Raw genomic sequence first — 144179 nt, 5'->3', positions numbered from 1 at the left:
TCTGTCATGCACAGATTTTGCAGGAAGGAATTACTATTGAAGTGGAAAAACTTGTACTCTTGCCAGTCTTCATTTTGATGAATAAGAATATAAATTTGATGAGCCTCAGTTGTTTTTCCTTGAATATATAAGTTTAATTAAAACATAAATCTGATATCAGAGAGGGATTTGACACTGCCAATGTGCCTGGGCAGAAACATGACAAAAACATGAAAAACAATTATTTCAGCTTTAGGACAGTGTCTGTCCCGCATCATTCAGATCCTTGAATCATCACGTCACCAGACAAGGGTGAGAGAAAGTGTGTGTGTGACTCATGAGCATCATCAAGGTCGACCTCATATCGTCCAGACAGGCGGGAGCCTCTCAACATAAAACATGCTTAGTGTGAAGGGCACTGATGCTTCTCAGATCACCTACATATCAATGCACAAATCAATCATTCTTATGAGACACAGAATTAAACAGTCCTGTCCCTATGATCCAGAAATTCCCACATTATTATATAATATTGCCATTAAAAGTAGTCCAAGGTTCAGCTAAAATCCCTTTGAGGAATAAAGTGAGAAGTGGGTCTTTATTCAGTAATTGTTTTGTCATTCCCTGCCGTGGAAAAACTAGTTATAGGCAGTCCAGGATGGGAAGAGGCATTGGTACTAATAGCAGAGCATTGATTTTTGACTTGCCATGCCACACATCATTCAGGTGGGACGTTCAGAAAAATAGCTGCACTCACAGGCTGACACACACACTCACGGCAGGAAAAACAAACTACTGCTCCACCTATATCCAATCCCCTCCTGTAGGCCCACAGAGCAGAGGAGTGATGGAGGGCTGGCTGTAAAAGACTTCACACCATTAGCTTCATTGATACCTGCCAAAGGCGTAGGAAGGAAGGTGGGAGTTAGAGGAGTGGGGGGTGGGGTGCTGACAGTACATGCTGAGTGTCACAACAACATTATAAAGATGTTGTTGCCAGGAAGCATGAGGCGCTGTGAGCTGACAGGCTGGCATCATTCACCCCCCCCCACCCCCACCCCCCACCCACCCTGCAAGGGAATGTCACAGCCAATAACCCCAGCTGCTCTGTCACTGCTACAGCAACACAGTGGCAGCTGAAACAACCTAAAACCACAGGTGGAAGTAATAAATTAAACTCTTGCTACTTTTGTTTGTCCTGTTTTTACTTGTGTTTGTACATTCTAGAAATTGCAAATTTTGCTTACACTTAAGTTTGTTTTTTTTCTTTGCAAAAACCATATATTACTCCAGCTGACACTCTGTAACACACATGTTCGAAATCAGTGGTTCCCAACTGGTCCAGCCGCGGGGTCCAGATTTCTCCTAAGTCATTAGTTCAAGGTACACAAGGTTTAACATACTCAGCATCATACTTGGGTTTTACCATGTCATTGAGCTAGTTTGCTGTCTCTGTTTAGTAGCTTTCGGTTATTTATTCACTCTACAGCAGGAAACTTCAAAATAAAATTGTGTGCTGGAAATTCACTATTCTTCAAAAATAAAGTGTGTCTTTTACAAACTGGACACATTCATGAGTCACTTGCGGTCCATTCAGAATGGATACAACCAATTTTGGACCGCAACCCACCAGTTGGTAACCACTGATCTATATGTTTCCATACACTGGAGTGTCAGAGGGTGCAAGGGGTGCATTCAAAATAGGCTCAGTCTAGCAGTTTGTGAAACTGAACAACAATGCGATAAAATTGAGAGTAACATCATTATGGGTTATGGTTAAGATAAGCATTACTGTACCTTGGCATTGGTTTAAAAAATTGATTGCATCTACCTTAGTCAATCACTGATTTTATGCACCAATTAGTGAGCACGCTATGTGACCCAAATCAAACCCACCTATGGTGCTCGCTGACCAACAGGTGCAGTCTGGGTTTGGCTAAAATGTTCACAATGGATCCTCCAGCAGTAACTTCTACAATTACTTATGCATGTTTTATACTTACTGTAGTGTCTCCTGCTATAAAATGACATAATCACTGCTTTTGTATCAAGCGTCCAGGCTCTGAAGTTCGTGCATCTCTGATTTTTTGTTACTAAGCGTCCACTGCACACAACTGGCCAAGAAGTTCCACCTGTACAGACATCTCTACGATGAGAGACCACAGGGACAATCAAATTGTCTGAAATTCTTGGCTCTAGTCACTAATAACTTTACAGGTTCTGATTATTAATTGTACTAATAAGTTATGGTGCATTAATATAGATTTAAAGAGGCAACAGATAGGATTCGGTGGTGTTGCGTCGCACTGTCGCAACGACCAAATTGATCATGGGGATCAGAGATAATCAATAAAATGTAGGCTGTAAAGCCATCAGTATACCTCTATGTATATGTAGAATGAAAAGGTGTGTGGACACTCTACTAAATAAATGGGTAAAGAGACAAGCAACAATTACCAGATTTATCTGAAGAAAAAATAAATAGTAATGCAAATAATTATACCAGAATGCACAGTATCAGTACATCAACTCACAGTAAATTATACCAATATGTACAGTATCAGTACAAACAACAGTAGACACAGTGGAATTATACCAATATGCACATGTAAACTGTCCCGATTCTAGAATAAATGGTACAGTATGGAAACAATGCGGCCGGTCGGAGCTCAAATTGAATGGGAAACAGAGTTCAGTGTTCACTTAGCTGGGCGTAACTTAGCTGGGCGATGTCTGTCAATAGCTGCCTCCGTGAGAAAAGAACAGAAGGAAGGGAGGGGGGTATCACTGTCCGAGGGCTGGCGTAGAATGGCAACGAGGACATCAGCCGACCAACACTCGCTACCCGGTCCCTGGTTGCAATGCTGGCCAGCTAGGAGTTAACTAGCAGCCAGTACAGTACAGTCCTCTCTCGTCTAGCTAACATTTAGCCGTGTTACTTACTGATCCATTAGAAAGAAAGCTAGCTGGACATCGGTGTTGAAGCCTCTTTGGTCACGGAGCTCCCTCCATCTCTTGAACGCCTGACTGAGGTTTACTCTTGTTTTTCCTCTTCTTTTATCACTCTCCTTTTTGCTCTTCTTTGCCTCCTCAGACAGAGGAGCTCGTTTTCTTTTGCTATGCCGTTTTTCACTTGTCTCCAAACTTTGTCCATCTGTCATTGTGCTCTTGACTCAACTATCTCATGCCCAACTCCTCATATGGACTCGCTCCAGTCCCTGTTTGGCTGACCGACCAATTTCACAATACATGACGCCTTTCCTGCCGTAAAGCAGATTTTTTCCGCAAAATTTCGGCACTGGTGGCAGAAGCTTATTGCACAGCCACTAAGTAAACGCTGATAGTCTGATTTTACTGTGGCCACTTCCCTGTGTAACCCACATTATTTTCATAATGATATATTTAGGAAAATATGCTTTCTGTTACCTCTTTAACTACCCAGCAATGTATAAACTAATGAAACTGAACTCAACTTTTACCAGCTGCAACACTTGGGCTGTCAATCAGTTGAAATAATCAATCATGATTAATCACATGATTGTTCATAGTTAACTCATCATTAATTGCACTTTTCTTATCTGTTCTAAATGTACCTTAAATTGATGTTTTTCAATACTTTAATACTCTTAGCAACATGGGAAATTGCAAATGTATGTTTATTATTATTGCAACAATGCAGAACAATGACAAATATTGTCTAGAATATTCTCAAGAATAACCTCAAAGGTACTGCATGGCAAACTCAAGCCCAACAGGCAACAACAGATGGACATATTGACGTGAATGTAACATTACTAAGTGATACTAACACAATGTAGGGTCCAACTTTACACTTAACTAAACATCCACTGTTTTTTTTAAGCACGTACTCCGGTGGTAACTCAATTCAAATCAACAGGAAATGAAAATAATTTTTGCCTTGTGGAGAGAACCATCTTGCAGGGCCTTGATGTTGAACTGGCCATTCAAAAGACCCCTTTCTGTATCCATTTCTGCTCACAGAGGTTTGTCTCTGCTTGTGTTACTGCTACTTCCCAATTTCCCAAACTACAGGATGGGCCAACAGTCATAATTACAGAAAGTACATGTGTTAACTGTGCATCAAAAAAAAATTGTGGCATTAAAAGGAATTTGTGTTAAATTATTTTTGACGCGTTAACTGTGAAAGCCCTAAAAATATCGAAAAAAGTATTATTCTGAAATGGGCCATTCTGCATAATGAGTCATTTTACTTTTGGTATAAATTTGGTATATATTTTGATGCTAGTACTTTTTGTGCTTTTACTTACAGTCAGGTCCATAATTATTTGGACAATGATACAGTTGTCATCATTTTGGCTCTGTACACCACCACAATGGGTTTTAAATGAAACAATGAATACCTGCTTAAAGTGCAGACTCTCAGCTTTCATTTAAGGCTTTTTTCAAAAATGTAGTATGAACCGTGTAGGAATTACAACCATTTCTTCACACAGTCCCCCGACTTTAAGGGCTCATAAGTATTTGGACAAACTAACATAATCATCAATTAAACAGTCAGTTTTAATACTTGGTTGCAAATCCTTTACAGTCAATGACTGCCTGAAGTGTTGGACACATAGGCATCATCAGATGCTGGGTTTCTTCCCTGGTGATGCTCTGCCAGCCCTTTACTGTAGCCATCTGCACTTCCTGCTTGTGTTTTGGGTGTTTTGCCCTCAGTTTTGGCTTCAGCAAGAGAAACGCATGCTCAATTGGATTCAGGTCAGATGATATGACTTGGCCATTGCAGAACATTCCACTTCTTTGCCTTAAAAATGTCTTTGGTTGCTTTTGCAATATGCTTCAGGTCAATGTCCATCTGCACTGTGAAGCATCGTCCAATGAGTTTTGAAGCATTTGGTTGAATCTGAGCAGATAATGGTGCCCCAAACACTTCAGCTTTCATCCTGCTGCTCTTGTCAGCAAGACAAGACTTCACTAGAATAAATACAGAGGGTTTATCACAAGATGCAAACCATTGGTTAGCCTTAAAAATGGAAGGCCAGATTAGAGTTTGTCAAAAACCATCTAAAAAGCCTGTACAGTTGTGGAACAGCATACTATGGACAGATAAAACAAAGATCAACTACCAGAATGATGGGAAGACAAGAGAAGGAAGAAGGGAAGGAACTGCTCATGATCCAAAGCACACCACCTCATCAGTGAAGCATGGTGGAGGTACTGTTATGTCATGGCCATGTATGGCTGCCAGTGGAACTGGTTCTCTTGTATTTATTCTAGTGAAGTCTTGTCTTGCTTACAAGAGCAGCAGGATGAAAGCTGAAGTGTTTGGGGCACCATTATCTGCTCAGATTCAACCAAATGCTTCAAAACTCATTGGACGATGCTTCACAGTGCAGTTGGACAATGACCTGAAGCATACTGCAAAAGCAACCCAAGACATTTTTAAGGCAAAGAAGTGGAATGTTCTGCAATGGCCAAGTCATATCATCTGACCTGAATCCAATTGAGCATGCGTTTCTCTTGCTGAAGCCAAAACTGAGGGCAAAACACCCAAAACACAAGCAGGAAGTGCAGACAGCTACAGTAAAGGGCTGGCAGAGCATCACCAGGGAAGAAACCCAGCATCTGATGATGCCTATGTGTCCAACACTTCAGGCAGTCATTGACTGTAAAGGATTTGCAACCAAGTATTAAAACTGACTGTTTAATTGATGATTATGTTAGTTTGTCCAAATACTTATGAGCCCTTAAATTCGGGGGACTGTGTGAAGAAATGGTTGTAATTCCTACACGGTTCATACTACATTTTTGAAAAAAGCCTTAAATGAAAGCTGAGAGTCTGCACTTTAAGCAGGTATTCATTGTTTCATTTAAAACCCATTGTGGTGGTGTACAGAGCCAAAATGACGACAACTGTATCATTGTCCAAATAATTATGGACCTGACTGTAAGTAAAGATGTGAATGTGGGACTTTTACTTGTAACAGAGTATTTCTGCACTGTAGTAATACTACTTTTACTTAAGTCAAAGATCACAGTACATGTTTCACCACTGTGCAGTACACCAGTGCAATGTTTGCCGTTCCGTTTGGTGTTTACTATGATTGTCAGGTAGCCCACTTTTCCAATCATATTCTTCCACTAACTTCTTCTACATCTACGGAATATTTAAATTTGTACACTCCCAGTGTTCAAAGCAGGGGTGTAGCACCAAATTCTGGTCCTTAAGCATAAGCAGTCTCTGTGCCACCCCCTCTTTTCTTTTTGGTATGCCAATTTCCCTTTCTCTGGCAAAGACATGGCGTGTGACAGCAGTCACTTACTCGGCTCTCGCTGCTATTAGAAACAAATCTCAGTGGAGGGGCGGACAAAATCTTTAAGGGATGAGAGGGGCCAAAGAGAGCTTCCATTATGTTTTTAAATAAAAATGTCAGTCTTCCATGCCACTAATTGCTCAGAAATGTGTATGTAATCAGTCCCTCTTTTCCCCCTCACTACAACGCCCCTGTTTCAGAGCATATTGCAATGAACAATGCATTGAGCACAAACACTTCTGTCCGTGCTCATTGCTCATGCCCTATCTTCGGAGGTGTCTCATATGAGCATAAACAAAGCTTTAGAAAGTTCTGCCTTCAGTAAGGAGTACATGTCCCCACACTCCATCCCACCCCCACCCCTCTTTTTAAAAGTAGAACTTTTATTCTGACAACATTTTAACTGACCTACTTCTCACTTTTATCTGAGTACACTTTTAGATTTTCATACAAAAGGGGCCCCCGGGTACTGACATGTAAACTCCCCATCTCTCTTACATAGGAGTAAAACAACCTGACTGGCAGACACACAAAATTACTCCAAACCAAGCTGCTGCATCTTATGCATCTCTGTGTGCTCATTTTGTATTTGTCTGTGGCTGTTTTGTGTCTCTTTGTGGCAGTTTTGTGTCTCCTTGTGGTCGTTTTGCTCCTCTTTGTAGTCACTTTGCATCTTTTTGTGTAGGCCCATTCAGTAGTCATTCTGTGACTAAAACACACACACACACACACACACACACACACACACATTGTTTACAGCCTTCACCTGAGGAGAATGGTGGAGCCGAGGGCACAATTGCAGTGATAAATACGCCTGTGATGCTGTGGCGATGAGGCCGAGCTCGCACTGTCTGCCTATTGCACTTAATCCTATCAGAGCGAAGTGTACCTGTCACCCTCTTCTCCTGCCTTTAACATGGCTGTGTTTGGTACATCATTGGAAATTATTCACTGTGAGTATCATGTGAGTGGGAGGATGGGAAAAAAGGGCATTTTATATCATGCAAACGGGAGTTGTTGCCAGAAATCCACCTGCAACAGCACATCAGAGGCAGGGAGAGGGGAGCTATCATCCTGGCCTCACGAGGCTCGAGCTGCAGCCTCTGTGGATATGGATTCACTTTCAAAGGAAGTGTGACAAAAATTCATTTCAGGGTGGATCTGTCACTGTAACAATTCGTTAGCAGAACACAAGACAGTGAATGTGCTGGAAGCTCCTCATTGCTCATGCTTTTCTCTCTGACAGGAAAGGAGGGAGGCTGGCTCAGGAGTCTGCTGGCGTGCTGCCAGACTGCCCTCTTGTGGTGGAAGACTGATACTATAATGTTGGGATTACTTCATGTTGCCTTTCCTCACCATCTGCTTGGTGTTGACTGTGGTAGGGTGTGGCAGTAGCTTCATATTATTCTAAGCATAAAATAGAGCTGTCTTTTTGCCACTAATTTTTTTTATTGAGTTACTGACAAAAAAAAGACATCCTGTTTGTACACCATGGATCAGGGAGACAACTAACTTTGCCTAGGGGCCACTTTTGAAAAATGATAGGAGGCAAGGGGCAGTTGAAGCAGCCCATACATGTACGCAGGGGCATTTCCAGGATTTTGAGATATTAGGGGCTTAGCTAGGGCCTCTGTTTGGGGTGTGGGGGGTCCTCTACTGGCACTTCTGGCTCTACTTTGATGCTTTTTTAAAGCACTCTATGTGCTACGTATACTACAAGTACAAAACCAATTACCAGTGTGAATCAGTTTATTTTTATTGTAAATTAGAAAATAGGTGGGGGCCACCCGCCACCCTGTCATAGGGCAGATTTGGCCCATTGGCCATAAGTTGAGTATCACTGCCATAGACCATTCTCATCTGTTTGTTGCAGATTTTTTGCAAATATATAAGCTAAAACACAACACTAAACTAAATAAATATGAAATAAATAAACAAACAAACAAGCGAACAAGAAAAAAAAGAAAAAAACAACAACAAGCAGACAAAGAAAAAGTTAAGGAGATTTTGAGGACAGATTGAGATGAGGACAATTTACACTCACCGGCCACTTTATTAGGTACACCTTGCTAGCACCAGGTTGGACCCCTTTAGCCTTCAGAACTGCCTTAATTCTTGGTTGCATAGACTCAACAAGGTGCTGGAAATATTCCTTAGAGATTTTGGTCCGTATTGACATGAGAGCATCATGCAGTTGCTGCAGATTTGTCGGCTGCGAATCTCCTGTTCCCCATATCCCCAACACCATTACACCACCACCACTAGCCTGAACCACTGACACAAGGCAGGAGGGATCCATGCTTTCAAGATGTTTATGCCAAATTCTGACCCTGCCATCTGAATGAAATCAAGCCACATCAGACCAGACAATGTTTTTCCAATCTTCTATTGTCCGATTTTGGTGAGCCTGTGTGATTTGTCGCCCATCTGCTTCAAGGTTCAACATGTTGTTCGTTCAGGGATGGTCATCTGCATACCTTGGTTGTAACGAGTGGTTATTTGACTTACTGTTGTCTTTCTATCATCTTGAACCAGTCTGGCCATTCTCTGCGCAGAACTGCGCCCATATGATATTTTCTCTTTTTTGGATCATCCTTTGTAAACCCTAGAGATGGTTGTGTGTGAAAATCCCAGTACATCAGCAGTTTCTGAAATACTCAGACCAGCCCTTCTGGCAACAACAACCAACACAACACATTCAAAGTCACTTAAATCACCTTTCTTCCCCGTTCTGATGCTCTGTTTAAACTTCAGCAAGTCTGGGACTAAAAGGTGGAGTTAGAAACACTGCAGTCTGTTGATTGCAGACAGAGTTGTGGCTGGTTTTTAAGCTATGTAACCACTGTTCATACTTTGGCAAGTTTTACATAAATTAGTAAACTATAACTATAAAATTAAAAGGATGTTTTCCTGCCTCTGGCCTCTGGCAGCAGCTGGAGTCTTGTAATGTTACTCAGTGTATGAGTTGACGACGTGAATCCATCAGCGCACCCTAAAATTTCAGTATGACAACTTTGACCATGCCATTAGTTTGTACTGTCCTTCTTGGATGACATGCACTTTCAGTAATGAGTGGATTTTTGATCATTTAAAAATCTATATTTATTTTGTCCGGATTATGTGAACTGCATATAGTCTAATCTTCACTTGGCGAGAAAAAAAAAAAGTATTGCGGAAGGTTGGTCCTGTGGGCTACGGCAACACTAAACCCCTGCACTTGCCTGAGAAGGACTAAATGCACAAACCTGCTATTTTTTCACTCCAGCCTGTTCTATTTTGTTCTGAAAATGTCAGCGTGCAACCCTGTTCTGTGGACAATAAACAAGGTGCTGATTTTCATTTGTGTCACCAGTGATGAGGAAATAGCCTACAGTGAGTGCTGGATGGAGCAGTGAGTGACAAGAACCCTACCCACATTTAGGAGTACTGTTTGCTATGGAAAAGGGTCTAGGAACCATGTCTGAAGGTTTACTTTTGGTTCTAAGGTACAATACCAAAAGTATCTAGTAGAAACAGGGCTATAGAGTGCCACAGCAATGAGTCCTAAAACTCAGAGACAAGTTAGCATTTTAGCACTCTTGGATCCTTCGTCTCAAAGTCAGTGTGTTTTTTTTTTATGTGTTTTTGGTTAGGTGTCTGAAATAAGGTCTGTGATTAACACAAGCTTAAGAAACTTTCATGTTTTGTTCTATGACATAAAATACGTCAGTAAATACCTGACCCATGAATTTTTAAGCTTTTATGTGTCTTAAAGCCACAGTGTGTAGGAACTTTTCCTGTCTAACGCTGATATCATATATCGCATTCAAACGGATAGCGCACTCTAGCACCTCACTGTTTCAAACGTGTATTGCAACAACAGTAGCCACTGTGTACCAAAAAGCTATGATAACATTGATGAAACCATGTACTCCGATACTTCATGGAGTGTTCATTCAGGCTCCTACACAGACACGCGTGACGCAAGTTGACAAACCCCCTCCTCACTATGCTGGCTGTGTTTACAATGTAGGACTGTTGGGGTGGGTGTAAATAGAAACAAACCAATCACGTCTTGTCTTTTGACAACTGACAAGTGGCTCAACCTCACACACCTCATCCCTCTCCTTGCATCACTGCGCAGCTGACAGCTGTTAGCCGCTGTTAGCCACTACTACCCCAGCACTACTTAAGCATAACAAAGTCCCACTCTTTGAGCATAATGCAGGATCATGCATATGCAGCATCACGGGAGATGGAATCCTTGTCGCCAAGAAAGTGCAAAAGGGAATCAAAAAGGCAACGTGACTGGCGAATTCAAAGAACGAGGGTCAACATTGAGGTAGCCTTTCCCAGGTGGAAAGAGCTGCTGAAGGAGAAAGGTAATGCAATCACAGGCCAGCAGTGATGCAAAGAGAGGGATGAGGTGTGTGAGGTTGAGATACTTGTCACTGTTAGCTGTTAGCCACTGTTAGCTAACAGCAGCGCTGGCCTGTGATTGCATTACCTTTCTCCTTTAGCAGCTCCTTCCACCTGGGAAGGCCACCCCAATGTTGACCCTCGTTTTTTTAATTTGCCGGTCACGTTGCCTTTTTGATTCCCTTTTGCGCTTCCTTGGCGACAAGGTAGGCTGACCAAACGTCCTCTTTTGCCCGGACCACTTTTCACGTCCTGTCCGGGGCGTCGGGCTGGTGTTTATAAATTGCTGATAATGTCCAGTTTTCCGTGTGTGTGTGTGTGTGTGTGTGTGTGTGTGTGTGTTAGAGTGCGGCACGGCCGCATATTTCTGTCCGAACCCGACAGTCATTATGTTTTGTTATGTCTGAAACCGAACCGAGCCCGACAAAGCACTGAGTTTGTGTCACACAGTTGTTATGGTTAAGGAGAGAATTGTTGTGTGTGGGATTTCATTGTATTTTCAGTTTGCAGTGTGTGTTTTCTCTTTTTTTTTTGACTCAATTGAAATCCACCAGAGCAAATCATGCCTCCTGGGCCTAGAGGACCTCCCCCTACAATTTAGTGCACCTGCAGATAATCACTAATCAGGAGAGGCTGCTTAAAATCACCTGCACCAAGACTGCGCGAGAGCAACGGAACGGCAGGAGGAAGTGGACGCTACACGGTGTGTTCGGCGGAGGAAAGGTTGTTGGCTGGGTGGAGGATCCAGCATAAGCGGGAGAGGCAAGTAAAATATCACATGAGCTATTGAATGCTTTGTGCTGTGGAACTTGTGGCACTTCACCTTTTCCTCTCCCTGAGGTGGACACCAAGCTGACTTGCCAGCTGAGCAGACTGAATCGGCATGCTGTGTACCACCGGCCGCAGTGGAGGAGCCGGACAGCGCACAAGGCCAGGACCGTAACTACGCCATCCATACTCCTTAGCCACCCCAGCCAACCGCCACCCCAGCCTTCTTACCCTCCTGGACTTCACCCCTGGACCCAAGACTGCTAAACAGGTTTCTTTATTGAGTTGGCCAACAACAACAAAAAAAGGAACTTTATTGTGCCCCCCCCCCCCCCATCTCCATCTGAACTGTTTTAAAGAACATTTGTTGCTGTAGTAATTAAACTCTTTTTTTAGAAACTGAACTTGGACTCACTTGTGTCTGTTGTGTTTGTTGCCAGAGACAAAATCAAAATATCAAAATATGGTCACCCTACAACAAGGATTCCATCTCCCGTGATGTTGCATATGCATGATCCTGCATTATGTTCTGCTGCAGTAGTGCTGGGGTAGTAGCGAAGCGCCTCTTGCTCCTCTCCTTCGGCTTCTCAGTCACGCAGCGCTGGCGTGGCTCTCAACAAAAACGCAGAAGCCGGGGCTATATGTCCCTTGCTGGCAGATGTTGTCTCAAGATGCCAAAATGTTATGGAACACCCCAGATGACTTACCTTCACAATTTACAAACAAATCTGAAATTCTCCTTTTATGAGAGTAAGTCAGATTATTGGTGGAGGTGATAGTACACCAATGATGACATATTTATGAATGCAGACATCGATTTTTGCCAATAAACAACTGAAAATGTTACACAATGTCCCTTTAAAAAAAACAACAACTTGCTAACAAGTGGCTGAACGAAACTACAGGACATCATCACATCCAAACGTGTCGTTTGTTCATTACCTAACATTAGCTTTTTATAATGGCGATTGCATTTAAGGCTTCAAAAATCATAAAAGTGGGGTTCATTTGTGAAGATTACCTTGCTGAACAAAGTGTGTAAGTATCATAAATGTTTGTTTGCCACATAGTTTATTTCTTGCAGTAATCTAAAATCCAGTTGGCTTTTTGTCAAGGGAACAAGAGCGATGCTAACCTCTGCATGGGTCCACAGAAAAACAACATCCCTGCAGCATTCTATTCTGAAAGGTTGATAGCCCCAGTCCTCACAATGGGATAGTGTTGACATATTAAATATTTCCTGAATCTGTGGAGTCTGGACACTATTTCCATTCTTACATTTACATTTTGGGTCATATTTGTGTCTGTAATTCTTAGTTGCAACAGTTCTGACGTAAAATCCATAGTCTAGGCAGACATTAAAAAAAAATGAAATTTATAAGACCTTAAAGGAATACTTAGCCCCCAAATGATCATTTGTGTATCAATTATTTACCCTGTGTTATGTTTGAAATGAATACTATTAAATACTATATAAAACACAAATCCAAATAAACAGTGCAGGCGTGCATCTCATCTGTGCATGACACTGTTTATGTGTAAGTGTTTCAAATACTAAGGTTTTAGTAAAGAAAAAAAAACGTGTATGGGCAGCACTGAGCATATGACTGGATAAATAAGACTTGGATTATACTGCGTGAGTTGTGTGAAAGTTTGAAAACCGATGCTTTAATATAGTTTTGCTGTTGATAAATGTGGACCCCAATGACTTCTATACATTGAGGATGTTTTTTATGTTTTTGGATTCTTCGTTCACTGTGGAGGCTTAAACTAAAAACTAAGTTTTCTTTCTAAATTCAAGGTAACAAGGGGTGTGTAACTGATAAACAAATGGTCATTTGGGGCGGTGAAGTGTTCCTTTAAGTGACCTTTATGTTTGTCAGGCAGACTCACAAGAAGGCATAAATGAAAGCCAGACATGTACCCATTATGTTTTGACAAACATATTATAGTAAAGCCTTAATAATGTTTGAAAAAGCATGACTTAAAATATGTACCATCATTATTTTGATACCTTGACTGGTACAGAAATGTTGTCTGGCCCATGGACGACGATGTTATATTCTTCTCTTCTTGTTGGAGGAAAAAGGACTATGCTGTGTGTGGTGTGTAATCTGGGAGAAATAGAAAATGAGTATCATTTTTGTTGTTTACTTTTCTTTGTATTAGAAATTAGAAGTGGTTGTTTGAAAAAGAGACGTTCAAATTGTCAAGTTATTCAGTGAATGCATTTAGGTTCAGTGAGAGAACCATGATGACAGCTGTTATTATTATCATTATTATTATTATTATTATTATTGCTTTTGTTGTTGTATTTATTTGTCATTACTTTGGCTGCATGTATGACCAGCACACTTGGTTTACCAGTTGGTTTATGTGACTCATAAAGTTCCTATTTTTATCCATAATAAAACAATCAAGCAGGTATTTTCATACAAATCCTTGGCTGTAATGATATACCATCTGCTACCCTGGAAAGACCACGCTGAATCTCTCTGCAGAAGGACAAAACAAAGAATTTATTTTCATCACCGCCTCAGATCTTTGGGGCACGTAGGAAAATTTTCCCTTTGTTTTTACTTCTGTGATTGTGAGTGTTCTACAGTGTTGTAATACCACATGGAACAAGTGTTTGTCCACTGCTTTAAAGTTAAAATCTGCTCAAAGATCAGCCCAGTCGCCAGAGGAAAATGTTGGCACTGTGCATTTCTGCAAACCACAGATACGCTACATTTGTACGTTTTAAATGTATGATATCAACATTTCTACAGTGACGTAGTATATGAGCTGACTTGTCATCAGGAGGTGGAGGGGATTTTGGATGGTGTGTCACCTAAGTAAGACACCTGCCAAGCCTCAGACCACTGTTTGAGACCAAAATACAACAAAACCAGTTGTTTTTTAGTGAGTCATTGCTGTCTCTCCAGCAGCTTTGTAGCCCCCAGTCATGGGTGTTTTTTTGCCCCCATTGCTGTTTTTACAACAGGGTTAGTGTCACAAAAAGCAGTTGTTTCTGACATTGCTGTGTTTCTGGGAGGGATTGTGCCCCCAAAACCAGGTGTTTTGGACCAAAACATGATCTTTTCCTGACAATGCCAAAGCAGTCTTTGTGCCTAAACCTACCCACACATTAACCACAGTGTTGTTGAAATGTAAAGTTTCAGTATCTGCTACATAATAACATAAAAAATTAATACTTGATCTGATTATAAATCATCATCATCATCATCACCATCATTATCATCATCACCATCATCGGCATCATCGCTTCATCATTATTTCATCATCACCATCATCATCATCATTACCATTGTCATCATCACCATCATCATCATTACCATCACCATCACCACCATTATCACCATCATCGCCATCATCATCATCGTCATCACCATCGTCATCATCATCATCATCATCACCATCATCATCATCATCATTGTCATCATCACCATCATCATCATTACCATAGCCATCACCACCACCATCACCATCATCATCTCATCATCATCATCATCTTATTCATCTCATCATCACCATCATTATCATCACCATCATCATCAACATTATCATCATCATCATCACCCTTACCATCATCATCACCATTATCATTGCCATCATCATTATCTTATCACCATCTCCATCATCGTCACCATCATCATCACCACATCCACCATTCTCATAATTTCCACCTTCATCATCATCTCCATCATGTTCATCATCTCACCATCACATCATTATCATTGCCATCATCATCATCATCATCATCACCATCACCATCGTCACCATCACCAACATCATCATCATTATCATCCCCATCACCACCATTATCACCATCACCATCATCATCATCATCATTATCGTCATCATCATCATTATCACCATCATCACCATCATCATCACCACATTCACCATTCTCATAATTTCCACCTTCATCATCATCTCCATCATTTTCATCATCTCACCATCACATCATTATCATTGCTATCATCATCATTATCATCATCATCATCATCATCAACACCACCACCACCATCATCTCATCATCGCCATCACAATCAGCATCATCATCATCATCACCACCATCATCATCTCATCATTGCCATCACAATCAGCATCAGCATCATCACCACCATCATGGCATTATCATTGCCGTCGTCGTCGTCGTCATCATCACCATCATCATCATCATCATCACCATCATTATCATCATCATCATTATCACATCTACCATTATTATCATTTCCACCTCCATCATCATCATCTCATCATCACCATCATCACCATCATTGCCATCATCATCTTATCATCATCATCATCACCATCATCATCATCATCATCATCATCACATCATCATTTCCACCTTCTTCATCATCATCTCCATCATCTTCATCATCTCACTATCACATCATCATTGCCATCATCATCACCACCACCATCATCACCATCATCATTATCTCATCATCATCATCATCATCATCCCCATCACCACCATTATCACATCATCATCATCATCATCATCATCATCACCATCATCATAATCTCATCATCACCATCATCGCCATCATCATCATCACCATCACCATCACCACATCCACCATTATCGTCATTTCCACCTTTATCATCATCTCCATCATTTTCATCATCTCACCATCACATCATTATCATTGCTATCATCATCATCACCATCATCATCATTATCATCCCCATCACCATCATCATCTCATCATCATCATCATCATCATCATCATCACCACCATCATCATCATAATCTCATCATCACATCATCATTATCATCATCATCATCATCATCATCACCACCATCATCATCTCATCATCGCCATCATCATCATCATCATCATCATCATCATCATCATCATCATCATCATCATCATTTCCACCTTCTTCATCATCATCTCCATCATCTTCATCATCTCACTATCACATCATCATTGCCATCATCATCATCATCATCACCATCATCGCCATCATCATCTCATCATCATCACCATCATCATCTTATCATCATCATTGTCATTGTCGTCATCATCATTATCATCATCATCGTCGTCATCCTCATCATCATCATCATCATCATCACTATCATCATCTTATCATCATCATCGCCATCGTCATCATCACCATCATCATCTCATCATCATCATCATCATCATCATCACCACTATCATCATCTCATCATCACCATCATTGCCATCACAATAATCATCATTATCATCATCATCATCAACAACAACACCAACATCGTCATCATCATCATCACCATCATCACCATCGCCATCATCATTATCTCATCATCATCATCATTATCATTACCATCGCATCATCATTATCTCATCATCATCATTGTCATCACCATCATCATCATCTTATCATCACCGTCATCATCATCATCATCACTGTCATCACCATCATCATCATCATCATCATCATCACCACCACCATTATCATCATCATCATCATCATTGCCATCACCATCACCATTATCTCATCATCATCATTATCATTATCATCATCATCATCATCATCATCACACTGTAGTCCTGTGAACACTGATGTTTTGTAAGGGTGTTTTACAATCCCAGGGAACAGGCCACAGGATTGGAGAATTATTTTATGAAGAAAAAAAATTGAAAGGGAAAATAGAAAATTTAATGTGAAGATGGCCAATAAGCTCGTTATTTCAGTACTCAGGATTTTAAGGCCACAATTAAATGATCAAAAAGAAAAATGCCACTGAAAAAGGAAATTGGATATTGAAATGATGTTGTGCTTGAAATATGGAAAGTGAAATAAAAAAACTCTCAAATGTAAAATAGAAACTCTCAAATATAACTGTTTAAATGGAAATGTAACTAAAAGGAAACATTTATAAGAACATTTAAAAAGAAAATGAATTAGTAAGATATAAAGGTGTTTTCTATTTCATTTTTCTCACTTTCTTTTTTAATAATGGCTTGATAATTCTGCGCTTAAATATAATAATATATTTGCCATTTTGTCCTCCATTCAAGTCAGTTCATTTTGTGTGCTACACTGATTATATGTGAGGAGTTTCATGCACATGATTTGTTAAGTTGTTGTTTGAATTTTTTTTTTTAAAAAAATACAAAAAAGAATTCACAAAATATGCAAATAGCACCATGTTGAAATTAGTTGCATTTCAAACAAATGCTCAATAACAATACCTTAATAAACATACAATAAAACCTTGTCCCAGATTACAGCTGATGCAGCAAACACTGTCAGTTTGGAATGGCACTTGATGTAGGGGCCTGTGCTATTCATTGTTTACAAATAGATAAAGAATTCATGGTAATATACAAACAGATTTTTTTTTCCATTTGTGGTTCAATTTGAAGATTATGTAGATGGCCCTATAATCTGTGAGCAACATAATCCTGTCCATTAATACTGTGGTTCTAGGGGGAGGGACCCTTGGTACTGGTGACGGGTGTATGTTGGTGTTGTCATCAGGAGCAGTGGTGCAGCTAAATGGACCGATAAAGCAGATGGTGATTAGTTACTGGCTGCTGTGTGGGGATGTCAGAGGAGTGGCAGCTTTGGGCTCACTTCACTGGATGGACCATTTTAAACCAATCAGTTAATAGAGGAAGGCAGAAAACAGAAAGATTTTAAACCTCAAGTATAAATCAACTAAATTACGCAGGACAAAAATGAAAATGTGACACTTTTGTTTTTACTCCCAATTTTTATAAGTTTAAATAAAAAATCTTACTTTTTATGCTCTTCAATAGGTTCAGTTCTCTCAAATCTTGGTCACAAATTTGTTAAAGTCGGTGAGCACTTTTCCAAGGCAACCCATCGGCAGTATCTGCATTGGCAGTACATACAACCAGCCTCACAACAGTAGATTACATTGAACTACGCTAGCCCAGGACCATTAACAAAATTTGGGAAAAAAAAGTGTTTTGTGTGCATAAAAAAAGTCAGACTTAATTTAAACTCTTGAAAAATGAAAGCAAAAAAGTGTTCTATTTATATTTCTGTTCAATATAGATACAGGTAACAGTGAGATTAAAGAACAAACAACATCTTAAGACCGTGATCCCAACCTGAGAGTTTGAGGACGAACAAAGTGAAACCTGATGCAGACTGGATGAAGCTTTTAATCAACAGAATGAGGGGACGTTTTTTAATTATTGTATCTGCCAAGTCACAGAATGTTAATACTGAACCTGCAAGATGTTTCATTTCCCCTCCTGCAATATTCACTGGTTGCAACTAAAGAATAATATTGTTGTTATGGTTGTGGGATGTGCTTCTCAGTCTGTGTCTGGAAATACAATGGGAGCTGCACATCAAAACGTCACTCGATGGCGCTTCTAGTGTTAAAATACTACACAGCTTAACACTGAAGCAAAACAGCAATCTTTAGCTATACTTAATAACCAGTACTTTTCTGTTGCCTTACCCTGACCACATGCAGGAGTCAAAATGCAAACCCTGGTGTTTGACATCAAAGTCCTGCACTTTTTTCAGCTACTATCTACCCTGACCACCTCCCTATGCCCTACATTCTACTGTTATTATACACATATGACTATTGTCACACAAGTATACTGTCTGATATTAATACATACTTTCAACATATTGTACCACAGTAGCCAGAACTATAACTATAATATTATTACTTTCATTAATGTTGTTGTAAACTACTGTCATTACCTGCATCTCTCTCTCTCTCTCTCTCTCTCTCTGTCTCATTGTGTCATATGGATTACTGTTAATTTATTATGTTGATCTGTTCTGTACGACATCTATTGCACGTCTGTCCGTCCTGGAAGAGGGATCCCTCCTCAGTTGCTCTTCCTGAGGTTTCTACCGTTTTTTTTTTTCCCCGTTAAAGGGGTTTTTTTTGGGGAGTTTTTCCTTATCCGCTGTGAGGGTCATAAGGACAGAGGGATGTCGTATGCTGTAAAGCCCTGTGAGGCAAATTGTGATTTGTGATATTGGGCTTTATAAATAAAATTGATTGAAAATTGACATACCCCAAAAACATGTACATAACATAACATAAATCCACTTTTTGCCCCACTTAATTTTAGTGACCATTAAGTCTCTTCTGTGGTGGAATTATCATATTATGCATACATACTCTTAAAATGATGGCCCACCAGCTGATGGAGACATGAAAAACAATACTATTCAGTGTATGTAATATTCATTCATTGTGCAAAATAAGAGCACTGACTGAGGTTGCGGATACAAGCAGCCAAAATTAGCTTCCTCAGGAGGGTGGCTGGGCTCAGCCTTAGAGATTGGGTGAGCAGCTTGGACATCCAGAGGGAGCTCGGAGTACAGCCGCTAAAAGGGGTCGAGTGTCTGTGCTCCTTGATGGATTCCCATTGTGTTCCTCGATTACTAGTATGGTTTTCTGTTTTTTCATTGATGTTTATTTTCTCTTCCACCTGCTCCCTCAGTTTTGTTGCCTGCTAGAATTTTTTTCTTTTTGTGTCAGGTTTATGTTATTAAGGCTTGTTTTTATGTTTTCAAATCCTGCTTGCTTGGTGTCCTGCATTTGAGTCTAACCAAAACCATTTTTACCAGCCTATAATCATGTTTGTTTCTGCTGCAAAGTTGGGCATTTTAACATTGGGGTCTATGGGGATTGACTCACTCTTGGGGCCAGCCTCCAGTGGTCATTAGAGGAACTGCAGTTTTTGGCACTTCCACTTTTGCATCATTTTTTAGCCCTGGTGGTTGCTGTTTGGACGTACATGGTGGCAGTTTTCATCACCAACTAACCTCCTCCCATCCCCCCTTCTTTCCCTCCCCCCCGCAGCACAAAGAAACAAGTGTCTTAGCTACTCCTCATAGCCCCTGCCCATGTTGATACTTTTTTTTCACATTCTAGAGCCAGTATTTGAATTTCCAGTGTAGAGGCAATTAGGCCAAAACTCTGGAGTCAGTTCTGTTAGACTAGTAGAGTTGTTAACAGTAAATTCTTAAGTACAGGTTTCTCCTATGATTTTTAACATATGAGCAAGTATTGTCAGCAACAGCTCATGTCACAGTGCGACAGTGCGCTTGCCTTGGCTCACCCAGTCCATGAATGGTGGGTGACTTGCATGACTGACTCTTCTCTGCAGACACTGGACCTCATTAAAGTTTGAAGCTTTTCATTCTCAAAAGGTGCTCCGACAGTCACAGGTGGTTTGTGATGGGTCTACGCCACACACAAACAGCATCAATTATTTAGCTGTCTTCTGTATGTTAATATGCGACAGACTTAAGTGTGTTTCTAAAGCTTTGCAGGTGCAGCTGTGTGAAAATGTGATGGAATTCTTTAGTGTGATTCGGGATAACAGCTTCTTGTTTTGGGGAAAATTGGGAGTGACAGATTTGTCAGCGTGTGGTGAGTATTTTGGGCATTGGAGTGGCTATGTGCCTATATAAGGTCATGTGAGGCATGATGAGAAATAGTTGGTGTGCGAAAGCCATTTTAGCTGACAAGAAAATATCTGTGGACGATACTTGTTCAGTGTTCAGGGTCTAGGCATGGAGAGAGTCGTTTGCTTTACAGATTGTAAAGCCCCTCAAGGCAAGTTTGTGATATTGGGCTATATGTATATAAAATTGACTTGACTTGACATTCCTTTAAATAATTAATTCATAAAAGTCTGTGTTTCATAAGGGGGCTTTTGCCTTTTTGAATCCAGACAGCACTGGTTATGCAGCAACACAGTCAGAGGCAATGGACTGTGTGGACTCATCATAACCTCAATCCCAAAACAATGCATGTTATATTACAGTAATGATTCTCAGCAACGTAATGATCCCCTCAGGGCAGGGGAAGGCTGCAGAGATATATGGGCTTCATAAAAGTGCATGTGGCTAAAAATGACACGTTTTCATCTCTGTCAGTGAACTCTGGAAGCTGGTGTAACTCTGCACCCTGAGGAGTGGAGTGATCGATAAGGCTGGCAGGTGTGGGGATGTGCGTTTAGGTGCTGGCAGGTGTGTGCAGCTTCATCCACACACCCATCCTCAGGTTGCAGGGAGGATTTAGAGGAACATTGGCTGTCTGCCACTAAAAACCTCCAAATATGACACCTGAAATCACTCATTTGCCTCTGTGTAGGAGCAATTTGAGGTAATAAACCAACCTTTTTGCCTGCGAGTAATTTTTGTCAACACCATTTTACATCCAAAGCAATTCTGCAAAACAGCTTCACACTCTCACAAGCTGGGAGAGCTGCCTCTAAAAGCAAAATAATGACCCTGTATTACAATCCATTACAGCGCAAACAGCTTCCTGCTTCAAATTTTCCATGAGCAATGTGCCCTGCCCTCTGTATTACAGTTTTTCACAATTGCCAAGACACATTTCTTGAAACCTTCCACCCTTTTCTCAAAGCTGTAAACACAAAACCTAATCTTCAAACGACACCCACAAAACCTCTGACTCTTCTGGCAAAATCAAACAATACCATTTTATCTGTGCTCAGTATCAAACAATGCTTTCAGATCATACACACAGACAGTCAGTACATAAACACCACTGAGCATCCATTTCACACTAAATCAAAGATGGAAAGCACAGTGTTCAGGGCATGTTGCTACAGAAAAAAACAGTCATTATGTAGAAAAACACATTTTGAATTATTAAAAAAATAGAATTACTACCTCACAGTTGTATGGCTCCATGAACCAGTTAAGTTGCAGTTGTATTTTAAATCCATATCTGTCCAGACCTATATGTAACCATGGCAGTTGACAAGCTGGATGGATGTACAGACAACCTGAAAACATAATCAAACAAACACAGGAGTTTTACTTTGGAAGGTGTTTGTGTCCTGTGTGAAACAGTGAGGTTTTTTTTTAAATTATGTTATCTGTCACATCCTTTACGTCTTTTGCTTCACATACATTGCTTGTTAACTTACCCAAATCATGACCTTTTTTTTTTTTTACAGTTTTTCTCAATTGTTAACACACAAATACTACTTGAGACACAATGACCACAACATGTAACTCATGCACCAACCCCCTGAACCAATTCTGCTAAACTACAAGCACAATTCCTGCTTTACACTCAAATTGCAGTTCTAAAACACATTTTTTTCAAAACACTACACACAATTCTCTGCATTTGGCACAATTTTCATGAAGAAAACCTCTTGTTTTCACAAAGAACACACTGTCATTCAAAATTCTAAAGTTAATTGCCCTACTATGCACACTGACTCATCACATGGGCAAACACCTGTCACACAGTTTTACAATTAGCAATCAGAGCTTTAGCATAAAAGGGCAACAGGTGAGCTTTTCTGTTTTGGAAACAGAGGCAAAGCCAGAGCCAGAGGAGTGAGAGTAAGAGGAGGAGGACGGGGAGGACGAGGACAAGGAAGGCCAAGGACCGTAATCTCTGATGAGATCCGAGCCACTTTTTCTGCCTGGAGATGGAAAGTGCATGACCGAAATCCACAAACGCGTATACCCCTTCTCCAAGCTATGGAAGACACGTGGAGATATAGCAGTTGATGCTTTTCATGGCTGGATTCGCCATGCTAGGCGATATTTCCCCCGCTGCTTGGCCAGGGAAAACATTGTTTGTGATGTGGATGAGGTGCTGTGGCCAGACCGAAACAGAAGAGAGGATGCAGCATAGTTTTTTTTTTTTTTTCACTGTAACTGTATACAGTAAATTCTTCTGTTGTTTTGTATGTAGACTACTGTATGTGCAACTTTGTGTTGGTTGGAATGTACACTGTGTACATTGTTTTTGTGGGAAAAATAAAATATATTTGTTACCGTGTATTTGTGTGTTCTGAGTATAAAAACAATGTTCTAAAATATTTTACAACACACTTATGTATGTACTGTCTGTAGTAAGTGTAACAATGAACAAAAAAAAGGCCTAAGTCATTATGATGAATGGAGAAGAAGTGTTTTCCATTCATCATAGTGTTTTACATTGAGCACGTCAGTGTTCAACTGGTTCTTATAAATGTCTATTCATATGATGGTTTGTGTGTGTCATCTGAAAACAAAATACCATTTTGAGAAGAAATAACATTGTTGTGAATGTAAAGTTTCATTTTGCAGGAGAATTTAGGGGTTTTGCCCATTGTGTGTGTGTTTTTTGATTTGTGTGTAGAGTTATGAGGCATGTGTTCAGAAAATGTGTGTAAACAATCGAGAAAAACTGTAAACCTAAAAAGTAGTTTTGTAACCTAAACCTGAAGTAGTTTTGTTGACAAAACCTACACTTCCTGTACACATGGAAGTTTATTTTGAAAGGCTCTATATGTGTGACAGGGTTAATTTCGTTGATGAAAACTATGACAAAAATTTTTCATCACCGACTTTTATTCCATGATGAAAAAGAGACAACGAGCTAAAAATAGATCTTGATAATAACAACTAAGATGAGTTCTATGTTTCATTTTCATCGATGAGACGAGACATGACAAAAATGTTGTTCAAATGCTGCATGAGTGACAGGCTGGTAAACTCCAGTGGCTACAGAGACTCTGCTTATATTGGACTGTACTCTATGTCCCGCTTCCCTCATTGTCATTCCATAAACAAGAAGATGGTCTATCATAGTTGTTCAGATTTAAATCTGAAATCACTCTTCTTGTTTTTGCTTTTCCTCGTCCACCATCTCTTACATCTACTCCTCCTCCTCCTCTGCCTCTTAAATATTTTCCATCCATTGTTGGTATCAACGCTCAGCTCCCCTGTGCCACCTGCGTACTCTGAACTGCCTCATATTGTATTCAATTGGTTTAATCACATCGTTACAAAAAGTGTGAATAATTTTGTGTAAATGATGACAGCTGTGTTGTTGTTGTTGTGGTTAACCTCTGCTGCCCATTTTGCAGCACAAGTGCACCACAGTGCAAATGTAAGCGACACTGTTAAGAGTTTTTCACAAGGAGTGAATGAGATCTGCAAACTGCATGAGCATTGTTTAAGGTTTTGCCAGAGGAGTGATTGATTGGATAAATTGGCTTAGGCCACTGAACATTCGGTTCAGAGAATGGGGTTCAGTGTTTTAGCAATTCAGAAAAAACTTTAAGCACAAGAAAGAGAACATCACAAAGCATTGGGGCGATGCCAATTATGCCACATCCTCGCTGTGCTGTGCCTGCTTGCCTCAGGAGGCGTTCATAGTAAGACAAGAACAGCAGCACAACACTCCTCTACAGCTCACACACACACACAGGCCTGGCTAACAAGCTTTGTGGAGTGGTGTGAACAGCACTTAACTGTCAATAGTTTCATCCTCCTGAAAAACACAGTGAGAGAGGGAAAGTAAAAAGGCGGTTTAATCCTGGCCTTAAGCCCTGGTAAAAATAGGACTGGGAGTAGAACGCAGGAGATTAGGCCAAGGGATTAACTCTCCATTTGTTTTCTAAGAGCATCCGCTGCTGGAGGTGTAAGAGGTGAGCAAGGAAGAGGAGGAGAGGATAGGAGCCAAAAACAGAGGAAACAATAGGAGAGGAGAGGAGAGGAGAGGAGAGGAGAGGAGAGAAAGATAGAGCAGAAAGTAAAGGAGCGGAGACAAGAGGAGCTACAGGAAGTGAGGAGAGAGGAGAGGAAAAGTAAGAAAAGGACAAGTGAAATTATTTTTATGCAAATATAAAATGTATATGAGTCAACGTTTTTCATAATACCCTGGGAATGAACAGGTGATAGATAGGCTAGGTGTATGTGTGTATACGCAGATGCGTGTGTGTGTGTGCGGTGCTGTATATTTCACTTAAGGAGTTCTGTATGCAACAGAAGTGGTGTCAACTAAAGGCTTTAAGTAACTCCACATTCTGTCTTCCACCCATCTAATAACCAGAGTTAATCACAGACAGCAGAGTCTGTGAGAGATACACAGTGTGGAAGACACACTTTCTCTGGGTCACACTCACTGCTGCTGCCTCAGCATTCATTAAAGCCAGTGGCAGACAGCCAAGGAAGCAAAGGGTGAGACGTAATGTTTCAGAGCACATTCAATCTCAGAGGGAGATTTGGCTTGAGCCAACATACCTAATATTTTCATACTGCTAGGAAGTCAGGCTCAGAAAAACTCCATTAATCCACACTGAGTGAAGTGAGTGAGGTGGGAATACTGGCACTTTATGTAAGAGAAACAGTTTGTAGCCTCTTTATCACAGGCTACATTAACGTTGTTTCCATTAATGTCATGCAGTGCCCAGTGACTTTATGACGCGTATGTAGCTCATATCATAAAAGCCATGAGCTGCAGATTTGAACCTATAAGTCTTCTTAAAGCTGCCTTTATAGGCTATAAGCCTGTAGATATGGGAGTGTACTTAAAGTGCATGTGTAGCTTTTATGTAAGAGCAGCATTGAAAATCACAGTGACATGTCCGGTGATGTAGTGAAGGCTTTATGTGGGTATACAGGGCATACCCACCTCTTTTTCTGGTTGTTTACAGTATACCCACCTATCATTCAAAAACTAATTGGAATATATAGGAGAGTATCCACACTTCCTACTTAGTAACCTACCTGTCCACCTAGTAGTACACCCACCTCATCAACTATAACTATACTTCAATTTAGGTGAATTTAAGTGATGTCATTTTGGATACATTGGTGTTTGTTTTTAATTGTGCCTTGTAAGGTGTCCTTGAGTGCTTTGAAAGGCACCTATGAATAAAATGCACATCACTTCACACAGCTCCTGCTGAAGGCTTTAAACTACTATAACACATATGCAGTAGTTCTTTCAACCCCTGGAAACACACTTTGGTGTGGAGTTCCCCTTTAAGTGAACGTCCTTCACTTTACTAGCTGTGAAAGGGTCTTTCAAAACAATTTTTTTTTTCTTTTTTTTAACGAGTTAATGAAATAAAGGAAATTCTGTTGACCTCCAGTATATAGGCTTGGGTGATAGCTATTGATTATTGCAATGGTTTTTCATATATGCAAATAGATCTTTTTCACAGCAGAGATTGTGACTCAGTGGTAAAATGTAACTACATACATTGGAGAAACAAGTAGGAGTATTGCCACAGAAGCTGAGCAATGTACTGCTGTAGATAGGGGTTAGCAGTGAAACATATTTTAGCTACCAAGAAAAAATGTTGCCAAAAAAATAACCACTGAAGTATACACTATACTGAGAGTATTTTCATGGCTTTGCCTTTCTGTCAAAAAGCCCATTCCGCCAGAGAAGCCTTTAACGGTTTCAGTTCCCCATCTATGCTCTTGTCAAAGCCACCAGACTCCCTCTCACTCTCACTGAACACAGGAGCTGCTGGTCTACTGCTGCTTTGATCATTGAATTAGTTTGTGTTCTTATGTGACTTTAATGAATCCAATCTAACCCTTTTAAACTCCAAAGTCACACATTAACACAAACAAACTAATATATCGAGGCAGTGGAAGATCAGCAGCTTCTGTGTTCAGCGCCTTTAATCACTGTTTTTCACAATGGAGTCTGACTTTGGAGAGAGCAATGTAGCAGTTTCAATTTCCCATCAGAAATTGCTGTTTGACAGCAGAAAGTATCTGAAATACGACGTACAGTTAAACTGATGTTGATTTGTTTTGTTGTCTAAAATAAATATGATTGCTCACCCCTCCACACCAGTTCACTGCAAGCCTCTGTGGCGGACTTCAGCCTGCGTGTCCATACTGGGACAACTGACATCTACTATATGCAGTACACTGACTATGGATAAATACCTCATACAACCTCACTTCACAATGTCAGAACTATCCCTTTAAATACTTCACTAGAGTATTTCCACGCTTTTACATTTCTGGAAACTGTAGTTATAGCTAGAATAAAAGAATAAAATCATTTTCAGACTTAAGCATATGATAAGATTATACAGTACAACACATTATTTAAAAAAACAAACAAAACAAAACAGCAATTCTGATCTTTTTTGCCTTGTGATCCCTTATTAAAAAAAGTGTTATTTTGTCTCCACGTCATATTTCAGATGTCTGTTCAAGCAAGAGACATTTCCTCTCTAAACTTGGTTTCATTTAAATACGTAACTGTTTGAGACTCATCCATAGAGGTGAAAGAAAGAAAGAAAGAAAGAAAGAAAGAGGAAAACTGTTTTCTGTAGCAGTACAGATAGTCTCGCGATACCAGACTGACTACTATGCAAACTGCTTTTCATTTTTGGCTCCTGTGACTTGCCGTCGCGCCAGTCTCCGCCTTCAGGGATAAAAAGCGGCTGCGCGCCCCTCGCCGGTCTTCTCCCACGTCAACCGGAGCTGCTTGTTCCTTCCACGCAACCGGAGCTTCATTGTCAAGGTAATGTGAGCATGTTATTCATCTTTTACTTGTACAAGCTGCGTCCTTATTAGTATAAATAGTCATATTTTGTTAACACGCCAGAGTTTGAATGTAATGTTCAGTAGTTTTTTAAAGAAGTCTGTTTTGTAGCAGGCGTGGTCTATGGGTAACGTGCTTTTAGCACATTTAAACTTCACTGTACGCTACAGTGATTCCAGGAGTCTCTTAATAATCGAAGCTGTGACAGAGATAATGGTATTTCGTCATGGAGCCGTCCTGACGCAGTGAGGCCGCGAGCCGCTGCAGCGCGAACAAAAGACCATGTGGCAGTGTGTGAAGGCCCGTGGGCCTGACGACTCCCCACAGAAGTGCATGTTCACGCGCTCTGTTATCAAATTAATTAGCTGTTTGGGCATGTAGACAGTTTACAGGAATGATGCGATTGCTCAGGAGGATGAAGCTCGCTTCTCTGGCTAGACTTGATGGTGACGGGGATTAAGATTGGACACCGGCTGTCTAGTGCAGCCGGCGGACCAAACGTCACTGACACTAGTGAGCTGACTGTGCTAAAGTACATTTGCGGTTCTTGTGCGTTGCGCGCGTGCAGTCAAACGCTTAGAAAGCCAGTAAAGCTGCTTTGTATTATCATTTTGCGCACACCTGAACAGAACATTATGATCTTGCAGCCGATCAGGGGCGTTTCTAGAATTTGAGATACTTCTGTAGGGGGGGGGGGGGGGGGGGTTAGGGTGGATCCTACCCCTGAATTGTGTGTATGAATTGTGTTGTCAAAAATATTAGTAGAAACAGAACACTTTATTTGCTGCTATTACTAAAATTTTGGGGTACTTGAATATTTCCATTTTATGCAACTTTATACAGCACTACATCTCAAAAGGGGAAATATTTGTACTTTTTACTCCACGACGTGATTTAGTTACTTTGAAGACTCAGATTATTAATCCAACACATAATCAACTCATAAATGATTATGTATTATAGATTAAATTACCCAGATCACCCTAGCAGTCCAAGTTATAAGGAACTATAGGTTACTCTTAACACATTCTCATTCAGTCATTCACAAGTTAAGTTAATGCTAGTGATGCATGTTGTTTTATTAAGTTTGCAGTTTTTTTTTCCTGTAAAGGAAAAACGGGAACAAGGGAGGAAAAGAGCCACAGGCGTAGTGAGTGGTTAAAGGGAAGTTGAGTTGGATAACGGCAGTAAGTGAAGAGTAGGCAGGAACAGGCAGTCATTTTTAATTTATGTAAATATGGTTCTGCAAATATGTCATTATATGATGTGTGTTTGAATAAATCTGTTTCCCTTTATTTTATGGAAGGTAGTACATATCAGCCTTAAAAAAATATGGGACGGGTCTGAAAGTGCAAGTTCATAAAAGTCGGTGTATTAGTGTTTTGTAGGGCGTGGTTTTGCACATCCGCATGCTTCAGTTCTGAATGCAGTTTGGAACCCAAGTCTGTCTGCAATAGCTGAGGAGAAACAGGAAGTGATGATTTTATCTGATAATGGAAAGCCAGATTTATAAGAAACCCTAATTATTGTCTATCCAATCTGTCTGGTTTGTCATGTTCAGGCTGCTTTGGTTTATAATGCAGTCTTCAGGGATGATGGTACCCCCTTCAGTAGATTTCATTCTCCAAGAACTGTTTCCATGTTAATTATTTTTTTACCCCCTACGTTAGCTAATGCTGCTGACATGGTGAGCTTGCCTTGGGAAGTCAGCTATTGTGTAATTGAGCTTCTAGCTGCACAGAAACCTGACATTGTCATGACCAACGTTTTTTTTTTTTTTTTTCCTACCAATTTCCTGGAAGAACTATAGAATGTGGTTGTCATTATAGCAAAACAAGCAACAACTATTCTGGAAACTGGATTCTTAAATTGCATGCATGCTTGCTGGTAGACCGGTTTTCATGCTTTTGCAAGCTCAGTTTACAGCGATATTGATAAATGACATTATTGATTAATCTACGAGTTATGTTGTTAAATTGACTTGACTTGTTAAATGACTTGAAATTGCACGTTTGGTTTGACCAGTAGTCAAAAATAAATTAAGATTTTGTTAAGCATCGTATGACAAGGAATCTGAAATCCTCACATTTGTGCAGCTGGAACCAATGAGTGTTTTGACTTTTGTCCCTCTTATAGTGATATGATTATTAAAATACCTTGTTAAGTTTCTGTCAACAAACTAACAGAACAAATAACCAACAATTGATTGGAAAAAATTGTAAGTGTACAATTTTACAAAAAGCAAAAGTGAAATGTAGTTGTCACAGACAAAAAATTCTTGGTGTGACTAGTGAAACTATGACAGTTTATTCCCTGTCTAGTGTGCTGCAGAAGCCGTGCGAGGATAAAGGTCTTTACTCTGTGGGCGTGGCTTAAAGTCAAAGTCACATTAGTTCAGTATAGGTGATCACACTGTCAGAGCCATACCAACCTGAGTCGTGTGTCGTCCTATGTGTTCGCTGTGCAATGGGGTCGTGCCCCTCCGGCCCCACCACTGACAGTGCCAAATGCAACAAAGTGGTGTGAGTGACTTTCCAGAACTTGTTTTTCCTGCAGATTGCTCTTTATTTTCTCATCCCTCTTTTTCTGCTTTGTTTCAGAATCATGGCCGAGCTGAAGGAGCGTACCTTCATTGCCATCAAGCCCGATGGTGTGCAGAGGGGCATCATTGGAGAGGTCATCAAGAGGTTCGAGATGAAAGGCTTCAAACTCGTGGGCATGAAGATGCTCCATGTAAGTAAATGTTTTAATCTGTGAGACCTGGGCTCATATGTACCTTCAAGTGTGAAATTAGCTGCTTTCATAGGTCAGTGGTATTATTTTTAACCATCTCCAGTGTATGCACATGATCTTTGGAGTGTGCAAAGTGACAGTTAAGACCTCTGGTGAGCTGGATTAGTCTGCTTTACTATTCCTGACCGTAGCATAGATTAGCACTGAGAGTCGAGGTCTCATGATCCTCTAACATATCATCTTTGACAGAGTGGGATGCTGCTTCACTTTTCCATGAAGTGTGGTGTATTTATAAACCTGCATTATGCAAGAATGAATGTAAACTAACACAAGCAAAAAAATTCACATTGAGGTGAAGTAGATTAACCCTAATTGCTCCATTAAAACCTGGTGTCAGTGGGGTTAGTATTGCAGTTGGAAGCCAACTTAAAATGGAGCAAAGTACAGTCTGATAGAGGAGCACACAAGGTCCTGTCCAGAATTGGTAACACTTTGTAATAACCATCATTAATGAATGGTAAAATGAAATTAGTTATTTTTTACTATTATCAAACAATGAAATAATAATTAATGATTTTGATTATAAGTAATGCTATAATTGTAACAGCTGCAAACATAACTTTTTATATATCCTATTAAGTTTGTCACTGGTTAATAATTGGTTTGTAAATGGTCTGAACATTATTTGGGTGGCCAGTTGCAAATTTTGTATGTGCACTACACGGTATCAGCCATTTAACACAGTATTATCATTAGCTGCAAAATGATTATAGCCATCCAATGTTTATAGTATATAAAGTTGTGTTTGCAACAAACTGTTCAAATACCATACATTTCAGCATTACTAATAATTAGTAAACATTATTTAATTGTGTCTTCATGGTAGCAAACCTAATTAAATACTTTAAGTTTAATTAATTATCAATTTACCATTTATCAATGATTATTACAAAGTGTCACAGACTGGGATACGGAATGCTAGTTGCAAGTCATTTTTTTAATCTGGATTGTTGCTCAAATGTTGAAGGCAAATGTCAGTCTTTAGTTACCAGAGCCCAAAATGTCTTCTCACTTATTGCCTTACATCAGAACAGAAAGAATTTTACCAAATGACCTTGCTCACTGAATTGGTCAGGTTTTACTTCCTTTACTAGTGTTGCTGATATTTCTGCAGTAGTTGGGTTTTTGCAGATATGCCCGCGGTAGTTGGGTGTTGGTCCTTTTTGTTCTGCAGTGTCAGACTGGCTGATGTCTGCTTACAGGATTTCTGGTTATTCAACTTGTGTGACCAGAGCCTTATTATTAGAGTGGGATGTACCAACCATGTGACTGCAGTTGTCATGCCAGCTGTAAACAAACACAATGTGGTTCTTTGATCTGCTTCAGAGGCTTTTTGTTTAGTGTGTCACACTGCAAGGTTACTGAGCACTTCATAATGGGGACATCACTGTAGTCGGTAAAGGCCTCAAAGCTATCATGACTCTATCTAGGGCATGGCTGTGGGTTTAACTGTGCTGGGAGCACTTGACTCTAATGGTAGAGATGAGGATGAACCCATTAACCTGTCACATGGTACATTTCGTTTTTATCAAATTTCATAGTGATGATAGTGTTTTGCTGATACAGACTTTAAGAAGAGGCCAAGCAAAATGTGAAGCACATTGTTTTGATATATTGAACATCTCATAATCACAGCCTCAGCATGTTGGTGAGTTCCCTCTGGTAAGCAGTGATGCAGTGTACAAGTCTAGGCCTTATATTGTGTAATGTAAGAATACACGTCTGTAGTGCGTTTGTGTGTCAAACTCCAACAATAATGCCAAAACACGATAGACTCTCTGTTTTTTATTACACGACTATTTTGGTATTAACATTGACCTGCCAGTGTGGTGGATAGCCCTCCAAGATTAACTCGCCAAATGGAAAAATCTACCAGCGTTTTGCGCTAGGCAGGTGTTTCTTTAAGATTTTGGCTGAGATTGTCACTACAATGAGAATAGCTGGTCCACCTTAACAGTCCACCTTTACTGAGGATGGTCAGGTTCCAATGGGGAAGCTCACTTTGCTCGCTAACTTCGGGGCTAACCCCCGTCACTGTCAGGTGCCTGGAGAATGAAGTCAAGTTCCAAAATCTGCAGTTCTGCTAATGGCCAATTGAGGCTGGCTCCAAGAACGAGTCAATATCTATAGACCCCCATGTTAAAATGCCCAACTTTGCAGCAGAAATTAACAGGTTTACAGCCTGGGTGAATTTTTTTTTTCTATACTTCACACATTTTATGTTTTAAGGCTTAATGTTATGCAAAATTAAGTGCAGGCCTCTTTGAGTGACAGGCTCAGTGTCACTGCAGTCTGAGTCAGACCCACACCAGATCCTCAGACTCCACCCTCTCATCCAAATATGGTCACTTTTGGCTTCAACAGTCTAAGATGGTGCTGGCCGATAATGCGTAAAGTGGCATTCAAAGCGGCTTCAAACCACTGCAGCCTCACTGTCACACATTATTCTCAGACGCACACACTTTCTCTTTCACTTTCCCTGCATCTCTAGCTCGCTCTCTCAACTGCACTCAATCTGACACCAAAATGAGGCACTGAAATCTGCATTGGGATGAGGTTGGTAGCTACCATTTGTACAGGAACCAGTGCAATATTGGCACCAGGTTTCAGTCCTCAACACGACTTGTCAGAGTAGCTGCCAGTGCTTTTGGGATGACATTGCCCAAACAGCAAATCCAGGCATGATAAACACTGGATCATCTATTGAGTAAGGAAAACAGTAAAAGCCTGAAAATGTTTGATTAAAAATGGTTAGCAGAGTGCTCATGATTTAAACACTTAATCATGCCCTGGCACATATTTAGAGTACACTGCAGTGACACGGGAAGAATTAAGCAGTCTGACCTGCTGAAGCAGATGAAATTAAGTTTTGGTCAGTGAATATGTCCAATACCTAACACCTGTCTCTCGTCTTCCTTCTGCAGGCCTCTGAGAAACTCCTGAACGAGCACTACATCGACCTCAAGGACAGGCCATTCTTCCCTACCCTCATCAAGTACATGAGCTCTGGTCCAGTGGTTGCCATGGTAAGAAGAGACAACAGATTGTATAAGACTGTATGGTGTGTGTCTGTTGAACCAGTATGTATTAAACCCAGAGTTATGGAACCAGCTCTGCTGCCTGGTTGTTATGGAAAATAATACCCACAGTCTGTCCGCTGTTAAGAGGAGTGTGTTAATTGGAAGGACTACTCCAGAAGAGCTACGAAGCAGCTGGCTTCATCTCCCATAATCCCTCTGTTGTGATGTATTCCAGGTGTGGGAAGGCAAAGGTGTTGTGAAGACGGGTAGAGTGATGCTGGGTGAGACAAACCCCGCTGATTCAAAGCCCGGAACCATCAGAGGAGACTTCTGCATCGACGTCAGCAAGTGAGTAATTTATTTGACCTCTGAGGAGCCCGAAACTCAAGTCTGCCAACAGCAGTCAGTAACCCTGACAGAACTCCTTGCTATATAAAGTTTATTTACACTGACTTGTCTCTGATTCTTTACGTTGCTCTTTTTCTCACTTTTGCTCTTGTCCTTTTCACAGGAACATCATCCATGGCAGTGACTCAGTGGAGAGTGCCAACAAGGAGATTTCCCTGTGGTTTACAGACGACGAGCTGGTCACCTACACCAGCTGTGCCTACGAATGGCTCTACTGAGCACTCTGCCCTGCAGCAGTCCTCAAGCTGGTGACCCAGTGAAACTTTTGCCTCAGATTTCCTGTTTTTGTCCATCAATAGCCTGAAGAGTAGAAGAACTGATGTGAAGTTCTTCACGTCTTTCAGTCGTCACATTCCCTCTTGACCTCTACCCATCATCATACTGTTCTTGGACCTGGTTTTTGCTGAGGTCTTTGTCTAGTCTGAATCCATTCCTTTAGGAACATTCCATTCATTCCTTGATTGTACAGTTAATGACTTGAAACTGTCTTTGACTGTCTGTTTTGTTAAAGGTGATCTGCTTTCCAATAAAATTCACACAATACCAATCTGCTCTTCATTCATTGGTCAGATTACACACAGCGCTGATGTACATATGATCCTTTGGTGACCTGCTGAACTCCAAGGGAGGGGGATTAGTTAATGATACATTCATAATGTGGTGGTTCATATCAGCTCCCAGGCAGGATTGAAGGGAGCCTTAATCTGAGATTAGGTGGTTTGCTTTCAGGTCTGCTTTGTGATGTGATGACATCAGCTGGCTGGCAAATGACCATGACTACAGGTTTTATTTTTTAAGCCTGTGCATCAGCGATAGCCATGGCTGGAGCCATTATGTTTTCAAGTTGTCCATACAGCCATCCATTGTATTCTCATGATCGCAGCAGGGTATATCTTCAAATTTCTTCAAACCCACTTTAACTAAGTGATGACCAGATTTGATTTTGATGATCAAAGGTCAAGGTTATTGTGACCCTCATGTCATTCTTGAACACAGTATCTCCAGAATATGTTGAGGTAATATGTTCAAATTTGGCACAAATGTCCACTTTGACTCAAGAATGACCTGAGAACAATTTGGTGATTGAAGGTCAAAGTCACTGTGACCTTCCAAAACATGTTTTTGCCATGTTTTTGTGTGACACTGTCACAAATGTCCAGGATGCAGTGATGAGATGATTTTTTTATATCCAAAGGGTCATAGGTCACCTTCACTGTAACATGTTCTGCATTTAACACTTTTCTGGCCATTACTTAATGTCATAACTCAGGAACAGAAGAGCTTATGTGGCTTATATGAAAGGCAAAGGCCTCTAGATTATGCTTATTATACCAAAATAAAGTTGTGCATCATTCACTGAGTTTTATCATTTAATTAGGACAGAAAGGTCAGATCTTGCTTGGACAAAAGTCTTGTCGCATACAAAAATAATGTACTGTAGAAATGATACTTTATTTTGAATACACAAACATGCTCCAATAACATCAGAACATAAAGTCATGGTGCCTTGGGAAAAAGAATTAATATCGTGTATGACTCCCATGAGCTTGGAGGACTGCATCCATATGTCTCGGCAATGACTCAAATAACTTATTGATGAAGTCATCTGGAATGGCAAAAAAAAGCAGTCTTGCAGGACTCCCAGAGTTCATCAAGATTCTTTGGTTTCATCTTCCAAGCCTCCTCCTTCATCTTACCCCAGACATGCTCAATAATGTTCATGTCTGGTGATTGGGCTGGCCAATCCTGGAGCACCTTGACCTTCTTCACTTTCAGGAACTTTGATGTGGAGGCTGAAGTATGAGAAGGAGCACAATCCTGCTGAAGAATTTGCCCTCTCTTGTGGTTTGGAATGTAATGGGCAGCGAGAACCTCTTGATACTTCAGGCTGTTGATGTTGCCATCCACTCTGCAGGTCTCTCGCACACCCCCATACTGGATGTAACCCCAAACCATGATTTTTCCTCCACCAAACTTGACTGTTTTCTGGGTGAATCTTGGGTCCATGCGGGTTCCAACAGGTCTTCTGCAGTATTTGCGGCGATTGGGATGCAGTTCAATGGATGATTCATCAGAAAAATCAACCTTCTGCCACTTTTCCACTGTCCATCCTTTCTGCAAGCTGTGGGCCTTGGCAAATGCAACACAATTCTTTTGTTGTCTTCTGTTTAATGCTGGTTTGTGAGCAGTAATTCAGCCATGGAGACCATTGTGTGAGAGAATTCGACAAACTGTTCTGGTAGATACAGGGGTTTCTGGTGACCAGTTCTGATGTAGCTCTGCTGCAGTTGAAAAAGGGCTGGCCCTGGACTGCTGAAGCAACAAATGGTCCTCTCTAACAGTTGTGTTACGGGGTCTGCCTGACGTGGGCTTGTCATGAACGTCACCAGTTTCTTCAAATCCTTTTTTTATCCTCTCCACTTGACGTTTGGATACACTGAAGATGTCTGCCACCTCAGCAGCAGACTTGGTCTTCAGGCTCTTGATGATCAGCACTTTGGTCTGTGGTTGAATCTTTGGCATGTTGTCAGCGGTCAGGTTGCACTTCACATGAAGGTCTGGTGTGCTGGGGTTCTTTTTATACACATCTGGGAATGTGTTAATTACAGTATTTGTCACAGGTGGAGCTCTAATCTGTGATTGGTTGAATCGTTTAAAGACACGACAAGATTTTTGTCCAAGCAAGATCTGACCTTTCTGTCCTAATTAAATGATAAAACTCAATGAATGATACACAACTTTATTTTGGTATAATAAGCATAATCTAAAGGCCTTTGCCTTTCATATAAGCTATTTCTGATCCCAATTGATCAACTACAAGTCAGGTTATCATTTGTTGTTCCTACAACTAGGATAAGCGACAAAACTTTTGTCAGGGACTGTAGATTCTATGTGCTGCTGGGGGGAAGATGTGAGTGATACATCCATGTTTTTACAGACATGAATGTAAACTAAGTGCATCATGACTGGTGTGTAAAGGTATACAAAGGCGAGGTGGTAATTTTAGTTAATAGCGTACAATTCTATGATGTTTACTACATTTTAATAATTTTTTATGACATGCCATACTATGACTTTTTATGGCAGACTATGCTAAGACTTTCTGACATACTATACTTGTACACATTTTATGACATACTAAACTATTACATTTTTCATGGCATATTTTATGGCATACTATGCCAAGATTTTATAACAGTTTTTTAACGGCACACTATGCTTAGACTCGTGATTGATTTATGAAGATTTTTCATGGCATAATATACTTTTTTTTAAATGACTTTTTTATGACACACTTAACTATTACTCTTTTTATGATATATTTTATGGCATACTATACCATTACATATTTTATGGCATATTCAGTGACATACAATACCAAGACATTTTCTATGGCATTTTTCAGGACTTCCTATACTATGATTTTTTTGTATGGCATACTATGCTATGATAATTTTATGGCATAGTATACTATTATATTTTTATGGCATATGATACTAAGACTTTTTCAGGACATATTTAACCATTGCACTCTTTATGGTATATTTTATGGCATACCATGTTTTTATGACATACTATACGATTACATTTTTTATTACCTTTTTTCGGTTGATATGTTTTATTTTGTTTTTGTTTTGTTTTGTCTTGGGGTTTTTTGTTAACAGCAAACTATGTAAAGACTTTTTTAATTACATACTATATGATATTTTTATGGCATACTATAGTATGATTTTTTAGGACATACTATACTATGACTTTTTTTTTAAATATACTATGCTATGACATTTTTTAGGACATACGATACTATGATAATTTTTTCATGGCACTAAACTATTAATTTTTTTTGCACTATACTATATTATGACTTTTTATGGCACACTACACTATCCATCTATCCCCTTTCTTTTGTCAGTCGACATATAGTGGGGATTTCTGATATATCGGCTGAAGCCTCACATTGGCCTCATTTGACCTCTCCTGAGGATTTACACAAAATGAGGACGAGAGTTAGTCCCTCAATCTCAGTGTGGTCATGGAGAGTCCAGTTCTACAGTCCTCACTGTAGTCCAGGAGACTAGAAAATGATCTTTTCATAGCCAGCATGAAGAATGACTGCAATCAGTAACTTTGGTACATACAGGCAGTGGTGCAAGAGGTACTCACATCGAAAGTAAGTAAATGTACACCACAGACTAGAAATACTGTTACAAGTAAGTGTCCTGCTGTCAAAAGTATTAAAAGTACCAAAGGTAGTCATGCAAAAAATACAAAAAGGTACTAAAAATAGAAAAGAACAACCAGGTCACACATTTAAAAAAACAAAACAAAAAAATACTTAACCTTTGGGATTGGGGGAAGGTATCAAGTATTTTCAAATTAAAAGGTTTTAGTCCAAGTGAAGTCATGATTCATTGGTGTTAAAGTCCAAGTTAAGTTGCAAGTCTTTTTATTTTGTCAAGTTGAGTCTAAATCATCCAGTGTGTGGCTTGAGCCTGATTTAAGCACATTAACAACAAAATGCAATGTTGAAAGAGAAGAGCATGTTTACTGTGCTGAAACTCATATGATCTGTTCTTAAGTCTAACTGATCTAACATGAGATCAGAGCAGCTATAACTGACCATGACATCATGATCATGTCATAAAACATAGTCTATAAATGAGAGAGGTTGGTCTGAGAGTGCAGCCAAATCCACTCAGCAGTAATATTGTCAAAGATTTCCAGCAAACCAGTAACGTGACTTCTTCTGCAAGAGCATCTGGCTCAACTGCAGATCAGTTCAGTGGTACTACAAAGTGAGCATCTGTGCGTTATTGTGCTTCAGGACCCAACGGTTACTCTGGGGCAAGAGGAAGTCAGTGGTATGGTCATAACCAACAAAGCCATCAAACTCAGAGAAATGTGTTAGCAGACAACACAACACTTGGTAATGTCAAAGTGTGAGCATTATGACTGGAGGACTGAAAAAGCTTCAAATCAGGATGAATCAAGTGTGCACTGCCCCTGATCCAGGAAGTCTGATCGTGTGAAGGAGCTCAGGTTAACGCCTTTGCCACGTACCGCCTGGATTAGAGCCAGGCTGCCTGTGCTCAAAGGACGACGTGCCCTTGAAAAACTCAAGTGCTGAAACTCTGACAAAGGATTTCCACAGCGTTTGAAGTCATAAGCCTTTTTTTTTTTTTATTCAGTGTAAAAGTCAGATCTTACAAAAATCACCAGATAAACTTTCACAGCCATGCGGAAACAGTTTGCAATGCTTGTAAACAAAGAAGCCATCCATTACAACCAATATTATGATCCAAACATTTGGCTTTATTTACAAAGTCTATCAAAGCTTGATCACAGCACAAATTTACCATATGAAAGGAAAATGGTATACACTATCAAAAAGATGTACAAACTTTAAACTGCAATCTAATAATGTACCTCAGGGGTCAGTGTTAATATCAATAGATTTATAATTATTAACATAGATTTTTTTTTTCATTTGTATCCAAAATAAATTTTGCACCATAACCCTCTCAATGCACAATTATTTTCAGACAATAGTAATCCCAATACATTAAGTCATTTTTATCAAATATATATAGCACCACAATATAATGGTTTAATATAATCGGGGAGGGGGGGGAAGGGGGGGCTATCACATACAAAAGACCCGTGTTAGTATCCAAGAAAACAACAAATATCCAACTCCAGCCTGCTCCTCACCACTGCCCACATCTGGCAGAACCAGTTCAGGTGCAGGAAGAACTCTGCAACCACAACAGAGTCCTTTCTATGGAAGCCCATTACTGCCAGGGGAAAATATACTCATGGAAAGTAACTGTATGCCAAAATAATGACAGTGGTTCAACAATATGAAATACTCCATCAAAATTATGAGACAGTCGAGCCTAAATGAAAATACGCAACAACATGAAACTTTGGTCAAAACTGAGAAAAAAGAACATTTTAAAATTTAAGTAAGTTTAAGTCCAAATTTTGAATTAATATCACGCCCAACTTTAAATGTATTATTTTTCTTTTCTTGGCAGAAATAGGCTTCCATACATTTTTTGATCGCAGCGGAAGAGGAAAAACACAGACAGACTGAGGAACAACCAATGACGGTTACAACAAAATAAAAACAAGCTCAGCACGACATCGCCACAACGTGTTCTGTTCTACATGCATTCTGTTGATCAGTGCACCCCATTCCCAAATCAACTCATTGCTTCCATCTCCAGCTACTGATGCCCACACACTTTAAATACACAGCTACCCATGGATGGAGGTCAAACTTGTTTCATTTTTAGATTTGGGGATCAAGGTGAAATAAGAAAGTTTAATATCTACAAGGAAAGGTGAGAAACAGAAGATCCAAAACAGTGTTGATTGTGCATTTTAATTATTTAGGGTTAATCTAGAGAAGGGTAGCAGCAGTTAGTCCATAGAACAGTCTTTTTTTTGTACTAAGATATTAATGCAGTTTGGTCATGAAGTACTTTAATGCGTCTTTCAGCCTCCAACGTTAGAGGAAAATAACTCCTATCTGTTTCAAATGATTGTGAGACATTGTCTTTTATTGCTCATTTGGTCTTCGAAGCTTTGCCTTTCAGCTGAGCTTTGTATCCAATCTGATCAGGAGACAAATTAAAAAAGGAAACTGGTAGAAAACAAATCTCACATCCCGTAAAGAAATAAAAGGAGAACAGGAAGCCATGAAAAGCAAATCAGACTACAAAAAAGCAACACACGTGTTTGTCACCACTCAAATACAGAATTTACCATGAAGACAAAAGCTACAAAAATAGACAAAAACACATGAAATGCTTAGTGAGATAAGACCTTTGTTGTTTGAATGGTATGGAAGCAAAAAAGGGCCCTAATAATTCCATTAAAAACAAATGAATACCTGAATGTAAAATTCAACCATTACTGAATACCTGATGTGGAAATTTAAATACTACTGAATTTACTCTTTATTTAAGGTTCATTTTGAATGGTCCAAAATTTAGAAAATTTAGATTTTACAATAGAAATTCAAGTGTCAAATTCCAAAGGAAAAAATTCCCCTTGCAAGATTCTGTAGTGCAAGTGATGCATTATTTGGGCTCCACTAAAACAAGGAAGAAGTAACCTTAATAAAAAAACTTTATTCATCTTGAATTCTGGTGTCTGGATTTAACCAAGCCCTGACATATGAAAAGATTGCATTTTTTATTATCTTTTAGGGAAAAAATATTAACTTTTATTCAAAAGTGATGTTAAACCAGATTAATTATCTTGTTAAACATAATTATTTGTGTGCACAAATTAATTAAGATGACAATAAATGTCCATTTTGGATTATAAAGAACTAGAATATAAGTATTCTTAAACTGGAGAGATTTTTTTTAATCTGTATTCAGGAACCCGAAAAGACATTCAACAATTTAAAAAAAAAAAAAAAAAAAAAAAATTCTAACAAAAAATAAAGAAATAAAACACTTGAAATTACCTTCAACTATGGGACTTAAACCACATCAGGTAAATTAGCTGTAATCCACATTTCAGCATCATGTATTCTGTTTGGGTTAAATTCTTTAGTACTTTTTCAGTTGCTTAAAAGTTTTCTGGTTATTACGGCACTTATTTGCTTCCACAGAAGAGATGCACATAATGAAGACGCCTCTGAGCTGTTTAAACCCAGCTGATTCAGACAACCAAAAAAAGAAACACAAACTTCCTGAGAATCTAATCATGAACCTTACTGGTAGAAAGAGAAATTGTGGATCTTTTACCGTCACTGAGAAGTTTAAATCTGCTCTGCATTTCAATACAGCCTTTGGCCATACAGTGAGTATTCTGTATGTGAACCCTTGCTCACAAAAATCACAGTTATACAATAGCATTTTTGTTAAATTATCTCATGTTAATTATATTAATGTAGTGATCATGACATTTGAGGGTGCTATAAGTTTTATTTAACATAGCAAAATAATATGGGATCTATTATTATTGCATATCATTCAAATTAGAAGACTACCTCATGTGCTGTGATAAAATTCTTCCATGTTTGGTGTCTAGTCTTCAAGTGGATCGCTTTTAGGTAATCATTTTCATTTGCATATGCTAACACACTGCCATAGTCTATTTCACACTCTTGTTTTAGCTAAACGTGGCTAGCATCAGGAGGTAGTAGATAAACAGCTGCAAAAATCTAGCTCTAAGAAGAATGAAAGGAGGAGTCTTGTCTTTTCCACGGCCAAGCATGGATTTCTGACGAAACAGGATTTGTAACTCCATACCATCATAGTCATGAAGAATATATATATAGAATCTATGTCTTTATGCCACTTTTAGATTCTGTCGTGTTCTGTGAATGCTGCCCTCAGAGACTATTGGAAAAGCAGTGCATTGTTCATGTTTCATTATTAACAACAAACCTGTTATTCTGTGGCTCAGGTGAATCATAAACTAGCTTGCATACATATGGCTCTGACATGAGAACAACCTAAGCAATAATAATAATTAATTTTAAAAAAAAACCCAAAACATGAATGCTTTGCATATTACCCTAGTGAAATATTCAACTTTTTTTTTCCTTATTTGGACAATAAAACTGCTTGATAATGAGTCTGACCTCTGACAGAAACCAAAGTTTGATGCTACAATTGCTGAAATATGGAGTCTGGAGTGTGCCACATTTTCAGTGTTTCATTATATAAAATGAATACATTCCAAATTTTTGAAAATCAATTATTCATTAATTAAGTTTTAATTGTTTTAATTTTACTTTGACTTTAAAGTCATAGAAATCTTTACCATGTAGTTTTTATGCATTACCTAAATAAACTATCTGAACTGTATTAATGGACTATAATTTAATGCTGTCTATAAATCTGATGGCATACTTAAGACTCCATACAGGTGAGGAGGATAAGTTCCAGATGGAACTGCATCCTCCTCTGGGTATAAATACAGCAGACATGGTCCAAAAGACAACATAAACACCTGCATCTGCAATCTGAATAACTCTTGTAGTGCGACCTTTGACGGTATGTAAGTGATGCGTCTGCCAGCATCTGTAATATTTTAATATACTGTACAGTGTGGCTGATACAGTACACGAGGCCAGCGTTGGTCAGCTGTGTTGTCTGTCTCTCCGATAAGACTGAGGTTCGTCCCTGACAGCAGCTACATCCAAACTGTGAAGGTTCAAAGTATATATTGTAGGGCTGGACAGTGAGAAGAACATGTCAGAGTGTACCCTATCATACCAGTAAGGTTTCTCTTTTGTACAATATACCCTGCAGCTCACTTATACTCATGCTATGCTAATTTGTTTAGAATTTCTTTAAAACTAAGTTGGGAAAAAAGCTTATCGTCTCCACAGCTTTGTCATTTCTGTTCAACATTTCAGCACAAGGACAACGAAATATTCACAAAGATAACTAAAACATTCCTGCAAGAGCTTTTTTAAACTGTTGTAAGAAAACTGATCTTCCTAGGCTCATTAGCACTACTGAATTCTTACTACAGCAACTTTGTGGTATAGTGGGAGCTGTGATTACTGTGAAGGTCCCTACTAAAATTATGCCATCAAAGACCTGACACTGTTACCTCATCAGATAAGCACTCTTGATAAATCTCATCCTTAAAATGTCATCTCTAGTAATTTACACGCAGGTTTACCAGCTAGACAGTAAATGCAAAAAGTTGTGTAAAGAGTTTTTTCAGTTTTGGGAAGTGATTTAGCTAAAAATGCGGATATAACAGTAGTTGTACCAAAAACCTCACAATGCCCACGTCACACAGCTGAAGGATATTAATATGTAGCCAACAAATGTACAGTGGCAGTGGAAGCCTAATGGAATGTGTGAGAGCATTTCTAATATATATCTACAACAGCAAAGTGTTGCTATATGAGAGAGAAATACAGTTGTTAAACGTCACATTAAAGCTGTCTGAAAAAATGCCCATAACAATTAATACAAATCAAAGTGTTAAAGGGCCAGTTCACCTAAAACAAAAATACATATCTTTACTCTTACCTGTAGTGCTATTTATGGAGATATAGTAGAACTAGATGGCGCTTGGCTTGTGGTGCTCAGAGTGCCAAAAAATACATTTGAAAAACTGAACAGCAATGTCTCTTTTGATTGGTTACTCTAGATAATCCACAGACCTTGTTGTGAGCAGTTAAATGTAGGAACTTTTTTCTTTGTACCAAACTACACCCGCCATCTGTATCACTGTTCAGAAGGAAGCATGCATCTACTGCTAGCTCACCTAGCACCACTGCGCTAGCTCAGGACCAGGACATTTGCCGTGTCTATTCTTGTGCCGACTCTTTGCCAACTTTCAAGAGCGCAGAGGCAGTTTACGTCTGAGGTTGTTAAGTGACTGTAACCAGCAGCGTATCATAGCCTACTCATACCTGAGTGCATAGCTGATTTTCGTTTTGTAGTGTGTATTAGGTCTAAAATATTGTCCATGGGACAGATGTAAAGCTCTGGCAGACCTGCACTAAAAATGATCAACTTCTTCTCAATATTTATCACAGGCTGAAATTGACAGAAGAGGGTAAAGATACCTGCTGGCTGATTAAGTTTGTTGCTTGTCTCACAACATGTGGTTCACGCTGTTGCATTACAAAAGTTGAACTCTGTTTATGTTGAGGCGCAGCTGAAAAACAGGCGCATGGGAACACTTGCGCGTCACAGTGTTTTTGCTCTAGCATTTGAGCGCCCCTTCCATACATCTACATTGTAAATAGTGGATTTGAGGGCTCAAAAAATACGTCATGTGTACGGGCCCCAACGTAACAGCTCAGCAGAACAGGACGCCAATAATGTTTAAATCTCGTGTCACAAGCACAAACCTCTCGTCCATGAGTAGATGTACACTTCCTTTAGCGCAGTGATATGGTTGATGGGTGTAGTTTGGTAGAAAGAAAATAGTTCCTATATGAAACTGCTCACAACAAGGTCTGTGGATTATCTTGAGTGACTGGATCATGATTTCTGGACAGAGACATTGCTGTTGAGTCATTCAAATGTATTTCTTTTGAAACTGAACACCAAAAACTTCTAGAGTTCCATCTAGTTCCATTATATGAAGAGAAGGCAGACATCTCTACAGCCGATATCTCCAACACTCTGCAACTCACACCAAAACAATCTAGACTGATAAACAGCACTACAGGTAAGAGGGTAAATATATCGTTTTGATTTTGGGGTGAACTGTCCCTTTAATCAAAAAATAATCAGTTGCAGCCCTAGACATTTTACAGCATCTATTTCATGTTGGTGACTTGAATGAAGCTGAGGTGATGACAGAGCCCTAATATGAATAATATTATTAAACTTGAACAGATCTGGGTTCTGTAATGTTAGAATCAGAAATGACAGCAGCTGTGGAAATCTTCTGGACAATATTGGAATAAACTCAATAACAAAGACCAATATCAGTAATGCTGAACAGCAGCACTGTACTACGATCTCTCTTTAAATCCCAATCCTTTATATCTATACTCTGTATTTCTATTTGAATAGGTCTTCACATACTATATGTATATAATCACTTTTATGAAACAATGCACATTAAGTTTCCCCACACAGCCACCAAAAATATAAATGCAAAAAAAGTACATTAAGACAAAAACAACTCCAAAATCATTACAAAAGAAAAGAAAAAAAAAAAAAACTTCAAGTACTATTAACAAAGTATAAGTCCACCTGGCAATATTGTTCAGAAGAAAATAATCAAAATATACACAACTCTGCTCCTCTTACTGCCAGCCTCTCTTTTCCTCTCAGGCCGTTCAGTGGCTGACTCTCTAACCTGAAAACAGAAACACACAAAAAAAAAAACCTAAAAAAAAAAAAAAAAAACTGAAGACCTGGCTCAATAAATGGTTCTCACAGTTTCTACAGGTCTCTGTACGCGGCCCAGATTGTGGCAGAGGCAGGGTGGGCTGGTGTCAACTTGCAGGACTCCCATTTCTGTGGAAAAAGCGTTGTTCTTGATCCATCCAAATATCTCTTGTCTGATTGGATGTTTCAGATTGGAGAGGAAAGAATGATGTTCTGTAGGTGGTACGAGAGAGAATGCCCAAACATGTGACCCAGGTTTGGTGAGTGATTATGTGCACACGCAGCTACAAGGTAAAAAAACTGTTCAGAGGGATGTTCCAGAAGCATGAAAGCGACCCTCTTCTCCTTGTCAGCGGCATCTCCTGTACTGACTCCATAGAAGGCCTGTGGCATTGGTCTGAGTGTGATTCCAGGCCAGTTTGACTCTCCATGTTCCTGATCCCTTGCTGGGGTTTTTCCAGAGGCGCGTCCTGTCCCGGTTGGTGCCACTCCATCCTGACCTCAGGGCTCCTGTTTGATGTAGTAGCTGCCCGAGCCGTTGCTCTCCTGGTCAGAGGTGCCCTGTGAGAAGGTAAACTCGTCCACCTCGGCCGTCTCCTCCTTCATTCGCAGGAGAGACTCTACAGATGGGGGCAGAGACAGATGAGAGAGAGAACAGCAGTGCAGATGAGCCAGTTGTGTTCATGAACTTTGAGTGAAATGCTGGAGGAGCCTTTGTCTCTGTTCCAGGTGTTAATGTTAACTTCACATGCAAGATGGGCATCAAGATAACTACTTCAAAAAATATATCAAATGAAACAAACATGCCTTGTGACTGCTTCGCAGTGGAAATAAATGTACAGACCTTCACTGACATGAGGGAATATTCATGTGAGAACAATGACAGTGAGGTTGATTTAAGAGTAGGACATGCAGCATCAGCAGCATCCAGCTCCACAGCGAGGCCCTGTGAGTGGGACTCAGAGGATTGTCTTCTGTTAAAAATGCCGTCGAGCCTCAGGAGGCTCGGTGCCGTGCTGGAGTTTTATCATTAGTGTGACGTTACCTGATTTGTGGGTTTGGTGGAGGTGGGTTCGGGGTCGGGGCCGAGAGGGCCCCTGGGCAGGGTAAGGGGGCGGACTCTGCTCTTCGTCCCCCGAGAAGCTGCTCCTCCTCCTGCCTGCCTGACTGAAGGGCCGTCGACCAACCGGAATCTTCCTCTCTAAACACCAAGCCAGACTCGGGTAAGCTACCAGGGGCTTATTACACACAGGGGTTCAATTCAACCAGAACGCGTTCTTGATGTTCAGATGATGTATTGTGAAGGAAAGTCAAAAAGGTTACAGCTTAGGGTGACATTTTAATTTAACCTCACACTGTTGTCACTGATATGCCCATCTGAATAAGCCCCTGGTAAGCTGTAATCAGACTGCCAGACCCAAGGAAGCAGATAAACTGAACCAAGAACAAGGCTACAGCAAATGAACCTAACGGATGTGGCTGCCAATATTTCAATTATTTAACATTACTAAAATTTTAATTTTCCATTTGCATGCCCATGAGGTATGACAAAATTAAAACAAAAGTAAAAATCCAATTTTCATTTTTATGTCTAAAAATCATCATCAAAAGGAGAATAATAAAACTTTTTTTTTTCCACCTTACACCTAAGCATAACATTGCCATAAGAAAAAATTTACTGAACAAGATTTCTTTTTTTCAAATTGGAAGACAATGTGCAACAGTGACCTTGTTTAAATTACACTTTTGAATAATCTCCTCCTGGTTTTTGCTAATTTGTAGTAAAAGTAAAATGGAAATGGTCTTTTCAGTGGTTATTTTTTTTTTATCATGGTCAACTTATAAAGTTGGACTTTGACCAAGCGGCAGCCCCCAGAGCTGAAAAATTAAGCCAACGCACCTCAAAGGTCGACCTCACCTGAGCACTGTGGGGTCACACGACTATAAATGCTCCGAATACAGAAAATAAGAAGAATAGAGGCAGAGGGCAGAGTCTCTGCAGAAAAAAACATCACCACACACTGAGAGTGGGTAAGTGATGACAGAGGGATTACTGCTGTATGAGGCTATACGTTGGTTTTAGAAAGCTAGCAGCTAGCGTTAGAGTTAGCTCCACCCCCTCATCAAAATATCATCACTTCTGGCTCCAAAAATCCAAGACGGCAACAACCAAAATGCCAAACTCAAGGCTTCAAATTGGGAATCCACACACAAATGGGTGATGTCATGGTGGCTACGTCCATTATTTCCTTCAGTCAATGACTTAGACAGATTTGACGAAAGATCCTTCTATTACAGGAATTTTCATTAGAAAAAAACTAAAATTAAGACATAAATCATAATCGTATGTAAAAGTTAGTTCATTTTCAAGTTCAGATAAGTATGAGAAAATGAAACTTTTATGTGGTGGTTGTTCTCTGAAGCCTCTTCATAAAATACATTACCATACAAACATTGCCATGAAAGGTAAGTTTCCATTCGATTAGAAATGAGCTGATATCATAATTCAAATTCAAAACATCAGTTTGCAATAATATTTTCCAGTTTTGGTTGCACAAGTCCATTACACATTCAATTTCATGATCATTATGGTAATGTTATATTTATGAGTACGCAGAAAACTTAGTGATTTAAACCTTTCATTTTAATTTGCAATTATGCATTTTTGACCATGAAAGTGCAAATTGGATTTTACTCATTTTATTTGGATTTTGTCAAACACACCATGCACACAAATAAAAAACGACATTTCATTTTGAATAAATGACTTCATTTTCGTATTGGCAGCCATTCTGCTCTCAAAGCCCTGAAGTAGCTCAAACACTTTGCACCCAAGTGTGCAGGCTATGTGTTAATAACCATCCCACTGAAAAGGGAAAGGGCAGAACGTTCGTCTTTCTACAACATCCAGCAGTGTGACACATCAAGTCCGGTGAAAATATTCTTGACACACCGAGCAGATGATCTGACAGCAGCAGAGTTTCCACCACAAGTGTAGCCAGTGACAGTAAGAAGAAGAGGAAAGGAGAAGGCGGAGGAGGGAGTGGAGCGAAACAAATCCACAGTGAAAGAAGGATTACTCACTTTTCTTTTGGCCTTTGTACTGCTGGGCCTTTTTCTTCTGCTTGGGCACAGATTGAGGCATTTCTCTGTTACCTGAGGGAAGACCATTAGACAGGAAGCTATGAGACATTTGCAGACAGACATTATAAAATGCTACATACAAGTAGCATGCCTGGGGAAGTCTGTGGGTTAGAACTCTGCTAATGCATTCCATTGAGCTGCCTGTGTGCACCCCTTGTTCATGTGTAAGACTCCAGTTGTATGCTCAGTGCTTCACAAACATGCATCTTCATTAAACAAGTTTAGCACTTCTGCATAAAACACAAACACAGGTGTGTGTACACGGGCAATTCAATAGAAATGCATTAGCAGAATTCAAACGCACACACTTTCTTGTGTGCACTACTCATATGTGCAGGTGTTTTAAATCATAATGTAGTAAAAATGGATGTATTTGGAAAGTGCCGAGCACACAACTGGATAAATGAGACTTCAGTAATACTGCACGAGTTGTGTGAGAGTTTGTAAACACAATTTTGATATAGTTTTCTGTTGTTAAACACAGAACCCTTTTACTGCTATTCATCTAGAATATTTTTCCGTTTTCAGATTCTTTGTCCACTGTGGAGACAAGCCAGAAAAACAAAGTTTTCTTCACACAACACACACAGGGGGAGTATTTAATATAAAATTGGTCATTTTGTGGGTGAGTGTTCTGTTAAAGTAATGTATTTTGTTCTGTAATGGCTCTATTAAAACATGACAGAACCATTATGACTAAAGCTGCTGTATGTATGATATCTGGCACCTTGTTTATGAGAGGGAGCCCCATTTTTTTCTCACCATGATGGCAGCACGCTGTTGGAGAACAGCAGCAAGTTAGAAAATAATGATATCTATTTGTAATGATATTTACCTCTGGGGCTTGATTAATGGCTACCGTGAGCATGAGGGGCACCCGACCCCTCTTCTCATTCGTCAAATCAACCCTGTGGACCCCCTAATGCATTTACTCACCAGTGTCATCCTTAATTGGACCGTCTATTTTTATAGCTTACAAGCAGGTTGTGACTCTAATTTAATTTCTTTGTGCTTGTTCCTTTGTTTAGTGTTTTGCTGGATAGTTGATCTGAATGAAAGCTACAATTATACTGTAGGGAAGACATGTCCAAAGTCCAGTCATCTGACTGTATATAAAGATGGACAACGGGTCTCCACTTACCCCCACTATACTAAAAAGGAAGACAAAATGCCCTGGACAGGGCCGCTGCCTTCTTGCACTGGTGATGTCATTTGAAGCCAGTTTGAGTTCTGACCCATATACCCTTCCAGCTCATTGCGAGCAGCACCATTAATAGTGAAGACACTGACTGGCACACAGAGCTGTCAGTCATGACCTTAATCTACCCCCCTTTTTTATCATCAAGTTTCTAGTTATAACCACTTATCAGAAAAACAAACACTTGAACATCAGCATGATAAGAACTACCTAAAATGACAGAATCCATCTTTGGGAAAGATTTATTTGATGTGTACTTTGAGTTTCTAGTTTGGCCCATGTCCCATCCTCTAAAATAGAGGGGATGGGGTTTATGACTAATACTGCAGCCAGTCTTCAGGGCGCCATCGAGATGTTTTGTCTTAACTTTTTGGGAGCTGTCATGTCCTCCATCTTTATATACAGTCTATGAGCATGACTATCATACAGGTGGAACTAATGACTTTTCCTAAACAGATGATAAACAAGCACATGAACGGTCCCTAACAGCAGACATTTTCTGGTAGGTAGTAAACATGACCACAGCAAAGAAGCATTAAGTCATCAGTGAGGGCTACTGCTTTCAGGAGCTGTGGAAAGTTGAATGCTTTTCACTGATAGTTGAATAGTTGTGTTCGTCTTATTTGTATGTGATTTTTTTAACAACCCATAAGATGTGAGAGGGAGTTGGCCACCAGTTATTTTTTGCAGTATCTCATCTGGCCCCCAATCAAAAAAGTTTGGACAATCACTGCGATGAAATGCATCATGGTCTTACTCTGTGAGGCGGGGGGTTGGAGCTGGTAGCCCGTCAGCTGACACCAGCCCACGGGGTAGAGGTCAGGTGACTCGCAGTCCACCCACTGGTCATACTCATCCTCCCAGCCGTCAAAGTGGATCCTCAGTAGCCGGTGCACAATTCTCGTCACCGTGGCAACACACACCAGCCGCGGCTCCATTAGATCAACAGCCTCCAGCTTCATGCCTTGCCGGAAACCGTGATTGGGAACCTCCTACAGGATGTAGGAGAGTTAAGAAAATAATTTAACTAATTTACATAAATTAAAAGCACACACATTAGCAAATAGTCAGCTAGCTATCAAAATGACTTGAAACTTGCCCACCATCAGTGCAATCCTTAGTATACAGAGGAGGAAATGATGCTGAGGCAAGAAGAGCAAGACAGAGAAGAAGAGTGGATACTGCTACATCATGGAATCAACCTGCTGCATCAGCTGCTGGTGTCGTTATACCACACACCAAACTCTGCTTTCATCATATACGTGAATTGGACATTTTGTAGCCACCAGTAGGGGAGTCAAAACAGGGCAGTGATGCACTGGATAAACCTACACGTATGACAAGCTATCCTGATTTCTATGGGACAGCTGGCAGTTCGGGATCATGGGCAGTTCCGGTGTGACATAATGACAACGTGTTACGCGCAAAACTCTCTGCAGAACATTCAAAAACTAGCTGCTAAATCAAAGGAAGAACAGCGGCCAAAACTGTCCAGAAATTGGGCAAACAATGAAGTCAGGGAGCTTCTTACCCTCCGAGCAGGATGAGATCATATGGCAAATAACAGAGACAGTAAATGACCGTTATTGCCCCTGTTATTGTTATTAAAGTGCTGCAGATGCATATGATACATGTCACACTAGAGGCATATGCTGTTGTGTTACATGTCACGCCTGTCACGCCTCTTTTGCTTCTGCAATGCTGGCATCCTGTCTAAAAGCAGCGAGCAGCAGCAGCAACCCACTGTCCCAACACTGGCGCACCATGAAGGCGTAAACAGAGGGCTCGGCGGAATGGAGCACTTGCTGCAGCAAGCGAACGTAACATCTGTGGTCATTTTGACTTGACCAGCAAACTTCACTACAAGCTGATTGGCTGTAGAAACAGGTGGTGTTCTTTACATTCTAAAACCAGCCTCCAGAGATTTGACCAGCTGAATTGCAGGTGACACCATCAGCCGGCTTGAGTCGAGCTCAGACAGCCAGTTCGCACCACTGCAACTTTTCTCTGCAACGTTCTAAAGTGGTTTTGTCTCGTTGCAAATCATTGGTCTGAACTGGGCTTTACAGGGACACAGTTAAGTAGACAAAGGTGTGCATCCCTTTTAGGCAGAATGTTTTGGTCAAAAATGTGTGACTCACAAAACTTTCCAATTAGTCCTACTTATAGGCTGGACAACTGTCCTGCTCACCGATTCAACACGGAGCTACTCAGATGGAGAAATGTATACCTCCGCTGTGGAAATTTGTCTGACGATAATTGTTTTAAAAACAAAATCACTATTACCAGCAGTTAGAAATGTGGATGCATGTTTGGTTGGCAAAGCACTGAGTAAGATGAGTGCATTGCTTTCAATGTGAAAATATAAGAAATTTGACAAAATATTTAAAGAGCTAAAACATGACTGCTTGCTATTAAATTTTGCTTAAACAAGCAAAACCACTGGTAAGGTCCCTAAAGCTCAAATCAGCTGAACACCCACATTCACACAGTGCTACACCAGTTTTTTCATTACAGGTAAAAATTGGGTTTTGGTGACCAATAACAGTAACAAATGTTTGCATAAAAACTTGAGTAAAGCCAGATTTGTCACAAACATACTGTTGGTGTTACTGCAAAAGTGAAAGCAACAGGAACACCTCCAACGCAACTAAACTTAATGGTGCTCTGTTTACCTGCTGCTTTCTGTTTTGAGATGTGGTGGTATGAAACCCTGTTGCTGTTATCAGTAACCATAAAAGTAATACCAGCAGACTTTTGAACTCAGAATGAGAAAATCTTATCACACACACAGAGGAGAAACCAGTCATAAAGCCTACCTTGTTAAAGAGCTTGACGGGAGCAGCTATTGAACCTGATTCTCTGAGGTAGTCAAACCATTTAAATGGCAGTTTAGTGTACCCTGGGGAACAGAGTCAGTGTTGAGACCAGAACATTATGAAACCATAAACAAGAAGATGTTATCAGACTGCTTCTTACCAACAAATTCACCTAAAGAGAAATGACATTCAAGTATAATGTGGTATAGCATAGTATAGAGGCTCTGTATGGAAGATCTAAAGTGCCAAAATAAAAATGCAAAGCACATTCATAAGTTTTCATCAGGATGTGCAAGGGAACAGGTTCTTTTTTGAGATAGAGACACATAGACCCATTTATAGCATCATTAAAATATCTGCGTTTTGCCCTAGCCATCCAGAGGAGTTAGCAAACTTTAAACATTTAATTAAAACTGTTACCAGATTCAAAATGTCTGGTATGCATGTTCAGTTGTCAGAATCGATATTCAAATAGTAGACTCAGTTTTTACAGAATGCCAGCACGATCACAACTGTTTCGGAGCAACATGTGTTTCTGTTTAACACGAGAGTGTGTTAACTGGTGACTGCTGAATGCATCATGGTTACTCGTAGCGACAGCAGCTGTTACAAACACAGACAGACCATGCAGGTGTCCTTGAAGAAGCCTTCAGTTTTACTTGTATCTATTTTAAATACATACTTGTCTCAGCGTGAATTATTTAACGCCAATCATTTACATAAGTTACTACAAGCAACCACAAACACATTCAGCCCAAAGTCAGCAGGTAATGTGGTCACTTGATAAAGCCAAAAACCACCAGTGTCTATGGCTGCAATTTATTAAACGTGTTGACTCTTACTGGACTGTGGACACAATCAGGGATTATCGTGTAACAATAAAACACAGACAGGATTCCTGTTTGCATAACAACTGTGTCATCAAGCTCTGAACTATGCTACCTAGCAAGCCAGCAGGTACAAGTCTCTCTTAGGAACATAGCCTTTTGGTTTAATAATTATAGCCAAAGCCTCATAGATAGTGGTCTTGTGTATTTGTCTTTGGCTGGGGAAGATTTCTGATTTCAAGACACAAAACTCTGCGTCCACAGATAACATAGTCTGAACCATCTAGTGACTTGTATGCTAGTAATTTCTCTCCGGTGCACACACTAGGTTTCTCTATCAAATACATGTATGTATTTGGCCACTGAATATTGGGCCTATTGCTATTGTCATCTACCCACTTACTACAAGTACACATATCTGGAAGTCAGTCACTGTTCGCCAGTCAGTCAATTTATTTAGATAGCATTGGGATCTTTGGTGGTTAATGCTCTTGCATAGCTTAACAAGCTGTTATACATCATCATACTTCCACTGCTATTTTGTCTGTGTAGCCCTATGTACACCATCACTGTTCACAAACTCTAGAAGGGTCTATTGGCCATATGCCAAAATGAAAAACTATTTCTAATCACAGCTTGGGGGCAGGTCGATAGGCAGAGCTGTCACAAGCTGGTTTCAGCAATGACAGACAGCCTTTTATATTCAAACAAATTCCTGTGGCTAACCAGCCGGAGGTACATTACTATCGACTGTACATTTAGTTATATTTCTGATTACTGTTTTAAGGAATGTCAATACAGCCTTTGTGTGAGTATACTGTGGGAACAAAGCTCCCCTGCCTCTCCTTAAAAAAAAAAAACTAATGCTGGTGCTTTGTATGTACCATTGGCAGGTTTTAGCCCCTCTGGGGGGAAACCGAAGCCAATGTCAATGAGCCAAAAATCTGCTGTTCCTAAAATGGCCATTCTAGGCTGGCTCCAAAAGCAAGTCAGCCACCACAGACACCCATGTTAAAATGCCCAACTTTGCAGAAATAAACATAGTGAGAGCCTCGTACAAAAAAGGTTTAGATCTCTGAAGTTTATTTTCCTGTTCATAACAACTGCTTGTGGGGTGAATTTTTGTATAACCCTGATTTCACAAAAGTTGGGACCCTGTGTAAAATGTAAATAACAAAATGCAATGATTTGCAAATCCTTTTGACCTATATTCAGTTGAATATAGTACAGAGACGAGATATTTAATGTTCAAACTGATAAACTTTATTTCTTTATGTTAATGTACTCTCATTCTGAATTTGATGCCTGCAACACGTTCTGAATAAGTTGGAACAGGGGCAACAAAAGCAACAAAAGTTGTGGAATGCTCAAAAAGACCATGTGTCACAGTCCAACCATTTAAGAACGTTTATCAATGCACAGTTGCAAGGAATTAAGGATTTTACCATCTACAATCCATAACATCATCAAAACATTCAGAGAATCCGAAGAAATCTCTGCATGTAGGGTGTAAGGCTGAACACTAATAATGAACGCCCATAACATTTGACCCCTCAGACAGCACTGCATTAAAAGCCAACATGATTATATAAAGGATATTAGCACATGGGCTTAGGAATACTTCGGAAAACCACTATCAGAAAACACTGTTTGTCACTGCATCTACAAATCCAAGTTAAGACTCCATGCAAAGTGAAAGACATATATCAACAACATCCAGAGATACTGCAGACTTCTCTGGGCCTATTTCCAATTGTTTTTGGAAATCGTGGACGGTGTGGCCTCCAGGCTAAAGAGGAAAAGGACCATCCAGATTGTTACCAGCTCAAAGTTATAAGCCAGCATCTGTGATGGATGTCATGGGTAACTTGCACATCTGTGAAGGCTCCATAAATGCTGAAAGGTACATACAGGTTTTGGAGCAACATATGCCGCTGTCCAGGTGACGTCTTTTTCAGAGATGTCCCTGCTTATTCCAGCAAGACAATGATACACATTCTGCACGCGTTTCAACAGTGTGGCTTCAAAGTAAAAGAATGCAGGTACTAGATTGGCCTGTCTACAGTCCAGACCTGTCTTGCAATGGAAATGTGTAACACGTTATGTAGCGCAAAATACAACAACAGGACCTCGGACCGTTTAGCAACTGAAGTTGTATATTAAGGAACAATGGAAAAGAATTTCACTTTCAAAACTTTGAAAATGAGTGTCCTTGATTCCTGAAAACTTACTGTGTTTTTTTTAAAGAAACATTGATGTCACAAAGTGGTAAACATGCCCTTGCTTTACTTTATTGGAACATGTTACAGGCATCAAATTCAGAGAGTGTGTTTTTACAAAAAACAATAGTTTATCAGCTTGAATATTAAATGTCTTGTCTGTACTGTGTTCAGTTAATTAAATGTCCAAAAGGATTCAGAATCTTGTTCGTATCCTAACTTTTCTTGGAATCGGGGTTGTGTAACTCACCCATTTACATTTTATCAGGACTTAAGGTTACACATATTTAAGGGTGGGCTGTCGTTTAAGTGTCATAACAATCCATGAGTCAGCTCCACCCTCCACCCATTCTATGGTCACTACTGGCTCAAAAAGAAAAAAGAAATGCAAAACTTGAGGGTTCAAAACTTTAGTCCACAAACCCTTGGTTGACATCACAGTGGCTATGTCCATTATTTTTATACAGTCTGCGGTTTTCATTTCATAATGACAAAGTAAATGCATATATAAAAAGGAAATATATATATATATATATACAGGAGAGGCCAAAAGTTTGGACACACCTTCTCATTCAATGCGTTTTCTTTATTCTCATGACTATTTACATTGTAGATTCTCACTGAAGGCATCAAAACTATGAATGAACACATGTGGAGTTATGTACTTAACAAAAAAAAGTGAAATAACTGAAAACATGTTTTATATTCTAGTTTCTTCAAAATAACCACCCTTTGCTCTGATTACTGCTTTGCACACTCTTGGCATTCTCTCGATGAGCTTCAAGAGGTAGTCACCTGAAATGGTTTTCCAACAGTCTTGAAGGAGTTCCCAGAGGTGTTTAGCACTTGTTGGCCCCTTTGCCTTCACTCTGCGGTCCAGCTCACCCCAAACCATCTCGATTGGGTTCAGGTCCGGTGACTGTGGAGGCCAGGTCATCTGCCGCAGCACTCCATCACTCTCCTTCTTGGTCAAATAGCCCTTACACAGCCTGGAGGTGTGTTTGGGGTCATTGTCCTGTTGAAAAATAAATGATCGTCCAACTAAACGCAAACCGGATGGGATGGCATGTCGCTGCAAGATGCTGTGGTAGCCATGCTGGTTCAGTGTGCCTTCAATTTTGAATAAATCCCCAACAGTGTCACCAGCAAAACACCCCCACACCATCACACCTCCTCCTCCATGCTTCACAGTGGGAACCAGGCATGTGGAATCCATCCGTTCACCTTTTCTGCGTCTCACAAAGACACGGCGGTTGGAACCAAAGATCTCAAATTTGGACTCATCAGACCAAAGCACAGATTTCCACTGGTCTGATGTCCATTCCTTGTGTTTCTTGGCCCAAACAAATCTCTTCTGCTTGTTGCCTCTCCTTAGCAGTGGTTTCCTAGCAGCTATTTGACCATGAAGGCCTGATTGGCGCAGTCTCCTCTTAACAGTTGTTCTAGAGATGGGTCTGCTGCTAGAACTCTGTGTGGCATTCATCTGGTCTCTGATCTGAGCTGCTGTTAACTTGCGATTTCTGAGGCTGGTGACTCGGATGAACTTATCCTCAGAAGCAGAGGTGACTCTTGGTCTTCCTTTCCTGGGTCGGTCCTCATGTGTGCCAGTTTCGTTTTAGCGCTTGATGGTTTTTGCGACTCCACTTGGGGACACATTTAAAGTTTTTGCAATTTTCCGGACTGACTGACCTTCATTTCTTAAAGTAATGATGGCCACTCGTTTTTCTTTAGTTAGCTGATTGGTTCTTGCCGTAATATGAATTTTAACAGTTGTCCAATAGGGCTGTCGGCTGTGTATTAACCTGACTTCTGCACAACACAACTGATGGTCCCAACCCCATTGATAAAGCAAGAAATTCCACTAATTAACCCTGATAAGGCACACCTGTGAAGTGGAAACCATTTCAGGTGACTACCTCTTGAAGCTCATGGAGAGAATGCCAAGAGTGTGCAAAGCAGTAATCAGAGCAAAGGGTGGCTATTTTGAAGAAACTAGAATATAAAACATGTTTTCAGTTATTTCACCTTTTTTTGTTAAGTACATAACTCCACGTGTTCATTCATAGTTTTGATGCCTTCAGTGAGAATCTACAATGTAAATAGTCATGAAAATAAAGAAAACGCATTGAATGAGAAGGTGTGTCCAAACTTTTGGCCTGTACTGTATATATATATATATATATATATACAGTACAGGTCAAAAGTTTGGACACACCTTCTATATATATATATATATATATATACAGTACAGGTCAAAAGTTTGGACACACCTTCTCATTCAATGCGTTTTCTTTATTTTCATGACTATTTACATTGTAGATTCTCACTGAAGGCATCAAAACTATGAATGAACACATGTGGAGTTATGTACTTAACAAAAAAAGGTGAAATCACTGAAAACATGTTTTATATTCTAGTTTCTTCAAAATAGCCACCCTTTGCTCTGATTACTGCTTTGCACACTCTTGGCATTCTCTCGATGAGCTTCAAGAGGTAGTCACCTGAAATGGTTTTCCAACAGTCTTGAAGGAGTTCCCAGAGGTGTTTAGCACTTGTTGGCCCCTTTGCCTTCACTCTGCGGTCCAGCTCACCCCAAACCATCTCGATTGGGTTCAGGTCCGGTGACTGTGGAGGCCAGGTCATCTGCCGCAGCACTCCATCACTCTCCTTCTTGGTCAAATAGCCCTTACACAGCCTGGAGGTGTGTTTGGGGTCATTGTCCTGTTGAAAAATAAATGATCGTCCAACTAAACGCAAACCGGATGGGATGGCATGTCGCTGCAGGATGCTGTGGTAGCCATGCTGGTTCAGTGTGCCTTCAATTTTGAATAAATCCCCAACAGTGTCACCAGCAAAACACCCCCACACCATCACACCTCCTCCTCCATGCTTCACAGTGGGAACCAGGCATGTGGAATCCATCCGTTCACCTTTTCTGCGTCTCACAAAGACACGGCGGTTGGAACCAAAGATCTCAAATTTGGACTCATCAGACCAAAGCACAGATTTCCACTGGTCTAATGTCCATTCCTTGTGTTTCTTGGCCCAAACAAATCTCTTCTGCTTGTTGCCTCTCCTTAGCAGTGGTTTCCTAGCAGCTATTTGACCATGAAGGCCTGATTGGCGCAGTCTCCTCTTAACAGTTGTTCTAGAGATGGGTCTGCTGCTAGAACTCTGTGTGGCATTCATCTGGTCTCTGATCTGAGCTGCTGTTAACTTGCGATTTCTGAGGCTGGTGACTCGGATGAACTTATCCTCAGAAGCAGAGGTGACTCTTGGTCTTCCTTTCCTGGGTCGGTCCTCATGTGTGCCAGTTTCGTTGTAGCGCTTGATGGTTTTTGCGACTCCACTTGGGGACACATTTAAAGTTTTTGCAATTTTCCGGACTGACTGACCTTCATTTCTTAAAGTAATGATGGCCACTCGTTTTTCTTTAGTTAGCTGATTGGTTCTTGCCATAATATGAATTTTAACAGTTGTCCAATAGGGCTGTTGGCTGTGTATTAACCTGACTTCTGCACAACACAACTGATGGTCCCAACCCCATTGATAAAGCAAGAAATTCCACTAATTAACCCTGATAAGGCACACCTGTGAAGTGGAAACCATTTCAGGTGACTACCTCTTGAAGCTCATGGAGAGAATGCCAAGAGTGTGCAAAGCAGTAATCAGAGCAAAGGGTGGCTATCTTGAAGAAACTAGAATATAAAACATGTTTTCAGTGATTTCACCTTTTTTTGTTAAGTACATAACTCCACATGTGTTCATTCATAGTTTTGATGCCTTCAGTGAGAATCTACAATGTAAATAGTCATGAAAATAAAGAAAACGCATTGAATGAGAAGGTGTGTCCAAACTTTTGGCCTGTACTGTATATATAACAATGTGAACTGTATTTGACTAAATTTCTTTGTTTGATTGGTTTTATTTTGGCATTTTAAATCTTCCATAAATCTGTGGTCCTCTCAATGGGATCAAATGCCCGTTTACATTTATTAAGAGCTCAAAGAAACAATAATCAGAGTGTACAGTACCTCTAGGGGGCGTGAGTTCAATGTTGTTGATTTCACAGAAGCCGACAGGGTAGATGGAGGGGGAGGTGCCATGGTAGCAGAACCAGTCTGATCCATCCACTGCCTCCGAACCGTCGATCCCGATCATGAGGTACCCGTCTGCCAACACCTACAGAAAACCACAATAGCTGGAGTCAGTCTGAAGCGGCCGAGTCAAAGGCATTTGGGCATAAACAACAAGAACTAATCCTTTTATTCCGCATTAATGTCAGGTGGTGAAATGTTTGCAGAGTCCAGAAACGCACTGACCTTTCTTACAGTGGCTACACATATAGCTGAGAGGTTGAGGGGGTCGATGGCTTCTAACTTCATCCCGTCTTTGAACCATTCCCCACTCTGGTCCACATCTCTCACCTGATACACATTCAGACACAAAAAGACAAATAGAGGATTATTATTTGAATGAGGATTGAAAATGTCATAATAATGACATCACTTAGACACGTATAAAACTGCTACACTACCCAGCAAGCATTTTTTAGTTTAAAAAACGTCTAATAGCCGTCTACATGAAGACCTGACGTCTAGGCTAAATCACGGCTGAATTTGGACTGTCAGTGAAAATTTGGTAGATGTCTAACCATGGCCAAAGTGTAGATGTCATCAATTATACAGCTATGTAGAGACCATGTCCAAAAAATGGAGATAAACATATTTTAATTACTGTTGACTCTCCATATGTGATTGAATATCATACCTCACGCCATCTGTAATGGCGAAAATTACATTTAATCAATTTCAAAATTAAATCGGCTAGATTTGGGTTACATGTAGCTAGACTAAATCGGAGCTAAATATAGCCAATGCGTTTAAATCACGACTACTGCTTGCTGGGTATGGAAGTCTCACATTTTTAAAGGGCTGTGGAAAACAGTCAAATAGATTAGATCTAAATGTCTACCAGGTTTTTTACTCGTACAGAAGAACGAAAAAAAAACACACAGCATCAGTTAAATACCAGGGCCCTGTTAGCCTAACTGTGGTTTAACATTCCGTTATCAGGCGAAATTAATCCTGTCAATTCTCATCCATTGTGTGTGGTTCCTTGAAAACAGTTTGATGAATGATTTGTTAATCATGGATGACGTTATCGTGAGTAACAGTGTGCTCTTAATTTGAAATAAAGGCAACATTAGAGTTCAAGACAAGGTAGGAGTGTTGGGAGCCCTCCTAGCAAGCACTGGGACAACAGATTGAGGAACACAAGTCTCATTTTGTGTGTGTGTGTTCCTGTGTTGTTACAGGCATTATTTTGTTTTAGCTTTTCTTTTAGCTTTTAGTTTGCTCTAGCTTCCATGATTGGTGAGGTTCTCCTCGATGGACATACAAGATATTTCAGTGATATTTATGAGCCTGTGATGGAAATGAAACTTAACTAAAATCTCTCAAAAGGCAGTTTTAATCATGCAGAAAATAATTAATATCTTAATAAGATTTAGTGTTCCAGTGATAAATTTCCATTCTGATGGCAAATTAAATACCATACGTTTTTGCTTTAAGCTTTGAAGAACCAAAAAATCCAGGCTACAGCTGGATACTGATTGCTTTTATTGTCAATTGATCTGTTGATTATTGTGTCAGTTAACTGAATAGTTGTTTGGTCTATGAAATAAAATGGTAAAAAATATCAATCAGTCAGATCACTCTCAAAACCAAAGACGAAATCCTAAAATGTCTTGTTTTGTCCACAACTCAAAGATATTCACTTTACTGACAAAAAGGGGTAAAGAAACAAGAAAATATTTACATTTGAGAAACTAGGATCAGAGAATTTTGACTTATTTTCATAGAAAATTACTCAAACTTTTTAATTGATCATCAAATTAGTTGACTGTTAATTTTATAGTTGACAATCAAATAATCTTTGCAGCTCTAATCCAGATTTGTCAAATCATCATCTATTTAGAATAACATGGTTATCCATGTATGAACCACAGTGCCCAGCTATGCAATGTCTGATAATGACATACCTGCATACCAATGCACAGTTGTAAGACTCTTTCTTAAAAGAGGAATTTAGGGTAGAAAAAACAAATAAAAAAAAAAAAATAAAACACAGTTGCTCTGTACTACCTTCTGGAAGAACGGTGCAGGAGCATCAACTTGACCCTCAGTTTTCTTCGTAGCATCTGAAAAATACACAGGACAGATCAAAGTTACTTGCCTGGGCTAAAGATGCTTCAGCAACATACATGCTTTAGAGCATAAAACCGCACTGAGCATTGATACCAAGCGGCAACCTTCAGGGGTGAAATATGAAGCCAACACCCATAGACTGCAGTTCCTTGAATGGCCAATCTCTATGGACCCCTATGAATATGTTTACAGCCTGGTACAAAAAAACAGTTTCAGTCTCTTTAGCTAATTCCCCCTTCATGACAACTTTACAGGGGTAAATTTTTATGTAACTCATCTGTTCACAGTCAAGTCCTAATGTTATACATAAATAAGTGCAAGCCACTTTCAGTGACGGGCTGTCTGCTGACAGTGTCCTCTGATTTTCAGTCACATCTACCCCTAACTCCTCCACAACTCCAACTTTTTGCCCCAGTATGGTCACTTCTGGCTCCAAAAAGCCAGAATGGCAGCGCCCGAAACCTTGAAGTTGAGGCTTCAAAACAGTAGTCCGCAAACCAGTGGGTGATGTCACAGTAGCTAAGTCCATTATCTCTACAGTCTATGAGTGATACTCAACTTGGCCCAGAACGGGGTTGCGGGTGGCCTGCAGACCATTTTCTATTTCACAATTAAAATAAATTCATTCACACTAGGAATTTTTATTTCGTATTCTGAATTCAAATAAGGTGCCAGATTGCAATAAAAATAGTATAAAATTAGAGCTTGATTATAAAAATATATATCAATAATTGTTTATTAACTGGCCCCATGCCTTCTGTCATTTTACAAAAGTGGCCCCCAGTCAAAGCAAGTCCAGCATCCCTGAATTAGAGCCTACAGACAGTAGAAGCTGAGAATGAGCTGAGTTTCAGGGAACACGGTGTAACGAGAAAAGAAATTGATTGGATCCGATATGAGCAGAAGAGTAATTGTCATTAACAGACAGCAGCTACAATGCTTTTAGTTACAGCACTTGAAGGATAATCAGAGTAGGAAGTCAGTGCAGATTTTAAACTGCAGCCTAAAATAAAGTTTTTCTAGAGCTAGTCAATTTTCTCGTCAGTACTACTCAACATGTGAAATCAGTTGTAAATGTCTTCTGTGTCCCTGACGAAGCATTTTCACATCAGAGAAAACCATGATGATGTCAATATGGATATGTTGGCTTTGGCTTAGACACTGCAGGGTGAGCTTGAGCCCTGTATTTATTAAGAATCAACTGAATGTAATCCTTCTGCCTTGAAGCAGTCCCCAACAAATGCATCATTTCACTAAAAACCAGGTCACCAAGTGACTAGCTGTTTTGAGAAATAACTAACCTGTTTTGAAAAATGAAACTATATAGTTCTGAGTTATTTTAAAGAGGTTTACGTCCCTGTACATTTCTGTTGTGTCAGAGAGCCACAGGGTGGGGAAGGGAAAAAGCACTGACAGACAGAATTTGTTGACATTAACAAAAATATAGAATCTCACCAGCATTATCCTTTAAAGCTTTTTCTTATTGTTAAACTTGTTACATGCTGAGTGATCAATACATTATAATCCCGCTAATAGCAAAAACAGAAACAAATTAAATATGTCAAAACAATACATATCTTTAAATACAGTATTCAACATCTTCACTGTTTTGCACCCTCTGTGTTTATCACACTCTGCTTACTCTGCAACATTCTACACAGGCCCCAGTGTATTTCCTGTTGACATGTTTGTTAATGCGGAAGCTGACAGGAAGTAAACAGACACCAAAGCTGTTGCCCCAGCCACAGTTTCGCAGTGAAACGGTCTCTACCAGTTGTCCTAAAACCCTAGACACAAACACTGCTTATACGTAAGTGTTACTGGCTCCGATCAAACTCACCAGATCGTTTGAAGCGGTGTCCGATGCTGCGCGACCAGCCTATATTATGGATGAGGGGGCTGTACATGTGGCACCAGAAGTCGTCTGACCCGTCCTCGCTCTCCTCATAGACCAGCCTGAGGCGGCCTCCGATTACCTGCTCCACCAGCGCCACCCGTGTCCGGCACAGGTAGTTCTTATCCACCACCTCTACCCGCATCAGCTTCTTAAAGGGGAACTGCATGTTCTCATGTACCTATGGTGACATATCATGCATGAATATAACAAAGACAAAGACAAAGGATTGAATAATATCACAGTGGGTGCTTCTGGGACATTTAAAGTCAACGTAAAATACGTTTTTCAGATCCTTTCTGAAATCATTTAAATCATCACATTTGGAAATGATTATGCTAAAAATATAAGCTACTGTCTTAGTCAGATTTAAAAAAATTGGAACCGGCCATCAAAAACAGTATCGTTAAAATTCTGATGCATTTGTGGGTCTCACCTTGGCATTAAAGTCAGGTGGCAGTGTTTTAGCTCCAGTGAGACGCTTCACAAGAAAGACTTTCCAGTTAGAGTACTTATGCTGTATGCCTGCAAGAAAAAAATAACAGCAACAACAATTACCACCAACCACCCAAGTACAAAACTGTCAAGACGTTTGGCACATGACTCACTTTTTGGAGGTACAAGAGGTTTGCCACTTGAGGCGCACCATCCCACTGGGTGCACCTCAGGGATGCAGAGATTACACCAGAAGTCCTTACTGGTGTCGTTGTCAAAGCCCTCATATCGCAGGAGAGCCTTGAACCCTACACAACAACAAAAAACATGGTTGTTTTGACTGCTCATTCTTGACACTGGATGCAGTCAAACCAATGTCCACTCAAGGTCCAACTGCTTGCCTTAATAGACGTATATTTACCCTATCACATGGTCATCATCCGATGCAGTATGCTCGGTTGCTCAGTATTCATGCTTAAGTTTACCTCAGTGTGGATTATGTGCAAGTCAGTGTCCAGGGCTCGAAATTAATGCACATCAGTGCATTCGAGCTGTGGACAAATTCTCAGCCCCACATACATCAATCCACCTAACATGGTACAGAAAATACATTGTACAACACATTACTACCACTAGATCATCATTGGGTATAATAAACTGTGACTTAAAGGGTTTCATCGTGTTTATTTTACATAAAATTCGGGTAACAATGTTGGACGTTTAATTTATTGAAACCTGAAAAAGGCCACGGTCATGGCATAACATGATCGAACTGGCTGGTTCTTGCTCCCTGTTGAGACAGATGCTGGATATCTTTAGGTCTGACCAGCTGTGGCCGTTGTGGAAGTGCCAGGAAAAACGGACAAAATTCCTATTTACACTGCCTTTTCAAGGCAGGAATTTCATGCTGTTATGCCGACTCGCCAATCGTGGAATGGGGGTACAAAGTTGTCTCGCCTTTAAGCCTGCATTGGAGTTAATAACAGCGCCGAAACAGCCTCTGCACAAACTCCTTTGACAGAAACTGTAATTTCACCTCAAAGGACACAATGAGTTGCTGGTCAACTGCTGTTTCTGATCGATTAGTTAGTTCCTGTTATTATGTGACTTTTGGAACCAGACTAACGTGATCATCGTCCACTGTAGATAATATATTGGCTATGGACCTATAAATTAGTTTTTTCAGTACAAATGCAGAATTATATTTGAATCTCAATATGTTCCTAGTTAAATAAAGGTTTAATAATAAAAAAATAGCCCCATCTTCCACCTCCAAGCTCAAATCTTCCAAGCTAACACTTTTCCTCTTTCTCCATGCTTACACTGTCAGTTATGGGGTTAAGTGAGGGGAGGACATCAGCACTCTAACTATTTAACAGCTTTTTGGAAAACATGGAAAAGAAGGAAGATGAACCTGCCCTTTAGTTATCTAAAGAAGCAGCCTTACCTGCTAGCTTAATGATTTCTGCTATCCAGTACACTTTAGTGGAGAGGTTGGTGTCAGAGTTGGGCACTTCGATCCTCACTCCTTCTTCTATGTCTCCCCAGCATGTCCCCATAGGGACCTGAAGCAGAGAGGAAGTCGTGAAGTCATTCATTCAAGAAGCCAACAGATGTGGTCTCTACCTATTCAACTCCAGTCTTTACTTACATGCTTGAAACAGCTGACTGGAGCTCCGATTGTGTTATTGCTACAGATATAGCGACCCCAGTCAAAGCTCTCTGCAGGGACCACTGTCAGGCACAGGAAACAGTGTAAAACTGTATTATATCTTAACAGAGCAGCATTGTTACCCTATTAATACTGTTTTTTTGTTAACATACCTGCTTTTGATTTGGCCTGGTTCTGCTGACTTGCTTGGTACTGGGCGTAAGCAGCCAGCTTCGCCATGAGAGGCTGTTTTTGTAAGACTTTTGCCTTTTTTGTTGGTGGTTTGCCCTTGCAAAATTGACACAGACATCAATATTTGTGTAATAATATGGGTTTAATCTTAAAACATTTGTTGTTGTGGTCTTACAGTGCAGTTACCTGGAGTCTTGCCAAGATGCTAGCTTTTTTGGAATTTGAGGAATAACTCCTAGAACAGGACACGCTGCAGAAGCGCTTGGTTTTTGAGTAAAAAGCATCTCGTACTCCAACCATCCCACACATCTCACAAGTGGCTGAGAAACAGAGACCACGAAACAGACACATATAATCCGTTAAAATCATCAACAAGCTGGCGAATTCTTGTTTCTCACACGCAGGATTATATTCCACAGGACCACACAAAGCATGTTTCAGAAACATTCCCATGTACTGACCCATTCCAGCCTTGCCATCAGGGTAAGTGTAGACTTGACCATTGTTCTTGATGATGGGCAGACTAGCAGGGATGGAAGGCACCACCTCATCCTCGCTGTCCTCTGAGCTGGAGCTGCTGGTAGACTCCTCGCTGCAGCTGTCATAGCCATCAAACATCCCGAACGAGTCTCTCCGCTTCCGCTCTGAACGTGGGGTGCGTTCAGCCTGTGCAATCAAGGAAATGACAAAAAGACAGTCTGAATGAAATTAATACTTTAAGGCAGCAACTACCAATTATGAATTTTTCCACCACAGCTTCCCAAAATTGAAGGCGATATCTTTAAATTTCTTGTTTGTCTTGTAGTAAAAGGCATCTATTGTGTAAATAGATTTTACATTATTTTATTTTCATTTTATCCAATTTGTATTTTTGTAATATTTTTTTATCCTTTTTTAACACTCAATCACTTTCCCTCCTTTTATCTTTAACTTGCTTCTGACTCTTGAGCTGCTGTAACGTGTGAACTTCTTGGATGTGGGATGAATTAAGTTTTGTAAAGTCAATAAAGTCTTAAAGTTGTCTCTGACAACCACCCAGAGCCCAAATATATCTTTGTGGCTTCATACACGTGGGTCAAACAAGTGTAATATGTAGCTGAGAACAGCTAAACATGAAGCAGCTTTAAGAAATGAAAACATGGATCATGCTAATGAAAGACACAGGTATTTAGAGAGTCACTCCTAACCCTAACGGTGTCGCTCTCATAAATCAGTTATTGTAAAGGGAAGCATATTGGATATATACTCTCAACTCCTTGGAGCTATGTGTTCAATGAGGCATTAGATTTTAGTCATTTTTTGTGAGTTGTACTTGAACCTACATTGTTTCTGTGCAAGTGACCTCAAATGTAGGTAAAGTTGAGGCACTTAACTCCTCTTGGAACAAGCCCTTTCCCTCCGCTTCCTTACTGACACAGGTTTATTTTATATCTACTCACTACTCTACTGTTTTCTACTAGTTTTTGATCATGAGAATATTCACATATTTTGTACTTGACATTTGTAGTATCTTTATGCAGTCTAAATCAACTCATCATCTGTTGTACTCTTACATTAACTGTATCTCATTATCTTATGAAATGTAATATTTATGAGATGAATGTTGGGTAGTAGAATTACACTTGCTATTGACTTTATTGTTAGGCTATGTTATGTGTTATGTTATTGTTAGTTCATAGTTCTTAAATACTCTTAGAACAGGCAATGGTTTTTAAAATAGCTAATTATTCTAATTATTTTTAAGTTTTTATTAGTAACTACTGTGCATTTGCAGTTTTTCTCTTAACAATATTTTTTCAGTCCCTTTAACATGTCATCTGATTTGTAATGTGACCATTAATTGTTCAGGCTACAATCTTTGATCACATATACACATACAAACACATGCATGCCCATTAAGCACAATGAATGGACATACATGTGTGGGCATGAACACATACACACACACACACACACACACACACCTCAAACATATATAACACAGTCAATGGTAAATGTAGTCTGTTCTTATTTTGGTCTTCACTTTCACAAAGTCTTTGCCCCTATTTGACTGTGTGTTGAATTGTATTATTGTATAGTATTACTCCAAGCACAGTAACCCTACACTTCCTGTTTTGATTTTAACAGCCTAACCAGAGACAGAAGTTACAAATTAGCCGTGTCTACAAATCTATATGCATTGCATCTACTTTGCATTTTACATATGAAGCAATAGTCAATGCATTCGTACTTGACAAGTAAAGAAGTAATTAAACGTGACCTGTGAAGCTGGCCGGAGAACCCAGTAAAATTTTTAAAATAAATAAATAATAACGATGTTTAGAGCAAACCCCTGTAAAATCATACTATAATTATTGCCGTGGATATCTGAAAATTCAATACATAATACAACACTTGCTAGTAAGGTGTACATGATCCGGAACAATATTAAAATGTTTACTGTTGACATAGCCTGTCTACTTCCTCTTCTGAGCATCACAGGTGACATCCCAACTAGCTGCGCTAAAATAAATAATTTAACTTGCAATGCTAAGAGAAAAGACAGTGCTCCTGCCAGTGAAAACATACTAAGCTGAATGTAACATGTACAAAACAAGAAAGCAAGCCAATGCATAGGCTTAAATAAGGGGTGGCCTAATAAAAATAGCTCTTAATGCTAACTAGCGTTAGCACGTCTAGCTAGCGGAAACCTGTTTTTCCAGTGTGTCCACAAATGCATACCACACTTTTCACGAACGTGGCAAACTTGCACCGTCACACATATAGTTAAAACAAGTGAGTGGTTAATTTATTTCTTAACTTGTTATTTCTGGAGAGCTTGCTAATATTTAACGCTGGCTGTAGCTGAGCCACTAGCTAGCTACCATAAACAGATAACAACAAAGGAGCAGCGCTAGCTTCAGCGAATCCTCTGGAAATCGAAAGGCTCGCGGCCCTAAAATGTTTCAAATTCACTCACCAAATCCCGTGTGTCTTCCATCAGCCCTTCATATAGATAACGTTCTTGTTAACTGTGCTGCCCAATGCAAATTAAACCCCTATGCTGGGGATAAATTTGGCTTTGAAATACCAAAGTTTAAAATGAATACTACCAGACAGGATATCAACAAATTACTCTGATGTCTCTGCGCATGTGCGAGCGTAACCTACTTTCATGCGATTGGTCAATACAGAATGGAGGTCATCGACCCACAGAAACAAAACAGTGGACTCAGAGATGGAAATGAATGAATGGCTTCCTCAGTGTAAGACACAATTATAACAAAATAGACTTCTAAAACTTCTCCATATAACTCCTGTGTCAAATCAACAACAATATAAACAGAGGGAATATTTGTTGTGACGTTTTGTATTAACGTCACTTTTATCAGATGCATACTGTGACTTCAGCGACTGTACTCTATTTATCAGTAAGAGGTTGGCTGAGGTGTGACTTTTTTTCTTTTGCATGACCATCCCACCACCATAAAAAAAGCAAGATTTCAGAGTTGAGACTATAATAAATGGTATGATCTAGGAAGATTTTTAAAGAAAACATTGCATTCAGGTGGCATGGGCTTGCAGGTTTGGAGGTTCTGAGAGTATTTAGAATAAATCCAAAATACAACCGTTTAAAGTGTGTGTGTGTGTGTATATATATATATATATATATATATATATATATATATATATATGTGTGTGTGTGCGTGTGAAGTGCCACCCCTACCCCCTCATAAGTAATAAACAAACCCTAAAGCAATTAAGATTTTTGCTAAAGGTGGGACGGCTTGAGAATTTACTCTTTACTCTTGGGGGAAAATGGTCATAATTTTGAACCCATTGCTCTTCTTTATCCGTTTTTATCTTGAAATCTGTATTTATAGTATGAACAGCATTTCCAAGTAAAAGTCACAGACCAACCGTGTGACATAAAATAAATCCTTTATTATATATAGTGCAGTCTGTAACACTTCTGAAGAAAAACAACAACTTTCCTCTGTCCTTAGTTAATAATACAGTAGATTCCATATTTTTATACTGAACACAATCTGCGGACCATATTCAATAACACTGTATGCCTTCATTTCCAAAATATAATAACTTGTAAAGCCCAATATGTAGGCCATTAAATCTTAATATACATACAAGTAGAGAAAAAAATAGATGATATTAGCTAACCAGCTGCCTTCTAGTTCCAGTAGCTCATCACAGTGCTTTTCAAAAATAATACTGGCATTCTGTTTTTGTTCCTCTTTTCTTGAACACAAAATATAGTAACAACACTTATATGCAAAGCAGCATCAGGTGCAACAGAACAGCATAAAGGCAAAACATACGAATTGTACTGAAGTAACAACAATAAAGTGAAGTATGGCTGAAGAACTGTTGGTAAGGCTTCACAATGAGGATTTATGTGGTTGAGTTTGGGTCAGACAAGGAAACATCTCCATCTCATCTGAGCTGATGCCGAGGAGTGGATGGTCAGTGCTGGAGGATGAGAGGAGGAGAGGTTGTTACTTTCACAAAACATAATGGTTCATAAATCCATTCTTTAGAAAACTCATTCGTTCATCAGGAAGCAATACCTTGATATTTGTCTATGTCTTTGGTCTCAGAGCAGATCGTCTTCTATGACATCATCGACGCTTCCTGAGATTGAAGCAGCTTCTGAGGTATAAAATAAAACACTATTGTTGATGGTCTTCAACAATCATTCTACCAACAACATTACAAACAGACTTTGATTTTTCTATCAGCCACAGTGAAGATGGTTGACAGAGAATCACGATGTAATGACCTACAGATATGTAATAACTTGTGACACTAAGGCCCTCTGATTTCACTGGAAATGCAATCAATAATTAGTTTATTAACTACTTACAGGACTGGACATTGAACTTGATTACATTTCCACCAACAGAAATGTGTCTGTGGCTTATTGGGGTTTTTCACCACATGGTGTAAAACTTATGAGCTCATTCCACCTATTTAAAACACAAAATGCTAAAAATCCTACATTTGACAAAAACATGGCCTTTTAAATTTGATATGTCTCATGTATTACCATGTTTATATAACCAGGAGATGCAGACAAACATTAGCATTAATTTAGAGTTATATTTATGGTCAAATCTAAGTCCAATAGTCACTTTCCTTTTAGCTCTGGTTTTGGTCTCCACCAACTCCTGAGGGAAATATGGCTGTTAAGCTGCTAAAGGCTCCACTATGTTCGCCAGCTAGTCTTTTCCTTTGTCTATATGGACAAACACAAGAGACATAAGTATTTCAATTTCATCAGCCACTGAATACTCGATAATGAACATCACTGATTGCATAGCATTGAAATATTGCTGAAAATCATACATCTGAGTTAATTTGTTCTGAATTCACCTCTTTGAAATGTTAAATTTCTTGATTTGCAATTCTGAAAGCTGAATTTGAATGTTTTTCCTCAGTGTTAAAATTCTAGTTTTATTATTTAAAAAATAAATTTGATTTGATTCAGATTAAAAATTCAAGTTGAAAACATTCAAATAAAACATCAGTCAAATTTGCCTGGCCAAATTCAAATCTAAAAATTTAAGTTGAAAATATTCAGAACTAAATTCAGATACATCATTTTCAAAGTAAAGCAGCAATGCTATAAATTCAGTGGCGTATAAATTTTAATATAAAGTGGTCAGTGGCTGTTAAAATTAAAATACTCATGTCTCTTTATTGCGTCCATGTGTCTGTCTCGTGGCTGTATAAAGAGAATTTGATGCAGTGCTGGAGGACCCCATTCACTCCAATGAAACCTGCTCAGTGGTGCTTGAAGCCAAAAAAGGTTTGACTTAGCTGTATCTTCTGCTCTGGTTCCAAGAGGCTAACTTCCATCTTTAGCACTCTGCTAAGTTGAATGGGTATAAAATCATTTAATCAAGCAGCTCTTCTAGACTTGAAATATCATCAGACCGAGAAGATCAAAACAAGACAGTGAAATTAGTCATTTTGTTGGGGTTTTGATGTTTAAAAAAATGTATCCACTGATATACAGACATCCCTTTCCCAAAGTAAGTCTATGGGAAAATTGTTTTTGTGCCCCATGGCATCACATGAAACACCAAGAAGCTGTAATACCATGGTTTGGCCACTATGTCATTACTGGCTTCAACTCCCGATGCTGTTCCTGGGGGCCTGGTCTGTCTGCTGTTTGCTGCTGAGCAGGTAGTGTACAGTGGTTTTCTCAGAGCTTTTTCCCTGAAAACAGCTGCCTGCTGCTAGAAACCAGGTTGTTGAGAGCGGAGAGACTGAACCAAAACGGTAAAGTTGCAGGCCTTAAAACCAAAACAATGAGCTAAAATGCTCGGTAGGGTTGAGTGGAACTGCAGAGTTGAGTTGTTTTCTGCCCAAATAATCAATCAATCAACTTTATTTATATAGCAATTTTCATACAAATAGAATGCAACACAAAGTGCTTTACACAATAAAAGCAATCAAAGAATCAAAGATAACTCCAAGACTTTTCACTTGTTGACAGGGTTTTAGTGCCAGCTCTTGGAGTTTTGTGTTGAGTTTCTCTCTCTGAGCTTCAGAACCAATAACTAAGACCTCGGTTTTGTCCTGGTTGAGTTGAAGAAAGTTTATAACAATGATAATAATAACAATGACATAAAATAAACAACTGTAACTTCAACCTTGCAATCACTTGGAAGTCAAGTGGCAGGTTGGCCTTATTTCAGTGTATTTAGAAGGAGATATTTCTGCCAAGTTCCTCCATTATCCAGCTTACCTCTCTGCCCTTCCACATGCAAATGAGGAAAGCCTGAGGCAGAGAGGCAAACAGCCTTGCCCTTCAAGGCATGGAAACCCTAAGGCAGGGAGAGTAGCAGCGAAGACCCCCCAGAAACAGAACAGAGCAGCATCAATGACAAACAGAAATGACATCAATAAGTCAGACACAACATGAAAAGGAGGAGCTGGGGTGGAGGCGGATTGCAAAGCGGCTTGTAGAGGAAGCAGCAACAGTGGGCAGGCCAAAGCAGTTTAAATAGGGCACCCTGCATGAGATTCGCCAGTAGTTGCATTAGAAAGGAATCATGTAATCTATCAGCTGACTCCCTTTCATCAATCAGTTGATCCATCAGTGGATTGGGCTGCTTGAGATCAACTGATGTAGCTGGGATGTGAGCTGAGCTTGACATCGTGTCCTGCCTGAGCTAATGCTATGCTCAATTAACATTTCTGTTGCACTTCTACATGAAGAGTCTTGGCTAGACGTCACATCATGCTCAGGTGAGTGGTTTATTTTCTCTTCTGCTTCTGTATGAAATGTTTTACCTGCTGTGTCAGAACAGGTACCAACTCCATGTTTTTCCCTTAAATGTTTTTTCAGCATGTTATGTCTCTCCTAGGCTCAGTGAGTCCCTTGTAATTAATATCTCAACAGTCCTTAGGGACAACAGCAGCTGCACAATCATGCAAGACAATTCCTTTGTTATCTCTGCTGTCATCTCTTCTTTTATCCTCTTCATCTCCTTGTTAACAAATATTCTTCCCATACTCATCACTTTGACTGGTGTCCCAGCTTGTGTGGGAGTGGGCAGATGTGGAGGATGTGTTGATTCAGCTCTTCACTAGACCTACCTCCTCCATGCTTGAGGCCTGACAGGAGTAAAAACTCTCTGCCTTTCTATCTGGACTCAACATTTCATTCTCGGTGATTCCTTCTATAAGGGTGTTGTCCCCAGTAATCATATCACTGGTTAACTCCCAAACGCATGAACTCAAATATTAAAGGGGTAGCTTGGATTTTTTTGAAGTGGGGTTGTATCAGGTACTTATCCATAGTTAATGTATTGCCTACAGTAGATGTCAGTCAGCAGGACCTTCATTTGGAGAAGCAGACAGGAGTACAGACACGGAAGCTAAGCAATGTACTGCTGTGGACAGGGGCAGGTGCAAAATGTATTTTAGCCACCTTAAAAAATCCTTATCACTTTTAAGGGCAGGCTATTGAGAATATTTTTTTGAAGCCGTTAATGGCTTCTTTTGGAAATAGGCTGTCTGCGGCAAGGTAAAGCAGTGAAAATATTCACTATATAGCATACACTTAAACTAATATTGATTATTTTAGGTGGTGCTGACCGCCATCTACTGTAGGGAATACACTGACTATAGGTAAGTACCTCATACAACTCCACTTCAAAAGATCAAACTATCCTTTTAAGTGAAGGAAAGAAACGAAAGTTGTGAATTTGTGTTGTGCAGCATTGGTGCAGCAACATCGTAGTAACGGCAGCTGGTGGTGTGGGTTATTGTGGGTGATGACTCAACAATGTGAATCATTTTGGCTACGCTTGAGTGGGCAAAGCTTAGTGACTAGAGAAGAGGGACTGTGTTTGATGCCGACAATATGTTGCTCCACAGATCTCAGGATATGGTTATAACATGTAGTTGACACTGATGATGCCTGCTAAGACATAAGATAGATAGATGGATAGATAGGTAGGTTTATTGTCCTTTTCAAGAGAATTATTTTCACATTCCGTACAGCCACGAGAATAGGCATACATTACACAGGCAACTTCACAAGTTACAAAGACAACATCAATACCACAGACGTATACCTGCCACCATACACATATCAATTCCACACAATTACAATCTTTTCATTCTCTACTCACCTGATAAGCTGATGCAGGAGAGACTTAGCTCTGATGATGCTCCTATCACGTCATTCTATAGGAGGACAAGAAAGAAGATGGAGGAGTGTTTAGAAATGTTTAAAAAAGCCCTTTGTAGTGAAGGTACTGAGTAGGCAACATTGTGTTTGGTTAAAAAAAATAGACACATGAGTTACTTTCCATTTCTAAATTTTAACTGCAGAGGTCAGTACAAGAGGATCTGTTAGCTGGAGTTTGGTTGATCTGCTGTAAGATGTTATGAATACCTAAAAGGGTCACAAAGCTGCCCTAAAAACTGCAGAGAAGGCTACACCCTCTGATTTTTAACATTAACCTCCAAATTCCCTAATTTCTTCTAGCTCATGGTTGACTTTGCTAGCATCATTGGTGAAAACAGTTTAGACAAAGCAGTTAATGGTCTTCACACTGACAGATGTTCGACGACTCTGCAGCCATCTAGTGACTCTAGCTATACTTTTTAAAAACAGAATTTCCTGATAATCGCCTTACTTTAGAAGGTGAAGGATTAAAGTTTTGCTTAAAGGGACAGTTCATCCCAAAGTTAAAAATACATATTTTTCCTCTTACCTATAGTGCTAATTATCAATCTAGACCTTCACCCACCAAATGCATCACAGCACAAAAATAAGTGTGCGTCTACAATTTGCTCACCTAGCACCACTGAGCTAGCTTACATTACAGCCCAGCCAAGGAGCACACAGTAATGTTTACATCTCACGCTGTCACCAGCAGTAGCCTCTCATCCATGAGTACATGCACACTTCCTTCTGTGCAGTGATACTGTTGGCAGGTGTAGTTTGGTAGAAAGAAAATAGTTCCTACATGAAACTGCTCACAACAAGGTCTGTGGATTACCTTGAGTAACCAGGTCATGAATTCTGAAAAGAGACACTGCTGTCGAGTTTTTCAGATGTATGTTTTTGACAATTTGAGCTCAACAAGCAGAGTGCCATCTAGTTCTATTATACTGGAGAGAAGGCAGACATCTCTATGGCCGATATCTCCAACACTCTGCAACTCACACCAAAACAATCTAGACTGATAAACAGCACTACAGGTGAGACAAAAAATATGTATTGGATACTGTGGTGAACTGTCACTTTAATTTTCTACCTTATCGCATTTTATTTCCACCATGCTCAGCAACTAAAAGTGCTATGCTCAAAGACGCGCGTCGGTGAAAAATTCAGAAAATTTCTGAGATTAAAGTGGTATATGTAAAAAAAAACAATAATAATAATAATTTTTAAATCCTTAAACATCTGCTGCCAGAAATTTAGGTGACGTAGCACAAAGAGCGACAAAGTTTACATAGGGAGAAAGTTGTCACTCATGCCCCATTGTGGTTCAAAAATAGTTCCAAAATTAAAGTTGTGCCGACGCCCCCAACTTTACCCAGCCACCAGCTCGATGTCCTTCCTAGGCATCCTTGCAAGTTGAATTAGACGTTAACACGAACAGGTCTTTACAGCTACTCTGCTAAAGTTTATTTACACAGTTTGCATTCAGCAGCTCACACAAGACACAAACCCAGTCTCCTGGGTGAAAGTCCTGCACTCATTCATCCAACATGAATGCAGACTTTGCCAGTCTTTACACCATGTAAGCTGACTTTCTTGCTGTACATTTGTGAGTTTTTTCTCGTAAATTTACCACTTTAATCCTTTTTTTCTTGAATTATTAGTCCCCTCCCTTGGCTCTGTGCTTTTTTATTTTTTTAACCAACAATATGAAATACACTAATGCAGATTCTGCACAAATATTCAAGTAAAGGAACATTCTTATTTCTATTATTCTTGGTTTCCATAGAAACGTTAAGTGACCCTTTAGTGTCAACTAACTCCAGTTAACAGTTTTTCGCCCCCAGTGTTAATGAGGCCAATAAGAATTTCAGTGTGTTCAGTGACTCACCAGCATCCTCTGTAGACAGCCAAGATTGCCACCCTCAGTCCTCCCGTTCACCGCCTCCTGGAAGCTGACAGCATGGCCCAGCCGTACGAGCTCCTCACCAATATCTATAGTCTAGGATGGAGAGGAAACAGCAGACAGGATGAGAAACAAAGCAAACAGAATAACACAGATAGATAACAGATGAAGCACTGGCTGACCTTGCCCTCACTGTTGTCGTAGAGCTTGACACTGGGCCAGGAGGAGATGTCAGAGTGAGAGTAGCTGCAGAGTTTGGCCTGCAGAGGTCTCCAGGAGGCACAGTATGTTAGCTGCTCAAACATATCCAGGGCTGCCTCAGTCCAAATCTCTCCTTAGGAACAGGAAGACAATTTAGTAATTTACATTTGAGAATTTTGACTTTCAACAGTTTCTCTGTTATATGCCTGAATGATGCAGTTTTTAAGACAGGAGCTTTACCTTTTGGTCTCACTCCTGCTAAGTTGCACTCAATAGCTTGGAATGGTAAGCTGAGGAAGTCACTCCTGTAATATTAATGCAGCAAAAGCAAAAGCTGTTAAGAACTGTGCCATTTTTTTCACTGCGGCCACATACAATAACATGCACTCTGCAGCTGCTTTATGGCACATCAGAACACCTGGTTCCTGCCAAAGCTCCTTCAGGTGCGAACAAACAAGAGCATGTGTGCTTTTCAGGTGCAGAATCTGTCCCAGACACATGACAAACGCATCTCATAAACATGTTTCAAAACACGAGGAGGTGAGGACTTGTATGAGACAGACAATCAGGTCAAAAGTTGTGTGGTCTGCACTTGACCACTCATTTCTAAATTGCAATTATCACCGTCAGGTAACTGTGTGTGGTAATTCTGCGATCAAAGGCTAATCATACAGGGGTGGGGACACAATGTCAAAAATCAATCTCTTTCTGACCACACCCCTTTTGATTTATGTTTTTTTTTTCATACATGCTCACCCATATGAGGAAGTGTGTGGTTTGATGACCAACCATTCAAGAGACAGGGGCCCTAAATACTGAGCCGTATTAGACGCCCACCCCTCCTAAGGACACAGATATCCTTTTTAAAAATAAACATGACAGTACTGTTCTCTGATTGTTGGAAATCTTAAAAGCAAGGTTATCCACTATTTCAATACTTTCTGTAAGGGCTGCATGATGAGATGAAGATATGTTGCTGAATATTGCAATTGTTATATTACTTGCTAGATATTAAAGTTTACCCAGTTCTTGCACAGTACCTGTGGTACCACGTCATCTCTCCTGTATCCAAAATTTTACCAGACGGCTGACGTGCGTTTTTTTAGGCTATTGTCTACACTCATCACACTTTCCTTCTTTAACTATGCAGATCAGCACAGCAGCACTAGACAAACAAGCCTCACTCAAATACATGCAGATTCTGACCAATAAGACAATGCCTGATGAAGAGGACTCTATCTGATTTGCTACAGCATGACATGTATTATATAAAATAAGCATCTACAAACAGAATGTAATTCATACCCTTCTCTCTGGTAAGACACAAATAGAAAGGACGGATGTTAAAAACCATTAATTACTCTTTCAGTGAACATATGAACACTGTAGTAAGACAGGCTTGAAAAAATACTAACATATTCCTTAAACCCACAATAACAGATTTTTTTGACCGCCTGAGGGCAGCAGAAACAAGTTGTGAACACAACAGTGACATGGGCTGAACTTAAATGTCCAGATGTCACGGCACTTGCAGACTGGCGGACTTTGCAGGCGTTTACTCACAAAACATGAATGAATTATCTTTTATTAGGAGTTGTGTTTGGGTCCACCTGATCAATTTAAGTCTAATGTTCACTCTCTTTTAGCTTTTTTTTGGTCTCTACCAACCCCTGAGGAAAATATCTGTCGCTTTAGCTGCTAAATACACCACTGTGTTTACCAGCTGGTCTCTGTCTACTGTTTGCTGCTGAGCAGGTAATGTACAATGGGTTTTATAAACTGCCTACTGTAGTGTGATGCTGCAGATCTTCTATTGAAAACAGACTTTCTTTGACTGGATCTTCATTCTATACATTTACAATTAAGAGTAACATTAATTAAAAGAAAATGCAGTGGAGGTATTACAGTTATGCATAGACATTTGTCTCTTACCTCATATGGCAGAGGCTGTCTCTGGGCAGCTCTCCGTTGTCCCCAAAGTCAACATAGTAAAGGTCCACCAGTCCAGAGCTCAGGACTCCCAGCACCCTGGCCCTGTTCCATGAGCCGTGGTCTTTGTATGGAGCAGCCACAATGTCCCCCACCACTATGGTCTCCACCCTCTGCTCCTACAGAGAAGGAAGTGACTTGTTATTTCTATTACTTTGCCATCATCGAGCAGGGGCTTTTAAAGTAACACTCAATAATGGACGCTGCGTCAGCAATTATAAATGAAAGTTTTGACAGCATTTTGGGTGCAGGAGGCTCATCTCGCTACACAGTATGCAGACCCATTTGCAGAAAGAGCGAGCTCAAATCCATCAGAAGAGCAAAATCTCAAAAGATGATGAACTGGATGACGTGAAACTTTGTGGCAGAACCAATAATATTCATTTAACCCACATTCAAAAAAGAAAGGAGAAAAAAATGAGGGTAACACTGTAAATCTCTGCTACTGGTGTTCCTGTGTTGTGCAGAGCAGAGTTACAAGTGACTGTGGACATTGTAAGAGCAGCATGGTGGTGCGGTTGTTAGCACTGTCCCCTCAAAGCGAGAGGGTTCTTGTGTCAGCAGGGTTTTCGCTGGGCTCTCCGGCTTCTGACCACAGTCCAAACACATGCAGATGGATTAACTGGTGATTTTTTTAAATTGGCAGTAGGTGGGAACGTGCGGCAGAAAACACAGATGGGGGGGGGGGGTAATTTCTAAATCACATGAGGTCCCCTGGTAAGAGAGCGTACTAATTTTGATACAAATTGCGGCAATCATGCACTAAGGGTTTTAAATTACTTTAATTGCCTCTGTAGAGGCCATTTATCCATTTGTTTGCCTTTCTGTTTTTTTTTTGGTGTAATATACTTTCTGTACACTGGGTGGCAGTAACCTGTAATGAGACTGCACTTATACATGAAGAGTAATGCAGCCAGGTGTGTTGTATGCCAGGAGAAACACAGCTTTTAGACTGTGGCCATAGCATCTGCAGGTACTGTGGCAGTAACTTACATTAGGTTAAGCTACTAAACTGTGGGACTGATGATGTTCTACCTGGCTGCAAAAAGCATAGTAAGTATTTGAAAGTAATTAATGAAGTGGCAGAGAGCAGAGGTAAATGTTTGTTGACATTTTGGTTTGAACAGCTGATGTCTGCATCATGTGTCAATTCAGTCTGCCAACATTGCAGCCCCAGTGACTTAATGGAGAGCCACTGTAGCTTCCATGAGCTGTGTGTCACAGCCACTCCTGCAGCTGCTACTGCTGACTGACTCCCCTGGGGATTTTTGTTAGTTACTCAGTTTTTGAAAAACAGACTCTGTTAGCACAACACAAAAGTAAAGAAAGTAGGAGTAGTCCTTACAGTGGGGTTGCAACTGTTGTAGAAGCGGTTCATCTCCTCTGTCAGTTTGTCCAGCTGAAGGGAACGAACCCCCAGGATCTGGATCCAGAAGTGGTTTGGGTTCTCCGATGCAGAGACATAAACTTCTAGATGTTCATCAGGCTGGAAGCTCAGGTCTGGACTGGGAACTGCATGACATAGGTAAAACAGAAAATACCACATCGCGGTTGTATGTCTCTGCGAATCAGTCAAGTTGCACAGTTAACATCCATGTCTGTGAAAACATGGATGCTTCATACATCTTCCCCACGGCAGCAACAGAAGATCTATACTGTACGTTAGCACAATTTCAAGGTGAACAACAAAGCTTAGTGTCACTAATTCAGTATCTGACTAATGTCTCCCCTTCTGTTCCTGAGTTATGGCATTGAATAATGGACAAAAAAGTGTCACAGTGAAGTTGACCTTTGACCTTTTGGATATGTAATATCATCCTTGTATTATAGTGATCTGTTAGACATTGGTGTGTAATTTTATCAAAATTAGCACATCATCTCTTTAGCTATGGCCAAAAACATGTTCTGATAGGCCACAGTAACCTTTGACCTTCAACCACCAAATTCTAATTGATTCATTCTTGAATCCAAGTAGACATTTGTGCCAAATTTAAGGAAAGTTCCTCAAGGCAGTCTTGAGACTGTGTTCATGAGAATGAGATGGATAAAGGCCACAGTGACCTTGACCTTTGACAACCAATTTCTAGTTAGTTCATCGTTGATTCCAAGAAGATGTTTGTGCCAAATTTCAAGAAATTCCCTCAAAGTGTACTTGAGATATTGTGTTTACAAAAATTTGATGGATGCAAGGTCACAGTGGCCTTGACCTTTGACTGCAAAAATTAATCAGTTGAATCCAAGTGGACATTTGTGCCAAATTAAGGAAAGCCCCTCAAGGCATTCTTGAGATATTGTGCTCGCGGGACTGACAGATAATGGAAGGACAACCTGAAAACATATTGCTTCCAGTCACGGCTACATCCCGAGCGAAGGCATGAAAATCTTTGATTGGCATAACCGAGTTCAACGACAGATTACAGTTGCAGTGTGGAGTCTTTTCAAGACTCAATTACAGAGAGGCTGAACTCACTTTCAAACTTGGAAATTTCAGACAGAGAGTCAGCAGAGACACTCTCCTCCTCTTCTTCCTGGTTGTTGTCTGTGCTGGTGATTTTCAGCTCCTTGAACTTGTCAAAAATAGTTTCTGGTTCTCCTGTGGTTCCATTGGCATGGATAAGCCCATTCTTCTCTGTCTGGGCGTATGGACCATTGTTGTTCAGGCCCACTGGTGCTTCAGTCTCTTTACTGTCTTGCCTCTGATTTGCTGCAGTATGGCCACGTTTCTGCCGCTGGGCAGATGACTGTGTGATCTTTGTCCTCACCATCGTGTCCTCTTTGACTTTTTCTAGAATCAGCTCCTGCAAACACATCACCAAAGCAGGAGTTACATTTATTTCAATCAGATGTCAAAAAAAGTGGACTGACAAAACATAGGTAATCCAGATGAGTGAATCCTTCTCACCTTGGCCTGTTGCACCTCTTGCCTGGTCCCTGTGATTGTCACACTGCCCTTGGCCCCAGGACCGTGTGTCTTCTCTTTGGAACAAGCTACTCTGGCCCCTGTGGTCCTGGTGATTAGTTTCAAACTCTCTCCGCCACGGCCTGCAACACACATGCACACAGAAGTATGGACACTTGGTTTAGGCAAACAGTACACAGGGCAAAAAAACAATTTTAGGTTTTTCTTACTGTGAACTAATCCCATATGCAGAGACAACCAAGCAATGAATGTATCCTGCTGACATGTATTGTGTGTGTATCTAAAGCTTCATATATCTCCTTCCTCTGTACCATAGAGCTCCACTGTTGTAAAAAAAAAAAAAAAAAACACTATTAAAAACTATTAAAAAGGGTTGGACTCCGCCAAGGCTGTCCTTTGTCACCGGTTCTGTTCATAACTTTTATGGACAGAATTTCTAGGCGCAGCCGAGTGGTGGAGGGTGTCAGGTTCGGTGATGGGAGGATTTCGTCCCTGCTTTTTGCGGATGACGTGGTCCTCCTAGCTCCATCGAACAGTGACCTCCAGCTCTCGCTGGGGCGGTTCGCAGCTGGGATGAGAATCAGCACCTCCAAGTCTGAGGCCATGGTCCTCAGCCGGAAAAGGGTGGATTGCCCACTCCAGGTCAGGGGGGAGGTCCTTCCTCAGGTGGAGGAGTTTAAGTATCTCGGGATCTTGTTCACGAGTGAGGGTAGGATGGAGCGGGAGGTTGACAGGCGGATTGGGGCGGCGTCAGCAGTGATGCAGGCGCTTAACCGGTCCGTTGTGGTGAAGAGGGAGCTTAGCCAGAAAGCGAAGCTCTCAATTTACCGGTCAATCTACGTTCCAACCCTCACCTATGGTCACGAGCTCTGGGTAGTGACCGAAAGAATGAGATCGCGAGTACAAGCGGCGGAAATGAGTTTCCTCCGCAGGGTGGCTGGGCTCAGCCTTAGGGATAGGGTGAGGAGCTCAGACATCCGGGAGGGACTCGGAGTAGAGCCGCTGCTCCTCCACATCGAGAGGAGCCAGTTGAGGTGGTTCGGGCATCTGGTAAGGATGCCTTCCGGACGCCTCGGGCATGTCCAACCGGGAGGAGACCTCGGGGCCGCCCCAGAACACGCTGGAGGGACTACATCACCCGGCTGGCCTGGGAACGCCTCGGGGTTCCTGCGGAAGAGCTGACGGAAGTGGCTGGGGAGAGGACTGTCTGGGCTTCTTTGCTGAGGCTGCTGCCCCCGCGACCCGGACCCGGATAAGCCGAAGACGACGAGACGAGACGAGACGAGACGAGACGATTAAAAACTCATCAGCATTTAGATTTAAACTTTAGTACAACTTGAATCCTTAAGCTGCATGAACCGTATGTTTGGGACACTTCGAACAAGCGGTATACACAACATCTGACATGTCACCTGATACAGTTAATACGGCTAACATGTTAGCAAACAACTGTTTATTTACACATCCAGCAGACACAGAGCAAACTTATCATTCATTTGGAGTTATGTTTGTGACAATATGACGAATCTAAGTCCAACAGTCAATCTCCTTTTATTTCTGATTTAGTTTCCAATGACCCTGAGGGAAAAATATCTGGCTCTTAAACTGCTGAATGCTCCACTATATTCACCATCCAGTAGTGATCCAACATATTTAAATCTCTCCAGTCATAATGTCCAGTGATGATCATGTCGGAGAATATGTAGGCCTAACACCGTGTCCTAACAGCATGCGAGTGTCACTTTCTGTCAGCACTGAAACCAATGCACTGCTGTTACATCATGTAAACAAACACATACCTTTCATCTGTGCGTGTTTAAGATCATACTGACGTTACCACTTAAAAGATGGGTGAGTACTTGCTACCTTCTCACGTCTGTACTTTTTAAACAGAAACCACTCGTTTTATATTGAGACATTTACTGGATATGACATACAATATAGCCAACAGCAGCTAGGTTGTTATTAGTGACGGGCATTTACCAGAAACTTTCAGCTCCCTGTTGAATTCCCTCCAGCCAGCTGCCACCTTATTTAGGTTTTTGCAGCAAATTTTGGAGGTTTACAGAAAAAGTTTTATTTTAACTTCATGAAACACCTGTACCTTACCCTTTGAGGGGCTTTCAAAGCAAGCGACAGGAATACATAATGACAAGGCAAATTTAGCTCAAACAGCATGCTGCGCAGCACTACATTGCTTGGGCCAGTTCGGATATTACAAATGCTGTATAACTGTTCTTGTCTCAGTTCTCACCATTGTGCTACTATAGTGCATAAAGTTGTCGCTTCGCTGGTCGAGTTCAGGTGGTTGATTAACACATACATTTGCAGGTCGGGTAGAGAGGACTGGCTCTCATAAAGGACCAGGTTGGTGAAGTTTTTGATAAACCCTGAGCTGTGCATCACTACCAGCTAGTGTATAACTGTGTCTGTCTGGTGTTTGGTGCTGGACAGGTGGTGTACAGTTGGTTTATCATAATGTTTTTACTGAAAACAGCTGCCTGCAGAGTTGGGTGATAATTCTCTGATGGATCTTTACTACATGTCTAAGTAACATGCAGGCAAATGGAGATCTTGAGATTCCTGAGAGCAAATGAATAAAGCTTGGGAATCAATCTGATCATCCTCAAAATTTGAAAGCTACTGTACCTATTATACGTCCAAAGGCGGTCTGAGGAACCTCCAAAGCCTCAGTTACTGGTTCACAGTCAGTGACCAGGTTCTCCAGGACACAGCGGGCCATCAACACCTGCTCCTTAGAGCCCTGCAGCAGGAAACATACAGCCGTCTTACTTCCAGGCTCCCCTGAATCTGACAGAACCCTCACATGAGCTCCAGACTTCTGGGTCACCTATAAGACAAAGAGACAGCAGGAGAGCAGAGTTAGAGTGCCTGGAATCACCAGCTGGATTTGAGAAACACACGCTTTTAAGGTTTTGATATGGTTAGATTTGAGAGGTGGGGTGGGGGTGGGTTGATTTGTAAAATCTGCATTTCAAAGCAGGACAATGATTCTGTTTGTTATTCCTCATCTTCTGGGGAGATGCAGGTCATCATATCCTACGACACTCTGCCAGCCAATTCATTCAATCACTCAGAATATTTACCACACTATTTTGAAATGAAAATGCTTTGCTGAAATATGTATAAAAAAAGCTCTTGATGAGACAACATCAAATCTCTTTGGTGATAAAATTAGATTCAACTTTGAACTCCATGATTTTCAATGCTGCAGGAAATAGAATGCAAATGAGAATAAGACAATGGAGTAAATAGGACAGTTCTAGTGAAGATAAAATAATTGCACAAATCACATTAGAACTGAAATGAGGGTGTAAGGTGAGGTTCTCAAGGTTATGCAAATAAATTTACTTGAGTGACTGCTTCATTAATCGATTAGTCAATGTCTGTTTATACCCGTTTTATAATGCCATTAGAATACTGCTCCCTAATTTAACTACACTGCTCAAAATAATTAAGGGAACAGTTAAATCATACTTCAGATCTTTATGAAGGAAGCATTCAAGTTGAAGATCTTTACTAATGTATCTTGTAGAAATTGTTGAGAACAAAATGATGTTACAATGGTCGATAGAAACCAAAATCATCAACCCACTGAGGGCTGGATTCAAATCACACTAATAATCAAAGTAAAAATTGAAATCACAGGCTGATTCAACTTATGTGAATTTTATCACAACAACTCGTGATGTGACTCAGTGGTGTGTTTGGCCCCCGCGTGCCTGTATGCCCTCCTTGACAATGTGAGGGCATGTTCCTGAAGAATCGGCAGACGGTGTCCTGGGGATCTCTTTCCAGACCTGGATCAGGGCATCAGTGAGCTCCTGGACAGTCTGTGGTGGTACTTGGCAGCATCAGATGTACCTACACATAACATCCCATATGTGCTCAATTGGATTTAGTTCAATGGATGCCATTGAGCGAGAGGGCCAGTCAATGGCATCCGTCATCCAGGAACTGCCTATACATTCTGGTGACATGAGGTCGGGCATTGTCCTGCACCAGGAGGAACCTGATGCCCCGAGCTGCACGGTGCTGGGCTGTGAGTACAGGTCCCACAGAGGATGTCGGACCCTCATGCCACCCTCATGGAGTCTGTTTCTGACAGTTTGGTCAGAAACAAGCACACCAGTAGTCTGCTGGAGGTCATTTTGTAGGGCTCTGGCAGTGCTCCTCCTGTTTCTCCTCACAAAGGAGCAGATACTGGTCCTGCTGCTGGGTTGATGCCCTTCTACAGCCCTGTCCAGCTCTCAACGTCTAACAGCTGGTCTTCTGATATCTCCTCCATGCTCTTGAGACTGTGTTGGGAGACACAGCAATCCGTCTTGCCACTGTACGTATGGATGTGGCATCCTGGAGGAGCTGGACTACCTTTGCAACCTGATTGGGCTGCAGGTGCCACCTCATGTTACCAGTAGTGACAAGGACACTAGCAGAACACAAAACTAGAGCAGAATCAGTCAGGAAGGATAAGGAGAGAGCAACTGTCTGTGGCCACCACATGTAAAACCATTCCCTTTTTGGAGGTTGTCTTGCTTTTGCCTCTCCATTGCACCTGTTGTCACTTTCACTTGCACCAAAGCAGGTGAAACTGATTCACAATGACTTGTGCTTCCTAAATGGGCACATTGAAATCCCTAAAGTTTAACGGACTTGGGGTTTTACTGTGACAATTAACTGTTCCCTTCATTTTTTTGAGCAATGTTCTTTGAGTAGATGACAAGACATTATTTGGTATTGAACTACTTACCATGTCCAAAAACTTGGCTTGGTATCTGGATATGTTCCTATAAACTTCTACTGGAAGTGTCATCTTGGACACCTCAGTGTTGGGCCCCTGACCTGTTAATGACAGAAGGGACACAACAGTCACAGGGTAAACGCAAACATAAACGCAAACTGTTACAATTTGTCATGTATATTCAGATATTTACAAATTTAGCTGGTGTAACAATAACTTTTCAACAGCAGATACTCACTGTTGTTGGTGCTGCTTATATGGCGATAAACGATATAGCCCACTGTGGCCCCAACAGAGAGCCCCGCAGCCAGAGCCACCATTTTGCCCGAGCTCAGGGGGCTTTTGTGCCCCTCCTTCACTGCGTCCATGACACGCCGTGCACCCAGAGGGATGCTCCACCTAAACACAAACATCACACAAATCTCCTTCCAAACTGTTCTGCAAGTCAGTGCTCATTTTCTTCCAATGTCCGGTCCTGTCAATGAAATGTCTTTATGACAAATCAAGCCTCAGTTATATCTATGCAAAATATGAAATGCAATCAGAATGTATGAGCCGGTGTCATGTACAATCCTCAGGGTTTTGTTGGCTTGCTAGGCAAACTGTACAGTCATGCAGCACAAAGCTTAAAGCATTAGCCAGCCTGAATTCAAACAGTAGACCAGGTGTTCTCAAACATATCCACATTACAGACCACCTATAAATTTGACTTCTCTGTGGAACCCCAGCTGATTAGATTCTGTCCCACTGACATATTTGACAGTATGGTGATTAGCACTAATGATTTATGTAACTGTCTTGGTAACAGTGTAATGTAGATGACAGTTTATAGAAAAGTTCATTTTTGACAACAGTAATCTGACAAAATATATATTTATATATTTTGATTCAAGGTCCGCTTATCCATTTTTCCCCATGGAGAATTCTACCATAAGTGGACCTTGGGGTTTTTTTTTTGTCAAACTAGAGGATAAACTTTAAGGTTCATTCCTGACTTTAAAAACAGCAGCTGACAAAACAATTTCACTCATTAGTCCATTGAGTAGCTGTTCTGAGGCTTTATCGTATTTTGCCAAGTTCTTGGGCTCTTTAAGGACTTAACATCCATGTTGCTTAGGGACAAAGTTACTTCTTAATCTTACAAATAGAAGTGGAAAAACTATCTGCAACAAAAATATCATCTGATTATTAAGTTCATGTGATATGACTGAAAGCCACACAACAGTTACTAAATGGACTTTGTTAAGGCCCAACAGTCCTTGGCACTGACAGTGGAAGGAACCTATTAATTTGATAGAAGTTTTTTTTCTGCTGCGCAATCGCATTTTTTAGGGTTGCTCAGAATCTCCAGAAAATTGGTACGAGCACAAGAACTGTGTTCATTTTGTCTGTATTTGTGCACGTTTTCTGAAAGCTTACAGATACAGACAAAACAGAGCAGTACCTCCGTAGATCATGGAGGCAGTGTAGCGTAGTTAAAACGAGGTACGACTATAGGAGACACTGAAGAAATGAAAATAATGGCGGAACTGAACAAATCGGTAATATATAATAACATAAAGTGAAAAAAAGTGAAAAGATTGCTGCGTACACACGTCAACATGCCTATAATGGCTGCACTGAAGTTGTGCATGCAGTGTCTGACGGTTGCAGAAATACATGGTTGCAGCACCCAGGGGTCGGGAAAGCACCCTTCGTGCGCAGGAAGGAAGATGTGAGGGCCAATTGTTTGCTGCTTGCAGCTTTAATGAGGAGATTGTTTTCTCAACTGCATCATAGTTGCTGAGAGTAAAATTCATTGTTCAACTTAAATGTTTCTCATTTTTGCTATGGACCATCCTGGGAGTACTCACAGGACCCCTGGAGGTCCCAAAACCCCACTTTGAGAACCACTGCAAGGGATTCTTACAATGTAGCCTTTCACAGACTACATCACCTGCCAAAACAATTAGCCTGCAAAAACGTGCACAAGCAGTCACATACACACAATATAGTCGCCTAAATGATTAAACATTTAGTGTATAGTATCCATACACAAACAGCACTGCGCACTTCTTTTAAATGCACTAAGCCAAACTGCAGCGGCCGTGACCCTAACTGCAGGACGCACTGCACTGAAAGCTGCAACTCCTGCTGCATACCATTTACTGAAGTTGGCAACCTCCAGCCATTCCATTAATCACCCAACACTTGCAGCCAATTCTTTCTGTCACACTGCTAAAACTACAACTCACAAACAGACACAGAATGCACTGGAGGTAGGCCAACAGTGAAGAGTATTGGGAGGACGGAGGACCGAGGAGCACACAGCACCACCATGCAGATGCGTGTCTCACTGGGAGAAGAGGGCTCTGGGGCTGTAGTTGAGAAACACATGGGACTTGGACACTCCAACGTCCATCTCGGAAGAATCGTGACTATAAGACACAAATCTTCTCCAATCCCCCGGCTCTGTTTTTTGTATACATCCAAGATCAAGACTACTGACAGACAGGTAGAGGGAGAAGAAAGTTTCAGCATTTCAAGTCACTACATGACAGCAACTGGTCACTCAGACACATTGCACTTTGAGGTCATTTTGTGGAGGGCAGAAAATCATCATCATTTCATCAGAAATCATCGTTGGCTTACTTACTTGCTGGTAAAATATGCAAACCGACAATAGGTACAGGTCGATTTTTCTAAAGCGAACCGATCCTAATTTGAAAATGAGTAATTTCACATGGTGTGTCTGTCTGAAACACGTAAGAAATATCAGGAAACACAACTTTAAACTTTTCTGAAATTGTTAATGTGTTAAGATAATTTCGGCATTCAAAAGAGTCATCAAAGGGCAATCTGTGTCGATAAAATAGGCCAAATGTCATAAATGTTATGCTGCTTGTATGCGAGACTATGCTGCTTGGTACCGCCGCCAACATGTTGTGTTTTGGTAGGAATAACGGGATAGTTGATAGCATTTTATCCGAACCGAAATGACACAGAAAGGACTAGTTTTCCCATGCATTACCACCATGCCGTCAGTCACATTATATTTCCTGAAGCTGCGTTCGAGCATAAGCAAAGCATCTTTAGCGTAAATGTTGACATTTTTAAACTGAGTTTGGCGTCACGTCTCTCGACACCACGAAAACAATCTACGCGGCTGGCTGGATAATCTTGGCTTTTATGAACTCCTTAATGCATATTATAGTAGACCACTTATTTGTCAACACGTAGCCGCGAGCAAGTATAACTTAACCTCAAAATGTCCTCAATGTATTTCCTTATTGTGACGAGCTGTCAAAACGACCGCAAACACACTTTCTCCTCTGAGCTAGCCAGGCTAACATAAGCTAGCTGCTGGTTGACAACATGCAAGCAAGTCAAACATTTAGAAAAGGTTATCAAATGTCTTAGCACGCGGGCATACTCTTACAATACAGCCTTTGTATGACTTTAAGGCCTGACGTTACATAAAACGAACAGTAAATACATGTTAAAATGTTTGACACTTACAGACAGACAGACCCTCGCTCTCTTTGAATCGACCCTGCTCCCTGTCCCTGCCTGCATTCGCTGTCAAGCTCGCAGGAGGAAGCGGTAAGTACACCGGAAACTGTATTTACATTTCGGGTATGCAGTCTATGGGTTAAAGACATATGTGTGTAAGAATGATAATAATATAAAGTATCAATGCGGATATTTTCGCTGAATAGACTCCTCCCGTTGATTTATCTATGAAGCGTAACTACAACTTAGATAATGACAATTACGCTGAAAGGTCAACCGGAAGTCTTCTTCTTTATTCTAGTTACGTTGACAGTGTGCCCATGCTCGTGCCAGCCAGTAGCCAGTCGATGATGCTCTCTGAGCACTTTCCTCGACTGTGATTGGTTGAAGTTCACTGCCCGTTACCCGTGCGGTTTTGTCTGAGTCATCTATGAATATTTTATGCAGTGGCGGTTCCAGCACATTTAGAGCATAGGCGACTTTTTATTGCATGTTTTACATCTTCTTCGTGACCGAGGCACTTCAGGGGTCGGTCCCTGATTTAAATGTCTTCCAGGAAAGGTAATTGTCAAATAATCAATTTACTTGTTTTTTATCAAAACAGCATCTAAAATCAAAATAAAGAGCTCATTTATAACCTGGGTATGTAATATAGCTTGTGCTTCCTTTTCTATCATTTCATGTGTTTTTTATGGATGATGTTAAATCCTAAATGTAAATGTAATGTAAAAGTGTTTCTGTGTTAATTTAATATGCCAGGCTGAACACCAATGTACCAGTCTGCTTTGTTTACCTTTTTTTTTAAAAGAAAGAAAAATGCTTCCACGCTTTCCCCTCAGGCAAAGTCTGCAGGAATGTAAACGTATGGAAATTGTGCATAAAGGGCTCAAAAAGTATGAGGGGGAGCCCTCATGGACGTGACGATTTGACAGTAGGGCAACCCTAAAAGTCCTCATTCACTTTGTGGAAACAGGCCTGAAATCCATGAGTCACTCTGTGCATTCCTATACCATACTACTACATTATATAGGATGCCATAAACTGAGTTAGTATGTTCCAATACATAGTATGTGAAACGCAGTGTACCAAAAATACCAGGATGTTCCACTACAAATGCAAACAAATGACAGCTGATTGACAGCTGTCAGAAGTCGCAATGACAGATTACAGCGCATTCAAGTAACTGATGACCAGTCAAACAGTAATAATAGGAATACTTATTGTTTAAGTGAACAAAATAATCCTAAATATTACCAACCAAAAAACGTCCATAACTATAAAAATTAACGACAACAGAGAAGTGCAGGTGTAATTTCACTGTCACAGATATGTTAGAATCCACAATCTGTGCAGTTATAACATACACACTGCACAGCAACAACAGCAGAGCTCTCCGGGTTGATCTCCATCTATGGTGAGCTTGGTGAACAGTGTTTGTTTTATCTCCAAGGTGACAGATACAAAAGCAGGAGGGTCAAAGTGCAGGGCGTAATGTTACCAGAAAGTATTATGTCCCAATCGTGTGCTTGGTGCATGCAGCAACAGTGTGTACTTTTTAAGGGCAGCTGCAGTAACTACTAAAAGTAAAAGAAAATGTATGTTGGAACGCATCCCTTGAGTGTGGGGATTGGGTTTGGGCCTTGGAAATTTCCTCACGAGTCACACGTTGTTTTCACAGAGCAGTATTTCTCATGACGAGTAAACTGCACTTTGAGTGAAGTTGAAACGTCTCTTTAAAAACAATTATTTGTGTGCTGTATCATGAAAACACATTTGTTTCTGGTGTTACAACTCTCTCCATACAAAATTAAGAAAGTGAGTTTTACCCAGTTGATAAATGTATATTTCATACTCATCCTCTTGTTACTTTATGTAGTGCGTAGTAATGTGCAACAAGATTTCAATAAAACAATAGCATAAATAAAAGAGCGTATTTATTAACATGACAATCAATACACAAGCAAATTTGTCAAAAGTCCTGAACATAGACACTTTAAAAAATACAAAATATACATTTATGTATCTTGTGAACAACTATACCGTAGTCCATCACCCCCCATCCCACCCTACAAATCCACTGACAGAGGCTTAGGCTCCAAGCATGTGCGTGATAATGTTATCAAAATGCCAAGCATCAACTCTGCAGGTTGCACCGGAGGCCTGCTTACATACAGTATGAAGTCCATGCTTGACTGAGTCTATTTGTGTCGTGAACAAAACAGTAGAACTATAGATAACATGTACATCGATCAAGACAGGGCATTCACTGGATCTTAGTCATGCAGCATTGTCCACGTGTTTGTCATGAGATAAAACACAAGTATGAAACAGGGCCAATAAAAAATAAAATCTCATGTTTTCTTGCATTGTGATAGTTGTCTGAAAACCTTCAGTAGTTTCATGCCAACTACTGACTGTCTTGCAGAAAGTGATCGCCAGTAGTGCCATAGACCACTTCTTCTTCACCTCTTCATGTACACCCCAACTTTAAATGTGGAACTCAAAGGAGCATTTGTAGCAATGGAATAACTAAAACAGGCACATGTATAAAAGTGATTAGAGGTTAAACAGGGCCGTAGCCACGATATGAAAGATACTGATGTCATAAGTCCCCCATCACCACCACAAAAAATTAAATAAATAAAATGTTGGCATTATTTAAATTTTCCCTGTATTCTGGTTATCTATTCTGGTTCTGGTGTGAAAAATGCTGGATCAACCTCTAACATGACCTCATGACCTCAGTGTCCTTAATGGTGGCTACAGACCAGAAGCTCAACCCCAGATTTAATGTTTGATGCCATCTTTAAATAAAAACTACAAGAGGACAAAAATCAAGGCTGGATAACTAACCAACATATCTCAGAACTTCAGGATCCCCACAAGCCCCACTTTCACTGTGTCCATCAGTTTGTGGTCATTTGACTGACTGCAAACTTGTTTAGAATAGGGGTGAGTGATATGGATACAATCCTCTATCTAGTTTGTTCCAGAGGAAAATATTCTAAAAATGGAATAAAAACTATAAGTTCTGACTTGATTCCCACATAAATAAAATCTGAAAAGAATATCGGCTAAATCCTATATTACAGTATATATCAATATTAGGGTATAATACATTTTCTGGAAATGAAATTGTTTCATTTTTTGCCCCAAGACCTCCTAGTGATTAATCCAGCACTGACAAGAATTACCTTCATTGTTTCATATTTGTATCAATAAAGTTTTTAGGAGTGACATAAAGCATGTTATTTTGTTCTTAACTAATGTATTACCAATAAATTCCATCAGCCCACTTGTCCACAGTAGCAATCTCAAAATCATGTCCTTCTGAAATCATTACCATAAATAAAGTTGGTCTGACTGAAAATGAAAGTCAGTGATACAGACGTCCGCTGCTGATGCTGCACATGAACTGAAGTAATTGAACACAGTAGACTAATGGGGACACTTGAAGGTGATCAGGAAATAAATCTCTGGTATATGAAGGTCAGCAGATCAAATATAAAAATGTGGGATAATCAATGACATCTGCTTAACTTTTCATTTCTACACTTTAAAACAACATTATCCTGAGCTCCTGTCGGTCAAGGCGTTGAGAACTGAAACAGCCAGACAGGCTGAGAAGAAAGGCAACTTAATGATATGAAGCACCTTTCAGAAGACTTTCAGAAGAATAAACGTCATTATATATTCAGTGAATCCACTGCTTCGGGAGGGACTTGCTAAGATCACTGCACAGCTAACGGCGTGGTTTCAAAGTACCATGCTGGCACATTCTTCAGTTGGATAAATGTGTATACAGTATATGTCAAATGTAGGTATGCATGTAAAAAACGTGACTGATCCAATTTAATCCACAATCTTCAGTCCTTAATGTGTTACAGCAGGCTTGGCTTAGCTCAGGAATTTAGTAACAGCAACGTTGTTGTTGTAAAACACAATAAGATAATAGAGAACTTTGTCTTGCAGGTGATCACAGTGAAGAAAATGTGGCTCAAAGGCTCAATGACTGAATGTAACTTTCTTTGTCACATTTTTTTCAGAGGTAGTGTTACACTCTATTCTGTAGTTGCCAAGCAATAAACAAGGTGTTTACCTTGTTACATATGGAGCCCCAAAGTTGTCAATATTAAAAACATTAAAAAAAATAAAATAAAATTATATATTTATATCATTATCTATATATGTATCTAAATATATATACATATATATATATATATATATATATATATATATACATATATATATATATATATATATATATATATATATATATATACATATACATACACACACACATACATACACACACAAACACACATATGTAACTAACAATGTAGTAATTGAGTTTGGAAATAATTTTATCTGGTGCCGCTAACACTGTCTCTTCACTTTGATGCTCTGTAATAAACAAAGCTCACAACACCGCCTAGCTAGTTAGCCAGCTAGGTAAGTAGCATGTGCAGCCTTGTTAAGCTACATAATTAAAAGGACATGCTGAGTTTTGTGTCTGATAAGAGCAGCCGCTACATAGCTGATTCAGAATTACTTTGATATTGTTGCTTTAGCTAACAGTAGCTACCTGGCTAAATTTGGTAGCAGTTGTTGAGCTTGCTAGCAATTTTAAAATATAATCTTGCAAATCAAGGAAGTAGCAGTCTGGCATAGCACCATTTAGTTTTGCGTAAAACTGCTCAGTGAACTACATCTCTTGTCTCGCACGATATATGTCATCAACACTAGCTAGCTAGCTAGCTAGCTAGGTAATTGAGCTATGTTCCACACACAAATGTAGCATTATCTTACCTGAAACCAGCAACACCTGGTCTTTCTATCAGTCGGGAAGTGAAATAATAAGAGAGACCCGTCATTTGTCTCAGTACATATTTGTACTAAACACACAACGCATCAGAGCTTCAGCGAGAGAGAAAGCTATGATGTCACTTACGCCACCTGAGTAATCTTTCTAATAAAGTATTTTCACAGTCTTATACTTTAACAGCTTTGGGACCAACTGTGACTTGCAAAATATATTTTTACATTTTTACATTGACAAACAATGACAAAAAATAAGGTCCCATGCTGGCTCACCAGTAGGGGAGGAGCGTTGCCTCTCTGTCATCAAATAAAAACAGATTTACTCTGGATTAAATTACTGTTGTTTATGTGATTATCTTTTTTTTTAAAAACATAATTAATTAATATTGAACACTCTGGGGCTCCGTAGATACTTTTCTTTTCAGCCCTATGTGTTTTTCTGTGTTTGTATTATTGGGTGATATTAAAATTAACTTTACTAAAACATCCTGTGTTTGGGCTTGGGGGACATTTCTGAAAACGAGAGTAACCATGCACAAGTCTCTCAGAGGTGGAGAACAGTTTGTGATAGTGAGAAAGCATAAACCTCTTCAGAAAACATTCTTCATGCTGTTAAAACTAACTAAAACCAGACAATAAATAGTTGCCTTTTTTGGCTCTTCTCTATTAAATGGAAATGAATGCTTTGGAATTTTCCCTGCCCTTCAGATAACTGATTAAACATCAACTCTCTTAAGAAAAACAGACCCAGGAGCTTCAACATTTGTGTCATAAAGCCCCCACTGTGACATTTGGTTGATATCTGCTCCACCTGATAGTTGCAGTGCTGTTGGGCTAAAGTGTTAACGGAGGGTTCTGCAGTGTTTGCACCCAGCCCTTCCCTGGTTTCCAGAACTTATAGTTCCCAGTATTGCCACAACACCAATTTCCTCACAGGCGACACATCAGAATGGAGAATTCATCCCCAGCTTTGTTTCAAACTGCAGCTTCTGTCTCTTCTGGTAGCGAACTCGCACCCTGAAATGAACAGAGGGGACAAATCAGAGCTCATGATCACGACAGGGATACAATCTGCTGTATTTTTCCTGCTTCACAAAACTTCCCTGCTCTGCATAACATGAGAGAAAATCAAACACTGATCTGATTACTAAATAATCCTAAATAATCCACACTGATCCTGCTGCCCCCTCCCAGCTTCTTTCTGCCATGTGTTGCTCAAGAATCTACCATGAGTCCAAATCACTGAGTCAGTGGGTTCAACACATTTACAATATTCCTCTTTAATTCCTTTTCTCCATCACTACTTATCCATCTAGAACAGATTTGTCTTACTTCCCTCTGTGTCTGGTTTCATACCGTATCTCATGTAGCTTCACCACTTCGTTGACCACCACCACCAGCAGTGGGGACAGAGAGGCCAGCAGCCAGGCCAGCAGGGGTATGTCACTCAGGTTAAAGGTCAGGAGGCTGCCCTGGTCCCGCCATAACTGGTAATCCACTGTGGCCTGAACAACCTGGCTGAGCAGACTGGAGGAAAGAACAGTGTGAGGGTTGATAGGGAAATGTATACAGAAAGGCTCAAGAAGGTAAGGCTATTTGATTTGGTGCATTTCACTAAAATAAATACTGCAACACATAATGAAAAATAGCAACTACTACGCTGCTCTGAATTGCTTTCCGGCCTGTTCGTGAAGTTGAGCATTACACAACAGTAAAAATAACAACAGAAGGGCACACTCATCTGCTGCAGAGCCATGTACACAGCTCTTCTCTACAGCCATTGGGATAGGAGTGTATATTCTATTTTTAGCGGGTTTTCCCATATTTAAAAAACCTGTTTGTGCATGCTTATTCTGCTCAGAGGTAAATCAGGATCTTTTATATACTCTATGTATGTGCAATTTTATGGCACTATAAGTCGGTGGAAGTAGCAGATCGTTAAAGATCAAGTCAATAAAAACAGTGCAAACCAACACTGCTTCATTTCAACATAAACATTCTCATCTCCTTTGTAAGCTAGGACTGCGAGAAAAAAAAAAACATCCCTAGAACTTTGCCACGTGTACCTCGCCAAAAAAGTAACTGCACCCTGTGGCCCAACAGCCACACAGGCATCTATCGAAGATAACTACAAATCAAAACCTGCTGTAGTAATTTAGAGCAGGGGTGGTGTTATCCCCTTGCATCAAATATTAGTCAAGTTTTATTTATATAGCTAAATGTCACAAATAACAAATTTGCCTCAAGGGGCTTTACAATCTGTACGTCATAAGACACCCCGTCATAAGACCCTAGATTCAGGTAAGGAAAAATTTCCCAAAAAAGCCTGTAATGGGGTGATGTCGTGTACAGAATGTATAAAACCAGCTTTAGTCTGTGAGTGCAGACTTAGCAATTAAAAGATGTGCAACACAGTACAGCTGTAGAAGCTGGGTTTTTCTTTCATACAGAGTTGGAAGATGTTTAAAACAGGTTTAGGCTCCTTGAATGAGCTGAGAAATGTGAAAGGGATATTTAAGAAAGGAATTGAGACAGCTGTAGTAATCTAAATTATATGAAACATAAGCACAACCAAACTTTTATTCTGTGGAGCAGAAGTATAACTTAGCAACTATCCAAAGGAGTTGAAGACTTACACCACAGGTACAGTGAGACACCACCAGGTGTTGCTGATGGGATTCTTTCTCCACAGAGGCTGAGATCTGTGGACGTAGCTGAGGGAGATCACCACTAAAAATATGAAATCGAAGACAAACAGAAGAAAGGAGTTGATGTGAATAATGATAAAAACACGGGCGACTTTGAATATCACTGATTGTGCAGATGATAGAGTGAGGTTCTACCTGTGTGTAAGACCAGGAACCCTGCCATGACCTTCTGAGTCAGCAGCAGGCCATTGGACAGTTCACTGAACCAGTGAGGAGCGTCAGCTGAAGAGCTGCAGTCACACACACAAACTATTGATTAAATAGGTGAATAAAATCTGTATTTTAAATCAGATGTGACTTTCAGTCAGCTGTACGAAATCATTCATTTTCAGTATCAAATCATTCTAAAATTAACAGTGATACCTTCAAACAAGCTGTCAACAAACAAACCTATGAATGAACAGCTGGTGGCTTCTGACAGGGGGACTGCAGACTTTCTCCTACCTGGCTGTGAGTATATGAAGGCAGTTGACAGTGGTGTTGTCAGCTAAGGTGGAGTTGCTGCTTCTGAGGCAGAGCTCCTGCAGGGTGAACCCAAAGGCCAGCAGGTAGGCACACACTGTCAGGCCAAACTTCAACAGGAAACAGCCAAGGAAGTAGTTCTGGGTCTGGTCAAAGAGGACAGATAACATGATGATGATTTACAGCCTTCAGTCTGTTTAGTAAAAGATACAGATCAGTGGCAGGAACTTCTTATTCATTAATATTAGGGCAGAACAGAATGTCATGTTTTATATTCAAAGTTTTTGTTGAGATTTTCCAATGAAGCCCCCAATGTCTGTCGTTTTTGCTCGATTGCTGCTAGACCGTCCCGTTAAAGCTATTGTTGGTATCTAATGAAAATAACTTTCTTGCATATTTACTGAAACTTTGCCACTGTCATGTTCAGATTATTATTTTAAGTTTATTTAACATTATTGAAAACATCCCTACAGAGACAGACCTTTTTGTTAAGGAGTAAGATCATTTTTGTTTAACCAGAAACAGCCCCAAAATTGCTATCACCAAACCCACCAGACTCCATTAAAATAAACAGTACTTTTAACACCGTAAAACTCACCTTATTCAAAGTCAACAGAAACAAAATTTAACTCACAAAAACTTTTTTCAACTGTTTCAACAATCACCAACTCTTGTTTGGTTGAAATAAACCCTTAATTTACAAAGACAGATGGGCTCTATACATGCTAAAATTGCTGTTAATTTAAATGGAGTCTGGTAGAATTGGTGTTTCTGGTTAAACAAAAAGGATGTCACTCTTTAACAAAGAGGCTGACCTCTCTAGGGATCCTTTCCATAAGTTGTCACAGGCTTAAAATAATAACCTGAGCCTGTCAATGGCAAAAACAAGCACTTAAAGTTGACATGCCTTGACGTGGTTACATTGCAGCAGTTTCGCTGCTGTTGGTTGACCATACTGGGATATCATCTTCACTAAAATGGGACGTACAGATGGAGGGGCAGACAAGCAGAAAACACAATGCCTCTGGCAACAGCTGTTGCTAGTGCGGAGGCATAAAAATGTGGCGGTTACTAACAACCATGTTAAGAGACATAGACATAAACAGAATGTATTTGGGAATATAATAACAACAATGATAGATAATGCATTCATTATTATATTGTAATAAATCAAAATAATTTACTAGCAATACAAACTAATTTTTCAAAAGCAAATAACTTGTAGAGTAGATAAAGAAAAGATAATTAACAACATTCAAAAGAAGGCAACTGAGGTAGAATAGATGTGGAAGTGCAGGCATACATTATTTATCTTTATCAAAAGCCTCAAAAGAGCAGAAAGAGCAACTGTTTGTTGTCTGTGCTATTGTTCATTACTTAAATTATTACTAGTAAAATGTTATTTTGAAATACTTTTGGTTTAAAGAAGTTTCCAGTATCACGATACAGTGTGTACAGTGTAATACACTGGTTACCATGTGTTACAGATGAGCAGTAGATGTGAAAGGTTTGACTGATTTGTGATCCTACCTTCCTTGGAATTGCATCTAGGTTCTTCCCTGTGGCAACTGTCATCACTGAACTGTCTGGTGGCTTCCCCAAAAAAGACACACTATGAACACAACACAAACACACCATTAGTATGACACCCTGTACGGCACAGCAAAATAACACTGTTATTAGTTTGTAGATTTATAGTATGCACTGTGTGTGTGTGTGTGTGTGTGTGTGTGTGTGTGTGTGTGTGTGTGTGTGTGTACCTTAGCAGTGGGCAGCTGAAGCAGGACAGCCAGAGGATGTCAGTGGTGTTCATGGGAGGAGGGAGCTGAGCTAGACAGGCAAAGAACTGCAGACATACACCAGGGCGCTTCATTTATATATTCATTATCATAAATGTATGTAAATGACACAAGTATTTTTACATCAACATCTAGGCGAGGGCAGCGTCAACATCAATATGACCTCTCCTCTCTCACCTGGATGATGACCAGACTGAGCTGACACTGCAGCAGGAAAAGGAAGCACTTGCGGATGCCGTACACTGTGTGTCGTGCCTGGAACACATTCACCCAAAGGCAGATTCATTAATACATTTGATTACCCGCTCTGACTCATTGAGTGTGTGTGAGTGAGTGTGTGTCTTACCTGCTCTATGAGCTTGACCATGCTGACACTCTCTCCCTGGTGGAAGGTGGCAGAGCAGCCCAGACTGTTGAGCTGTCCGGAGAGCCTCAGAGGAGACAGACCTTCAGCGTCTCTGTCGTTAAAACCTCCTCCAGTGGCATAGCCGAACGTCTCCCACGAACACTGAGAGGGGTACAGAGGGTCCAGAGCGATGCTGTGGAGGGAGGAGGTGGATAATTCACAAGTGGACCAATCAGGATTATACTCGCCTGCCCTTCAGGGGTTAGTACACCCAAGTTACAAGAATACATTTTTTCACTTACCTCTTGCAGAAAAAAAACATGCAAAACTTTTATTTTTTTTGGTCTCCACAGTCGTACAATTTGTTTTTGTATTAAAAGATGACACTTAAAGTTTCAACAACATCTCTAACAAATTATATAAAGCGATGCCACTAAATGCAAAAACTGCAAAGTGGAAGTGAGACTGCAGCTACAAGCCTGAGAAACTCAGCATACTTGTTCTTGGCATTTCAATCTGTAAAAAACAATTCACACTGAATGGGATCCCGGACTCTTGCTAGAGGGAGCGTGGATCTGCACTGGACATTTTTAACATTTTGCCATTTCTCTTCATTCCTTTTTTCACCAATAAGGCAATTGCATTTAAATTCCTCTGTAATGATCTGCACCTGTGAATTTATGTGCGTTAAATGGATGCCCTCATCCCACACCCCCTGTTCTGTTGATTATCTAAACCAGGCAGACTGGGAAGACAAGATTCTTTAAAAAAAAAACTGCTGTTGTGAACTTTTTGTCATTCTTTGATGCTGTGAGTGCCACACAGTCCACTGTATTGGGTAGGTAAAAATCTCAGAGACAGATATATCAAAACCTGAAAAAGAATTACCCAAACTATCTACATAGCTAGATACCACTAAAAGTAGTTAAGGAAAAATAGCTTTCAGTTGGATTCCAAAAATTTATTTAGGAACATTAATATCATCAGGAGTTTTAATTGATAGGATGTACTATATTACTGTGTGTATACCTGAGGTCACTCTGTAGGAACAGGCGGCTGTTGCGGAAATTGGCGGAGCTTCCCAGACAGCATGTAACCTCCCTGTTCTCCTGCATGATCTTTATCATCTCACACATGGCTGTGAAAAAAAACCCATTAATGTCAATATCACTATGAAGCAAACGGTGAGTTTATCTGGGAAAGAGATGGTCATTCAGATCATTTCTCTCCAATGAATAGGCCTCATTAATTGACACTGCTATCATGACTTTTCCTCATGAGAATCTACTTCAGTCTTGAGGGGTAGATGGAGACAACAGAGGGAAACATGGTGTATGACTTGGTGTATGAACACATAAAGGAGACTCACTGTCAGGGGTGCAGTCAGTGAAGAGTGGCACCAAAAGAGGCACATTATCAATGTTCTTCAAATGAGGACGAACCTGGTGGATACCACGAGGTAGCTTGGCCTGAGGAAGAGCAGGGACAGAAAAACAGGAACTCAGGAATACTGTTACTTACTGTGTTGTAGAGAGAAGTGAGCAGAAGCTTTGCTGGTTTCAATAAAGATACTGTTACCCTGTTGCAGTCCTCCAGAAAGCTGGGCACATCGCTGTCTGTGGGCTGGAAACTGGCCAGGTCAGAGTGGGCTTCCTCCTCTGGTAGCAGCGGACCTTCTGCTTCATCCCGAGAATCTGTGGCAAACATGAGGAGAGCGATGCGAAGTTTGAGATATTCTCAAAAACTCATATTTTAGAACTTGCTTTCATAGAGTTCACTTGTTGAGGCTGGAAAGTCAAAACTGATGCAGAACCAGAGAGATGTTTCTAACTCCACACGTTCTTCTTTGTTGTCAAAACCTGCTGCCTACATTACCCACAATGCAATTCAACTGTCGACAGCTGGTTCTGGGATTCAGGTGTGTTATGCTTTCAAACTTGCAGTCTTTTTCACATATAGCGAACTCCCTGAAGCCCAGTGTACACTGTGTGATTTTGGGGTTTCCCAGATGAAAGATGACCAATGTGAAAGAAAGGTTGATATCTTTGGTCATGATCTTACGCTGCACAGTGAGAGGTTCAAGGATCGCTGTTGTCACAGCAATCAAAGACAGCCTGGGATAAAATTCTGACAGTGTCAGAAATTTGGGATGACCATCTCACTGTGTGACTGCTTTTCTGACCTACATCTGCTAACCAACCAATAGAAATGCAGTTTGAAATGACACACTGGCACTACACCCAAACAAACAGATGGATAGCAACTCGCCATGGAGGCAAAACACACTAAAAGAAATGTGTGGGATTCCAGCAGAGGAAAACTTCCTAGAGTCATGGCAGCAGAAGCCTTGCCTGTATGATGTGTCCTCCAGCTCTTACCATGATTGCTTAAAGAAGGACGAAGCATGGAAGGAAATAGCAGAGTTGCAGCAGCAAGGTGAGCAACCTAGCAGTTAGCAAACACACACATACAGACACACCGCACTATAAAGTGCTCACAAAACTTTAGGTTATTTAATAATGTGACCCTCTATGTTGTGCTTCACAGTTGGAGAAGTAACAACTTGTGCAGCATCCTTGAGCACTCAGTATGGAAAACTATCGCATTGTACATCGTAGCCTGTGATTCAGAGGGCACTGTCTTCGTACAGTCTGCATATATCAAACTTGATGTCATACCGAAGTTTATCAGATCCATGTCGCACAGTGTAGCTTAGACTAAACTTAGAAGACTGCTAAAATCTCTAAGTCTGTAGGATGCTTAACACCTATAAACAATCTAATGTGTTCAATCAGTGGAGCTTCCCTTTAAGCATTTTAGTCCTGAGACAAACTATAAACAGCTTCTTTGAAAATCCACGCTGAAGTGCAAATCGAACCTGCAGTCAGTAGAAGAGTCATGTAGTGCATCCCTGTTGTAAATGGAATAAAATGAAGTTTTTACAAACACGTCTGGTACCTTGGTTCAGGTCTTCATGCAGGGAGCCCTGACTGGGGCTGGATGGAGCTCCATCACAGGGACTGTCTCCGTTTGGGGTCAGAGAGATGTGACAGTTCCAGCCTGTCTCTAAACCCATCTTCTCTGCGAAAACCTGCACAGACACAGAAGGAGCCACATAAACAAGTTCTCTCACTCTTTCTGATGCACTGTATCCTGCTGCTTGGGACATTTTGTACAGATTTTCCAAAGCATGTATCTTATTGTTTGTATACACTTTCTACATGTACATATTTTCATTCCCTTGTGTCTTAATATGTACTACCAATGATTCTTGCACTGCGTCTGTGGAGCAGCTTAGCCGATGTAAGTTTCTCACCTAAAACACTTCTTTGAAAACTGTTTTGTTTTTTCATTTTTAAGGATGGGATGTTAACATTTTTACTAAGATACATAGTACTACTGCTAACAATTGACTGATCCTAAGTCCCGCACCCCCTGAGTTACTGTTGCTAGGTTGAACAAGCTTGACAAAGAGAAACATGGTGATGCCAGTTCTGTTCAGCCGGGTGCCACAGTGTTTATTAGTTTCTGAGCCTCAGGCAATATGCTTCAAGAAGCCGACAGCCAGGACTACAGTGTGTGATGGAAGGATGAATTCATGATCTTAACTTTTATGTACAAGGCAAAACAACATTGAGGCTACAAGCAGGGACCGAGGATGACGAGAATATCAGTAAACATTTCTCCTGCAATGCCGGGTATGTGTCCCCTCTTCTTCTGGGGTAAATAACATAATCTATATATTTATTAATGACTACAGACTGTGGTGCCGACCTAACATTTGTCTCTCTTTACTCTAGAAATTTACTTAAAAATATGTCAGCAGCCAACCTATCTGTCCTTTTCCAAATCTCTTCTGTGTCTTTAACCGCCTAAAATACACAAGGTCAAGCACTGGGTGATACTCTTGTGCATGTGTACGGCCCTTTAGAGGCCCATTTCATGCCCTGAGGACAGCGTGTCATACTGAGATCACTGTGGCCAAACTAACCACCTAGATACTATCCAAAGTTCATATGAGCTTATGTGTGTTTACCTTGCTGCGGAGCTCATCCTCCATGGAAAAGTAAACAAACCGGATACAAGCCGTGACGAGGGCATCTATGAGCCGGACTGTGTCCAGCCTCGCCTGGAACTGGGAGGACACCATGCCCATGAAGATCTGCCCACTGAGGGCCTGAACACAGTCCTCTCGCTCCACACCCTCACCTATACCCTCTGGAGACATGACGGGGACAGGCAATGACAGGAAAAGATGAATGTAAATTATGTAAGTTACATCATCACTGTAACTATACGTCGCTCTGTCAGAAACTCATACCGTCAGAGCTCCAGCTGTTCCTGCACGAGTTGTGTTTGATGGGGGTGGTGGAGGGCAGCTCCACTCCAGAGAAGAGGCAGGGACCAGGGGCCAGCTCCACACACTTCCCATTCAGCTGGCTGGACAGAGATACTTGCATTGGCTTGTAGGCAAATGCTGAGCAGTAACCTGACAGACAGGCACGCTGGTAGAAGTCCAGAACCTTCTTTCTGTAACAGGAGAAGGGAAGGGTGAAACAAAAAACAAGAGTTACAAATGGACAGAATGCTAGTAACATGGATGATATCGACAAGAAATTCATATTGTGATTTCTTTGACACTTCATGTTTGAGTGAAGATTTAAAGCAGTGAAAGTGAAAATGATGAGTGTGAGACACTGCACCTGTCTGAGCCTGAGAGGGGATAGATGTCAGTTCCATCCCAGAAGTCAGTGCAGGCCTCCAGGATGAGGTCAGCCGAGCCGTGCGACAGCATCTGGACGTTATCTGCAACAGAAAGGTCAGTGTGAATAAGACTGGCTTTAAAACAAGTCAGAAGAAAAAGGGACATTCTTTCATGACGATTACACTATCGACTTATTGTATGATATATGGACATGATCAATTTCCTGACCTCGACACTGCCCATTGTTTTTATATGCGTGTTTTCATAAGAGTGTCATCAATATTTAAGCCATCATGAAGCCAAAATAAATAGCAGGATTTTTCCGACCACTGTAAGACTTGGCTGCAGCCATTCTAAAGATTTTCATCTTTCAAACTGACACTTGAAAGATGACACAGCGTAGCTTACTGGTAGCCTGCAGCTGCACCTTTGGACTGGAAGAAGTACAATCCAGCATGACATGTGTAGACTGAAGTGTGTGTGGACTCACTGGAGGAAGAGTCTCGTACGAACAGGGAGATGAGGTGGGAGATGGGAGGCTGGCGTTTGGTGAAGTAATGAAGGCGGCGGGAAGTGAACTCCTTAGTCTTCTCTCCTGATGGCAGCTGGTACAGAGCCAAGTGGTTCTCCTGTTTAAACAGCTCCCTCGCACCAGGAGTGAACCCTGATACACACACAGAAAAGACAAGAGCTGTTATCTGAAAGATTTTAACAAATAATTTGATCCGGTGCTGAAAAATCATTTTTCTGCACACAAACCATCAAATTTAAAGAGGGAAAAAAAAATGTTTTTCCTACACAGAGAATTACAAGGCGTCTACCTCTCTCAATTTCCGTCCCATCTTCAGCTCTCAACAAAACCCTGACTCTGTAATTGATAACTCTGATTACTCTGATTTCTGTCATTTATATCTGCAGTTGCTGCATTACAATATTAATATAGTTTTATATCATCATCTGGAGTTTGCAAATGGCAGGTGCCTGTAACGATTTTTAATTTATCAATTTGTTTAACTTTTATTTTTTTCAATTTGTTGACTAATCTAATGACTAATCATTATTTTATATTGTTCTAAACATTATTTTGTTATTACTTAATTAATATAACAATTAATTTACCGTAAAATAAATATAAAAAACCTGCCTCATAAATATTTACATATTTTATTCAATCGTCTTTCTTAAAAACAATGACAATAGCTGCATATTTTAAATTTGTCAAATTTCCACGTCACTGTTGTGTTATGATAATATTGATAGTAATAATAGGCCCTCTGTGTCAGATACCTGATCAGAAAGTCATGGACCTCAATTTCAGTAGCAATCTTCAACCTGAACTGTGGAATCAGTATTTTTTCTTAAGTACTTGACTTTAAACTTAAATGATCATGACATGGATTTATTTCATCACTGGAGTCATATGCAGTGTAGATAATTACTGGAAAATGTAATTTTGCATCAGTGTGGAGCGAGGAATGTAACTGGAACAATTTACAGAATGTAACAGAAGTCACAGACTGTAACATCGGTCTGTAAAGTTAGCTCAAGCTGTTTTCTCACTCATGTGTGCCTCTTAAAGTAAAGAGAAAATAGAAAACACCTAAATAACGACAGAAGACTGCATGCTGTAACATTAGCTGCGGTGCCAAATATAGGCTACTGATAAAAGCAAATAATTTAAATTAGGAAGTAAATTAATCAAAATGAAATATGAAAACAGGACATAAAACTGTCTTATATTACAATTGCTTTAATTTTTTCCGTACTTCCAAAACAGGAGGAAATCTACATTTGTGTAAATATTTGCCGGCAGAACCAAATTGTTTTACAAGATATTCAGTATATCAGTATTTGTCATGTTCTCAGTCTCAAACATACTGTAGCTTAACCAGGTTATGTGATCTGCTACTTCAGGACACGTCCGGAGCCTTTGTGCTCCACTGTCTCTCAGATTAACTCATATCGCAGCGGTGCCTGGACAGCGTGACGTGTGTGGTTGTGCTGCTGCCGTGGTCCTGCCAGATGCCTCCTGCTGCTGCTGCCATCATGAGTCATTAGTCATACTTCTACTGTTATTATACACATGACTATTGTCACACATGTATACTGTCAGATATTAATACATACTTTCAACATATTGTACCACAGTAGCCAGAACTATAACTATAATATTATTACTTTCAATAATGTTGTTGTAAGCTACTGTCATTACCTGCATATCTCTCTCTCTCTCTCTCTCTCTCTCTCTCTCTCTCTCTCTGTGTGTCACATGGATTACTGTTAATTTATTATGCTGATCTGTTCTGTACGACATCTATTGCACATCTGTCTGTCCTGGAAGAGGGATCCCTCCTCAGTTGCTCTTCCTGAGGTTTCTACCGTTTTTTTTCCCTGTTAAAGGGGTTTTTTTTTGGGGAGTTTTTCCTTATCCACTGTGAGGGTCCAAAGGACAGAGGGATGTTGTATGCTGTAAAGCCCTGTGAGGCAAATTGTGATTTGTGATATTGGGCTTTATAAATAAAATTGATTGAATTGATTGATTGGTTAATGAGAAACATTAGTGGGATCACTACAGAAAATTGCAGATAAACCTACAATATCTGTGGATTCACACAATCAACACAACTGTAACAGTAACAGTTTGCGAAGGAAATTTCTGCTCCAAAGTGACTCGCAGTTCTGTCAGGTGAAATACCCCCATTCCAGTACAATAATGCAACACTGCAGCAAGTTGTGGCTTTACTTTATCATTAAAGCCATGTGAGTGATAGATCTTTGTTCACAGTGCTCAGACATTTACTCTAGGGATGGGACTTTCTTCTCAGATGAAACTTATCCATAATTCATGCTGCATGGGTTGACACTCAGATTAGATTTTCCCTCTGAAGAAAACTTCAGAGCTGAAATCACAGTCCCAGACCGTCTGAATAACATCGGCCTGATTGCTGTGTCCTCGTAGGACCTAAGAAAAATTCAAACTATGGGGCAAACCAGGCCATGGTATAAAAAAAACTTGCTTTAAACTGGCTAGATGTGAAAGCAGCACTGAAAGCAGCATCATTCCACACTCACCTATGAGTCTGGAGAGCTCGCAGAGCCCCCAGGGGACGTAGACGGGCAGCACAGTGCCGTGGCTCTCCTGCAGAGCAAGGTTGGACAAGTGGTCAGAGAAGCGGCAGAGCTGCTGGGTGACACTGGCGTTGCAGAGGTTCAGCATGATGTTGAGGCCCAGCGGCTTGAGGGATGGCAGGTGGCATTGCCAGGAGAGGTCGTCAAACTGGATGCTGGCGGGGTTCTGCTGGTCCTGCGACAGGCTCAGCATCTCCAGGTGGTAGTCACACACAAAGTCATCAGCCTCCGCCTCTGGGCAGCCCATTGCAAAGTCCTGGAGACATATGAGACAGAAATGATAGGACCTAAAACATCACAGCACAGCAGAAATCATGACTTCAAACAAAACTGTCACTTGTTTCTTAACTATCTGATACAGTCAAGACATTTCATTTCTAGGTATGACCTGGGCCTGGTCATCCTCGCCTCCCTCAGTGTCATGGCTGAAGCTCACGTTGGATCCAGAGTGGTGTTTGGTGCGAGTGTGTGCAGGCTGGCAGGCGCGCCGCGCCCGAAATGTGTCAGATGAGCGAGCAGTGTCATGTGATGTCTCACTGGGTTCAGGCCCATCCCCCACCTGGGGCTCTGCTGGTAGACAGAGCAGAGCCTCCGCCTCCTGGGCCTGTCAGGGATGGATATAATGTTGTGTATTATCAGCTGATCAATTCCTGATGCCTATAGTCAGTTTCTACTTAAAATAACAGATCACATGCCGTACCGCTCTCTGTATTTTTCAAAATTAATTTACAATCCCCACCGCCAGGCTGCTAGTAAGGCTAAAAGCAGCCTGAGAAAACACACACGCGCACACACACCTCATCCCTGTCATCATCTGTCTCCACCCGGCAGTAGGAGCTGACCGACAGGTCGTCTCTGAGATCATCCTGGCTGTTGTGAGGTGGCTCCACCCGTCCACTGAAGAACAGCACAGTCTCTGGACTGGGGTTAGGCCACGACAGGATCCCCTGCTTGTCCACACAACACAGCACCTACAATACATACACACAGAAGATTTACAACCTACACACATAATATAGTTCCTAAGTGCATGTATGTAAATATATTAATTGTTTGTCATTGAACAGCTACTGCAGTCAGACAGACATTGTTTTAAGTCAGTCAAAAATAACTGCAACCTCCACCCGATTTCATGCTGCACGCTGTGTGTAGTTCTCAACACATGGTGCAGCAGTTAACAGCACAGCTCAGTAAAAGGAGATGGTTTGTTTGATGAAGAGTTGGGAGGTGTGCAGTATCCAACAGCTCACTGTGGCTCCTCCTCACTGACCCCATTACTCCATTACTGCAATATTTAATCACATTTCCTGTGACTGCTTCACAATAAAAGACACCCCAATGTTAAGCCAGTTGAAAACTTAATGTCAACTAGCAGCAGTAAATGTTTTGTGTGCATTAACAGTACTGATACCACTGTAAGAGAGTCAACAGTTAACAGTGAGGCTGATATCAGTAACATAAATTATAAACAGTAATGTTGGATTACATGCTGCATTGTTTCCTGTTTATTCCTTGTGTGTGTGATTGCAATTTGAATCCAGCGCTGGAATGGCGACTCCGCCACTAACAATGCTAACTTTTATGGTGAGAGGTAATTTCTTAATGTCAATATACTTGTTTAAAATAGTATTTATTAGGGATGTCATTTTCAGTTGATTTCACTTTCAAAATCTTGACAATCTTTGACTGGTAACTAACCAGTAATTTTTTAAGAAAAACACACAAAATGAGGTCAAATAAAAGAGGCCTTTTTTTGTATGGTGCTCCACTGACTCAGTGAACTTTAGCACCACAACTTGAAGCACCATCCATTACAAGGTAGTGAAATTTTAATGTTTTGTGTGGTAATGTGTTGCCTTAATTTTATTTTCTGTTGGCTTTGCTGACAGACAGCTAGTTAGCAGTGTTAGGGGACATAGTGCCCACTGCCTACCCTCTGGTCTCCCCTGGTTAGTTAACATTAGTCTCTGCCACTCTGCACTGCACCAGCTGGGTCGGGTGGGAGCTGGCTAGCAGTGTCACTTATTCGCAATTCCAGCTGGTAACGCTGTCCCGGTGGCTAGACAATGTTGCTGAAGACACATGGTGGCCACGCTCTCCAGTTGCCCCAGTGAGTAAGCAGCTTTATTTTGAGCCACAAAACCCCTTTGCATCATTTTCAGATTGTCTTCACGTGAAAACAACATCTGTTTTCTGTTGTTGTGAAAGGTACTATGTAGATATTCAGTGTGGACCTGGATTTAAAATTACAGGACATAATCACAATTAAAAATTGCAATAAGATCTCTTCCCTATATCTTCCCCATAATACTCACAGTGACAGATCCCAGAGTGTGTAAAAGGCTGGAAGTATAACAGAGTGTCTGAGACTCTCCCTTCAGGACGCCAACCAGGTGTCTCCACACACAACGCAGCAACTCCTGCACACAAATGTTGAATTAAGTTAGAAAACTGCATTCTACTGCATACTAGAGTACAAAAATGTGAGCACATATAGCTTATTGAAATGAAATTCAAAGTATATGAGTAAAATGACTGTCATAAATATAGTGATTCAGATATTAAAATGGACAATTTAAAAAAGTAGCAAGACAGAAGCAAACTGAGTAAACAGCTCAGCCTAAAAGCCCCAAACCTGCTATACAAGCCTTAATCAGCTGTGTGATTGGGCTGCACAGAAAGATAAAGGACAAAGATTCTATACTACAGTGCTAGCAGCACAAGGCGAGGAGGTGAAGCCTAGTGCAAGCTGCAGCATTCTGTGAGTGCTCCAACACATCCATGCAGATTTTGAGTCTTTTAGATGGAATCCATGATGACTGCTTGAGCGAGGGATAAACTGGAAACAATCACAACCTGCCCTTCCTTGCCTCCTCTCTTTATCACACTGCATCCAGAATGAATTTTTTCCACTCTCTAGCCAAGGGCTGGTAAACTAAAGTAACACGTACATTAGGTATGTAACACAAAGCTTCTACCTGTATCGAATGGTTCCTGTTTGCACATTTAACACAGATATAAAAACAACAATCACCTTGATTGCTTTGGTATTGAAAATTGTCTGATTATGATGACTATGACCCAGTTTACACCTGGTGTTAACATGCCTCTATGGTTATCCAACTACAATTGGACAGCGCTGACTACAAGTGTAAACAACCACCAAGATCCAACCACTTGCTGAGGTGGTCTAGGACATATTTGACAACGAATCTTTTGTAGTGTACGCTAATGTGTCCTCATACGTGCCCGACAAGGACTGCGTCATCAATGCAGGATGTAGTGGTTGTTTTGAGAGACATTTAGAGCTGCAGGTGCATTCTGTTTGAAGCCTACACGACACGCTCTGCTACAACTTATTATAATATAGTAAGTATTATAATATAATAAGTTGTATATAAGATTATTAACAAATATTAAGCTAAACATAGCAATAATCCATTTCATAATTCATAATACACGAAGATGGGATTCACCTTATAAGTAACGAGATGTAACCCTTACCTTAACCCTAACTTTAACCACCTCTCTTTTAATCTAAAACTTCATAGCTAGCTAAATGCTATCTAAGCATTTTATTTAGGGCTTCCGCTTTCAGATCAAGAGGCTAAGGGGGCTGATCGTGGACTGACGTGTGGATATGGTGGATGGGTCACGTAGCTGCTCCAGCCACAGCTATAGCCACTCTGGCTTTGGTGACAGGTAACGCTCTGTAACTAGCCCATTTTACAACACGTGAGACAAAGTGTTGCGTGACCGTCCATCAATTCGCCCTATGGAGGGAGACATGTTGACAGCAATGTCTCTGTATCAACACAACTGCTAACGTGACTAGCGAGAATGCTAACAAGCAGCTCACAAGAGTGTGGACGTAATAATTGTGTGTGGGGCCCTCGGACTTTCTCGCAAAAGTGACGTAGACACTTATCATGTGTGATTAACACAGGTGTGAACAGTGATGAATGTCAGCTTTCCACTTGTGTTCTGATCACCAAAACGCACATTAGTACCAGGTGTACAGACTCAATGAGTTGAGAGTTGAAGTTATAATTTCTAGACAACTGATTTATATTTACCCTGGATGGCCATTAAATATAGCGTTAAACCTAAGCACACGTTAACTACGACGTTGTTTAATGTTAAATTTCTGTATCTGCTACATAATAACGTCCAAATGTATCCATGGCTTGCAGAAACATTACATTGACACGTTATTTCTTCTAGTAATGGTCTTGACTAAACATCCAGACTTTGGAGAAAAATGTTGCACACTCATGTGTAGAGTATTGCAACAGGCACCAATAAGGAGCATATTGGATGTGATTGTCTCAGTCCAGTCAGTGTCCAGCAGGGACAACAGAGTTCAAACCAATTGCATTCACAATACTAGCATCTTCAAAGGCTAACAGCCAGAGCAGTGACGTATATTGTGAACTGATCTGCCAAATACAGATTTCAATCAGCATTTGATGCTCTGACCAAGTCAATAATATTTTCATTATGATTCCAAAGCAGATAAGGAAGGGACACAAGAAGAGGAAACCCTGAAAATTTACCAGCACAGGGCCATACTGGTGCTGATTTCCAGTCATGCAGTGCAGGCAGACAAGCAGAGGTGGAAGATCAGGCACAGATTCAAGTGAAAGTCTCTCTCAGGATCATCTCTCCCCTATAACTAACACTTGCTATGTATTTTGGAGTAGTGCCAAAGCAAGAGACAAAAGACTGATCTGTGATGATCTACTGATGACTGCTGATTTGCTTGTTCCCCTTTGAGCACTAAGCCCTGCAACGATGGAAGACGATGATTGGGTTTGGTCAGGAACTGTGAGAGGACGTGAGAATAGAAGTTGTATCCATGAGGTGAGAAAATGATCTTAAAGACACAGGATTGACTGTTGAGATAACAAGTCAAAGATGACTGGAGCATAAACTTACATCCAGAGGTGCTCGGTCAAGACGTGTTGACTGATAATCCACAGATGAAGAGTGACCAAAACCAAAGAGTCAAAGGAGAGAAAATAACATGTCGTGCCAGATGAATAAAAAACAGAACGCAAAGCAAAATGCTCATAGTAAGCCAAAAAAAAAAAAAAAAGACAAAAAAGAAAAGAAAAAAGTAGAGAACGCATGGAGAATCAGAGAGGTGATCTGATCAGAAGATGTCCATAAAGATTTCCATGGTAAAGAAATCAAAGATGTGATGGAGATTGAGGGTGAGGGAGTGGAGGTGGAGGGTAGCGAGAGCTGTGTACGGGGGGTTCCAGAGAGGGAGTTGCAAAAAGGGCGAGGACAGCAAGCGAGTGAAGGCAGGCGGGTTCAGGTGGAGTTGGGAGCCAAGCGAGTGGAAGAGGGGAGAGTGAGACAGCGAGAGATTATACCTGGGAGGAAACCACTTCGGTGTAGCTGCTTAGTGTGTCCTCAGAGAACTTAGCAAGCTGGGGTAAGAGAAGAGTCTAGTTAAAACACAGAGGGAGGCCTTTGCTGTGTCTCCTCTGTGTGTGAGTGTGTGTGTGTGTGTGTGTGTGTGTGTTAGGGTTAGACTGATACTGGTTTCAAGATCACTTTCACTATTTCTTAATAGCAGATGCCAAAAGCTAACATGTAAAAACCTCTGAAACAGCATAAAGTGAAGTCAGTAAACATTTAGATGACATCAAAGAAATTTTGTTCTAGTGTCTCTGTGCTTGAGCATCCCATTCTGACATCCCAAAGACAAAGTGTTACTTTTCGTGTGTCAGGGCTTTAACAGTGCTCACATCCATATTGACTCAACAGTATGGGAACTGTAGCCCATTTAATACATAATAGGAATGGGGGAAAAAAATCGATACAGTATAGTATCACAATATTTTGCTTTGCAATATTGTATCGATACACAGACGCCAAGTATTGATTTTTTATTGTATAAGTTATTATAATTGCAAATACAAATAATATGGTGCAGCAGGATTTTAAATAACCTAAAAATTAATTATTCAGCTTCCGTCTTTTATAAGATAAGTGCTTACACATTATATGGCAACAGCGAGAACCTCAGGCTTATCTGGCAGAGGGATTCAAATTTGAACATTCATAGGGATTATTGGGGGGAAACTTTATACACCTTAAAATACTTCATCAATATCATTTTACACCTGTCTGTCTTCATAAAATGGATTTACTAGAAAATAATCTACACTGGAAATGTAAAAGGCAGGAATGCAATGTGGGCCTGTCCTCTAGTTCCACTTTTCTGTGGAGAGATAATCTAAACAATACAAGAGTGGCTAGGTATCCCTGTTCCTGAATCAATTAAACTGCGCCTCTTAGGGGACAGGTCGTGTCTACCCAAGATCTCCAAAGTAGCATTTGCTCACGCCCTAACAGGCTTTATCACAGCTGCTAGGGTCATCCTCCACAACTGGAAAACTCAAGTTAAACCTGAATATAGAGAGTGGATCTGTATTAATAATAAAGAATGCACCATTTGAATTAATGACAGACAATCTGCATAACCATAGAGAATCATAGTTGCTTGTCTGGAATCAGTTTTTGTCTTTTATAAAAGGACTAAATATGTCATAGGAGCTATACACTGTACCGAACTTATTTGCTTTTCGGATGCACGTTCCATGCTTAACTATTATTATTACGAATATTAATATAATATATAATATATGCATTATGGGAAGTGTAGGTACCAGCCCTTGACTCGACTTGAAGTATTATCTTCCTTAGTGATGCTCTACACGGCCTGGACTGCACAAAACATCAATATATACTTGTTTTGGGGGCCTTGGAGGCAGTCTGGTCCTGGAATGGATGCTGAATTGAAATGAAGTCAAGTGACAGACTTGGGGTCTGATTGGGGTCTGAAAATTAAACCAAGATAAGAGTCTAACCCGTGAGTGTGTGTGTGTGTGTGTGTGTGTGTGTGTCTGTGTGTGTGTGTGTCTGTGTGTGTGTGGATATTAGTTAAAACATTATCATTAGTTAGAACACACAATCCTCCATGTTAGTAACTTAAGCAGTCTTTTCTGCCAGCGCACATTAGAAATGTACAACTGTGTGTGTTTGAGAGTGTGCGTCCCTCACCAGACCAGCTGGCGATGCGCGGCTGAACTCAGCAAGGACCCTGGCCTCTCCGAAGGCATTCAACAGCACCCACATAACAGGGAAGAGCAAGGGCAAGATGGGCAGGACACCCATCACCTGCAAACACAATTTCACACACTTGACATCTCTGTCCAGTCATCTCGATTTCATTTATCATCTCTCTGAACCATATCAGTTAATGTGTATTCAGTATGTGTATTATCAACATATAGTGAAAGAGTTTGACTTAGAAATGAAAATTAAGTATTTTGTGTGCTTCTCAACTAATTACGCTTCAAATATCAGCTGGTGATGGCAAAATACTGTACACACTGCAGTTTTTGTTAGTTACACATTTATAGTTTTGCTTGACTGTACCTGAAGTTGAAAGAAATTGTAGCAGGAAGGGGTGAGGCTGGGTGCATCACAAAAATAGCGGATTGTGTTTACTAGCAGGAATGCCACCTATAGGGCGAGATCATTAAGACACTGGTGAGGAAAAGATCATCTGGGCTGTTTAAAGCACAGAATAAGTGTTTTTGAATATACTGAGGAGATAATTTAGAAACTCGATGTTAACTACTCACCAGAACGATAGGACAGACTAGCTTGGTGATAACGGACTGTACTGTAAACCTCTCATTATCTAGAACCGTGATTGGTCGAGCCAACGCCATCTCCAAACTGTTCCTGTTGGGGAAAAAATAAGGGACAAAAACATTATCTTTATTTAGGTTAAATACCAGGGGTGTAACGATCCATCAGTCTAGGTCGATGTACTGATTCAATGATCACTCAGTATGTTTAAGGCCTTGTTTACACGGACACCGATACAAATAAAAACAGATTTTTATTTATCCAGTAAAAAAAAAAAAATTTCGGGTTTACATAATCAGTTGTGAGAACAATATCCCTGTTTACAGGAAAACGCAAAAACAGCAGCTTTTTGCTGCAATTAGCATGCCAGGCCAGTAGGTGGCGATACGCCATATGTCAAACACCATAGGAGAATGTTCTGAGCATGCACAGTGATTTGTTTTCCTCTTGGCGCTAGTGATAAAAACAATGATAAACTACATTTTAACCTTATGTAGCATAGTTAGCTGCTATACACTTACTAATATTGGGCACCACAGACGTCTTTGTTCACCGATGTAGCAGTGATGTTGATGCAGCAGTGCTAGGTTCATTTGTAAGCTTGTAAGTAGTCCCAGAAGTCCTAACAAAACGTAAACAACCCGGCATATATCCGCCATTGTTGTTGTGGTTACCGGGCGCTTAATGGGCATGTGCGAACTTGGTTGCAACGTCATCGTTTTCCAAAATCTCCGTCTATCCTGTTAAGACGTCTCCACAGAAAGGGATATTTTAATAAACTTTCACTTTGGAAGCTGTTTTTGAAAATCTCCGATTTCGTTGAGAAAAACGCTGGTTACGTGTAAATGATAGATGCAAACGCAAAGATAAATACCCGTTTTCAGAAATATACAGAACCGTATAAACAGGCCCTAAATGACATAAAAAAGAAATCAATTTATTGTGTTAGTCCAACTAAAAGTGGACTTTTTTTTTTTTTTAGTTTATTTTTTGGGGCTTTTTGCCTTTAATAGACAGGACAGTGTGAAATGGGGAGAGAGAGTGGGGGGATGACATGCAGCAAAGGGTTGCAAGCCAGAGTCGAACTTGCGACCGCTGCTGCGGGGCATCGCCTCTATAAATTGGGCGCCAGCACTATCCACTAAGCTACTGACGCCCCAATATCATCATCTTTAAAATATGCCTTTATTTTGAAATTCCTATGGCACGTCTGCATCACCATCAAACAGCAGCAGGCGGATAATGACACGCAGCCAAGAAAAAGACAACAAGGATATTTGCTCCCCTTTCGGGAATAAGTCAGTGGTGTGGAAATAATTTGAATCTTGGAGAAAAGACGGGTCACACATGCCATATTCAAACAATACTGTTACAAGACAAAAAACTCATGAAAGAAGACAAACTTTGCCGGGCATCTCACTCCGCTAACTTGTTCTCTCGCTACAGTGACATTATCTCCTCTGTTTCAACAATATTAGGCTGAAAAAAAACGTGCATGCAGGCTGAAATTTAACCATGCTGTTCTGTTGACAGATGCAATAACTTAAACCAATGATGAGTAAGAAAAGTATAAATAATAGATGTAATTTATTAAGTTTAGTAGAGGAACAGTCCGCTAGCCGCTATGCTAATTTGCGCAACGTAAAAGTGCTTAGGCTAAAAATGTTGACGAGCAAGAAACAACTGTTTTGTGTTTCATGAACCTTGACAGTTAGTATGGGGCTGAATTTAATACTTTTGTTAAATGATCTTGTTGTTAAGCCACGTTTTTGCTTTCGACCACTTAAACGGTTACAGTTATTTACAGCTATTTATGTGTTGTTGCTTTTCTGTGGCCTAAAGCAAAAAAAGAAAAAAAAAAATTGTAACTGTAGCTGATAGTGTCTAATGGGCATATGACATCGTCTCATATCGATGATAGGCCCCTGACTAGAATCACATCAGTTCAAATTACAGACTCTGAGACATAAGCAAATATCTTATATTTTTTCCCTACCTGACAATGTCCAGGACTGGAGTCCGTACCACTCTGAAGAGACGGTGCTGCTGGGGGCTCTGGGGTCCTCTCTTCTCATTGGCCCGTGGCGAAGGAGGAGGCGAGAAAGGGGGGAATAAATCTCCTGGCTCCAACACAATGTGCTCATCTTCCTGAGGAGACAAAAATAGAAAAACCTGGTCACACAATTTGGTTTTAAAGGGTCACTCTGTATCAGCTGACCAACTGTCTTGTTTGGCTGTTGATTGGTGACAATCAGCTGTTGCTGCTGTTCGATGCAGTGCTGAAGGACCGTCCCCGTGACAGGTTCTCCTCCTGCTGCTCTCTGTGCCAATGGCGGTTTTAGGGGAGGGCCAGCAGGCCCCCCTGCCGAAGAGTCGGAGGGGCAACGTGGAACGCGGAACTAAATCGTTTCAACCGGTTGCCGGTCAGACCACTTAAAGCAGCGCACCCATTGAAAACATCAGTAGAGAATTGTGTGGCTGTATCTGAGACAACTCTTAACCTGCACTGCAACACACAGCACCATTGAAGTAAGCTCTGAAAACTTTCTCGTTCTCATTTGGCTCATGGTAGTTGCCTGTCACATCATGTTGATGTAGCCATGTGAAATACGATCTGGAGTTTTCATGGGTGTTTTATTGTGAAAACTGACCGGATACTCTCGTCTTTTCTGCATCGGACTTCCTGTTTGACTCATCTGGTGGCTGGGGGGGTGGCAGTAATTTGTGTCTGTGTGTAATTGATTTAAGTCTTACCTTTTCTTTTCTTTTCGTATTTCGTATTTTGTATTGTTTTGCGTATCTGTAACTGTGTTTGTGAGTGAGAGTTTTAAAAGAATATTTTGTCTGTCTTTAAAATAATAAAATAGCCCCCCATTTGTACGTTAGTCATTTTTCTTTCGATTACTGAAATGTTAAACCACTAATCCTTAGCCATATTTTAAGTGTAACCCTTCACCATAACATACCACTAGTGTTTTTATCAGTAAAAATAGAACATTTTTCACATATAAAAAGCACAAATATGTTGAAATCTAGGCATATTCTGCCATCATAACTTGGCTCTCAGAATTCACCAGACTGATGCCTTTAAATAAAATAGATACAAAATTTTCTCCCGGGGGAGCATGCCCCCGGACCCCCCTACAGGGTTGGATGTAGTCTCCAAAAATCCTGTGCGAAACACTGATATACATATATATATGTACATATATATGTTATTGTTCAGGGGCCTCATTTATAAAGCTTGCTTACGCACAAAACGGGGCTTGAAAGTGGCGTACGCCACTTACCACGCAAAGGTTGTGATTTATAAAAATAAACTTGGTGGGAGAATGTGTGCACCTGTAAGCAAACTCTGAGTCATGCGTGCGCACATTTTGGAAGACACTGGGAAGTGGCGACGCAGACGACGAGGTGGAGAAGTGGAGTCAGATTTTTATTGATGTCTCACACAAATTTAATGTCACGCTATATCCACCTTAGATCCACGTTATCAATGAAATTAAATCCAGCAGCCTTATTTTGCGCTTGGAGTGAGTGATAATTGTTTCATAAAAACGTTGTAAAATCCAACTCAAATCCTGAATTGAAATTCTTTCTAAATACGTATTTAATCCGCACTGCCTCTAACGTCTCATTGTCCACTCTGTGAGCGCAGGAGGGGGAGAGGATGGCGCGACTGCATGGAATATATTTATTTATTTAGCTAAATATTTCCAGTGCATTTATCATGTCTCGAAATACAGCCATTAAGCACAACCATTACACTCATTTCGTCAGCCCTACTTAGACATGTGCTGTTCATGACAAAACCGGCATGAAGAAATGTGTTCGCCTATTACATTTTCAACTTTGAATTGTATTTCAAATTACAAGTTGTATTTTGGGACAGGGATACCACTGGTTCATGCTGTAATTCAGGCCGGGTGTCTGATCAGACCAATTGCCATAAACATATAAATACTGCGGTGACCCTCGTGCGTAATTGCGCAAGATGGCACTGGCACATACTCCTTTTTCCCTCCACGTTTAATAAATATGATTCTTCATGTCGCACATCAGTGTCAAACATCCTCAAATTTAAAAGCAACACATTAACTACATGTTGGTAAAGGAGTAATATTTGGTCTACCATTAGATCAGACAGTCCCACAGACACAGCTGACAGCATCAGCAGCGTTGATATGTTGCCACTTTTTTTCGCTTTCTTTTATTAGTGATCCCACTGCTGTGGCCACCAAATAAAATCTTTCTTCAGTCCTCCACCTCCCGTTAAAGGGTCTCTAGCTCAGTCTCGGAGAAATTCCGTTTTTTGGTTCGTTTCTCACCCGTCACCATGACTCACAACGAGAGAACACTCGCATGCCGACTTATTTATATGCAGATCACATTCATGAGGTGATTTGCATGACCATTTATGGTTGAACTAGGGCGTGTAGAGGGCAGAATATGAGGCGGATCTGGGTGCGCACAACTCCAGAAGGTCTGTGATTTATAAAGAGAACATTGCATGCAAGTGTGCGTGCGCACGGTTTTATAAATCAGATTATTTTTTGGCGCACACCATTTTCAGCTTTTGGGCACACATCAACTTTTAGTATGAATCCTAAGCACTCTTTTATAAATGAGGCCCCAGACTTAGATATTTGACCCTACTTGTATGTGCCTCTGTATCAAAAGGACTGGCCCTAGCTTGGCCCCCCCATTGAAACTGGCCTAGAACTGCCACTGCTCTCTGCCCTGTTAGCATGAGCTAACATAGCATAACGTCATCTCATCACCACTCATCATATTTTGTTGCTTGGGCAGAAGGCCCGCAGCAGTGGTTAACATCCAACACAGAGCTGTTAATCTCACACCAACACCAAAATGGCTCGACTCTGTCATTAAACCTGTTTATATTCATTGGATAGCATAAGCCATGTGATGTTAACAGTTAGCCGCCCTGTTACTGTGTGTGTGGGTGTGTGTGTGTGTGACAGAGAGAGGCAGTGGGGTGCGGGTGGGGGTTGGGGGGGGCTGAGCAGATCAAAACGCTGCCCGCAGCTCTACAATGAAATGTGATTTTAAAAGTTTTAAATTGTCACATTTGCGGCAAAGTTGCAGTGATCTGACAAAATTGCAAGGTCATGCAGAACTGACGGGGATTGGCTGAATTTGCATTAACTGTGGTGATCACAACATCGCAAAATCCCTAACTGAGATATGGATTGGAGAAGCATGTGTTGTAATACCCTTAAAAGGCCACAAAATGGCCAAAGTGTATAGGCAGTAAGCGACACTTTGTACAAGGACATACTGAGATCAATAAATCTAAATTAGATTGGTGTGGTGGATGTGCGTGTCATGGAAAAATGAACAAATAAAGAGTTAAATGATCAAGTTGTTTTTCATGTTATTTAATAAAGTGATAAAACAGAATAATAAGGGTTATAACAGAGTCGATCTTATTTCAGCTGAAACGTCAGAGCTTTGACACCTGGAATGTCCTCCATACGTCTGACAAAGAAGAACAGATTCAGTCACATCATATAATTAAAAGTTAGAAGAGAAGGAGTAAAAGGAAGGCCTCCCCTCTGCTGATAAGTGTTATCAAAAAGGAAATTTCTCACACAAATAAAATCTCTTCAAGGACACAGTTAACTTCAAGTACAATGCAGCCTTATACACAGACAGGAAGCAGAATATTACATGTCTATATATAGTAATGATGCATTTTGTTCCTACAAATGGTTAGTTTTAATCAATACCCTGATATAGCCACATGTTATCATATAAACTTACTGCAAGTGGCAAAGTCACTGAAGTGAGGTTTAACAGTAACAGGCAGACAACCAGTAGAGTAGTAATGTTATATTGATATAAGTAATCCATCTTTTAAATATCACCCTTACTGTTACTTCCATTTCTTATGTTGCCATTAATGTAATGTTTGCTGAAAAATGACGTAGCGTTACTGTAGCGAGAGCAGCCGCTCAGTGTACGGCTGAGAGGCAGAAGCTGCGGAGATAATCAGCATGCAGATCAACATATCTGTCATCTTAAGGCCAGTTCAGACCAAAGATTCCAGACACAACGAAACGGTTTCAGGACATAGAGAAAAGTTGCAGTGGTCTGAATGACTCAGCTGCATATCTGCTCAGGTCAGCTCATGCCATTGCAAAGGATTCAACCTGTTAAAAAATGTCAGGAGATGAGTTGTTTGCATGTGTGTGTGGATGTGGACATTTTCTAGTTTTAAAATCCGGCCCAGTTGAATTTTTAATTGGTTAGCCCTGTGTAAGGGCATCTAAACACCAGAATAGTTGAGTGCTCTGTTGATGCATCCATGTGCTCACTAGGGTTTGTTGTGCTGTTCAGCTTTACGTTACGTCGTGACGTACCCATTGCTGTAGAAATGTGGGTCTGATGCAGCCTTTAGGGGCTGTGCACATGCGTCGTCGTTAAGCACCTGGAAAACGCAAGATCGGGCACTGACTGCGACTTTTGTGCCTACTCTGCACCAACTTTTGAGAGTGCAGAGGCAGGTTGCGTTTGAAGTTGCTAAGCAACCTTAACAAGCACCATATCGTGGCCTATTTATCTGAAATCCTGAGAGCAGAGCTGATCTTCTTCCAGGAACTGTTTGTGTGTAGGCCCATTGTCAGTGAGACAGATATAAAGCTCAGTCATGTGTCGAGTGACAACCAATCACAGCCAACAGATTTTTCCCTTCATCCGTAAATATCAGTCTGTGATAAATATGGAGAAGTTGACCTTTTAATACAGGGCAACACGTAGCTTAATATCTGTCCCTTGGACAACAGGCCTACACACAAACAGCACCTGGAAGTGCTCAGGATTTCATATAAATAGGCTATGATACAGTGCTGGTTATGGTCGCTTAGCAACCTCAGGCGCAACCTGCCTCTGTGTGTTATCACTGTAAATAATGACAATTGCCATTTTCTTCTGTACTAGTCAAATGACCAATGCAAACAGTTCAAGTTCCTCTCTATTCATTCTATTTCCATGGGTGACACACAGAGACAGCAAGAAGAAGAGAAAGAGAGACTGAATGTTTGCACAAAATTCATAACAGGCGTCGCATAACTGAGTATCATTCTGTTATCATTGACATGTGATGGCCATTATCATGGCCAACAAATATCATTTTGAAAGATCATCTCTACACACTAATCACTCATCTAAGATGCAAAGGGCTAACGTCGGTGCAGCTACACAGCAAAAACCACATCCTGCTGCAGGCTTCAGATGAACATAACATGGCTTAAGTGACAAAGACAGAGGTCAAACATGCTGTACAGCATTGCAAATTGCACTTGAAGAGATTTCTGTGATGGTGACGTAGACCATCTTGTGTGAAATAAACCTTAACTGATTCTGGCTCAGAGGAAATATTCTTTGACACAATTCAGCTATCTCATATGTAACGCTTTATCTCAGCAGTCAGTATTAATGCATTTATGTGCTAACAGGACAGAGAATAGCATGCTTTCTGCTTTTAGTGTGGCAGCTGTTGGAACACGGGGTTGTGTTGGCCGCATAATATTGGCTTTCTGTACCAATACCAGTTCTCTATTTGGTACCTTGATATTAACTCCAAAAAATATCTAAGGCAAATAACTGATAACTCTGAATTTCCTAAGTCCCAAAAGAAAGATTTAGTGAGAAACATGCTGTCTTCACTTAGAGACTATTTTTTACAAAGGAGTACAGAATCTAATCTAATTCAATCAGCTTCTGAAAGAGAACAACAGAGAGACAAAGCTTGAAATATAGATGTTGCTGCAAAGCTACAAATTCTAAAGCTGTTAAAGGATGCTTCACACACAGCTGTACTCCCACAAAACAGAAGATCTATACAACCAGCACAGTTTCAAGGTGGACACCTAAGATTAGTGTCACCAATTCAGTATCTGACCAAATGTCTGCCCTTCTGTTCCTCAGATATGACGTTGAATAATGGCCCAAGAAGTGTTTTGACCTTCGACAATCAAATTCTAAAAAGTTTATTCTTCAGTCCAAGTGACGTTTGTGTCAAATTTGAAGAAATTCCCTCAAGGTGTTCTTGAGATATCATGTTCACAAGAATTAAATGGATGCACAGTCACAGTGGCCTTGACCTTTGACCACTAAAATCAAATCAGTTCATTTTTGACTCCAAGTTAACGTTTGTGCCAAATTTAAAGGAATTCCCTCAGTGTTCTTGAGATATTGTGTTCAGAAGAATGAGACAAACAAGGTCACAGTGCCCTTGACCTTTGACCTAGGGATGTTCCTGGCAGCTAATTTCCCTGTTGACCACTATGCTGTTTTAAAACTCCAGTCTACTCGAGCATTACTGCGGGGAGGGGGACTGCTGTCTGATGGCTCTGTAGCACCCACTAGTGGCAGGCGGCTGCATTACAGTTAAGCAGCCTTGTACATGAATAAAACACTAATTGGTTTAACCGACTAATATATCTGGTGCCGACTAGCAAGGGGACGGACGTTTCATCGTTAATATGTTCAATCGCATGCATCCCTACTTTGACCTATGACCACCAAATTCTAATCAAGTCATTCTTGAGTCTTGAGTGGATGCTTTTGTGCCAAATCTAGAAAAACACACGCAAGGCATTCATGAGATATCACGTTTGTGGGAATGTAGGGCTGGGAATCACTACTAGATACCTTTAAGGTATTGACCAAACTAACCCAGTACCAAGTATCAAAACTTCCCCATCAAACCATACTTGTATTCATTCATTTTTATACCCAGATTAAGAAAACAAAAAGACTTTTTGTATGGTTTTAATCACTGTCCATCACCCCAAGTGTTTAATGCAACTAAATGCTTCCATTCACATGATGGGTATCGAATGAAGTAGGAAAAAAGTATTAAAGGTATTAAATGAGGTACTCTATTGGAACCAGTATCACTTTAAGGGTACTGGTATTGGAACTGGTGTCGTAATTTTTTAAACAATACCCTGCCCTACAAGAATGGCACAGATGGTCAGACAGACAAATGGACATCCTGAAAACACAACGCCTCCAGCCACAGCTAGTGCCGGCACGACGGCATAAAAACAGTGTACAATACTGCAATTACAACAAAGTTACCTGGACAGATCAGTAAGGTTTTTAGGTATTTTATTTATAGGCTTTATATCTCATAAATCAAAATTCAACTCAGTCCAAAAAAGGGTCATGTCAGTATACATTTTGGGATTGAGAAAATCTTTAAGTGCCATTAAGATCAATGAGTATCAAATTTCAATGTACTCACTATGACCAGGTGTAGGTGTATTGACATTGTGCCAGAGGAGGGAGCTTGTGAGCGGCTGTAGTAGAATCAAATTCAGTTAATCCAATACAAATCTCTCTGTACATTTTCCTCATGTACCAAATTTTACTTCCTTTCTCTTTCTCAAAGCATGTGTGCATGTATGTGTGACTAAACACAGACTTACCTTAATGCCTCTGAGGGATGCAAATGCCTCCTGGCCAGGTCTCAGAGCAATGACGTCTCCTTCCACCAGCAGACTGACAGGCAGGTTAACCAACTGGGAGTCACGGTAAGTCCAGTGAAGGGACCACGATGGGGACGAGGGTGTGTACAGATCAGGGTACAGAGATGGAGACCATCGCACGTCACCCACACACCCTGACAGGTAGTCTGGAGTAACAGCAGCAGTTAGAGAGAGGAAGAGGGGAGCATTACAAGCATGAATATGGTGTCACTGAATGTCATGTAATTATTACCTATAAATGAAGAAAGAAGTAATATGTTGTATGGAAAATTGCAGAGCCCTCCTTGACCTGATTCAGTTTGGAAATATTTAACATTGTAATGAGATGCATCATCTCTTAAGAGACCGTGTAGGATTTAGGGGAATATATTGGCAGAAATTAAATATAATATAGTAATTATTTTCTTTAGTGTATAATAACCTTAAAGTTTGAATTGTTGTGTTCTCCCTAACTTACAATGAGCTGTTTATATCTACACAGGGAGCGGGTCTTCATTGGATTTATAACATGAAACTGCATTTTTTGACGTTTTACCAGTTAAAATCGCCGGGTCTGTTTCTTTAGGAGAGGAAGAGACCTCTGCGGTTATTTCGGCTCCCGATAAAAACTTCCTGAACAATGAACACTGAAGGAATTCTAACCGGCAGAAATTTTTAGCTGGTTGCAATCTGCAGTTCCCTGCTAGATACCACTGAATCCCTCTAAATCTTACACACTTCACCTTTAAATTCCTGTCAGTATGTGATCAGTGCTCTAGATACAACATGTGAGAGTTATGTGACACTGTCCAAACATTTAGTGCTAAAGACTGGAAACTGAAAAATCTATTTGTTCGTGCTGCATTGTTAACTTGCTTGCAACACTGTTCATGTACAAAAAAGTTCAAGAGTTTAAACAAAGAGAAGTGAAGCATTTCGAATCCATCCTTATATCCAGAGCTGTGTTACACCTAGCATTGGCTTTCACTGATGCCGATCAATCAAAAAATGCCTTGATCAGCCCTGATACCACCATCACATATCGACCCCAGACATCCCCAAAGTTGATAGTGCATTATGCAATCAACCATTTCACCAAATGGACAAGCTCAGATTCATTTCAAAATCCCTTGCAGAACACACATAGAGGAGGACTAGGGCTGGATGTCAAAATTCACTACTGCAGAAGATAGAACTTGGCATCCAAAAAGGACTGTGATGTGACTGCTGACTGTGACTGCTTTCAGGCAGTCTTAGGATGCAAAACAAGATACATGGTAGACGTTGTAGGTGAATTCATGGAAACACACTGAACATGATAAGGCGCACTGCGGCAGGACCCAGATGTGCCGATCACCTGCATCTCTCTACAACAACAACAACAGTTCCAGTGTGTCAGATTTAGGAGGATTTAGTGGCATCTAGTGGTGAAGACTGCAGATTGCAACCAGCTGAAACTTCTCCTGGTTAGAATTCCTTCAGTGTGCATTGTTTAGGAGGTTTTTACTGTGAGCTGAATTGTCTGCAGAGGTCTCCTCTCCCCCAGAGCAAAGAAACCAGCTGATTTAAACCAGTAAAACACTTGATAAAGCACTTTCATGTTACAAATCAGTGTTTTTTCAATGCTGCACATTGTGTAGGGGCTTCTAACTTAAGCAGCGTAAATGCCCCTATCTAGCGCCAGTGTTTGGTTTGTCCATTCTGGGCTACTGTAGAAACATGGCTGCAAACATGGCAATCTCCATAAACAAGGACTCACTCTTTATGTACATATAAACATTTCATCCAAAGGTAATGAAAAAAACGACCCTTATTTTCAGGTGATAATACACTAAATAAACATACTTATATTCCATTTCTCCCAATATATCCCCCTTAAACCTACACACTGGACCTTTAAGTAAAGAAGAGATGCAGGAATTATCCTTTACAGGAAGTACAAATTCCATAATTCCTCTATATTTCCAGTATTGAGTCAACAAGCCTGACTCACCGCTGAGCTGTGTGATGATGCCCTTGAGACGGCGGACCATCTCACTCCTCTTCAGCTGCTCCTGACGTCTGACCAGCAGCAGGTTTAGCAAGAAGAGAAGAAGGAGGGCTGCAGCGTTCACCAGCTCTATACCGGAACTGTGGAGATGCAGGACAGCAGAGTCAAACGTGACTAATTTAATGGAAATCCAACATTTCAGTCTTCAACAGGTCCAGCACAATTAGAGACACATTTCTAAATTACCTTGCATTGCTTATTTAAAAAAAAAAAAAAAAAAAGTTATGTGAAGTTAAACCAAATATTGTAAAACAGGGGTTTAAATTGATTCCCTCTAAGAAACCATCTCCTTTACACATAAAGCAAATGTATCCAAACTCAAACCAAGTTAGTGTTTTAATGGCTCAGTCACTGCTGGTCACTAAGTATACATATTTAATTAAATGGTATTTGACAGAAAAGAGAGCAGTCCAGACAAGTGTAAGATTGCTTTGGCACACAGCAAGAACAACGACAGCTGGTGTTTGCGTAGCTGGTGATTCATTAGAGTTTCTCACTTCTGTTCATCCTGGACATGCTGATTATTTATCATGGGAATAATTAAGTTAAGTGGTAAAGTAGAGGAGCAGTGATGCCCAGACTGAGAGAGAGAGAGAGAGAGAGAGAGAGAGAGAGAGAGAGAGAGAGAGAGAGAGAGAGAGAGAGAGAGAGACCTCCTGCGCCTGTTCTTTCTATCTGACAGCAGAATTTAATACGTGGCATTTCACAAATTTCAACATTTTCACATTTTGTCTGAGCCTAGTTTACCCTGAAAAGAATTTACTTTTATAACAATGGTGATGTAACTGTTGGATAACGTAGGCTCAGACACAATGGTGGTGTAACTGTTGTATAATGTAGCTTTAGACATGATGGTATGAGGAAACTGTGCACAGTGCAACGCCTTCTCAACACGCTGATAGTTGTCTTAGCATAGACCACAGATCTTACAGAAGCTTTAGGAAGAAAGAAATCATGTCCGAAAGTGAAATAAGAGCAAATCCAGAACAGTTCTCTCCTGACATAAATAATAAATGACTGCACAAAGATTTTTATTGATGCTGCACGTACAGTATTATTAATGTTCCAGAACAGGACGGTTCAGCTAAAAGAGGGCACCTACCTGCCCTTTGGCTGGCTGCCATGGCAACAGAAGAGTCCCAGCACCACCAGTAGAGTGAGGGCAGCTCCCGGCCAATGGAGGCAGGAGTGACGGTTGCTATGGTAAAGGAAGCTATTCACCCACTGCTCCTATGAAAACATGACAAAACAACAAGGCATAAGCCAAACAATATGCAGTGTGTTATGTAAGGCATTAGACATGTGACGGATATATTTAGAAGAATGATCAAGGATGTGTAGCTATTAGTGGATGGGATCAGGGCCATGTGGAACACACTGCTTTCTGTGTGTCTTGTGTTCTTGTGTTTTCACACTCTGGAGGACAAGAAATCCTCACAAGGATGTAATGATGCAAAACTCTTATTTTGCTTGTTTAGCTAATGAGGGTGTAGGGTTAGATTTAGTAATAATAAACATTATGTTTGGGTCAGGGCTCAACACTAACCAGGCTGGCAAGCAAGGGTTAGTTTTTAGTTGCCGAACCAGAAAATACAGTTGCCGTTTTTTTTCTGAACCATTTTTCTACTGTATTCTTTGAGTAAATACGATACCATTCTTGCACTTAATAATGAAAATGTGACATAATAGAATGTCTGTAATGAACATGACTAAATGACAGGGCTGGATGAACCTGCAGGCAGCAGGCATCATCAGAAAATTGATACTCATGTTGGATGTGATCCATACAAAATGAAGAAAAGTAATTTTTTCCACAACTTGAAAGATTTGCCAAGATCATCGTTACAAATGACCTCGTCCTCCAGATCTCCCAACAGTAGTGATGTTACACGGTGAGCCAATGAAAGCATAAAAGAGTCTAGTGGACTATAATAATTTTGTGCGCAGCTTGGTCCATGACTGAAACAACCACGTGAGTAAACGTATTTGTATATAACTGTCTTTTAAGCCCAGTTCAGACCAATGATTTGCGATAAGATGAGTTGAAACAAGCAACTACTTGCAATGCGCCATTCTGCAATGCTCTAAAAACCTGCTGATTCACACCAATGCAACTAGATTAGACACAGTATCCTCTTTATGCTACAACTCTCTGTACTTCTGTTCTCATTTCCAGCTTTTCAGGCTATTTTGTGGCTGAATATATTTTGTAGCTTCAGGTCAGGATAGTGATAGTGAGATACTGGCTGTAGTTGCCTTTCTGGTAGTGATGAAACAAAACGAGCATCAGATGGATTATTTTTATAACAAATCGCCACAATAATATAAATAACCAGCGTCAATTCATAAGTCGATGAGAATGTGTGTGTGGGAGATGAATGAACACATCCAGCGAGAAGCAGCGACCCACTGTAAGGATAGAAACAGAGCCCTCGGCGGAGACGGAGAACCTGCCACAGCAAGTGAACGCACCGTCTGTGGTCATTTTTAATTGAACAGTGGACTTCACTACCAGCCAATTGGCTGTAGAAACAGGTGACGTGCTTTACATTCTAAAACCAGCTGCCGGCGATTTGACCAGCAGAGTTGCAGCCGGCTTAAGTCGAGCTCAGACCAACCTGTTCACAATGCTGCAACTTTTCTCTGCAACGTTCTAAAATGGTTTCATCTCGTAACAAATCTTTGGTTTGAACTGGACTTCATATTTCAACTCTGTCAGGCTAAAAGGTATCTAATTTAGATAACATTTGCCTACTAGGTGAACCATTCCCAGAGGTCTGGTAAAAGGGTATTAAAAATCTGAGTCGTGGCTAAAAACAGTGAGTAGTAATTGCATCCAACTTGAGACGTGTTTAAAACAACACTTTTACGTTAATGTATGACATTAGTTTACTCCGATCCTCCTGACTGAAAATGGAGGTTTTGGATCCACACCTGCTACTGTTTCTTAGTACCTTTTTCTTAGCTTCTCTCATACGTCCTACTATTTTAGGGACTTAAAGTGGACCTTGTTATTGCCAATTTGATTGATTGGAACAGCTGTAAACAGCACAAATCATAGCCATTTCTGAAGTGTTGGTAGCCCTTGCCCTCCATCTGCACAGTGCGCCAATACATAAAGTCATATGCAAAGAAGCTATATGCTTTGCCATTGTCTCCAAAAGAGATGCCTTTGCATACATCAGTAAGCAGCACTGTCTGTTTCTGACTCTAACAGCAAGACTTAAATATCACTAATGCAACAAACACTAGAAATGTATTTTTTTTGGGGGGTGCATGTTTTGCTGTCCCTATTTCTATATGTTAAAAAGTGGCTGACACTGATGGCAACCAAAGGCCAAGTACTGGTTTGCCAATGTGTAAAAATGGTTGTCAGTGGCAACTGGCAACTGGCAACTGGTTACTGTTTTGAGCCCTGAAGAGATTTAAGTTTAGGGAGTGACTGTATTTAACTGAAAACCAATGATATGAATGTGTATGTAGAAATGTGTGTGTGTACCTGTGCAGAGGCTCGTCTGCGTGCAGCCCTCTGGTGCTGCTCCAGCAGGCTGCTGAGCTGGTCCCGTAGCTTCACCAGAGCCTGGCCGGTTGACAGGCCCAGAGCCACAGCATCCTCCTCCTGCAGCAACACATACAACAACCCTTTATCCTCCCCACAAAAATGAGGTATGATCAATTTGGCTGACAAGATAAGCCCAGGTACTTTGCTCAATACAATGATCATGATTTGCACGAAATAACTCGATATTAGACGATTTCTTTGAATAATTTACAATAGCAATTTTCATAAAATTTTAACAGCATTGTTCTATGACCCAATGACACAGCCATTCTTGCATAACTGAGGTGAGAGCTGTGTGTGTGTACTCAGGTTTTCTGCAGAGTTCACCAAGTTAAATTTAAGACTTATTAAGACCTTTAACACCATGTTAAATGCAATTTAAGGGCCCTGACACACCAAGCCAAGGTTCAGCAGTTGGTCAATGTCGATACAATCTCCATAAATTATACATTTGGTAGTATCAAAAGTACCAAAGCTATAAGGCAAACAGATCCACCAACAGATTTTCGACCCAGAGGTATTGTATTAACCCTATGGGCCCGAACGACGCACAGTGCATCCAAATTCACACCTGTTCTTTATTGATTTTCTCCGCAACCGTGCGTCATAGCCACGCATATCACGTGAAACAGCAGAGTCGTAGCTTTCCGACAAGCACTTGTCAGTAGTCCAATGTTTTCACAGTGAAAAACAATGATAAAGTTACACTAAAATTATGTATAACAAAGCTTTCATGCAGCTTTGCACACACATTACTCTTGGATGGATTACTCGTGAATGCAGGGTCGCACAGAAATGCCACGCATATCACATGAAAGCGCAGGACCAGAGCTTTCCAGTGATACCAAATACTTCATTGTGCTGTCATCCCATCACGCTATATTTCCAGATCAATTGGCTACAAAATAAAAACCTGACAAATTTCTTTACAATCCATTATACAGATCTTGTTATCAGTCACTTCATATAGTGAGGAATAATATTATTACTATTTTTCTATTATCTTAGATGTAATTATTGCATGTTTCCTTCGGTTTTTGACTTGTGAATGAGTCAATAGAATTTCTTGCAATAATGAAAAAATACTGGCAATTATGTCCACCTGGCACAAACCACATGTTTTGGACAGCTGTGAAGTGTCAGAATGTCCCAGCATAATGGTTCTTATATTGCCAGATTCCAGAGAGTCTCCCCTCTTCATAAATGGTAGAATATGTCAACTTCCAACTTGCTATGGTGAGATACATGTAAAAATGTAAGAATTTAGTAACATGGATTTATTTTTTTCATTGATATGAAAATTAATATAAAATACAGGCACATAGAAGGACATGTATATGGACATCCTTTATAATGACTGTGATATGAGCTTAAAAGTAAAGGCAGGAAAAATACTCCAGAAAGGCCTAGGGCCCGAAGGGTTAAAATGTGTTGGTATGTGTTCAGTGTTTCCCACAGAATTAGAATCTATACCCCCCCTCTTATCTAATTTGGGAGGTTTTTGTGGCTCCGTGAACGCAGCACACTCGGAACTCCTCATGAGTTAATTTTTTTCCTCAGCAGCAGTTTGTGGAGTTTTAATCGCGCAGTGGATAACAGATCGGTCGATCCAATCAGATCAGATCCACGGAGGAGCAGCTGCTGCAGAAGCAAACTTGAAGACCCAGTGCAATTAACAATCGAGTTTCACTCATCTTTGTTGGTCTGTGCCTGGAGTATGCCCCGCATTGCAAGCCTAAATGGGCACTTTTGTCAAGTCATGTTGACAAACCACATAGGCCTATCAGCTGTGTGCTTGAGATCAGTCTAGAGACGTAACATCTGAAAAGATGGGGAAGTACTTCCTGCATTTGTAATGTTACTTTCTAAAACAGAAAACACACGTTTTACATTGTGATATTTACTGGAAATAACATAAAATATAGACAACAGCAAGTAATCTAGCTTGTTATTATCGATGGTCATTTCCAGCTTTCCAGAAACTTTCAGCTCCTTGGCAAACTCCCTAAAGTGCTGTTGGCTATATTTTAGGTTATTTCCAGTAAATATCACAATATAAAATGCGTGTTTTCTGTTTTAAAAAGTAATGTTACAAATGTAAGAAGAAAGCAAGTACTCACCCATCTTTTAAATAGTTACACCTCTAGTCTGATCTCAAGTACACAGCTGATAAGCCTTCATGGTTTGGTTACATGACGTGACAATATTCAATGTATTCAGTGTGGACAGAGAGCTCTGAGGTTATGTGATGCAACGTTATAATCGTCAGCTGCTCATTTACTGTCAGGACATTATGTTCCAACTCAGGAGCAACTGCTGAGTCATGTGCGTAAAATTCAGTATACCTGTCCGGGTCTAATATCAGACCAGTTGTAAAAATTTTACACTGGCTCAAACCTTGCACTTGTCACTGTCTCTTTTTACCCAGTCGTCCAATAACGGTGGAGGAGGGGTGGGACAAATAGCCTGCCACACACAACTAATGCAACAACAATGGAGGAGAAATGTTAATATGCTGTAGGCCATGTGAAAATATATCAAAATCATTAACTCACACAAACCAGTACTTTGTGTTCCAGGCGGATCATCATAAAATTTAATTTAATTTAATGAACAAATTTCTGATATTGCGACATGCCTACTTCCTACTACATAAGAAAAGAAAAGAATGTGATTATAATAGAGAGGGAAACAGTGTCATGTGTAATGTTAGTGGGAAAGCAACCTTTCCCACTCTCCATGTCACTGTGAGGATGTGTGTGTCTGCAAAGGACTGCACATACGCAAACAGAAAGACTTACACAAATATGAAAACTCACACGCACACACACACAGGGTTCAGCTTCCAGGCTCTACATCCCACACAGGCAAGCTATAAATATCTTCCCATTTCCCCAGAGTAACAAAGCCTCAACAAAAATCCTCCAGACAGACGTAAGCACGCAGAGACAGCCTTAGTAAAGCAGAGCATGCCTACAACCTGGGAAGGATCTAGATTGACCATGGATGCCCACTAACAAATCAAGAGCATTACATCAACGAGCAAACACTAGTACTGACAGTAAAAGCTTTGCCATATCTGACAGACACTGTCACTCACCCAAACAAGCAACTGACAGGATTGTTACATTTGTTTAGCCTTCACTGAGGAGACTGTGTTCCACTACAGACAGACAGACAGACAGACAGAAACGAGCAAGACAACTTACACTGCTCTTCTTCCTGAGGAAGATCCCCTCTCTTATCTTCAACACCATGACGGCCCTGCTCTGCCTGCTCTGCTTCACTAAAATCTGTATCACTGCTGCTGAGCTACAAGGGCAATATCCAACGACAGCCGAGCTACGTGATGAGAATCATTACGTTTCAGAAACTAGTTGTCAAGATGTGAATGAAGTCCTAACCGGAGCCTGCTCATGTCTACAGTCAGGAGAGAACTGGAGATGCTGCAAAACCTCACCCAAATTTCCCTCGTCACTGAGCTGCAGACAACAGAGCCCAGCATCAGAACACGCTGCCAGCTGGACTTTAATTCAAAAACACCAAGTCTGGGTGCCTTTCTGGCATGAACCAAGCCTCATTCAGTTCAATTCAGTTCAGCAGCTGGCTGGGAAACTAAGCAACAAAACCCCGACTACAGAGAGGGAAAGGGTGGGCTGAGAGAGGCCAGACATAGTGGGGAGGGGGGGCTCTTTTGATGTGAGGAACAATGCCAGCCAGCCCTGTATAACCCTGGTTACCCTATTTTTCACTCTTGCCGGCTTTGCATATTTTGCAATGATGCAGGGATGCACACAGAGAAGCTATAGAGAGAAATGGTAGAGAAGGTACAACAAAAAAAATCCCAACCACAATTAGAATTGGAATTAAGCCAACATGGACAGGAAGTCTTTTGAGTGTTCATAAAATTACTAATCATAACATCTACAGCTTCATGGCAACAGGGCAACGCTGCACAAACTGCAGCCTTTAAAATGATCAACAATGAATCCATAACTCTCTCAACAAAAACAAAACATTCTAACCCTCATGAAGGGAGGATTTATTGTAAAACTGTTGTATTAGACAATGTTAGTTTTAGCTAGGCATAGTTTTAAAAAAGCGTAGCCAGCATTTATTCGGTCACAATTTAATTATAATAAATCCTTTTTTTCCTCATATTGACACCTCCAGTAGTTTTTTCCAGGAGGGATAAAATGTGTGTACTGGGTGATGCTGTGATTTGATTGGGACAAAATCTGTGTGAACGGCAGGCACTTAAAATAAAAACTTACTAATAAATAAGAACTTAAAATGATGAAAAATATACATTAGAGGCCTGTTTTTTCTGACCAACATACTTAAACCCAAAGATATTCAATTTACTATAATATAAGGCAAAGACAAAAAGCCAGTTGAAACTTTTGAGAAGCTGAAACCAATTAAGGTCAGTATTTTTGAGCCTGAACCCTGTTTCCCATGTTTTTGTGTCTAAGTGACTAACTTCTTTGTTAAAGTATAAGATCTTTTTTCCAGCACCAGAACCAGCCTCAAAATCCCTACTGCCAGACTGTATTTAAATAAACAGTCATTAGATCATTGTAAAATACGCTTGATTTAAAGTTGACGGAAAAAAGTAACCCTCCATCTTGGCCCGTCCTTCCACTGTTTCAACCACAGACTGTAATAAAGATGGCCAACATATCAACTCCCAAAACATGAAGCCAAAACTTGTCGTTCGCCCCTGGTGGCCGGCTGCAGCACAGGTCATAAACCCCACCCGCTCCACGTTCGCAGACGGGACATGGGCAAAACTAAAACGCCAATAAATTTTTAGGTAGTTCTTATCACACTGATGATTGTTCAAGTGTTCATTTTTGTAATAAGTTTGGTTTTAATCAGTAATTTGATGCTATAAAAAAGGGAGTTTAGTTGACAGGGACCATGTACAGAACAGGTTCTATACCAGTTAGCTGAATAGCTAATTTGCATCTGTGGTTTAATGTCATGATTGACAGGTGTGTTTGCCAAACAGTGCTTCACGATCAACAGCACTGCTCGGGATTGTTTGGCGGCAGCAGATGGGACATGGGTCAAACTAAAAACTCAATGTACACATCAAATAATTTTTTTCCAAAGATAGCTTCTATCATTTTAGGTAGTTCTTTTCACTCTGATGTTGGTGTTTATTTTTCTGATAAGTTTGGTTATAACTAGAACGTTGATGTTAAAAAGCAAGGGGGATTAGGCTCATGATTGATAGTTAAGTGTGCCAATCAGTGTGCTTGCTATCAATGGCACGATTGGCAGGGCAGGTAAATGTGCAGGAACTAGATACCAGCAGAGATTACTACTGCGTAGACACTGACTCTAGATGACTTCACCAGCGAAAGATGGCAGCAGCCATATCCGGGAGATTTTGTCTCCATTTTTGTGCAGAGGGAGTGAGTGGAGAGGCTTCATCTTTTTTTATATCTATATACATTCTGTGGTTTGAACAATTACCAACTCTGGTTTGGTTGAAATAAACTCTTAACAGGCACAGTATCGCAAAATTTTACATGACAGTATTGTACTGATACACCACGCCGAGTACAGATATTTTTATCATATAAATGATTGACATCACGATGACTTACATATGGTGATAGTATAATAAAATTTGGCCTCTGGTGATTTCCACCCCAACTATACATGTTGAAGTTACTGTTTAAATAACTTAAGTCTGGCAGGTTTCGCAATGGTTATTTTGGGGCTGTTTCTAACAAAATGGATCTTTCTCTTTAAAAATGGTCTCTCTATGAAGGGGTCCTTTCCATAATGTTATCAGACACTTAGAATAACAACATGAGTCTGTCAGTGACAAAAATACTTTTAGTGTACTAAACTGACGGTGCGAACATGCCACGAGTGGTTAAACTGCAGCCTGTTTCATTGCTACAAGCTGCAGCACTCTCCCTCAGTACTGAAAAAATTGTTTTAAATTGTTCCCATTAGACACTTAGACAAAACATGGTAAAATACCAACTTATCCTTTAATAATTGGCTATAACAGATTATATAGGAATATAGTATATATTGCCTGACACATAATGAGAGTAGAAATCAAATTTCAGTTCAACAAGAAGAAAGAGGTAATAAACAGATGCCTCTCCAGAACTTGCCTGAGTATATATTGAAAGCAACTCTCAAACAATCGCCACGCAATCAATAGACGATCTTTTAAAACTATTAGTGTGTATCACAGCTTGTCAGTTTGGGGTTATCAGAAAAGTAGTAAATCATGATACAGTGTCAGAGTCTTCTCTCTAACCCAGTAAACAAGAACCACTCGAAGGCATCGTTAGTCCAATGCTTTTCCAATTAAATTACGAGAACAGTTGTTCTTCACGCTTCAATTACAAACTATTCAAAATGTATCACTTATCCATCTCACCATAAATAGAAATATGAATTCAAACTGGTACATTCACTGTGTCAATCAACACTATGTTATGTACATCATATGTGTAAAAAGAAAGGTCGACTCTACCTCTAAGACTTCCAGGACATTCATGTGTCCTTTAAAGGGAGGGCAGCTACATGCTGTACCCTTATGAGGTAATGATTATATAACACAACACAGCACACATAGGTGGGAACACTGAAATAGAAGAGGTAGAAAGCGTTTCTTTGAGCCTCTTGAGCAATAGGTCAGCAGCGGGCACGTTTTTGTTCCCACTGCTCAGTTGTGAAATGCCTCTCCTACGCATCTATGTTTAACTTAACAGGTTTGATCATTTGACCCTTCAGATGGCTTTAACTGCAATGACCAAAAGTGATCAAGGACAGCGAGAATTCAAGTGGGAAAGTCGATATGAAAAAATGTGAAGTGATGCTGTTTTTCACAATGTGGGCCAAAAAAAGTAGGGCTGTCAGGGTTAACGCGTTAATCGCACTGCAATTAAGGTCCATACTTAACAGGTTTTGGTTTTTTTTAAGTCATGTTAATCACATGCTTTTATGTTGTCCCTTTGACACACCCCAGTCAAGCCCCTGCAGCGGCCTCCTGCTTCCTGTGCAGCAGTGATAGGAAATAATGACACCACTGCGTTTTTGAATGGCTCCTTTTTTTTGAAAACTCCCAGACAGCTCAGTTGACCAGTCAAAAGTAATATGCACTTTATGTTAAACCAAATTAAAATATCACAGATGTACTTAAAGTTTGAGCTACCACTTACAAGCTAAGTACACAGCTACAGCTGATCAAACCGATGTCAACAGGCAACCTCATCGCCAAAGCCCGCAATTCACTATTTTCTAGTGTGTGAATTGACACAGACCTGTGGATCAAACTAAATCAGAGAAGGTAACTACACCACTTGCTCAATGGGTGGGAAATGAGTGCAGGCCAGTCAACATCGTGGAAGATGTCAGCAACCCTGCAACCATCTCATCGACCCTGCCTGGCTGCGCTCTCTCTCAGTCTCTGCCCGCTGCCCTCTGCCTTGACACTGCCCTCTCTCTCTCATGCTGTGTGTGTGAGACAGAGTCACTTGTATGTTTGAGGTGAGTGTTAATGAGTGAGGTGAATCAACGGCGCATTGCTGGTCTTCATGGTAGTCGTAGGCTAGTCTATCGTGGGACTGTGAGGCAGCACCTGGATGTGTTTATAGAAATGCAGCCTGACGGTATAGACATTACATTCATCAGATGTATAAAACGCAGACAAATTCATCTGTAGTGTAGGGTTATATGTGGGCCAGGGCATTGAGGGTAGGCTAATTTTCTTCCTCTTTTTTACAGCCCAGTGTTGGCAGGTATGAAGATCACACTGTTAAAGCTAACAGAAGTGAACTGCAGAGGAAGTTACATTGCAAAATTTGGTCCATAATCAGTGACACTGACAGGACATTTGAAAGGACACTTCACCGACTTTCAACTAGCTTTGTATCATAACAATGTGGGTGATGTGTGTAAATTAACTGTGGTAAACTTCCCTCCATCTAGTACCTAGATCTCCTCACCCCCCCCAGCCACTCTTCGGCTGTTGCTTGAAGGACAGGCTGTACTTCCTCATTTTCATATAGCTCACCACCCATGCTGCCACCACTGACACAGACCTGCCTCTCTCTTCCCCTCTCAAACTCAGACTAAACTCTGATCAAACCCTAAAACTAGGCAATGCTAATAAAATATAAACAAAGATTCTGTTACTGCACTGCCCATTTCTCGCCTAAAATGTTCTTTAGAAACATATTTTAGTGTCCTCTTTTGTGAACAGGAAGTACGCACCATACTGTTTCCTGCACAGTGAAAACGGCAGCTGAAAATAATGAGCTCAAACAGTAAACCTAGACAACACTGATCAAATAGAAACCAAGATTCTGTTACTGCATTGTCTATTTCTTGCCGTAAATGTTTTCAGAAACATGTTTTAGCTAACTGTATTATGAGATTGTTTGTTGCCAGTCAGCAGCCATTGTGTCAAACAGACAAGTTCACATAACATCACCCACCAGTGGAAGCCTTTATTGGTCCATTGTAATCATGTCTTTCTACTTCATAAACAGCTGAGTTTTATGAAAAGACCATCTTTCCAGTGGTGAGATACTTCTCAAACAATGCAGGTCTTTGGTGTCCATCAGTGTTTGTGTCTCACAGTGGAATCTAAGACCATTTCTGGTGGACAATTAGGTTTTTCTCTCACATGGGTCAAACTGTATAACCTATGAAATGGTCAATAGTCTTGTTTTGTCCAACTAACAGATCAAAGCCTTTGGGACTGGGAAAACACACTTTAGTGGACATAGGGCCTGACAATATTCAATTTAATGCCACATATGACAAAAACAGCTGAAAAAATATATAAAAAACAACTCATCAATTATTAGAATAGTTTTCAATTCATATTCTCTTTATGAACCGACTTATTTTTGCAGCTCTACTTTCATGATTGCCAGCGCTCAATGCCAGTGTCCCAAATCACAATGTAAAGGGGGCTTTAGGCAATATTCCTGTTTAAACAACTGCTCTTTCAGAAATTAAGCTAATGTTTCCCTGAAGAGTACCACAAAAACTTGGGCATGAACCTCTGCTAGGAGACACCGCAGCATAGCTAAGCACTTCCCTCAGAGCAGTCTAAATCCCAGGGGTCCTATCTGCTCAGTAAACAGCTCTCCACCTCAGGGACAGTTAGATAGCATAGGCAGATGCTGAGCTAAGCCACCAAACTCACCTGCTTCTTATCCTGCTGCTCCATGGCAACCACAGCCACTCAACATGCTCCGCTCCTTAACCAGCCAATGGCACCCAGCAGAGCCTTGTCAGTGCCGCTCTGCAATGTCCGAATGTGGACGCTGCACACCGGAGGTTCTCGGCCGGATTGTTCTCAGCCCGCTGGCTGCGGAAGCTGCAGACAAAGTAATTCAGATTTGGACGGAGGAAGATGTAGAAGGCAGGCGGGTGTAGCCTTGGTCCCCCACCTGGCAACACCTCCTGCCCCACCTCTTCTGCCAGTGTGGCAGAAGGCACGCCCACACCTGCAGGGACCAGCAGAGAGAAGCGGGTAACTGTGGGATTTGGGGTTTTGTATGGAGATTTAATTGCTGCTCAGGTGCAGCACAGGGATCCTCTTCTTAACATTCATGTAGAGGTCTGTAGATGAATGACAAAGTACAAGAATCAGTTAAAAAGCAAGTCAAACTGGAATGACACATAGTTGACCTACACTGCACAAATGTAGACCAGGTTAAATTCAGACATTAGTTTTTAAAAACCATCATGGTTGGCAGGCTTTGCTATTTCCACATTAGTTCAAGCTGCGTGGTTAGCTTCAATGCTCATGTTGTATGGTGTTGGGGCTACAGCAAAGGCACCCAGATGTTAGCATAATAGCTCTATTGAAAAACAGGCCCTGAATCTACTGACACCAGGCTCACCACTCACTCTGACCACATAAGCAGCTTCCTCTGGCACAAAAACCCAAATGAACTCCAGAGTCAGCAGTCTCCATTGGCAAACAGTTGACAGTGCTCAGCCAAACAGAAGAGAAAAGAGCCAGACAAACTGAAAGGTGAGAGGGGGTACTGACTATAAAGTAACACTGTTCGAGTAAGATTAAACCCAATACACTCAGAAGCGGAGGTAGTGCAAAGTCAAACAGGATTCAAGTGTCTGAGTAGGTCATGACAGTGTGATAGCAGGACTCTCAAACTGAAGCAGATAAAGAGAACTCAGCTGTGATTCATTTTGTTAATGAGGCCTGTGCCTTTCCTACTGTGACATGTCAAAATGTTTTCAGTAAAAGGGCCAATCAATGTTTTAAAGTCACCTGAAGTGACATGCTCACTGACAGGAAATGGCATAACTTTCAGTTTGGGATGCTTCTTATCCTCAGCTTAATTCTCCCTTTACCTGGAATACCTGAACCTGGAATAACTATGTGGTGCCAAAGCAGGTGTTTCCAGTTCTGACAACAAATGTTACCGCTACTACTATCCCTGTTTAGAACTGCCACCCAATTACTGCGTGGGTGAGATACAATCACAAATAAGTCTACTACTAGCTAAGTAAATATAGCGAGTTAATCCTCGTCAGATGAGCTCAACGACTTTAAATTGATTTCTACACTTTCACCCTGCAGGCCGCAGTGCTGGGAGAAAGTGTAGAAGTTACCTTTAGCTGCTGTCAGAAATGTGATACATCATTTAAAATTGTGACACTGAAGTTTAAAGGGAGCTACGCCTTTTTTTCAAAATTCATACATGTTTTTCCCCTGGTCTATGACAATAGACAGGTTTTTTTGTACTTTTAAGTAAGTAAAATGTATTTATATAGGTTAGCGTTTTTCACTGACAAAGGTAACAAAGTGCTTTTAAAGGGCAGGTAACAATATCAAAGAATAAAACACAGAAGATAAAGTGACTACCCGGAACATGTAATTAAAAGTGCAAAACTGTTTGGACAATACATAATTAAAAAAAAACAGTACATAACAAGAATACCCAAAATAATGAAAATACAGAGCAAATGCATACAGTTTACCCAAATGCCTTTCTAAACAGGTGTGACTTAAGCTGGCTTTTAAAAGAAACCATAGACTCAGCAGACTGTAAGAGTGCAGGCAGAGCATTTTAATTTAAATATGGTTGCAGGGTGCACAAGAGTGCATAAAAATGTAGGGATGCCTGATAATGGATTTTTGTCAATATCCGATATGCAGATATTTTCAAACTCATTTTGGCCAAATGCCGATGCTGATACCAATAAATGCACATATGTTTTCCACCCAATTGCAGAGAGCATCAAATCTGTCCTGTAGTGGCACTGGCATATCATTATGCCTACTCTTATTGTGATAGCCCTTGTAGCAGATGCAGACATAAAATACATTACTTTTCAAATTGTACACTGGGCAAAAAAATAAAACTACTTAAACTCAGGTTACATGTAAAACATGCCATACTTATTTTTGTGAAACATTTTCAATGAAAATCTTTAAAGGGCTTGGATGATGGTCTTCCTAAGACAGTCCTGACAATAGCCAAAACCAGGGCAAATCTGACCTATTAAAACTAATTGAAGTTGCATAATTAAAACGCCATCTCACTGGCCTGTGAGATCAGCAAAAATGTTAATTTTAGGCTGATTCTGATATTTCTTTCTAAAGCTGTAATCTGCCAATTCCTATAAAAAAAAAAACATTTAAATAGAGCTTGTTAATCAAAATAAGTGCCAGAGGAGGGCCCTGATCTCGGTGGCACCGCTGCCTTTGGCCCCTGGCCTCCTGTCATTTTTCAAAAGTCACCCATGGGCAAAGTAAGTTGAGTATCCCTGTCATAGGGTATAAAATCTGGAGCAGCTCCATAGACAATGAATGGTGAAAGATGTTCTACATGACACTGCGAGCACCCAGGGTAATGTTCTGAGTAAATGGGTACATTTTTTGTTTCAGAGTTGAGAACACTACCATAAGAATAAAGCTCATTTAGATAAAAAAGAAAACAACATTCAGTCTCCCATTCATCTGTCTATAGAGCAGCTCCAGACTTTATATTTGATGACATCACAGGTTTGAACCTCGCCTCTGGTTTCTGGCTTTGAGAGAGAGTAGCTCATGTTGACCAATATTGATTGAACTTTCCTGGGCCAGAGGAATAACATATTTTATTCTGAATTTAGGTGGTGTTCCCCCTTAAGTTGATAATGTTCATGCACTGACGTTAGGCTAAAAATTACAAGATTTCAACAGCTCACACTGACGAAACAGCCCACTAATTAACGTTACGTTGTTACTGTGTATGAAATTACAAGTGGAGCAAAACATCAGCGCTAAAGTTGCCTCAAAGGTCTGAAACGACAGCTCTTGCCGCCTGGGTGTGACGTCTTTAAGTCTGTATCCATAATTTGACAACATATCGTAAAACATGTTTGCTATGAGTGGAACCTCAATGCTAAAAACATTTAGCGTTAAAGAGTTTGTTAGCGTCCTCTCCATACAGAATGGCTGGCACCCCGGCTAACGTTAGACGTCCTCTTACCTTGATGTGAAAGGCATATGCTAACACAACAGAGGATTCGACCTAACTTGACTTTACGCTGTTGCAGTATTTTCTGTAACAACCCAGCCAGTAAATGTACAGTATTGGTCTGCAAACTCACCCCGTAATTTTAAGGTCGTCGTTGTTATCCTTTTAAAATTACGATTTTCTCTCAGATACAAATGCACTTGTGAGCCTTCACAGTACCGCAGCAGCCATGTTGGGGAGCGTTTTGCATGGAAGAAGGAATGATGTGTTGTAATTGGTCGGCGCCAGAGCAGTCTATCCTCTGATTTGCTGAGACCAAAACATAGTTAATGTTCTATTTTGAAATAGGAAACCTCAAAGCTTTACCTCGGAGACGCTACCAATTCATGACACTCAAAGTCGTATTGAGTTAAAAACAGATATTACGACAATAACCAAATGATGATATAATGAAATAAAATAATAATTATGAGCACTACCATAACAAATAATTACAGGTTAGAACTTTAAACCTGTCATATACAGCAAAGTAGGTGTCAGGGTGTCACAGTCTGTTAATCTCCAGCAGCTTGTCACGTCACCG

The 144179-nt window shown here is 40.5% G+C and overlaps 4 protein-coding genes across 11 annotated transcripts; 1 reads left to right on the top strand and 3 right to left on the bottom strand.

The window, feature by feature from the left end:
* Nucleotides 1-27606: 27606 nt before the first annotated feature.
* LOC117247550 (nucleoside diphosphate kinase A2-like) lies at nt 27607-34515 on the top strand. The gene is made up of 5 exons (XM_033612132.1): nt 27607-27726; nt 30348-30480; nt 33465-33566; nt 33796-33908; nt 34072-34515. The coding sequence occupies exons 2-5, from the start codon at nt 30352-30354 to the stop codon at nt 34184-34186; spliced, it is 459 nt and encodes a 152-aa protein (XP_033468023.1). The 5' UTR covers nt 27607-27726; nt 30348-30351; the 3' UTR covers nt 34187-34515.
* An 11661-nt stretch (nt 34516-46176) lies between these two features.
* Nucleotides 46177-69533, bottom strand: mbtd1 (mbt domain containing 1). Of its 2 annotated transcripts, XM_033610679.2 has the most exons (17): nt 69359-69533; nt 66861-67065; nt 66586-66719; nt 66381-66495; nt 66208-66290; nt 66004-66121; nt 64730-64864; nt 64558-64646; nt 64068-64302; nt 62165-62220; nt 60341-60445; nt 60053-60200; nt 52973-53055; nt 50911-51145; nt 48896-48967; nt 46857-47012; nt 46177-46431 (listed from the first exon to the last, which is right to left on the bottom strand). In XM_033610679.2, exons 1-17 carry the CDS (start codon nt 69377-69379, stop codon nt 46313-46315), a joined length of 2109 nt encoding a protein of 702 aa, XP_033466570.1. In that variant the 5' UTR covers nt 69380-69533; the 3' UTR covers nt 46177-46312. The 2 variants fall into 2 exon arrangements, with proteins under 2 accessions (XP_033466570.1, XP_033466571.1); XM_033610680.2 differs by lacking the exon at nt 46857-47012.
* A 770-nt stretch (nt 69534-70303) lies between these two features.
* Nucleotides 70304-90519, bottom strand: tdrkh (tudor and KH domain containing). Of its 2 annotated transcripts, XM_033612092.2 has the most exons (15): nt 90362-90387; nt 89200-89346; nt 87102-87262; nt 86873-86964; nt 84751-84952; nt 82084-82223; nt 81652-81979; nt 80527-80693; nt 79125-79300; nt 77433-77497; nt 77174-77325; nt 76977-77087; nt 75045-75099; nt 70965-71046; nt 70304-70866 (listed from the first exon to the last, which is right to left on the bottom strand). In XM_033612092.2, exons 2-14 carry the CDS (start codon nt 89262-89264, stop codon nt 70991-70993), a joined length of 1770 nt encoding a protein of 589 aa, XP_033467983.2. In that variant the 5' UTR covers nt 89265-89346; nt 90362-90387; the 3' UTR covers nt 70304-70866; nt 70965-70990. The 2 variants fall into 2 exon arrangements, with proteins under 2 accessions (XP_033467983.2, XP_033467984.2); XM_033612093.2 differs by lacking the exon at nt 89200-89346 and having other exon boundaries at nt 90362-90519.
* A 1756-nt stretch (nt 90520-92275) lies between these two features.
* On the bottom strand, nt 92276-143854 carry tmem94 (transmembrane protein 94). Of its 6 annotated transcripts, none has more exons than XM_078163137.1 (33): nt 143730-143854; nt 140305-140723; nt 131046-131165; nt 128649-128776; nt 127490-127626; nt 125458-125663; nt 117996-118147; nt 115990-116092; nt 115781-115867; nt 115403-115519; nt 113707-113763; nt 113264-113293; nt 110641-110745; nt 109123-109296; nt 108714-108929; nt 108269-108581; nt 105687-105860; nt 105195-105297; nt 104813-105021; nt 104528-104709; nt 103450-103582; nt 102070-102185; nt 101861-101960; nt 101521-101629; nt 100492-100684; nt 100323-100400; nt 100107-100192; nt 99877-99958; nt 98329-98492; nt 98020-98114; nt 97813-97906; nt 96533-96703; nt 92276-96193 (listed from the first exon to the last, which is right to left on the bottom strand). In XM_078163137.1, exons 2-33 carry the CDS (start codon nt 140326-140328, stop codon nt 96121-96123), a joined length of 4131 nt encoding a protein of 1376 aa, XP_078019263.1. In that variant the 5' UTR covers nt 140329-140723; nt 143730-143854; the 3' UTR covers nt 92276-96120. The 6 variants fall into 6 exon arrangements, with proteins under 6 accessions (XP_078019263.1, XP_078019264.1, XP_033467055.1 ...); XM_078163138.1 differs by having other exon boundaries at nt 140305-140608; nt 143730-143838; XM_033611164.2 differs by lacking the exon at nt 113264-113293.
* Between the last annotated feature and the right edge of the window lie 325 nt (nt 143855-144179).

The sequence above is a fragment of the Epinephelus lanceolatus genome, chromosome 21, assembly GCF_041903045.1.
Source record: "Epinephelus lanceolatus isolate andai-2023 chromosome 21, ASM4190304v1, whole genome shotgun sequence".
Taxonomy (NCBI): domain Eukaryota; kingdom Metazoa; phylum Chordata; class Actinopteri; order Perciformes; family Serranidae; genus Epinephelus; species Epinephelus lanceolatus.
This window is presented reverse-complemented; position numbering and strand designations above follow the sequence as displayed.

Excerpts from the sequence above, each read along its gene's own strand:
- mbtd1 (XM_033610679.2), bottom strand. The coding sequence starts at position 69,379 with ATGGAAGACACACGGGATTTG. Across the intron at positions 66,122-66,207 it reads CAGTCAGCTGTTTCAAGCAT|GTCCCTATGGGGACATGCTG; the intron begins GTAAGTAAAGAC and ends TCTCTGCTTCAG. Across the intron at positions 47,013-48,895 it reads GTACAAAGGCCAAAAGAAAA|AGAGGAAGATTCCGGTTGGT; the intron begins GTGAGTAATCCT and ends CTTGGTGTTTAG.
- LOC117247550 (XM_033612132.1), top strand. The coding sequence starts at position 30,352 with ATGGCCGAGCTGAAGGAGCGTACCTTCATTGCCATCAAGCCCGATGGT. Across the intron at positions 30,481-33,464 it reads TGGGCATGAAGATGCTCCAT|GCCTCTGAGAAACTCCTGAA; the intron begins GTAAGTAAATGT and ends TTCCTTCTGCAG. Across the intron at positions 33,567-33,795 it reads CTGGTCCAGTGGTTGCCATG|GTGTGGGAAGGCAAAGGTGT; the intron begins GTAAGAAGAGAC and ends GATGTATTCCAG.
- tmem94 (XM_078163135.1), bottom strand. The coding sequence starts at position 134,365 with ATGGTGTTGAAGATAAGAGAGGGGATCTTCCTCAGGAAGAAGAGCAGT. Across the intron at positions 115,868-115,989 it reads TAGTCTGTCCTATCGTTCTG|GTGGCATTCCTGCTAGTAAA; the intron begins GTGAGTAGTTAA and ends CTCGCCCTATAG. Across the intron at positions 100,401-100,491 it reads TGGTCAAGCTCATAGAGCAG|GCACGACACACAGTGTACGG; the intron begins GTAAGACACACA and ends AATGTGTTCCAG.
- tdrkh (XM_033612093.2), bottom strand. The coding sequence starts at position 90,504 with ATGTCTTTAACCCATAGACTGCATACCCGAAATGTAAATACAGTTTCC. Across the intron at positions 84,953-86,872 it reads AAGCCAAGTTTTTGGACATG|GTGACCCAGAAGTCTGGAGC; the intron begins GTAAGTAGTTCA and ends TTTGTCTTATAG. Across the intron at positions 82,224-84,750 it reads CGCCTTTGGACGTATAATAG|GCCGTGGCGGAGAGAGTTTG; the intron begins GTACAGTAGCTT and ends TGTGTGTTGCAG.